The 137,151-nt window shown below is 40.6% G+C and overlaps 6 protein-coding genes and 1 long non-coding RNA gene across 18 annotated transcripts; 4 read left to right on the top strand and 3 right to left on the bottom strand.

The window, feature by feature from the left end:
* Window positions 1-9,152: 9,152 nt before the first annotated feature.
* LOC143872626 (uncharacterized) lies at window positions 9,153-15,919 on the top strand. The gene is made up of 2 exons (XR_013247372.1): window positions 9,153-9,710; window positions 12,738-15,919. It is a non-coding gene; the product is annotated as an uncharacterized LOC143872626 (long non-coding RNA).
* Window positions 15,920-29,212: 13,293 nt separating this feature from the next.
* Window positions 29,213-31,739, top strand: LOC143872610 (uncharacterized). Its single transcript, XM_077376752.1, has one exon. It carries the CDS (start codon window positions 29,973-29,975, stop codon window positions 30,888-30,890), a length of 918 nt encoding a protein of 305 aa, XP_077232867.1. The 5' UTR covers window positions 29,213-29,972; the 3' UTR covers window positions 30,891-31,739.
* A 3,236-nt stretch (window positions 31,740-34,975) lies between these two features.
* On the bottom strand, window positions 34,976-61,949 carry LOC143872534 (transcription factor-like protein DPB). 7 transcript variants are annotated; one of them, XM_077376746.1, is made up of 10 exons: window positions 61,815-61,949; window positions 46,045-46,304; window positions 45,885-45,949; window positions 45,514-45,557; window positions 42,796-42,858; window positions 42,536-42,679; window positions 42,309-42,377; window positions 41,965-42,063; window positions 39,796-39,866; window positions 34,976-35,733 (listed from the first exon to the last, which is right to left on the bottom strand). In XM_077376746.1, the coding sequence occupies exons 2-10, from the start codon at window positions 46,230-46,232 to the stop codon at window positions 35,556-35,558; spliced, it is 921 nt and encodes a 306-aa protein (XP_077232861.1). In that variant the 5' UTR covers window positions 46,233-46,304; window positions 61,815-61,949; the 3' UTR covers window positions 34,976-35,555. The 7 variants fall into 7 exon arrangements, with proteins under 7 accessions (XP_077232861.1, XP_077232860.1, XP_077232859.1 ...); XM_077376745.1 differs by lacking the exon at window positions 61,815-61,949 and adding an exon at window positions 59,143-59,277 and having other exon boundaries at window positions 46,045-46,314; XM_077376744.1 differs by lacking the exon at window positions 61,815-61,949 and adding an exon at window positions 59,143-59,277.
* Window positions 61,761-75,345, bottom strand: LOC143872502 (beta-glucuronosyltransferase GlcAT14C-like). The gene is made up of 4 exons (XM_077376742.1): window positions 74,613-75,345; window positions 71,288-71,363; window positions 71,052-71,167; window positions 61,761-62,338 (listed from the first exon to the last, which is right to left on the bottom strand). Exons 1-4 carry the CDS (start codon window positions 75,130-75,132, stop codon window positions 61,824-61,826), a joined length of 1,227 nt encoding a protein of 408 aa, XP_077232857.1. The 5' UTR covers window positions 75,133-75,345; the 3' UTR covers window positions 61,761-61,823.
* A 2,063-nt stretch (window positions 75,346-77,408) lies between these two features.
* On the top strand, window positions 77,409-102,569 carry LOC143872518 (uncharacterized). The gene is made up of 9 exons (XM_077376743.1): window positions 77,409-77,724; window positions 77,992-78,053; window positions 78,643-78,733; window positions 79,904-79,990; window positions 89,371-89,424; window positions 91,120-91,304; window positions 92,020-92,102; window positions 92,611-92,711; window positions 102,061-102,569. Exons 1-9 carry the CDS (start codon window positions 77,674-77,676, stop codon window positions 102,274-102,276), a joined length of 930 nt encoding a protein of 309 aa, XP_077232858.1. The 5' UTR covers window positions 77,409-77,673; the 3' UTR covers window positions 102,277-102,569.
* Window positions 102,570-107,679: 5,110 nt separating this feature from the next.
* Window positions 107,680-111,708, bottom strand: LOC143872486 (heat shock cognate 70 kDa protein 2-like). Its single transcript, XM_077376741.1, has 2 exons — window positions 111,423-111,708; window positions 107,680-109,701 (listed from the first exon to the last, which is right to left on the bottom strand). The coding sequence occupies exons 1-2, from the start codon at window positions 111,634-111,636 to the stop codon at window positions 107,963-107,965; spliced, it is 1,953 nt and encodes a 650-aa protein (XP_077232856.1). The 5' UTR covers window positions 111,637-111,708; the 3' UTR covers window positions 107,680-107,962.
* Window positions 111,709-133,235: 21,527 nt separating this feature from the next.
* LOC143884835 (dof zinc finger protein DOF3.6-like) lies at window positions 133,236-135,308 on the top strand. 6 transcript variants are annotated; one of them, XM_077388668.1, is made up of 3 exons: window positions 133,236-133,535; window positions 133,698-134,019; window positions 134,181-135,308. In XM_077388668.1, exons 1-3 carry the CDS (start codon window positions 133,485-133,487, stop codon window positions 134,780-134,782), a joined length of 975 nt encoding a protein of 324 aa, XP_077244783.1. In that variant the 5' UTR covers window positions 133,236-133,484; the 3' UTR covers window positions 134,783-135,308. The 6 variants fall into 6 exon arrangements, with proteins under 6 accessions (XP_077244783.1, XP_077244767.1, XP_077244791.1 ...); XM_077388652.1 differs by having other exon boundaries at window positions 133,695-134,019; XM_077388676.1 differs by having other exon boundaries at window positions 133,239-133,535; window positions 134,184-135,308.
* The last annotated feature ends 1,843 nt before the right edge of the window (window positions 135,309-137,151 follow it).

Below are 137,151 nucleotides of genomic sequence, written 5' to 3'. Positions count from 1 at the left end.
GACCAGCACGAGGCAACCCATTTGTAAGATAACGACCTACACAAATTAGAGTTTTTATATGGTGTGAGCCCTTATAGTTCTGTGTTTTTCAAAAGGTACTGTACGGACCACATCATGGGATGATCTAAACCGTCCATAAAATGGAACACAACGTAAATAGGCAGTTCCCCTAAAATAATTTCCATAGGATAATCCTAGCCCTCCGATCTATAGAGGTTCCTCTATAGATAGGAGGGCTGGGGTCATCCTATGGAAATGATTTTTGGGGAACAACTTATTTAGGTTGTGTTCCATCTTATGGACGGTTTAGATCATCCTATGATATGGTCCGTACAGTACTTTTTGAAAAATAAGGGACTATAAAGTCTTACACCATATAAAATCTCCATAAATCATCAATTTAGCTTTTATTGGTCGAACCTCGACAAGAAGAAAAACCAAATAAAAAATGCATACATGTAGCAAGGCTTGATGAATCAAGGGACTAAAATCATTTGATCGAGGTGGTGCCAACACGGCAACACTAATGGGCCAGACTTCTAGTCACTGGTTAAATCAAATTTATCTACTAGGTATGCATGGCACACGCAGGGCCCTAACACCGGTTGTAAGATGATGCAGGTATACTCACATGGTATTTTGTTCATTGTAGTATGAAAATGAACATGTACTAACAAACATGTGCTACCCTGGCTACCGTGGTAGCTAGAGGGTGAAACTCGGGTTGATTTTTTGGAATTTGGGATGGGCTTTTCCTATAAATTTGGGTAAGGTCTGAGGCGATTCCATTGCATTAATTAGCAAAAGCTCCACCCGATCAGACCCAAATTCCACTTCTAAGGGTACCACATGCTTACTCCTGTGCATAGTTAGCAAAACATGACTCGGCAAAAAATCGTAAAGGAAAGTTCGAGTTTAGTACAGCATTGGTTCAAAAAACAGAAAAAAGTAGTCAAGAAAATAGAAACATGCATAAATGCATTTAAATTTTGTCATTTTCAAAATATAATGGGGGTTAAAGTTGAAAAGTTGGCCAAAAACGTGTTTAATACCTGTAAAATGCGTTTTAACTAAATAAATGGAGTTTTTGTTACCGTAAAAGATTTAAACAGAATATTAAACAGCAAACCAAAAAATGTGTTTTGTTAACTATGCTCTCATAGTAGTGCATGTTCATAAGAAGGTAATGCTTATTTAAGCGTTTTATTTTTTTATTATTTTATCTTATTATCTTCTTCCCATTTTATATATGAAAACAAAATGGGGAAGAACCCTAATGGGGAAGATAGAGTTTTTGGAAGGAAGAAGAAGAATCCTACGGGGAAGAAGAAAGTTAGAGAGAAAAATTGAGAGTGGGATGTGTTAGGCCTAAAATCGGTAACAGATACGGCAGTGACGTAAGAGCTGAGCTGGAGGACCCGAGGAGCCGAAATGAAGGAGCTGAGTCCTGCACAAGAGCAGAGGAGGTCAGAAGACCGACCCGGAGTCGTTACTCCGGACAGGCCCTTTGACACTCAAGTCAATATGAGCAGGAGTGCAGAGCGAGTTTAAGAGTGGTGGTTGGGAAGTTATTACCTCTGTTCTGAGCCCTAAAAGGCCTTTTATAGAGGGAAACCTGGCGTGGTTGGATTACCTACTCTTCAGGAAATTACCAGATTGCCCTTGTGCAACATTTGGGCTTGTGGTGGGCCATCCCAGGGCCACGTGTCGACAGCTAACTGGCTGCTGTTTTTCATACCCCATCAGTTGCCCCCTAGTTCTCCAAGTCATTGTAGTGATTTGGGGAAGTGTGAGGAGTTATATTCCTGAACGGGGGAAGTCAGTCCGGAAATTCTGTCTGTCCGGCTTGAGAATCAGTTCGGAAATTCTCTATGTCAGGCCAGGAAATCAGTCTGGAAATTTTGTCAGTCCAACCTGGAAATCAGTCCGAAAATTTTGTCTATCCGGCCAGGAAATCAGTCCGGAAATTTTATCAGTCCAGCCTGGAAATCAGTCCGGCAATTTTGTCTGTCCGGCCAGGAAATCAGTCTGGAAATTTTATCAGTCCAGCCTGGAAATCAGTCCGGAAATTTTGTCAGTCCGGCCTGGAAATCAGTCCGGAAATTTTATCAGTCCAGAAATTTTGTCAGTCCGGCCTGGAAATCAGTCCGGAAATTTTATCAGTCCGGCAAATCCGTCTGTCCGGCTTAGGCCGGACAGATTTTTGTCACGTAGCGATTGCGCCATATTCTGTCCGGCATGGGCCAGACAGATTTTTGTCGTTTAGCGATTTGCGTCATATTCTGTCTGACTTGGGCCGGAGTGATTTTTGTCGCCGGGAAGATTTTTGTCACTGGGCCGGACAGATTTTCCTGGGCCGGACACAATCGTTTTCAAAGTCATCCTGTACACGAGCGCCTTACAGAAGCCCTTAGCCCCTTGGAGATATGCGCGTATTGACTCACGCCCTTGCCTCGAAGTGTGTGTCCATCATTAATGAAAGACACGTGGCACCATACAAGGGCCCTCGAAGTGTGTGCCTTCCATAAATGCGAACCGCCTTAAGCCAAGGCCTATAAAAAGAGGTTTCCACCCCTCATTTCTTACTTTTATCTTTTCACTTTCGCCTTCTCCTTTCTGCTTTTTTGCTCTGCCTGTTCGGCTCGTGTAGCTCGTGGTTGTGATCGTCCGCGGATTTAGGAGCTCTTCTCTGTTCGGTCCGGTAATTTTCTTGAGCGCGTCTTTTATTCGTTTCTTTTCCTGCGTTCATGTCCTGTAGTAACTCTAGCTCTGAGTCCGGTTCGGAATCCGGTTCAGGGGAGTCCTCTTCCAGTAGCTCAAGGTCTAGTTCGTCAGGGAGGACCCAAAATAATTCTACCAGGACTCCCGGGCAAAATATGGCAAGTCCCGATATTAGTGTAGAAGTAGTAGATAGCGAGAACGAGGTGATTTTGGATCTGAACACCACTCCACCCCCAACGGATAGTTATCTCCGAGCAGAGGCGAGTGTTGGTAGTGATGCCGCTGAGGCGTCCACAACATTCCTCCCAGGCCGGGCCGTTGAGGTCGTAGCTAGGGTCCGGATGGACGCCAATCCCCAGTACAACATACGGGCTCTTTACGAGGAGAATATCCTTGACGAGTCCAGGATGGGGGACATTAAGGATAGGTACATTATTCCCCTAAGGTTCGAGCTGAGGGCCGCGATAGAGGGAGATAGGGTTTGCAACGAAAGCTCCAATGTCTGTATATACGACGAGTCGTTAAGGGCTGGGCTCAGGTTCCCTCTGCATCCCTTCTTCACCGCGGTCTTTCGATATTACGGGCTGGCTCCGGTTCAGGTAGCGCCGAACTCGTGGAGGACGCTGACCGGTTTCATATACCTGGTCCTGGGCCGGCTTCAGAGAAATTTGTCTGTGTCGTTGTTCCGCGCGTGTGCGCACTTGAAGAGGCATAAAGACGGGGGTTGGATTTACATTAGCCAGCGCTCGGAGGTGAAAATGATCACTGGCATTCCCTCTTCCATACACTTATGGAAGAACAGGTTCTTCTACGTCGAGGACAGGGAATCCACCGAGCCCTAGCCGGTTCCTCTAAAATGGGACGCCCCGGATACAGTTGCGATGAGCCGCAAGCCGCTCCTTGGGGGCGAGGATATGAGAACGTTCGCCCTAGTCCGTGAGGAGCTGGACCGTGAGGGCCTCATTCATTGTTCGGAATTCTCTGGGGAAGAGGTTCTGGTCGGGCTTGGTCTTATTACTGTGACCCCGGCACGTATGTGGCTAGTCTTGCTTTTAAACTCATTTTCCTCTTTTTTTGCTTCTGACTGGTTTTGTTCGTCTATGTTGACTTTCAGAGATGCAAAAACAGTCAAAGATGGAGAAAGTGAGGCAAGGAGCCTTTGGAAGGGCCCAGCAGGGCCAGAAAAGGAAAGCCGCGGAGATTTCGAGTCCTGCTCCGCCCCGGGACACGCCGCCCCTCAAAGGCAAGACTACAGTGAAGCTGGTCGGCGCCTACGGCCGAGGAGCAGGGTCTTCAAAGCCAGGTGGAACATCCACTGGAGCCCGTCCTCCCCCGACGAGGTCTGGAGATAATGTTTTTCGGCCCAACTAGGCAGTTCAGAAAAGCGACTCCGGCCTTGGTGAGAGCCGGGTAGCTGCGGAGATCGTCACCAAAGGTCTCCTCCACAAGGACAAGCTCCAGTTTCTAAATGAACCTCCAGCTGCAGCCGACGAGGCCATATTCTCTTCACTTTACCAGGTAAGATGGCCCGTGTGTGCGCTTGTTTTTTGCCTTTTTTTTTGCTTTTTTTTTAACACTTGCTTGCCTGCAGATTGGATTGTAGTACAACGATTTTCGGGAGAAGAGCAAGAAGTTCTCCGAGGCAATGACCAAGTCCGAGGAGGAGAGCGGGCAACTGATGAAGGAAGCAGAAGAGTTCCAAAGGTCCATCGGACAGAGGGATGCGGAGAATCAACGGCTCAAGGATGAGTTGGCTGCCCAGAAGCAAAAGGCTGTCGAGACCCTCAACGCACAGAGGGAAAGAGCCCGGGAGAGACAGATAGCAGCCGTCGAGGAGGCCGTACAGAAGAAAAAGGACAAACTTATTAGTTTGTCCAGCGAATCCTACAAGGTGGGATTCTTTGATTGCCTTGATCAGGTGAAGGAATCCAACCCGGCTGTCATCTTGACGGGCCTAGTTCTCCCTAATCCATTGGTGCCTGCTGAAGACGAGCAGGGCACTGCCGCTGCCGCAGAGGTCCCAGAGGCACATCCATCACGGGGTGGTAACCACGGGGTGTCTTGAGCTCCCGTTCTTTTCTCTCTTTTTTTGTAATGGTCCTTGGAGACCCAACTTTTGTAATAGCCTTTTGAGGCCTCATTTTTTGTAATGGCCCTTCGAGGCCCTACTTCATGAATGGAAATTACATCTTGCTATTTATTGTCTATTCTTCAATTGTCTGCCCCTGGCTAATACTGTTTGACTCTAACACTGTGGGCCAAGAATGCTCCGGGCAGACGTTCGAGGTGAACTAACCAACGAGTACCCAAGTTTTAGTGAACTAGGTTTCCAAGTAGCCTTGGTTTTTGCTGTCCGGGCTTGTTCCGGACCAGGAGTGTGCTCCTGGTCTTTGCGGAGACGAGCCGTGGCGAACCAAGCAGCGAGTACCCTAGTTTTAGTGAACTGGGTTTCCAAGTAGCCTTGGTTTTTGCTGTTCGGGCTTGTTCTGGACCAGGAGTGCGCTCCCAGTCTTTGTAGAGACGAGCCGTGGCGAACCAAGCAGCGAGTACCCTAGTTTTAGTGAACTGGGTTTCCAAGTAGCCTTGGGTTTTTGCTGTCCGGGCTTGTTCCGGACCAGGAGTGCGCTCTCGGTCTTTGCGGAGACGAGCTGTGGCGAACCAAGCAGCGAGTAGCCTAGTTTTAGTGAACTAGGTTTCCAAGTAGCCTTGGTTTTTGCTGTCCGGGCTTGTTCCGAACCCGGAGTGCACTCCCGGTCTTTGCGGGGATGAGCTGTGGCGAACCAAGCAGTGAGTACCCTAGTTTTAGTGAACTGGGTTTCCAAGTAGCCTTGGTTTTTGCTGTCCGGGCTTGTTCCGAACCAGGAGTACGCTCCTGGTCTTTGCGGAGAGGAGCCGTGGCGAACCAAGCAGTGAGTACCCTAGTTTTAGTGAATTGGGTTTCTAAGTAGCCTTGGTTTTTGCTGTCCGGGCTTGTTCCGGACCAGGAGTGCGCTCCCGATCTTTGCGGAGACGAGCCGTGGCAAACCAAGCAGCGAGTACCCTAGTTTTAGTGAACTGGATTTCCAGGTAGCCTTGCGAGGAGATTTGCAAAAGAGTTTCTATCATTCACATTCAATATATATTTACAAAGTCACTTTCACACCGGGTGGTTTACTACTGATAGTATTTTCGGAGGTTCTTTGAGTTCCAGGCATGAGGTAATAGGTGCTCCTCCAGTGTCTCCAGCTTATAACTTCCCTGGTGAATCACCTCTTTTACTCGGTACGGCCCCTCACCTCTTTTACTCAGTATAGCCCCTCCCAGATCGGGGAGAGTTTTTCGACCTTCTTTGGTTGGGAGACAGCAGCTTTCCTTAGGACTATATCTCCTGCTCGGAATTCTCTGGGGCGTATTTTTAAATCATGATAGTTAGACACTTTCTGCTTGTAGGCGGCGACCCTGATTCGGGACTCTTCCCGGGCTTCTTCCAGTAAGTCGAGATTTGCATGGAGCCCATCTCCATTAAGTTGCTCATCGAAGTTGGTGACTCTGGGAGAAGGGGCGCCCACATCGACGGGTATTACGGCCTCCGTCCCAAAGGACAAGTTGAATGGTGATTCCCTCGTTGATGTGCACGGGGTGGTACGATACGCCCACAGGACATGATAAAGTTCATCTGCCCATCGGCCAGCCTTCTCGTCCAGCCTCTTTTTAATTCCCTGAAGCAGGATTCTGTTCGTTACTTCTGTCCGCCCGTTTGTCTGGGGGTGCGCCACCGAAGTGAATCTTTGTTCGATCTTCAAGTCAGAGCAGAATTTTTGAAAGTTTCAGCAATTGAATTGTCTTCCATTGTCTGTTATCAAGATGCGGGGGATCCCAAACTTGCAAACCATCGACTTCCAAAAGAAGTTTTGCTCTGTGATCTGGGCTAGAGGTTCGGCCTCCACCCACTTGGTGAAATAGTCAATGGCCACTACTACGAACGTGCGTCTTCCGGAGGCAGTGGAAAGGGGCCCAAGATGTCCATCCCCCATACTGCGAAGGGAAGTGGGCTGATGATTGGGGTCATAGACACAGTAGGTTGGTGGATGGTGGAGGAGAATTTCTGGCATCTCTCGCACCTTCTGACCAGATCCAGTGCGTCTTGCCTTAAGGTTGGCCAGTACAGTCCTCTCAGCAGCACCTTGATTGTCAGGGCCTTGCCCCCTAGGTGTTCCCCACAAATCCCTTTGTGCGTCTCTTGCAGAGCGTATGCGGCATTACTTGGCCGGAAGCACTTTAGGTATGGGAGGGTGTACGACCTTTTGTACAGGCACTCACCATCGAGGGAAAATCGGGCTGCTCTCTGTGTCACTTTGCCGGCTTCCTTCTTGGCATCGGGAAGTTTTCCACTACGCAGGTATTCAATAATTTCGTCCATCCAGCAGGACTCGTGTTCCACCTGCATTACTTCAACGGCCTCATTTTCGATACTGGATTTCTGTAGAAACTCCATACATATATTTCCGAGAGTGGTGTATCCGGATGCGGCCAGCTTAGACAGCACATCTGCTTTTGTGTTTTCTGTTCTGGGGATTCTGATGACCTCAAAACTTTTGAACTTGCTGGATAACTGGCGGACCTTGGAGAGGTATTTGATCATACGCTCGTCACGGGCCTCATAGGCCCTTGAATCTGGTTTGCAACCAGCTGGGAGTCACAGTATGCTTTAAGCCTTTGGGCGCTGATCTGGACTGCGAGATTCATTTCGGCGAGGAGGGCTTCATACTCTGCCTCATTGTTGGACGCGTGGAATCCGAACCTTAGGGCGTAATCTAAAGTGAAGTTGTCAGGCCCAGTGAGAATCAAATCGGCTCCACAGCCACCCTTATTCATAGATCCGTCCACGTACACTTCCCAGAGCGGTTCGGTGGTTGATGGACCCTGTTCTGCTGGTTCGGGGGCGATTTCTGCATCGGTCCCATCTTCTGTTCGCTCCTCAGTTGTGGTTTTCTTCTCCACAACCGGGGTTTGGACAATTTCAGGTTCAGTTCTCTGCTGGGGGATGGTGCATTCAGCCACGAAGTCTGCCAGCACCTGAGCCTTTATCGCTGGTCTAGGTATGTACTGGATGTCGAATTCGCTCAGCTCCACGGCCCATTTCACGAGTCGTCCTGAGGTGTCCGGCCTATGGAGAACTTGCCTAAGCGGCTGATCGGTCAGGACCTTTATTGTGTGGGCTTGAAAATACGGCCTCAACTTCCTGGCTACCATGATCAGGGCGTAGGCCAATTTCTCGACCCGCTGGTACCTGATCTCGGCGTCATGCATGACCTTGCTGACATAGTAGACCGGTTTTTGTTGGCTGTGCTCTTCACGAACTAGGACGGCTGCTAGGGCCATGGGGCTTACGGACAGGTACAGGAGCAGCTCCTCCCCCGGTTTCGGCTTTGTCAACAGGGGTGGGGAAGTTAAGTACTGCTTCAGCTCTTCGAATGCAGTCGGGCACTCCTCTGTCCAGGGTGCAGTCTTGAGTCCTTTGACGGCTTTGAAGAAGGGCAGGCACCTCTCTGCAGATTTTGAGATGAAGCGCCCCAGTGCGGCCACCATTCCTGTTAGCTTCTCTTATGGTTTTTGGTGGAGTGAGCTCCACCACGGCCTTGATCTTCTCTGGATTGGCCTCTATCCCTCTTTGGTTTACCATAAACCCCAAGAACTTTCCCGAGCTGACGCCGAAAGTACACTTGGTGGGGTTGAGCTTCATGTCGTGCTCTCTTAGGACTTGGAATGTTTCTCTCAGATCGGACACATGATCTGTGCACTTCGGCTTTTGACCAGCATATCGTCGACATAGACTTCCATGTTACTGCCGATCTGATTCTGGAAGAGTTTGTTTACAAGCCTCTGATATGTGGCCCCGGCATTTTTTAGGCCGAAGGGCATGACACGGTAACAGTACGTCCCCTGATCCGTTATAAAGGAAGTCTTTGGTATGTCTGACTCATACATTCTGATCTGGTTGTATCAGGAGAAGGCATCCATGAAGCTCAGTAATTCGTGACCTGCGGTGGCATCAATGAGCTGATCGATTTTCGGGAGCGGATAGCTGTCCTTGGGACAGGCTTTGTTCAGATCGGTGAAATCAACGCAGGTCCTCCACTTCCCATTTGTCTTCTTCACCAGGACCACGTTTGCCAGCCAGTCCGGGTATTGGATTTCTCGAATGAAGTCAACCCTTAAGAGCCTCTCCACTTCTTCCTTGAGCGCTTGCCGTCTTTCCAGGGCAAGGTCTTCTTTTCTGCTTCACCGGCCTGCAAGTTGGGTCACCACTAAGTCTGTGTGTGTGTAGACACCCCATTTTGTTTTGTTTTAATCAACAAAGAAATTAGTGTGTTAAATCCATGTGAGAACCCCCTCTATCATTGATTTATATGTTTTAGGTCATTAATATTTTGATCTGACTTTACGGATCATCAATCGGGACAAAATAAGCTAGGGTCACTTCATAGCCCGGACCCTGATTCCATTTCGAGACCCGATTTCCGTAAATCGTTAGATCAATGGCAGATCTTGACCTGGGTCTAACCATCCAAAACCACCTAACCTCTCCTCTCATCCTAACCATCCAAACCTCACCTAACCTCACCTAACCTCTCCTCTCATCCTAACCATCCAAACCTCACCTAACCTCACCTAACCTCACCTAACCTTACCTAACCCCACCTAACCTTACCTAACCTCATCCTCTCATCCTAACCATCCAAAACCACCTAACCTCACCTAACCTCCTATCCCATTCTCCTATAAATACCCTCTCATCCCACCATCCAAGAGGAGAAGAAAAAAGAACCCCTCTCTTAGAAAATTCATCCCTCTCCCTCATCTCTTCAAGGGTTCGGCCATCCTTGCCGGATCGGGTGATTTTATACGTTGGGTGATATATATCAAAAGCAGTCATTATCAAGCAAGGAATCATCTTCAAGGAATTAACATCAAAGAAAAAATCAAACACAAAGTGGGTTTCCAAAGAGGTAGGCATTTATTTCAATTCTATGTAGGGTCTGTTTTCATGCATATCTTTTACTTTAAAAGAAAAACCATGTTAGGAAGCATGTAGGGTCCGTTTTCCCCCTGGTTAGCCTCTGGTTAGACCCTGGTTGCACCCAGGTTCGCTGCTGGTTGCACCCAGGTTCGATGCTGGTTGCACCCTGGTTCCCTACTGATTCGCACCCTGGTTCCCCTGCTGGTTGCACCCTGGTTCCCTACTGGTTGCACCCTGGTTCCCTGCTGGTTGCACCCTGGTTCCCTACTGGTTCGCACCCTGGTTCGATATTGGTTCGCACCCTGGTTCCCTGCTGGTTCGCACTCTGGTTAGACCCTGGTTGCACCCAGGTTCGCTGCTGGTTGCACCCAGGTTCCCTCCTGGTTGCACCCTGGTTCCCCTGCTGGTTCGCACCCTGGTTCCCTGCTGGTTCGCACCCAGGTTCGCTGCTGGTTGCACCCAGGTTCCCTGCTGGTTGCACCCTGGTTCCCCTGCTGGTTCGCACCCTGGTTCCCTGCTGGTTCGCACCCTGGTGCACCCTGGTCCGCACCCTGGTTTGTACCCTGCTTCCTCCTAGTTAGACCATGGCTAGTCTCGGGTTTGCTCCTAACTTAGACCCGACTCACTTGACCCTAACCATTAACCCAATCCAACCAAGTAATATCCCAACACAATCCGAGTCGCATGTCTGAATCCATTTGGCCGAATCTCATAAGCCCGCCCACTTTGAATTCCGAAAATTCAAACCCTTGATGATTCCTATATGCTCAATTCTTTGATGCAAATTCCCAATTCCAAAATCCCATTGCTAGATCAATGTTTCTGAATCTCAAGTCCAATGCTCAAATGCAAACCCGATTCCAGATACAAATACCAATTCTGTCTTCCAAAATCCAAGCAACCTCGCCAGCGGAACTACGTGTGGCTTGATCCCCATCGTGGGGTACGTAGGCAATTTGGCACTCCCAAGTTCAGTCGCACCTTTCTCTATCTTTCCCATTCCCTCACACTATTTCATCATCTCTTCCATCCCTTTTTTCACTAACCTCAAGAACTGAAATCGATTCACCCCGTGTCTCTCGGAACCGTTGGATTACGGTTTCCGTCGTAAGGACCCTTAGAGCCCAATTTAGGAACACCGGTGTCGTGTCGTGTCCTAAGTTTTAGGGAGTCTTAGGTTTTAGGGAGTCCTAGAGTTAGGAGTCCAGCCTCATCACGGACGTTTGCTATGTATAGCAACCGTGCCATAGGTCTAGTTACACTAGTCACCCAATCTTTCCCTAGGACAAGCCTAGTAAACTAGGATGTAGGCAAACCTGCATTAGTCTAAGGGACCATTTGCATTTAGATGAGAATCATATAGCATCTTAGATGAAATCCTAAGATAATAAAATCCTCAACTTGAATTAAATAACTTCTCCTAAAACTGTTGAAACAGTCAATCCCGTCTAGGTCGGTGTCCTAGTTGAGTTAGGCATAAGTAGCTTAGCTTAGGTGCACCGAACTACGTCGACTCTGATCCCAGTAAGGCTTGGGTACGTAGGCAGCTTGGATGTCTGATGGCATACCACCCGCGAGTCGGCACCACAAACAAATTGTGGTGTTTTGTATATTAATTTTCTCGTAAATACTTAATCAAATCACTTAGGACTTTCCATGAAATTAGAATTCTAGGAGAACTTTCACTTAGATTGAATCCAGACAAATTAATAAATCAAGATACACATTTAGGATTCTCATTGAAATTAGATCATAGGATGCATGTCACTTAGTTCGCACATTAACATAGAGTTGAATGAGCCATTTAAAATAAATTTAAAAGAGTTAGCTTTTGGAATCGAAGATCGATTATCGGGCAGGAATGGTGCATGTGGTGGATAACTCCCCATACCTTCCATTCTCGTAACCAGGTAGCGAGTCTAGATTTCTGGTTAATTATGGGTCCTAGATCCCACATCTAGGTGGCGACTCTGTCAGTCTCTTTCGTGTGGAATTCGGATTGCCTTAGTGATCCCAAGTTCACATGAAAGACGAATTCAAATCAATAATTAAATGCACACGCCAATCGCGTGGGTACGGGAGACCAAGAGAGAGCGCGCGGCGGCTCGCGCCCCACCCCTCTCGCGGGATCGGGTACCACAGTTTGGCGACTCTGCTGGGGATCACCTAACTTCATTAAAATTCCAAAAGATAATTCATTTGAATTTAATTTAACCGGCTCATAAGAACTCTATCTCTTGTATACTTGTCAGATTAGTTTGTCTTGTTTTATTTTCTCATCACATTTTACTCAAACTTAATCTAACAAAACCTGAAGGCATCATAGATCGCGCGAACTTATTGCACACACTTACATCACTTGCATCTAAACCCTTGCATCTCACGTGCACACACGTCCTATTTTAGGAACCCGGAGTGTTATCTAGCATGGTTGACTGGGATTTCATCACCTGGTGCCTCTGTGCTAGAGAAGCATTCCACCCTTAGCCTGGTACCTTTATGGTACGTAAACGGATCTCTTGTTCACGTACTGATACGCCGGACACTGGTACAGTATATCGAGCAGGGATTCGCGCTAAGGGAACTCTTGGCCTTACCCCTAGATTAACCCACACATGCATGTAGTATACGAACACATGTGCATCACGTGTGTGAGCCTAGTTTAGGATATCCTACCCATTGGTGTTTAGATTAGGCCGTGGTCCATCTTCCAATGGTCACGATCGGTCCTTATATACACGAACAAAGTCATGAGTCGAGATTCTCTCTCCACTCCGATAGATTAGGATTAAGGTTGATGCCTTCAGGTAACACTGATAAAATGTGAAAAAAAAAAAAATTCCCTTTGAGTTAGGATATAAATCCCATCATTTCCAAAGATCTCATAGGATTAGTCATTCATGATCTATCCGTTGAAAGCAATCTTATGCTATCTCATCTAATCTTTTGATCGTGCGTCTTTCGTTCTTCTGTCATACGATTCGATCGTATCTTCATGCCATCCCCTAACTGGCAGATGCAGAATCTCACAATCTTTCGATTATGCGTTCTCATGATCTGATCATGCCTGGTCCAGATAATCCAATCTTGCTTGTACCCCTGGTCTGTTCCTCCTCTAGGGGCTACCTTTTTCAAGATTATTTTGCTAAGTCCTTCAGAGTTCACTCTCAGAATCCTTGAGCTAGGGGCATTTCCCTATGCGAATCAGTCATCATTGTCCAAAATTGAAAGTATCAGCCATGATGATGTTCAGAACGAACCAGCCTTCGCCGAGCCTTCAACGCCAAACAGTTGCAGCAGTTAAAGTTTTAGTCACTTACTATTTTATGTTGAGTCAGTCATCATGGTCAGTATAATTGTTGAGTCCGGTCTTACAGTTAAAGGTCAATGCCTAGTCCAGGCAAGTTATCTTCTGTTTCCCTTTCTTATTTAGAGTTGTGAATCCTGAGCATGTTCAGGATAGGTCGTCTGATGTAATAGCTTTTCTTTAAATAAAATTTCAGTCAGTTCCAAAAAGTTCACTTGTGTCTGTTCTTAAGTGTGCTTCTGATCTTAAAATAAGACTCCCTCTTCAAATGAGGACAAAATTGACGAAACTCCACTTGAGTCACAGCAATTACTTGAACGAGAGGAGGAGCGCCAATCCCAACCTTTCAAAGATGAAATTGAAATGATAAACACTGGCACTGAAACTTTGATTCAGTGAATGCCGATTGAAAATACATTACCCTCTAAAGAGTGTGAAGAATTGATAAAATTATTTCAAGAATAAGAAGATTGTCTAGAAAAGCTACAACCGATACCAGGGGCAAGACATAGATGGAAAGCTCAAAGAAAATGAAGAAAGTGAGAAGATATATGCTATACAAGGGGCATAGAGTGGAAACAACTTTCATATTTCCAATCAATGACCTTGGTTCTCAAATTCATAGCAAAAAGCCAACAAATTCAAGATGAAAAGTTCAAGAGCAAACAATGAAAAATGATCATCAGATATCGAGAGTACGAATCCATAGATGGAGGATGTCAAAGAACAAGTTTCGCTCTATGAAAGTCGAAAGCACACTTTAGAATCTTGGAAGAAGAAGATCCATTATCTCTTACCTGGAAATGCCGTCAAACTCCGTAAAAAAAAAAAAAAAAAAAAAAACAAAACAAAACAAAAAAGAAAAAAATAATCACAACCAGACGGACTCTAGCCAATCTGAACATCGGAAGGCCTCCTTTGGCCGAATAAATCCCAAAATCAGAACCCAACGTCAAAAGAATACCGATTGCAAACCCTTCGAGCCTGAGTAAAATTTTCTTGAAAACCCATCAAACTCGGGGCATTCGCCCCCGAACTACGCGAGACCTGATCCCTACACTGGGGTACGTAGGCAGCTCGGTTAAACCGAGTTCGGTCGATTCAAAAGAAAAAGAAAAAGAAAAATCAATCGTTCCAAAAAAAAAAGAGGGACAAGTTCCAAAAGAAGAGAAGTTAATTATTCCAGAAAGAAAAGAAAAAAAGAAAAATCAATTAACCTTCAAACAATTTATCTTCAAACTAGGGGCATTTGCCCTGAACTACACACGTCCTAATTCCTACATGGGGATATGGAGGCAACCTGTTCACAGGTTTGGTCGAAATCTTTGTTGAGCCTTAAGCCATTCTTTGTAAAGCCCTATCCTACCTATAAAGTCCCTCCGGTGTTCAGATTTAATGATCTAGGTCCCGAAACACAAAAAGAAAAAAAAAAGAAAAAAAAGAACGGAGTTTGAAGATCTGCTAGACTGAAAACCTGAAAGGGCGGTCTAGGCAAAATTTAAGATCATTTCCCTGCTAAGTTGAAAACCCGAAAGGGCGGCTTAGGCAAAAGCTAAGGGGATAGCCTGCTGGACCGAAAACCTAGAAAGGTGGTTCAGGCAAAAGTTAAGGCTAGCGCGGTCCGCCAAGTTAAAAACCCTGAAAAGGTAACTTGGTCACGGTAAGAGAATCAGTATAAGAAGGCTACAGCCGGTATCAAGACTGAAGATCAACTGAAATTCAAGCAAATTCAAGTGATATCCTCAAAACTGGGGGCATTGAAGCTAAGCAATCTTAAGGGGCGTAATTAAATCCTTGAGGCATTACTGTTTCAAGGAAGAAGTCCCATGTGCACCAATTGGAAAAAACATTCCTTGAAAGGATAGACTTACCAAATAAAATATTAACTAAGTCAGAAGTATTACTGTGTCTGTCAGTGTAGTCAGTCAATCTTTGTCATTCTATGTTCACTCCTTCAGAGCTGCTCAATCTTTTGAGTAGTGCATTTTATCTAAGTTTTCTCTTTAGAAAGAGTCAATCGTCGTCCTGGTGTCCAAATGATGCAACTGTCTCGGTGAAGAAGGCCCAGCCTCGTCAGCTCCCTGCGATCGTATGAAGGAGTTCGAGAATCTAGTCAAACAGCTACATTTCAAAGAAGATCAACTCAGAAGAGTTCAGAAGTAGAAACATCAGAAAGCCCAACTTTCGTAAAAAGATCATACCCCAGGAAGGCACCTTAAGCTTGGAAGAGCCCCAGATGCAATGGTGGTTGAGCCAATTTCTCAGAAAGATGAACCATTAAAATTCGGAATCTCCTTCCAGTTGTTAAATACTATCCTGGTCAAGAAATGTTTATCTAAACACCTGTCAAGAGGCAAATCCCACTTTTCCATGATTATATCCAAGAGAGCCATTGTTCTAAATTACCAATCTCAACTGTCTTGTTCAAGGTTTCAGTTATCAAAATCCCCAGAAGACAAGACCAACAGTCTCATTGAGAAAAATCTTGTTGAAGTTTCATAAAAGTGTTCCGAATCCATTCTTGTTACTAATGGTTCTTCGTTCATAAGGTTGGTCATCTCATCATTCGTCAAAGTCTTGGTTTCCAATATCTTTACTGGGCACGATCTATAATGTCCCCGATTTCATTGAGTTCAAAAAAAAAAAAAAATCTAAAATTCATCAAATCCAATTCTACGTCAAATTCAAATTCATGAAAACCTCTAAATTCTTCGAGCCCATTTGTGAACGGTGCCTCTTTTCTCGAGGCCATTTGTGAATGGTCTCATCTTCTCCTTGAGCCCGTTTGCGGACGGTGCCACATTTCCCAAAAATACAAAAATAAATAAATAAAAATAATAAAAATTCATCAAATCAAATCCTAATTCAAAAAAAAAAAAAAAAAAAACAAATCCAATCTTACGTCAAATTCAAATCCTACGAAAAATCTCATGTCCTCTTTGAGCTCGTTTGTGAACGGTGCCTCTTTTCTCAAGGCCATTTGTGAATGGTCTCCTCTTCTCCTTGAGCCCGTTTACGGATGGTACCTCATTTCCCAAAAATAAAAAATTCATCAAATCAAATCCCAATTCAAAAAAAAAAAAAACAAATCCAATCTTACGTCAAATTCAAATCCTACGAAAAATCTCATGTCCTCTTTGAGCCCGTTTGTGAACGGCGCCTCTTTTCTCGAGGCCATTTGTGAATGGTCTCGTCTTCTCCTTGAGCCCGTTTGCGGACGGTACCTCATTTCCCAAAAATAAAAAATTTATCAAATCCAAATCCTTAACTAAAAAAAAAAAATCCAATCCTACGAAAAATCTCATGTCCTCTTTGAGCCCGTTTGTGAACGGTGCCTCTTTTCTCGAGGCCATTTGTGAATGGTCTCGTCTTCTCCTTGAGCCCGTTTACGGACGGTACCTCATTTCCCAAAAATAAAAAATTTAGCAAATCCAAATCCTTACTTCAAAAAAAAATCCAATCCTACGAAAAATCTCATGTCCTCTTTGAGCCCTTTTGTGAAAGGTGCCCCATTTCTCGAGTCCATTTGTGAATGGTCTCGTCTTCTCCTTGAGCCCGTTTACGGACGGTACCTCATTTCCCAAAAATAAAAAATTTATCAAATCCAAATCCTTAATTCAAAAAAATCCAATCCTACGACAAATTCAAGTTCATAAAAATTCTCTTGTTTCTTTGAGCCCGTTTGTGAACGGTGCCTCTTTTCTCGAGTCCATTTGTAAATGGTCTCGTCTTCTCCTTGAACCCGTTTGTGAACGGTGTCTCCTTTTTCCGAGTCCATTTGTGAATGGTCTCATGTTCTCCTTGAGCCCGTTTGTGAACGGCGCCTCATTTCTCGAGTTCATTTGTGAATGGTCTCGTCTTCTCCTTGAACCCGTTTGTAAACGGTGTCCCATTTTCTGAGTCCATTTGTGAATGGTCTCGTGTTCTCCTTGAGCCCGTTTGTGAACGGTGCCTCATTTCTCGAGTCCATTTGTGAATGGTCTCGTGTTCTCCTTGAGCCCGTTTGTGAACGGCGCCTCATTTCTCGAGTTCATTTGTGAATGGTCTCGTGTTCTCCTTGAGCCCGTTTGTGAACGGCGCCTCATTTCTCGAGTTCATTTGTGAATGGTCTCGTGTTCTCCTTGAGCCCGTTTGTGAACGGCGCCTCATTTCTCGAGTTCATTTGTGAATGGTCTCGTGTTCTCCTTGAGCCCGTTTGTGAACGGCGCCTCATTTGTCGAGTTCATTTGTGAATGGTTTCGTCTTCTCCTTGAACCCGTTTGTGAACGGTGTCTCGTTTTCTGAGTCCATTTGGGAATGGTCTCATGTCCTCCTTGAGCCCGTTTGTGAACGGTGCCTCATTTCTCGAGTCCATTTGTGAATGGTCTCTTATCCTCCTTGAGACCGTTTGTGAACGATACCTCATTGTCCGAATCCATTTGTGAATGGCCTCCTATCCTCTTTGAGCCCGTTTCTGAACGGTATCTCATTTTCTGAATCCATTTGTGAATGGTCTCATCTTCTCTCGTTGCCCGTTTGTGAGCGGCACCGCAGCGGGATTTTTTTTTTTGCATTCCAAATTCCAAGATTTCATCTAGGGTATTGCATTATGTGAAGGTTGCATTATGTTAAGGTACGTTGTGTCTAGAGAGTTCTTTGTCGATTAAAGCTACGCAAAATGGTTTTGTCATTTTTTGCTTTGGTATTCAATGACTACGTCATCTCTACCAAAGAGGGGCATCTGTAGACACCCCATTTTGTTTTGTTTTAATCAACAAAGAAATTAGTGTGTTAAATCCATGTGAGAACCCCCTCTATCATTGATTTATATGTTTTAGGTCATTAATATTTTGATCTGACTTTACGGATCATCAATCGGGACAAAATAAGCTAGGGTCACTTCATAGCCCGGACCCTGATTCCATTTCGAGACCCGATTTCCGTAAATCGTTAGATCAATGGCAGATCTTGACCTGGGTCTAACCATCCAAAACCACCTAACCTCTCCTCTCATCCTAACCATCCAAACCTCACCTAACCTCACCTAACCTCTCCTCTCATCCTAACCATCCAAACCTCACCTAACCTCACCTAACCTCACCTAACCTTACCTAACCCCACCTAACCTTACCTAACCTCATCCTCTCATCCTAACCATCCAAAACCACCTAACCTCACCTAACCTCCTATCCCATTCTCCTATAAATACCCTCTCATCCCACCATCCAAGAGGAGAAGAAAAAAGAACCCCTCTCTTAGAAAATTCATCCCTCTCCCTCATCTCTTCAAGGGTTCGGCCATCCTTGCCGGATCGGGTGATTTTATACGTTGGGTGATATATATCAAAAGCAGTCATTATCAAGCAAGGAATCATCTTCAAGGAATTAACATCAAAGAAAAAATCAAACACAAAGTGGGTTTCCAAAGAGGTAGGCATTTATTTCAATTCTATGTAGGGTCTGTTTTCATGCATATCTTTTACTTTAAAAGAAAAACCATGTTAGGAAGCATGTAGGGTCCGTTTTCCCCCTGGTTAGCCTCTGGTTAGACCCTGGTTGCACCCAGGTTCGCTGCTGGTTGCACCCAGGTTCGATGCTGGTTGCACCCTGGTTCCCTACTGATTCGCACCCTGGTTCCCCTGCTGGTTGCACCCTGGTTCCCTACTGGTTGCACCCTGGTTCCCTGCTGGTTGCACCCTGGTTCCCTACTGGTTCGCACCCTGGTTCGATATTGGTTCGCACCCTGGTTCCCTGCTGGTTCGCACTCTGGTTAGACCCTGGTTGCACCCAGGTTCGCTGCTGGTTGCACCCAGGTTCCCTCCTGGTTGCACCCTGGTTCCCCTGCTGGTTCGCACCCTGGTTCCCTGCTGGTTCGCACCCAGGTTCGCTGCTGGTTGCACCCAGGTTCCCTGCTGGTTGCACCCTGGTTCCCCTGCTGGTTCGCACCCTGGTTCCCTGCTGGTTCGCACCCTGGTGCACCCTGGTCCGCACCCTGGTTTGTACCCTGCTTCCTCCTAGTTAGACCATGGCTAGTCTCGGGTTTGCTCCTAACTTAGACCCGACTCACTTGACCCTAACCATTAACCCAATCCAACCAAGTAATATCCCAACACAATCCGAGTCGCATGTCTGAATCCATTTGGCCGAATCTCATAAGCCCGCCCACTTTGAATTCCGAAAATTCAAACCCTTGATGATTCCTATATGCTCAATTCTTTGATGCAAATTCCCAATTCCAAAATCCCATTGCTAGATCAATGTTTCTGAATCTCAAGTCCAATGCTCAAATGCAAACCCGATTCCAGATACAAATACCAATTCTGTCTTCCAAAATCCAAGCAACCTCGCCAGCGGAACTACGTGTGGCTTGATCCCCATCGTGGGGTACGTAGGCAATTTGGCACTCCCAAGTTCAGTCGCACCTTTCTCTATCTTTCCCATTCCCTCACACTATTTCATCATCTCTTCCATCCCTTTTTTCACTAACCTCAAGAACTGAAATCGATTCACCCCGTGTCTCTCGGAACCGTTGGATTACGGTTTCCGTCGTAAGGACCCTTAGAGCCCAATTTAGGAACACCGGTGTCGTGTCGTGTCCTAAGTTTTAGGGAGTCTTAGGTTTTAGGGAGTCCTAGAGTTAGGAGTCCAGCCTCATCACGGACGTTTGCTATGTATAGCAACCGTGCCATAGGTCTAGTTACACTAGTCACCCAATCTTTCCCTAGGACAAGCCTAGTAAACTAGGATGTAGGCAAACCTGCATTAGTCTAAGGGACCATTTGCATTTAGATGAGAATCATATAGCATCTTAGATGAAATCCTAAGATAATAAAATCCTCAACTTGAATTAAATAACTTCTCCTAAAACTGTTGAAACAGTCAATCCCGTCTAGGTCGGTGTCCTAGTTGAGTTAGGCATAAGTAGCTTAGCTTAGGTGCACCGAACTACGTCGACTCTGATCCCAGTAAGGCTTGGGTACGTAGGCAGCTTGGATGTCTGATGGCATACCACCCGCGAGTCGGCACCACAAACAAATTGTGGTGTTTTGTATATTAATTTTCTCGTAAATACTTAATCAAATCACTTAGGACTTTCCATGAAATTAGAATTCTAGGAGAACTTTCACTTAGATTGAATCCAGACAAATTAATAAATCAAGATACACATTTAGGATTCTCATTGAAATTAGATCATAGGATGCATGTCACTTAGTTCGCACATTAACATAGAGTTGAATGAGCCATTTAAAATAAATTTAAAAGAGTTAGCTTTTGGAATCGAAGACCGATTATCGGGCAGGAATGGTGCATGTGGTGGATAACTCCCCATACCTTCCATTCTCGTAACCAGGTAGCGAGTCTAGATTTCTGGTTAATTATGGGTCCTAGATCCCACATCTAGGTGGCGACTCTGTCAGTCTCTTTCGTGTGGAATTCGGATTGCCTTAGTGATCCCAAGTTCACATGAAAGACGAATTCAAATCAATAATTAAATGCACACGCCAATCGCGTGGGTACGGGAGACCAAGAGAGAGCGCGCGGCGGCTCGCGCCCCACCCCTCTCGCGGGATCGGGTACCACAGTGTGCTGACATCCGGGTCTATGCTGGGCATGTCAACAGGAGCCCATGCAAAGACGTCTGCATTGTCTTGAAGAAATTGGGTGAGGCTGTGCCGGGTGCTGCTGTCTAGAGAGGAGCCGATCTGAACGACTTTCTCATTATCGTCTTTGCACAAGGGGATGGAGATGAGGTCTTCGGCGGGTTTCGTCCCTCAGATCGAGTAGCTCAATCGGCAGCGATTCCACCGCATTTTTGCCCTTGAGTGCCATGGCATAGCACTCCCTGGACTCTGGTTGGTCTCCTCGAACTTCTCCCGCGTCGTTTGGCGTTATGAACTTCATCTTCTGGTGATACGCTGAAGCGACGGCGCGGATCAAGTTCTGGCCGGGTCGCCCCAAGATAGCGTTATAGACCGAAGTGGCCCTCACTACCAGGAAGTTGACCATCGCGAAAGCTTGACAGGGCGGCTCTCCGACGAGGACTGGGAGTTCAATCTGTCCTGCCACTTTCACGACGTCCCCTGAAAAACCGAACAGATCGGAGTTTGCCGGCCTCAAACGGTCGTCTCCGATCATCATTCTCTCGAAAGCATGATAGTAAAGGATATCGGCCGAACTCCCATTGTCGACAAGGATTTTCTTCAGCTCCCAGTTTGGGACGAACATTGTTAGGACCAGGGCGTCGTCGTGTGGTAGTATCAAGTTGTCGAGATCCGCATCTGAAAAGGAGATCTCATTCTCCGTCTTCATCTTTTTGCTGCATGTGTGCACGGCGTTGACTCGGCGTGCGTATGCTTTTCGAGCAGCAGATGATGTGCCCCCAACGACCAGTCCGCCCATAATTGTGCCGATGACTCCCCTTGGGTGCGACCGGTGTGCCTCTGGTTGTGAACTGGATGGCACAGGAGATTGGTTCCTCGCAGGGGGCGGCTGTGACCGTCGAGGGCTCTGGCCCTGGGGACTCTTTTCTCTGTGCTCTCTTCTGTGGCCGTCACTTCGGACATACTTTTTCAGGTAGCCCCGGCCAATCAGCAGCTCGATTTCTTCCTTGAGCTGCAGCATTCAACTGTGTCGTGACCGTGGTCCCTATGGAACCGACAGTACTTCGACTTGTCTCTCTTGCTTCCCTTGGAGATCATTCTGGTCGGCCACCTAACTAACTCTTCTCCTCTGATAGTGGCCAGTATGTGTCTCCGGGAGGCATTGAGAGGGGTAAAGTTTTCTTCCCTCCTCTGGAGGGACTTCTCTCTTCTGGGGGCCTTGTCATCCCTACGCTGCTTGGTAGGGTTCTTGTCTTCAGAGGTTCTCCTCCGATTTGAGTCTAGGGCCGCTAGTGTCTCTTCAACTGCTATATATTCCTCCGCTCCGGCCATCAGATCTGCCAGTGAGTGTGGATTCTGGAGAGCCACTGACCGGCGGAAGTCATTGGATCTAGCGCCTGCGAGGAGCGCGTTCATGGTGGCTAAGGGATCCAAATTCGGCACTTGGAGTGCCTCCCTGTTGAAACGGCTGACGAACACCTTCAGAGGTTCGTTGTCCTCCTGCCGCAAGGCCATCAAGGATGCTGTTGTTTTCCTTGGCCTACGGCTGCTCATGAAATGGCAGACCAGATCGTCCCCAAAGTCTTCAAAGTTGCTGATGGAGTTCGGTTTGATTCTTGAGTACCAGTCCCGGGCTGCACCAGTCAGTGTGGTCGGGAATGCTCTGCAGAGGAAGCCATCGGACGCGCCGTGGAGGAGCATCATCGTTCTGAACGTCTCCAAATGGTCCATAGGGTCAGAGGTCCCGTCATATTGCGGGACAGTTGGCATTTTAAACCCCCTGGGTGCTGGGGCGTTCATAACATCGTCGGTGAACGGCGTTCTGCTTGAGAACGCCCGCGGAGCAGACCGGCTCTGATCTTTTGCCAGCTCTTCTATGCGGTGGTCTATTTCCTCTATCCTTCGTAGCATCAGATCAACTCTACAATTTGGTAGGTCCAACGACCTGTTTCTCTCCACTGATGGGCTCGCCGCTGAACCGGACTAACTTTCCGAACTCCTTCGACGAGGCCGGGATTTTTCTTGCGGCGCGTGGTCTTCCTAGGCTCGATGCTTTCGTGCAGAGCGGGACCGCGACCTCCGACGGTGGTGAGGTTTTGTATGGGCATGCCTGGCTCTGGAGTGATGGACTTGTCTTGAGTGGTGAGTCTGGTCTTCACCGTGGCGCGCTGACTCTCCCCTGTGGATATTCGACCTTTCCTGTACAGGTCATGGAGCTTCTGGAGGATGTTGGGGAGGCGCTTGGAGTAGCTGTTGGTATTGACCGACAAGAGCCATCATCTGTTAAAAGAGAGCTTGAACTTGATCCGGAGTGGGTGTGGGATTGAGGTGTTCCGAACGAGCTGGGCTCTGCTCTGCTGTAGCAGAAGTGGCCACCACCTGTGAGGTAGCATGGCTCGGGTAGTTTGTGCAGTTGGTACCCGAGCGTTCCTTCGTCCTGCCATTTTGTAAGGGGATTTGAACAGCTTTTAGTTCGTGGTCCCACGGATGGCGCTAATCTGTTAGGCCTAAAATCGGTAACAGATACGGCAGTGACGTAAGAGCTGAGCTGGAGGACCCGAGGAGCCGAAGTGAAGGAGCTGAATCCTGCGCAAGAGCAAACGAGGTCAGAATGACCAACTCGGAGTCGTTGCTCCGGACAGGCTATCGACACTCAAGTCAGTATGAGCAGGAGTGCAGAGCGAGTTTAAGAGTGGTGGTTGGGAAGTTATTACCTCTATTCTGAGCCTTAAAAGGCCTTTATAGAGGAAAATCTGGAGTGGTTGGATTACCTACCCCAGGACAGGTGTCGACCTTTTACAGGTTCAGGATTACCTACTCTTCAGGAAATTACCAGATTGCCCTTGTGCAACAGTTGGGCTTGTGGTGGGCCATCCCGGGGCCATGTGTCGACAGCTAACTAGCTGCTGTTTTTCATACCCCATCAGGATGAAGAAGAAGAATCTATGAAAAATTGCCAATGGGATGAAGCAAATCAAACGAAATGGGATAAATAATGGAGAATTTATATGATGGGTGGCCGTGAAAACACGTGAAGTCTAAAAACGTAGGTACGGCCCACTTTTTTTGAAGATCCAAACCGTTCATATGTTTGGGCACAACAAAAATAGGTTGTGCCCCAAAAATCAGCTCCATAGGATGATCCTAACCCTCCGATCTGAACTGATCTGAATATGGAGATTTCCAAAAATCATTTATGGAATCTTCAACAGATCGGAGGGTTAGGATCATCCTATGGAACTGATTTTTGGGGCACAACCTTTTTACATTGTGCCCAAACATATGAACGGTTTGGATCATCAAAAAAAGTGGGCAGTACCTACTTTCTTTAGACTTTACGTGTTTTCACGGCCACCCATCATATAAATTCTCTAAATAATGAACAACAAAATGGCATGAATAGTGAAAAAACAGAATGGAAAAGTTAAAGTAAATTTTTTTGACCTTAGACAGAAAATAATCCATACAAATCACTTTTTGTTGGTCATTTTAAACTCTCCACTTCCCACATGATATTTGGGGTATATATACCCATCAAAAAAATAAATTTGGGGTATAAAACCCCTTCTTTTTTTTTGTCATTTTCCCTTTCTTTTATTTTAAATTTTCTTCTTTCTTGACAGGTACTTTTCCCAGTGCAATATAACTAGGCATTAAAAGAGGATGTTTTACCCTTGTCCCAAAATTGGCCCATTCACTTTTTCGTGAATGGCTGAGATTAACTGAAAATAGGTTTTTTTATCTCTTTCATTCATGAAAAAGTGAATGGGTTGATTTTAGGTAGGGGTGGTCAACCGGTTCAGTTCTCGGTTCTCGGTTCCTTTTTTTCGGTTCTCGGTTCTCGGTTCCATGAACCGTAAGAACTGAACCGAACCATAGTACACAGTAGGACCGAACCGAACCGGACCGAACATAATCGGTTCGGTCCGGTCCGGTTCTTCGGTTCTAATGGCTAATTATTAATTATTAATTATAATTTATAAAAACTTTTAATTAAAGTTATAATATAAGTTACTTTCTTATTATAAGAATAGTATTAACTATTACTTATTAATATTATAAGTAATTTATATTATTAAGTATATGTATAATAGAAATATAAAAATATTATATATATTCAAAGTTCGGTTCTTCGGTTCCGGAACCGAACCGAGAACATTAGACCCGGAACCGAACCGAATAAGTTCGGTTCTTCATCAGTGGAACCGAACCGGACCAAAAATATTTTTTTACAGTTCGGTTCCAGTTCGGTTCTTTGGTTCCGGTTCAGTTCTTCGGTTCTGGCCACCCCTAATTTTAGGTGACACACTTAGTCATGAGTCATAACAAGGTGAAATCCACTCTGAAATGTGAAATTCCTTTTCTCTTACCCCAAAAGTCAATACAAAATTATCTTTGCCGTCCACGTAAATAGATTTTTCTTACCCAAGAAGTCACACCAAAATTTTACATGTCGCCCACATATAGGATACTTTATAGGTACTAAAAGAAGTGGGTCAATACTCAGTACTGTAAAAATTGGGGAAACATTGCTCGTTTTAATCTGAGCAAATCCTAAGGGGGAAAAGAATGATCAATTATATATTGCGTCTGAATTGAAATATATATGTAGTTTCAGACTCTGTAGGGTGTCGTACAGTCCAAAATATCATTTTGTCCTTTCTTTTTATAAGTAAGTTGGAGTTAGGCAGACCCCTATCATTTTGTCTATATTTAATAAAAAAAGATTATACAATAGCAGGAATAAGAACATTGCCCAATCTTTAGAATAATCCAAGGAAAAGGTCATAACAACTAGAGTCATAATGCCCTTCAAAACAAATTCAAAACCAAACAAGAGAAAGAAAATACAGATGCTAGATTTGTGCAATCTGTGGATCTTGGGAGACACCTGATCCCTAAAGCAGGATCCCATACTCATGTGAAGCCTTGTTTACTGTGATCCAGGAGAACTATCATCTTTTGGCTACACTTCCTATTCTTTGGCTTTTCCACAACTCCTGAACCATTGGGCTTTGACTCGTTAATTTCATTGGAATGGAAGATAGCCCACTTGTCGGCGAAGATAAGGAAAAGAGGGAAGTAAGTTTTCCTTTTTCCCTTTGAACTTTTTGCTATGATTCTTCCTCAGTGGGATTGGATTCTAATTAGAAGGATATTTCTTCCATATTATGGCTTCCTTATTCCATGAGGGATGTCCCTTCCTCCAGGGTATCTAAAGGCGAGAATCTATTTTCTTGGCTTTTTAGGAGTTGTCTCTTTGAAACTTCTACATGGGACTCACCATGACGGTTGCTTTGGTGTAGGTTGCCTGTTTTCCCAAAGTTTTACCCCCTTAGAGAACTTATTCTCTTGGGACGCTACTAGATTCGCATTTTATTTAGTAGCCTCAGTCACAGATGTTTGAATCTTGTTGGATTTTTCACTTTTCTTAACAAGCCTCCATTCCTTCTTAGGTTGGGGGGTTTCTGATTTAGAAGGTAATTGCACTATTCTGTGTCGTGGCTAAAATATTTGCAACTACTGTAAATCTTGGGTTTCCAATCAGCTGCATGATCACTCCCGAAGTTGTTCTAAATTTGATTGAATCCAGTAGGGGTTGATCGGCTTTAACTCGGACACACATCCTAGCATAGTTTAACCTTGACGAATCGGCAGTTGGGGTGTCCATATAGAGAGGCTTCCCAATGATATTGGCAATCCTACTCATATTATGGGGGGTCAAAAACTTTAGGTGGAGCCCCGGGAGACGAATCCAAATGGGAGCTTCAGAAAGTTGCTTCTTCTCCAAAGAGGTATCTCAAGTCCACCTTTGGATGATTAGGAGCCTTCCTCCATAGTTGTGACTTGTTTCTTATAGGACTCGAGTACAATCGTCGGAGTTTGTGAATTTAAATAAAAAGAATCCATTCTCTAGTGTGAACATTTGGAGGCCCCCTATTAGTCTCCATTTACAGGTGATGCTTTCTCTGAGGGCGACAAAATAAGGTCTTCTGCCCAAGTAGTACCCAACAAGACAATTATTCCATTTGTCTTCTGCCTCCTGGATTTCTTTGCCCTCAAAGAACAATTCAAGATTTGAAGCTTCATCTTCCCTCGGAGCAGTTATTTGAGATTTGAAGGAGGGGACGAGTCTATTTGATTTGTGAAGAGCATACGCTAGGGGTTTGTCGGGGCACTTTGGACAGCATTCTTCTAGCTGCTAGGTCATGGTTTTACATATTTTCCTTGAATTTTAGTATTTCCAGATTTTCCGCCTGGCTACTAGGTCCTGGATTTGCTTCTAAGACAGCATTCAGAGAAGGGACACTTTTGGGCATTGGTCTATCCTTTTCACTAACAGCATCAATACAATTTTCAAATTTTGGAGATGGTGGAGGGCAGCCATTTTCTTGACTGCCATTGTTTGGATTTATGATGTCCAACTCCATGTCAGTCTCCGTTTCATCTTTTTCTAGATTTTGAGGAGAATGGTCTTCAGAAATTTCAATTTTCATGCCAAGGCTTTTAGCTTAGAGATAGTCGCCTGCATCTTCGTCTATTATGTGCTGAAGAGAGGTCTTTAACTTTACTCTGCTTTTCTTCTTATTCTTTTTCTTCATTGAGGAGTTGTTTGTTTTTCTTGATTCTTCTTCTATCCTTTTCAATAATTCCATTTTTTTCGTGCGGAGGCATTTCTGGTGGGGATGACAACAGTTCATCACGTTTCTCGCATTGTCGATTTCCTTCAGCTTCTGCATCAAATCGCTTAGCCCAGAGGAGTTGGCAAATTTGAGCTTGTGAATGGTGAATTGGGCTACATACAATGCTGGGGAATGGATGGCTCCCGGGAGTCACTGTCTTCATCACCCATAAGAAGAACACAGATAAAAGCAAAAGGGAACCAGAAAAGCAAAAAGGAACTAGAACCAATCACCCTCTCCTTAACGTATTCCTTACCTCCCAAAAGCCATAGCTTCCCTTCTCTCTACAATCCCAGGAAGATGAAGGAGAAAACCAGATTCACCTCTTCCAGAAACCCTAGCTAGCTCGCTCCTGGAGAATGCCTCGATCCTCACCAAAGATCTCCTCTTCCAGAGACCCTAGCTCGCTCCCACCCATCCTTAGAGTCGACTACGACGATGATGAAAGAGGGATTGAGAGAGAAGGCAGACGAATGGGGTTTTTTCGCTGAATTCGCCTGTCCTGGAAACTTTAGCTCGGTCGTGGTGTTTCTCTATGCTCCCTTATTTATACTCTCACGAGTCTTTTTCATTTTGTCCTCTTCCTTCCAAATATCTTTTGATTTTTTCATCTCACCACTTGTACCGCCGAATGTCTCTTTAACATTTTGTCCTCTTCCTTCCAAATATCTTTTTATTTTTTCGTCTCACCACTTGTACCGCCGAATGTCTCTTTAACTCGGAAGAAGAAGAGGATGATGATGATGATGATGACAAAGGAAAAAGAAGAATTGACATCGAAAAAATGAAAACAAAATATTTACAAAATATCAGGTTAACATGCAAAAGATTCGAGTGACTTACAAAAGATCAGGTTGACTTGTCAAAAAATCAAGCCGGCCCACCAAAAGATCGGATCCAGGATAAAAAATAATGGGTCAATCCGTTAAAAGATCAGCTAGACTCGCAAAAAATTCGAGTCAATCGCCAAAAAATAGGGTTAACTAACAAAAAATCAGGTTGTACCAATAAAATTGTAGTCCCTTCGTTTCGACACGAGTTTTTCCCAATTCGACTTGATGTTTTTTGTGAGTTTATCCGATCTTTTTTTGGATTGATCCTATTTTTTGACTAGTTGACCTATTTTTTTTGCCAATTGATCCGATCTTTTAACGAGTCGGCATGATTTTCTATGAATCGACTCGAACTTTTGACTAGTCGGCCTAGTCCTTTGCGAGTTAATTCGATATTTTACGAATGAATTTATTTTTATTATGTTTTGTCTAGTGTTGATTCATTTATTTTTTCTTCTTCATCTTCCTCCTCTTCGTTTTCTTCGTTCTTGTTCTTCCATCAGCTTCTACTTCTTGAGCGAGCTGGATGGTGCACTGAAAACAAGTGGAGATGGAAGAAAGAAAAAATAAAGAGAGACAGAGACAAAGAGCAAAATGGTCTTTTGAATCATAATCAATAGATTTGAAACTAACATCCATAGGTCAAAATATAATTATTTCTTCTTTTTCCTTAGTAGAGGGCTCCTAACAAAAGGTTCGTTTGGACATAAAGACGGATGTGTCCCTTATTTTGAAGTGAATTACGAAAAACGAAAGTACAAAATCGCCCGGTACAACGAAATTTCGTGATCCGATAAAGCAGAGATATTTATCAGACCTCTTGGGGTGGAAATTTTCTAAAAAATGGTCGTAATTTTGATGTTTCATTTTTGGGAAATGATATAATCTCCCCCTTTTCTTTCACAGTCCACCCATTATAGTGTAAAAAGGTATTACTAAAGGGGGTGGTCAGGGGAAGAAACAGGGGTGAATTTATCATTTACCTTCTTATTTCTCTGAGCTTCTGGGTGGAAAATTTCTATAAAAATGGTCGTGATTTTCATGTTTCTGTTTGGGGAAATGATATATCTTCCCCCTTTTTTCCATAGTCCACCCCCTCGTAGTGGAAAAAGGTAGTCATAAATCATAATTCATAAATACACTAGAGGGGGTGTTCTGGGGAAGAAATGGGGAAGAATATATCATTTCCCTATTGTTTTTTCCTTTATTTTTCTTACTTTTACTTTTTGGGTAAACGACACAGACCTTTACTTTTCTCGTCCATGTGAGGAGGAGCTCTCGATGGATGCAATCTCTTCAACCATACAATATTGAAAGCATTTCATCACACCCACTTTAAACAGAAGTCTGTTTCGGGCTCTGATTTTTCATTTTCCCAAACATTTTAGCTATATGGGTTGTTTTAGATTTGTCTGGCTTTCATGGGAATCTCTTATTTTCAGTGGTTTTGATTAGGATTAATGGTTTTTGGGTGAGGAAAGTCCTTTTGGGAGGAAACAGTAGGGATTTTGTTAGTTTTGGCAATAGGGTGTTTTTTTAAGTGCTGTTTTTAGAGTTTTGGCATGTGATTTTCAGGGGAAATGAGGGATTAGATTTTTCCAAAGAAATTTTCTGGGGCTGGTGGGTTTTGGGTTGCTTTTTTTTTAGGCAAAGGGGAAAGATTTCAGCTGTTTATAAGTTGGGTTGGGGATTTTCTATGTGATTTTAACAGTTCTAGTTAGGATTCTGGTTTTAAGTTGTTAAATGAGGGAAGGGTGAAATTTTTTCAGCAGTTTTAAGGAGGATGGTTGGTTTGGAACTGTGATTTTGAGGCAAGGAGTGGTTCTGTTATGTGATTTTGCAGATAAAGATGAAATCTCTGAGTGGTTTAGGCATTGGTCTAACCCTAGTTTTTGGGTGTCTCCTTTTTGCTCTTATTGCAGAGTTGTACTACTTGCTATGGTGGAAGAAGAGAATTACCAATAGAGATATTGAAGAAGACTATGGCAGCTCTACAAGAGAGTTGTTATATCTTTTCTGTTGGAAAAAACCATCTTTGAGCTCTAGAGCTTTGGATCCCCAAAGAATAACAGATACTCATGGACATGAACCAAGTGACCAAATTCATTTCCATTCAAACCATGAAATGGATTTCTATCTAAAACCTTTGGGTGAAGATGGGGGTGTGGAGGCAGAAATAATGAGGGTGCATAATTTATCAGGCCCTCCAAGATTTCTCTTCACTATCATGGAGGAAACAAAGGAGGATTTGGAGTCAGAGGATGGGAAATCTAGAGGGGATAAGAGTAGAAAAGGGTCTAGAACTAGGAGTTTGAGTGATATTCTTCTTGGAGTAGAAACCCTAGATAATACCCCATTTCTTACCCCTCTTTCATCACCCCCTTTTTTCACCCCACCTTTGACTCCCATGGATTATTACCATCAAGGGTTTAACCCTCTCTTTGAATCATCAACAGATGCAGAGATGAACAGGAATAAGTCCTCACCCCCTCCAAAATTCAAGTTCTTGAAAGATGCTGAGGAGAAACTGTATAGGAGAACAGTGTTGGAGAAAGCTATGAAGGTTGATAAAAATGTTGGGTTTGTTCAAGAGCTAGTGAAAGCCCCTCCTGTTTCAAATGAGGAAGATGGGTCATTTATCACAATCACTATAGGTAAGAGCAAAGAGAAAGAGCAACAGTACCATTCAAGTTCCTCACAGGTACTCCCATTGTCCTCTTCCCCTTCAGATATCAGACCATCTAACAAAAAACCCACATTCCATTAATGCTCCATGGAATCAGAATTGGGTTAGTTTCGGTCATCTTTGCTTGTAATTCTTCCATGATTAGATATAGCTGGGAATCTAGTAGAAAATTTAGCGTCTGGGTTTTTTCTGTTTTCTCCAGTGTTTTGTTGTTGGAAAGAGCAACATCATGTGCAACAGCCTTCCCCTTCAAATATTAGACCATCTTACAAAAAACCCACATTCCATTAATGCTCCATGGAAGTAGAAATGGGTTAGTTCTGTTTTTCTTTGCTTGTAATTCTTCCATGATTAGACCTGGCTGTGAACCTAGTAGTGAATTTAGCATCTGTTTATTTTTCCCTGTTTTCTCCTATGCTTTGTTGTTGGAAAGAGCAACATCATGTGCAACAGCAAAATTCAAGTTCCTCACAGGTACTCACACTGTCCTTTTCCCCTTCAAACATTAGACCATCTAAACAAAAAAAAACCCACATTCCAATAGGGCCTCATGGAATAAGAAATGGGTTAGTTTCTGTTTTTTCTTTGCTTGTAATTCTTCCATAATTAGACATAGTTTTGAACCTAGAAGAGAATTCAGCATCTGAGTTTTTCATATAACAAAAAACCCACATTCTATTGGAGCTCCATGGAATAAGAATGGGTTAGTTTCTGTTTTTCTTTGCTTGTAATTCTACCATAATTAGACGTGGCTGTGAATCTAATTGAGAATTTAGCACCTGTGTATTTCATCTAACAAAAAACCCACATTCGATTAGAGCTCCATGGAATCAATGGGCCAGTTTCTGTTGTACTTAGTTTCTGTTTTACTTTGCTTGTAATTCTTCCATAATTAGACATGGCTGTGAATTTAGTAGAGAATTTAGCATCTGGGGTTTTTCTGTTTTTTTTCTTCTTTTCTTTGTTGTTGTTGGGGGAACAGGCGTGGTAAAACTGCAACCCTGTGCAAAGTTTATTTTTTCTAAAGGTAGAAAAGATTCCCTGGCCGTTCATGTCTCTCTCTCTCTCTCTCTGCCTGTGACACAGAGAGAGAGAGATTTTTCACTTGCAATTTGAATCCATAAGATAGTGTGAGAGAGAGAGAGAGATTTCACTTGCAATTTGAATCCATAAGATAGTTAAAAAAAGTCAAGATGAGGATGATAAATCTCTTGCCACAGACAGAAGCCCAAGATTTGAATAAAGTGACAACTAAGAAAAGAGGATATTTTCTTGTCCTTTAAAAACAAGATTTTATGTGATGTGGAAGATGTAATGAAATTAAGATATGGTTAGGAAAGTGACCGAAGTGCCCTCATCTTCACCAATCATTCTCTTTTGTTTTTCTTTTCACGGCAGTTCGTCCCATTATCAAAACATTGTCCCAATAACAAACATACCCCAGTCGGTATAAATGGCAGGATTAAGAGGGTTGTTTGGTGTGACTTTGATATAAGTTTATCTTTTGTCTTTGTCTAACAACATTACACTTGTGAAGGAGAACTCACCTCCTAAACCCAGTCTAACAAAACCCTTTTAGGCTCTGTTCACTTGTTTTCCTGGGAAAGGAAAAGAAAATGTTTCCCGGGAATCTGATGTGGCATTAGGAAAAGAAATCAAGGCAATATGTGCAGGAAAAGGTTTTCCTCGACTGTTCACTTGTGCAGGAAAGGGTTTCCAGAGAAAATGCTTGCCTACCTTTTTAAACTAGTTTTCCTTGGAAAGCAAATCCCACCAAAGTAGCAGGGAAAAGGAATCCCGAAGGGAGGTGGGGTGGGGCGTTGGGGGGGGGATGGTCTCTTCCACGTCATTTTTTGCTTTTTTGCAAATATTCCACATGTGTTTTTTTTTTGTTTCCCTGGAAAGCAAGTGAACAGCAGAATTTTAGCTTTCCAGGGAAAAAAGAAGCTGTTTTCCAGGGATTTGCTTTCCAAGGAATGCAAGTGAACAGAACCTTAGTGAAAATAGTAGTTTGAAAATGAAGAAAAAGAAAACCCGATCTGCAATGCTGCTCTGAAAACCCTGTCTTTATTATAAACCAATGCACAATCCTCTTTTATGTATTTCTCTGTTCAGGATTGGTGATCTCCTGTAGCTTGTATATTGTTGTTTTTCATTAGCCCTTGGTGGCTTGTAGCAGCATGCTAAGTTAGGTCCTTGGTGGCATGTTCTCTGTAATTTCTCCTTTTCTTTTAATATATCTGATGAGGGTCTTGCCTAACCCCAGCTTAATAATTAAACAAAAAAGTAGTTTTAGGTGATAGGCTGCCTTTTATCTTGTTAACCCCAGTCTGCATATACCATTCAAAGAAAACATAATAAACCAAGCAGTGGTATTTGTCAAGTAATTTTGATAAAATATCTAATCCATCCCCTGTCAAAAAGAATCAAAATATGTAGGGATTTGCTAGCGTCCATTGCAGAACGCATTTCGCGGATGGGCTGTAGCATGTGAGAGCAGCCACACAGGTCCACTTTGCAGCAGATTTTGTCTTCATTCGTAAGGTGGCTGCTCTCACATGCTACAGTCCATCAGCGAAATGCCTTCTGCGATGGATGCTAGCAAATCCCTATATATTTATATCGCTCATTTTGTACTTTTCTTATTTAAAAGCCCATTATTTTTTTCTTGCTCACAAACCTAAATGTTAAAAGGGAAGTCGCGCGCATGAGTGTGTTGTTATTATACAACGACAACGTATCTCTAAGGTGAAATCCATGTATCTGGTTTTCTTGCTACTATTCTGTAGTGTTTCAAAATGCGGATGCGAGCCAAAATGCAACCAAAGAAAATCCTAATTGAAATTAAATAGAGTTGGATTTTCCCATTCCTAATCCAACCAAACCTGAGAAAATGACAGCCCAACCCGACCCAAAATTGAGTTGCCCGTTCGGTTCAGGTTGAACCGGCCTGATCAACACAGGTGTGTGTTTGTCATTCATTAAAGAAAATAATATCAAGACACACTGGTGTCTGTCCCAAAAGATAAGTCATTAAGAATTGAACCGGACATGTCTTCCTACCAGTCCCCTTTCATACAAAAGACAAGTCATTAAGAATTGATCCGACTTCATTTATAGCTCAATTCAAGCTGATCTTAAAATTGCCTCAGAATTTATAGCATACAACTGATAGAAGTAGGGTGCAGTTACTAATTTTCAATGGGTATTTGAGCAGCATGCTTTTGGTACAACCGAGGGTAGCAATAAATAGAAGGAGAAGGTCTACATATAGACCCATGCATGCAATATTGAGGGCAAAATAAAAAATTTCAGGTGTCCCGAACTAATTTGCTAAAAAAGGACAATTTGGTCATTTCATTGGTTAAACAATGGACATTGATCAAATATTAATAACTATTTTTGCTTTGATCAAAGATTAATCAATAATTTTTCTTTAAGATACAATTTGATTTTTTTTTAAAATGGGTGTGATGAAATTTGAAATTTGCATGTGTTTTCTCTTGATTTGTCCAAATTGTTGAACAGAACTTGGTTCCATAACTTTGTGGAGGAACTTCCTCCATAATGCTCAAATAGCAAGGGGTGTGGAAATATCAATTAAAATATCCAAATTGTGGATATTTTGGTCATTTGGCCACAATCAACAAGTTCAATTGATTGTGAATTTATCAAATTATATGCGATATAAGCTGACGACATCTAAATCGATTAAAAATAAGTTATTTTTTCAAATAAATTAAGGCAAGTAGATTCAGTAAATCAGATTGATATGTGTTATCTATGAAGGGTTATCTATGAAATTTTAGGGTTACATATGAAATTGATGTGTTTATTCCTAATTGGTTGGAGTAAGACTCTTAACTCTAATAGAGCTCTTTGATTATGACTACAATTCCTTCTATGTCATATGCACACATGCAAACATAATTGTTCATGCATATATATATATCCATGCAAGTCATATGTATTATTTTAAGGGTGATGATAAATTCGCACCCGGTGTAGAATAATTCGCACCCCTTTAACGTGAATTGAATTGGTGAGAATTATCCTACAGGGGTGCGAATTTATTTAATTGTATCCAAAGAGACCTTCTACATGCTGTTTAAAAATAGGAAAGAGATTATAACGCAATAACAGTAATGTAGAAACAAAACCTACTATGATTTTCAAATTTGAACAGAATCTGCAATATAAAATGATACAGACAGCACCCAAATTGTTAAATGACCCCACTAAGAAGATCAAATGGCTTTCATTTGATCTATGGTTCGAACAAAACTAAGAGGTACAGGAAGAGCTCAGAAAAATCTTATACTTGAATCTGTCCCTTTTATCCCATAAAATTACAGGGATTTGTGTAAAGGTTCCTGGTATAGTGGCTTCTTTTCTTAGCACATATACGGAGATCAAGGGCATATGTTCCTTATTTACAAAGCATTCACCTCTAAAAACTCCCTATGGTTGTGTAATCAACTAACACAAGTGGTCCTTATAACTTCAAAAGAATCTGATGACAATAAATTATAAAGGCTTCTCATATTTGCACTACAATGTTTCGATAATGAGATATGCTCACCTTGTCTTTTGTTATTTAACCAGTTGTCAAAAGCTATTACAATTCCCAAAAAGCTCTCAGCAGCCAATTAAAAAGGAAAAGACAAGGTGAGTTTGTGTCATTATCAAAACAGTAATTGCCTATTTTCATTGCCAAGCTCTGCACATAGTCGATAATTTAGTACTTCAGATTCCAATTTCAGAATTCCAGGAGAAGGATGTTGTACCCAGGGACTTGCCTGCATTGTTGGGGCTTGATGACGAGCAAGGCGAGGAATCTTGTTGGACATGTCCAGAGTCTCGCACTTGGCAGTATCTCATAGCCTTGAGAACGTAAGCATCATCATGCAATGCGAAAGGTGTGCTGCAAATACAAATAAGATGGGTTAGAAATAAACCAAAGTCTATGTTCTAGGTAACCAAGATTTGCTAATACTGTGATGATGACTTGGAAAGGGTAAGATGTGTGATCTCCATCTTGGTTAGTTAGGTATGGCATATGTACACAAGTATCATAAATAAGGATTTAGTAACTAGATCATCACACGAGTATGCCATGCTTTTTTTAAAGCATTTGGATAACATGGATTACAAGAGGGTGAGCCTTGGTGCAACGGAAGGTTACTCCATTGTGACCTGGTGGTCACGGGGTTTGAGTCACGGAAATAGCCTCTCTACAAAGCAAGGGTAAGGCTGGGTACATCTAGCCCTCCCAAGACCCCGCAATGGCAAGAGCCTCATGCACTGGGCCGCCCTTTTTTTTTTTTTGATGACATGGGTTACACTAAAGGAGTATCTTTGTACTTGTTAGAATTCTTGGGTAGCCATGAGAGCCTTCCCATCTTTGTATCTGGGATTACTAACTGTTTTCCAGCATTTACAGCCCCATTTGTTTGTTATTTTCTAAATATGGTTGCATTTCCAAGTTTTTTGGTTGCCTTTTCCTAAACATGGCTTATTTTCAAGAAAAAGAGAAACAAAACACGTAGTGTTGGGCAGATGGCTTGTATTCTAGCAGTGCTGCCACGGAAAGGAAAATTATATTAATTTTCGGTTTTTGCTAAAGGGTATTTAGATAAATTTCTTGATGTAGTGGTATTGATATATAAACCACATATTAGATTTACTAGGAGTGAGGTTTTACTTTTGAGTTTTCTCAGCTAAGTAGAGTTTTGTAACCCTAAACCAAAATAGTGAAACTCTTCTCCCGTGGACATAGGCACACTGCCGAACCACTTAAATCATGTGTTCATGTTCTATGCGTTTGTGTTTCTTGCGTTTCTTCTCGACGTTTTGCTGCACATCATGTTTGATCCTTATTAGAGAAGGTATTTCTCGGTCCTCTACAGGTGGGAATGCTGGGAAACTGGGGTGGAAATATCATTTTCCTATACATAACCAACCCTTAGACCAAGGAACGGGAGAATTTCCACCACCATTGGCAAGCCAGTTGTGCCATGAGCATGGTGGGAACGGGCTTCCCAAAAATCCATGTATGCATGTCTGTGCATACATATTTATACATGTATGTAGTTGCATCGGTACAGGTATAAGTGCCGGATTCATCAAACCTCAAAAATATGTCCTTGTTTCACGAAAACATTTTAGTCAATTCCCAAATTTTAAGTATAATAATTTTTTTTCATATAAAAAACTTACTAATAGAATTAGGATGGATAAAACTCAAAACATGCAATAATTGTAAAGTTGTGGTACTAGTATTCACAAAAAACGAATAAAAGAGATCTAAAAGTGTCGTCATGAATCAAGAAGTATTGAAATCCGAGACGTGTCCAACACGAGTAATTTGCCCATTTAGAAGAATCCGTGTAACATAGCTATATATATATATATATATATGAGGAAAATGATTGTGAGCTTGAAGCTCATATAGCTTATATGAGCTTGAGGGCCAAATACATGTGGGCCCACATTGTTATGATGATCCAAAGCATTCATTCGACAGGCCCTTACATAGATAGGGTGTGTACAAAAAATCAGCTCCATTGGATCATCCTAACCCATCCAAAAGTGGATGGCAAAATGGACAGACACCGTTTGCCACAAATCTGCCCATTTTTGCCCTCCGCTTTTCGAGGGGTTAGGATGATCCAATGGAGCTGACTTTTGGTACACACCCTATCTATGATGGGGCCTTGCAAATGAATGGTTTGGATCACCACAAAAAATGTGGGACCCATGTGTTTGGGCCCTCAAGCTCATATAAGCTATATGAGCTTCAAGCTCACAATCATTTTCCTCATATATATATATATATATATATATATATATATATATATATGAGTTAAGTGAAGCTACACATACGTGTAGCTAACTTAGCTACACCAACGGCTTAAAATACAGTGGGCCCACATTGTTTGGGTGATCCAAACCATTCATTTGATAGACCCTCACATTGATAGGGTGTGCCCAAAAAATCAGCTCCATAGGATCATCCCCACCCTTCAAACTGTGGAGGCAAAAATGGACAGATTTGTGAAGGTTTTTACGCGTCCAATTTTGCCTCCACAAATCGTAGGGTTGGGATGATCCTATAGAACTGATTTTTTGGGCACACCCTATCTATATGAGGGCCCATCAAATGAATGGTTTGCATCACCCAAACAATGTGGGGCCCACTGTATTTTAAGCTGTTGGTAAAGCTAAGTTAGCTACACGTATGTGTAGCATACACTTTTCTCTATATATATATATATATATATAGAGAGAGAGAGAGAGGAAAGTGAAGCTACACCGCCGGCTTAAAATACAATGGGCCCACATTGTTTTGGTGATCCAAACCATTCATTTGATTGGCCCTCACATAGATAGGGTGTCCACCAAAAATCAGCTCCATAGGATCATCCCAACCCTTCAAACTGTGGAGGCAAAAATGGACAAATTTGTGAAGGTTTTTACACGTTCATTTTGGCCTCCACAAATCGTAGGGTTGGGATGATCCTATGGAGCTGATTTTTGGTGGACACCCTATCTATGTGAGGGCCAATCAAATGAATTCTTTGGATCACCAAAACAATGTGGGCCCATTGTATTTTAAGCCGGCGGTGTAGCTAAGTTAGCTACACCGGCGGTGTAGCTTCACTTTCTTCATATATATATATATATATATATATATATATATATATATATATAGAGAGAGAGAGAGAGGAAAAGGAGTGTGCGGTCGACCGCATATAAGGTATATGCGGTCGAGGGCCCAAACACATGGGTCCCACATTTTTTGTGGTGATCAAAACCATTCATTTGCAAGGCCCCATCATAGATAGGGTGTGTACAAAAAATCAGCTCCATTGGATCATCCTAACCCCTCCAAAAGTGGAGGGAAAAAATGGGCAGATTTGTGGCAAACGGTGTCTGTCCATTTTGCCCTCCACTTTTGGATGGGTTAGGATGATCCTATGGAGCTTATTTTTTGTACACACCCTATCTATGTAAGGGCCTTGCAAATAAATGCTTTGGATCATCCTAACAATGTGGGCCCACATGAGTTTTGGGCCCTCGACGGCACCTAAGCTTGGTGCAGTCGAGCGCACAATCTTATTCTATATATATATGAGAAAACGGTTTCTACACACAAGTGTAGATAAGTTATCTATACACTAGCTTAAAATACAGTGGAGGGCATATTGTTTGGGTGATCTTCATTTGATTGGCCCTCACATAGATAGGGTGTCCACAAAAAATCAGCTCCATAGGATCATCCCAACCCTACGATTTGTGGAGGTAAAATGGACGTGTATAAACCTTCACAAATCTGTCCATTTTTTGCCTCCACTTTTTGAAGGGTTAGGGTGATCCTATGGAGCTGATTTTTTGTGGACACCCTATCTATGTGAAGGCCAATCAAATGAATGGTTTGGATCACCCAAACAATGTGGGCCTCCACTGTATTTTAAACTAGTGTGTAGCTAACTTATCTACACTTGTGTGTAGAAACCGTTTTCTCAAGTAAGGATTTCCAACAGATTTTGTCATTATTCATGAGGAGGCTGCTCTCATGCAACAGACGTTCCGCGATATGCCTTTTGCGATGGGGACCCTAGCAAATGCCTATATATATAGACGTACCACGAAATGCCTTTTGCTATGGACCCTAGCAAATCCGACACAGACACACACACACACACACACACACATATATTTATGTATTTAATCGACATAGTGTGATATATATATATATATATATATATATGGATGCATACATACATACATATTTATGTATTTATATTGAAAGCCTTAACTTCAGGCATTTTCCACCATGTAAGTTTCTCTTATTTGACTAGCTTTTACATTTTACATATACAACACAGTGACATGGGTATCATGCCTAGAGTCTTCAGTCTGTATTATATCCTACGCAATTAAATTTTTCAGATGAAGGATAAATAACAAAGTGTAAAGGTACCCATTGAAGTCAAAATGCACCAGCCGCATGTCTTCAGAGATCTCAATCTCAACCGTAGCCTGCGGGCGCGTCTGTTTTCCTCAAAACAAAAAGGTGGGTGATAAAATGGTTAAAAAAAATGTAAATGTAAAACATTAGCATATGATATTCTGAAACATGATAAGGGTAGATGACAAATGGTAAAAAAGAGAGTAAATGCAACACATTAGCACATCATATTCTGAACCTTGAAAAAGTAAAATTTCCAAGAAAGTTCATGAAAATTACAAGATAATGATATATTGTCATGTCACACTATGTCGATTAACATGTTCTTTTTAGTCCACTAAGTATCCGTCATTGATGAACTGTAATGTATTCACCTTAGTTCAGCTAATTACATAAAACCTCACTACTTAGGTAAATATTAATCTATGAATGACATCAACGGTCACCAAGTGTTGATCACGAAAAATAAAGACCTGAAAAGCATATGAACAGCTCTAAGCATCAGATCAATTGCCAAAAGACAGCAAATTAACAGGACAGAGCCAGCGGAGAAAATTATGCAATAAACAAGGCTAAAATGGTGTGTGCGTGTATGTGTGTGTGTGTCTCTCTCTCTCTCTCTCTCTCTCTCTCTCTCTCTCTCTCTCTCTCTCTCTCTCTCTATATATATATATATATATATATATATATATATCTCTCTCTCTCTCTCTCTCTCTCTCTCTCTATATATATATATATATATATATATATATATATATATATATATATAGAGAGAGAGAGAGAGAGAGAGAGAGAGAGAGAGAGAGAGAGAGAGAGAGGAAACTGTTGGTGCGCTTAAGCTCACCAAACTTATGGTGAGCTTAAGCGCCCAATCACATGGGGGCCCACTTTGTTAGGATGATCCAAAGCATTCATTTGAAAGTCCCTTACATAGAGTCTGTCCATTTTTGTCCTTCACAAATGGAGGGTTTAGGATGATCCTATGGAGCTGATTTTTGGTACACCCCCTATCTATCATAAGGCCTCGCAAATGAATGGTTTGGATCACCACAGAAAATGTGGGACCCATGTGATTGGGGAGCTTAAGCGCACCATAAGTTTGGTGCGCTTAAGCTCACCAACAGTTTCCTCATATATATATATATATATGAGAGAACATTTCCTACACACTTGTGTAGGTAAGTTACCTACACACTAGCTTAAAACACAGTGGGGGCCCACATTGTTTGGGTGATCCAAACAATTCATTTGAATGGTCCTCACATAGATAGGGTGTCCACAAAAAATCAGATCCATAGGATTATCCCAACCCTACGATTTGTGGAGGTAAAATGGACGTGTATAAACCTTCACAAATTAGTCCATTTTTTGCCTCCATAGTTTGAATGGTTAGGATGATCCTATGGATCTGATTTTTTGTGGACACCCTATCTATGTGAGGATCATTCAAATGAATTGTTTGGATCACGCAAACAATGTGGGCCCCCACTGTATTTTAAGCTAGTGTGTAGGTAACTTACCTACACAAGTGTGTAGGAAATGTTCTCTCTCTCTCTCTCTCTCTCTCTCTCTATATATATATATATATATATATATTTTGTTGACACTATACAAAAGTTAAGCATATGGCTGTCAGATGGTTGATCTTAACAATGAGAAATAGACAGTATATAGCTGACAAGATTTTATATTGATTTTCATTAGTTCTTAGTTTCTAATTAGTGGCATTTTATTTTAATGACAGTATCCCTTTTAGTTTTTCATAATGCATATCCAAATCTTTTGCCTTTTAAAATTGTGCAACTTCTCTGAAAAGAAGGCCTAGCCGCCTAGGATTAATGACTTTTAGTCTGTGTTTGTCACAGACGACTTTATATTTGATATACCTTCAACTCCTTGAGAAAATAGGTATGTTATGGGCATATCGACATGGAATCCACAATGAACTACAAAAGTACAAATCCATTATAAAAATTCACCTATAGCCCCATATAAATCAAGTATTAATTATAAAAATTCTTTCTTTTTAGTTTAAGAAAAAAATGTAAAGAGAAACTCGACTGACTCACTGACATGCCATATGGAAGAAAGCAAGGACAAAATCAGGATTGTGATAGGCAGTTAAAAAAACCACAGATAAAAGTTACTAAAATAGTAAAATGAAATAAACAGGTAACATACTTGAACCAGTATAAATGGCAAAGCAACCCCTTCTGCAGGGATATTTCCCGACTTATGCATTTGCTGATTGCGCTGGATCAGGTTCTGGAGGCCTACAACCTTTAGAAAAAAAAAGACATGAACAAACATGAGAAGCACAACAATAAAAAAATCATTCCAGAAGAGAAAAAAGTAAATATTAATTCAAAATAAAAATTTGAAAAATAAAGATAAAGATTGAAACCCAAATAAGTGTAACTGAAATATTATAAGGTAGGAAGAAACGAAAATCATGTTGCTGTTTCCACACAGAAAGCATAGAGAAATAAAGAAAATGAAAATACAAAGAAAGTAAATGAAAATACTTGTTCTTCTAGTTCATGCAAATATGTTGCTTTCTTTTCGATCCTAGCCATCAATTTCATGCGGAGAGCCTGCAAGAAGGCCAAACCATTCAGTCATTATCAAGTTTGTATGTGGCTAGCTCGATTAAATTGCCAATGGTTATCATTTTCTAAATAAGTACTTGACTTTAAACACAATACAAATCAAGTTAACAATACATTGTCTATACAGGTACAACTGGGCATACCACTAGCTCTTCAACATCATTCATGTTCGTACTGGGTAACCCCTTCCAATGGATGTCTTTTTTGTCTTTGGCAATAATATCCATTGCCATGAGAACATTTAATGCGTCATATACCCGCCGTCGTATGTTTTTCTCATAGAACTGCTAATGTTAAGAAAACACAATTTTTACTAAGCATTTGCTACCTTGCATGGAAACCATAATTAATTACATTTGGACATTAAAATGCTAATGCTTAAAGAGTCTTAGCTGAATCGAACCTCATCCAAATGTACAGTATTATTGCCCGACGCTGCAGTTTCTGCTATGATTTCATCTGCAACCTGGCATAAAAGACCCAGTAATCTCAATAACATCTAACTAATCTACTGAAAAAAATAGTAAATAAATACTGAATAAAGCGCACAAAAAAACAATCTGCACAGTGGTAGGTCGTGTCTCATCATATGGTTTTAATTTAGACATGGCAGACTCATAGTTGTCAAGCCGTGACACGACTCATGACTCGATTTCTTAATTTAATGACTCGTGACTCGTAAGAGTTTTTGACAAGAATAGAAATTTAGTTGAAAAAATATAATTATATATCAAAAGATGATGCATGTAAAACATATAACCCAATAGCACATAGATAAAGCACAAAGCCAAAAATATAAATATATGTGCTTGTAACTTGCATGCACAAAAATAATAAAGTTCTAAGTTCCAATTTCCAGGTGTTCAACCATCAAAACAAGAAAGCCCAGGCCTAGCGACTCTACTCGACTCATAAGTCTTAGTTTTTCGATTCAACTCCCAGCGACTCACTCGAGTCACCAGATGACTCAGACAAGTCTTCAACAGAGGAGAGTCACCTATGCGACTCGCCTCGAAAGCCCAGCGACTCGCCTCGGCTTGAGAGTTGACTCGTATGAATCGTAAGAGTTTGACAACTATGCGAGTCACCCCTGCGACTCACGTATGACTCGTAAGAGTTTGACAACTATGAGCAGACTATTGTGTTTTTAACTTTTATTTCAGGATGAGTACCTGTTGTTGCAACCTTATATCAATGATATGAGTGCCTTCAATTCATAGCTTTCAATTCTTAAAACCAGCATTTCACAAACTCAATCTCTTTTTAAAATTATATAAAAAATTATTTGGGAAAGCTATTCAATGAGTAATAACTCCAGTTACGAAACGTTCCAAAGAGGTACCCGGAGAAACCACTGTGCTTGGGAATTCTTAATGAAACATGTATAAGGTGTGAATATTTTGATGTTAGTGAATTCCCATCTCTCTCTCTCTCTCTCTCTCTCTCTCTCTCTCTCTCTCTCTCTCTCTCTCTCTCTCTCTCTCTCTCACACACACACACACACACAGCTTTGACAACCGAGTTTTTAAAATGTCAGTTTCGGTGTCGAAATTTTGGTTGAAGTTTCAATTTCGGATTTCAGCGAAATTTCTAGGAAATCAAGGAAAAATCCAATTCAATGTAATTTCAGTATCGATCCGGATTTCGGCCTTAATTTAAAAATATGCTGACAACTGAGAGAAAAAGTTTTAACACCTTCGATACCTACTGCTCAGATTTCGGCGGAATTTCTGGGAAATCAAGTATAAATCCGATTCAATGTAACTTCAGTTTTGGTCCGGATTTCGGCCAAAAATTAAAATATGCTGACAGCTGAGAGAAAAGTTTTAACACCTTCGATACCTACTGCTTTCTTCTCACTCAAGTCTGTTACACCCAAGGGGAAAATATCTATTGAATCCCCCCCTCTTAATTCGTAAACAAAGCCTGTATCCCAACTGACCATGTATTACCAAGGGAACACCTATAGAAAGTAAAAATTAGGAATTACCATGGTTGAGGCTTCCATGTCCTCACAACTCTGTCTATCCTCTCCCCACTCCTCACTACTTCAACCCACTTTCTATGGATATCGGATAACGGATGGCTTATTCTCTTAAAAAATTTGAACTTATTTTATAGCCCACCATATAAACCGATGCCTTAGTCATCCTTACTTGAGAAACTCCGAGTTTGAATTTCTGAGTAGAGCATTGGTGCATTCATTCCAAAGTAAAAAGGAACCACAGAGAAGCCACTAAACAAAGCCTCCATAAGATAAAACCCCCAATTGGGAAAGGCCTGCTAGACCAATGTTCCAAGTTCCAATAAGGATTCAATTGAAGCCGGCATAGCCCATGGGGCCCTAAAAGTAAGAAGAGAATAACCCAACTCTGAAGCAAATGTGCAACAAATGAGAAGATGACCCTATAATTCTTCTGAAGCCTCAATTATTTCGCACAAATTTTGGATCCATTGAATGCCTCTTTTTTGAGGATGGTAAATAGTAAAAATATTACTTGAACCGGTAGACCAACAAAGAAAAAGAACAGGACGCTAGGAGGAGCTGTGATCAACCACAGACAATGAAAGTGCGCTATTTACTCAAGACCCTATAAAATGAGGTCATATTGTTTTTAATTTGAAAAAACAAAAGGTAAGAAATGTGACCACAGATGAATCAAGAGAAAAAAAAATACTAGATAATTTAACTTTCCATGTTCTGTTAAATTATATATATATATATATATATATATATATATATATATATATATATATATATATATAAATTATTGTTTAAGATTGTAAAGATCACCGGACACACTATGAAACCTGAATTTTCTGAAAATTATTGCTTTCCCTGTGAAGTTGCCCCTCCAACTTCGAAACACAAAATCTTGAGCAACCCTAGATTCAATTAATGAATCCATCCAGAGCACAAAATGTATTGGTCAGCGATGCTTCTACTTTTCTACTTGTTGGTCAATATACTATTTAGATTCTGGTCTCTGTCCCCTTAATAGCATCTTGGCTTAGATAATTTCTAAGAAGAAATACATCATATCATATTCAACGCTCCAAGAGTGTACAAAGAAAAACCCAAGAGGAAATAATATAAAAGAAAGAGTCTATCAGACATTACCTCGCTGTATGTCGTTCTTCCCTTGCTCTCAACCTTCTTACAGACTGAAAAAAAAAACCACCAACGTGCAGTGAGCTACGCTTCAAGCAAATAAGTCTTCAAAATAGCAACCTTCCAATTTATTATTCCAAGCAATGAACAATAACAAACAACAATAAGGATTTTAACACTGCTAAGCTTCAGAACTATATAATCCTTATAAGACGTGTATTGGACATGGCATGGATACTTATTTTAAGGGCAAGACAAAAAATTTCCCCCAACATTAGGGTGCTAGAGATATCGAAAAACACATTTTGAGAGCAACATTATGCTTTCCAAAATGGATCTTAAAAAACAATATGATAATATCCATCTTAAATCTTCTTTACCTATCATGCTGTACTGGCGAAGTCCTCCACCTACAATTCGGGAAGATCTTTTCTTCTTTCCTGTACTATTTATTGAGAAAACACAAGTTCACCGTAACCATAGAACACTCTTAGTCCACCATAAACATAAAGAAAAAACATCTAAGCAGCGTACACTTACCCATAAGCCACATGGTATCTGATATCCTCATCTCCTTGAACATCCAAATGCTTAAAACCTAGACTATTCTTACAGGCAATTGCAGTCAATGCTTGACCACAACCTCTCGAAGTAGAACCAACATTCCTTGAGTTAGAATGTATCTGGTCAAAGGTACAAGGTAAATCTCCACAGTGACTACTGCCCATTATTGTATTTCCAGCAACTATCCTCCTACCACACGATGACTGGTATATTAATCCTTGTGTTTATGCACAACCCTGAAATAGACTAAGTCAACCAATCAGATTATAAAATTAAGGACCGTAGAGCATGAGATGCTGAGTCAAAATCAAGTTGCACCAAAAACAATAGCTAGCAAATCATTACAGTAAGTTCTCACCATGGATTTAAATTTCGGTTTTGGCCGAAATCCGGTAAAAGAAAAGTATTATTGTGGGCAGACTTTAATGCTTTTTTACGCCAAATCACATTAAAAGGGGGGACGCATTATCCTTGGGGGGTGTGGGTGCGTGGGTGTGTGTGTGGGGGGGGGGGGGGGGGAATCATCGCCCTTAAAAAAAATCAATTTCTCGAAATTAATTTTGGATGAAATTTGGGAAATCCAAAATTTCAGATTTCGAGAAATTTCGGTTTCGGTCCCAACCAAATTTCGGCCGAAATTTAAAACCAAGGTTCTCACAAACTGAAAGATATAAGAAGGGAGATGAGAAAGAGGGTTTCCACGAGAAAAGTAAGATGCACACTGGTGTCTGAACTCTGAATACTCCCCCATGTTTTGTAAGTTCATCAAGGCTCTTCCTATCCCCCTCAAAAATTCAAAGCAAGTAGCAGAGGCACAATGAGGGCATCCAAAGGCGATTAAGCTCAAGCTTACACAATGATAATCATATAATGTAGAACTAAAAATTAATTACTGCATCTATCCATTTCCAAGTTCCAGGAGCATACACAAATTCAACTAAATTATAAAACCTAAAGGAATAAAAACACAGAAGTTATGAACCACTTTTAATTACCATTTCATACTCTTCTCATTATGTAACTTTGATAAAAACATGTGCCTAGCTGTCAGACATGGACACAAGGATTCGGACATGATAACTGTAGAAAACCAAACATGCTGACATGTCCACACAGTTGTTACCAGGATATATACAGTGCAATATAAAATAGTAGCTCATGAAAGCATAAAATAAACAAAAATATATAAATTAGTGAAAATATGGGAATTTGGTAAAAGAGAATTTCTTATGGGGCCTACAAAGTAAACAAAAAAAAAATTCTTGGAGTTCCTTATTGGTTCTAAGGCAAAGATCATACAATTGGTGATCTAGTGAAAGAGACCTTACTATAACTCAATGAAATATAGTTTGAAAACGGCCTGGAAATAGAGGTCCATGTATATCTTTTTCACTAGAACAAGGCTACTTTACATTTATATTCTTATAATTGGAAGATTGACAAAAAACTTGAGGTAGGACTGTCGGATCACTCCTTTTGGCCATCGGCTCTTTTCCCTCCATTTGAAGAGCATTTATCGGCCGAATCACTAGAAAGAAGGTTAAAATTCTATCTCATTTTTAATTAATTCAAATTGAGAGAGGAATTTAAAGCTTGTGTTAATAGCTCATAGTTTAGGCTAGCATTCACTTAAGTTTTGTTTATTTCATATTATTAGGATAGGCCCATCATACATGTGGCCCTAATGGCATAAGTTGGAACTTGAACTTCAAATATATATATATATATATATATATATATATATATATAAGAATAAAGGTTGTGCGGTTTGACCCATAGTTACAAAATTCTTAATGTAATTGAAAAATTGTTGAAAATCCCAAATTTTTTATTCCCTTGTTTTAAACTTCAAAAAACTCAAGTAATTCAAAATTGCAATTTTGACAATTTCTCATATAGAAAGCATTGTGAGAAATTTAAAATAAAATAAATAAAAATAAAAATAAAATAAAAATAAAATCACATTAGCAAAATCATGCAAGAGTATGTGCCTTTGGTTGGACGACGGCTTTGGATAAGATCACGACGGCTGATCATCTCCATAATCGAAATTTCTGATTGTGAATTACTGCCTCTTCTGTTTAGGTGCGGGGAAAACTGTAGATCACCTCTTCATTCACTGCAGAACTACTAGGGAGGTTTGGAACCACATTCGTCACTGGTTCAGCATAGCGTGTGTTATCCCAACCCAGCTCATAGATCTTCTTGAGAGTTGGAAAGCCATCTCTTGGCCAAAAAGGACAGATTGTATAGAGTGTGGGAAATTTGGAAAGAAAGAGACATTCGAATCTTCAAAAGTGTCTCCAAATGTCCTCACCATATATATATATATATATATATATATATATATATATATATATATATATATATATATACACACACACACACACACACTAGCTTAAAAAACAGTGAAGGGCATATTGTTTGGGTGATCCAAACCATCCATGTGATTGGCCCCCACATAGATAGGGTGTCCACAAAAAATCAGCTCCATAGGATCATCCCAACCCTACGATTTGTGGAGGTAAAATGGACGTGTATAAACCTTCACAAATCAGTCCATTTTTTGCCTCCACGGTTCGAAGGGTTAGGATGATCCTATGGAGCTGATTTTTTGTGGACACCCTATCTATGTGAGGGCCAATCAAATGAATGGTTTGGATCTCCCTAACAATGTGGGCCTCCACTGTATTTTAAGCTAGTGTGTAGATAACTTATCTACACATGTGTGTAGGAACCGTTCTCTCTCTCTCTCTCTCTCTCTCTCTCTCTCTCTCTCTCTCTCTCTCTCTCTTTATATATATATATATATATATATATATATATATGAAGGTGATGTATTTGACTTGCCAATGGGCACATGCTCTTCCGTGCTCCAGGGATGTTTCTAGTTATGTGTTGATCCATTTTTGGAGGGGGGTATATGTGAGTATGGAGAGGATCGATCTTCATACTCCTAAGTGGGCTCTGTCGGACCTGGGCATGCCGCAACTCAATTTTGACTGTTTGAGTTTAGGCAACCTGGGCCCAAGTGGAATTGGAGGGATTATAAACTTTTAATTGCTTATTTTTCGAAGACCATACACAAAAATCCATCCATGTCACACACATTGTTTATTTTTTACAAAAATAGTCATTACAAGTCTTGTTTATTACATGTAATTAGGGTCTTCACATCTCATATATTCTATATCTAATATATATTATATACAAGTGCTAATTTTTTAAAAGGATTTAAGTTAAAGAATCAAAACTTCACCAAAGAGGACTGTTTTTATGAAAATAGTTGATTTATTACATAGAACACATCCACAAATGATGTTTCCCCATGAAAGCATTGTCCTTTTATTATAATAATACGTGTAAGGGGCTGTTTTTATTAAAAACAGTTTATATATTATTTTAAAAACGCACACATAGTGCTGATTTTCCACAAAACAGTTGATATATTGTGTTCATTCCACTTATATAAATTTGGTTTTTGAAAAACATATTTATAATCAATATACAACTTATTTAAGTGTTGTTTTAAATAGAAATCAGCCCTTTAGGACTTATATGACATATATACATATCAATTAGATAAAAAAAAACAACATCCATTAATTATATAACGAATATATATTGAAATCTTTTGCAAAACAGCCCACAAGCTCACTATTTTGTGCTAATTTTTATGTAAAACAGTGATTAAACTCCATAAAGATCATACGCATCGGCATGGCATTAGGTATTAAAAAACAATCCAAAATATTACATCCAAAATATTTTTCATAGAGTAAATATGATTTCTACTTGGATTTAAATCATAAAATCTTACAAAACAAAACCTAAAACATGTTTCTTGATCCAAAAGAACCCAAAATCGACAAGAAACCACAACTAGAACCCTAATTAGATCAAATCAAGAACAAATAAAAGCAAACACACCAAATTCGAACAAGAAATACGAAAGACGGATTTTTTGGGCACTTGCTCGAAAGCAAAAATCGAACCCTTTCTTCTTCTCTTCTTTTTCTCTTTTCTTCTCCTCTCTTCCTCTCTTTTTCTCTCTCTCTTTTTTTTTTTCTTTTCTTCTCTTTTCTTTCTCTCTTTTTCCACTCGGTTTTGGGTTGGGCGTGCACACAAGATGTGCAAAAACCTGCGTTTTGAGTTTTTTTTTTTATAAACCCACTTTCTTGCTTAATTTTTGTTTCCTAACTTGCATTAAACTCTAATATATGTTTCCTAGTTTACTTCTAATATAATATGTTTCCCAATCTAAGCAAGGTTTTAAATCTCGGTTTCGGTTTCGGTCATCACCGAAATTTCCGAAATTTCACCGAGATTTCCGAAATTTCACCGAAATTTTACCGAAACGAAACGTTTCGGCGAAATTTGGTACTTTTCCTACTCACTATGAATTTCGTTTCGTTTTCCACCGAAACCGAAATATTTCGGCCGAAACGAAACGTTTCGGCCGAAATTTAAAACCATGAATCTAAGTATACAAATAAAGCAAGAGTCCATTATATTTAGGTTTCTTTAATTCTTATCTTTTATTTAAGTGAGACAAAAAGGAAAATTAAATTTTGCCGCACATGTGGCCCACTTAGTATTTATAGTAAAAGCGGATTTACTATTTATAGTAAAAATGAGATTTACTATTTATAGTAAGTGTAAATCCGACGGTCCGAACGGCTCCAAATCAAGGATCTAGACCGTTGATCTTTGATCGAAGGATCGATGGCCAAGATTTAATTAAAGTAATTAATTTTCCCGACCCTTGGTGGGGCCAGGTCTTAACATTCTACCCCCTTAAAGGAATTTCGTCCCCGAAATTCGACTCCCTCAAATTCCCTTAAATTAACAGTTTTTTCAGGTAATAAAATTACAAGACTAAGGTGATATGCAAAACAACACTACCAAAAGAGAATGCACTAACAAACACAACGTTTTGTGGTATGACTTTGGTCCTTTTTATGTGATGAAAGATGTGATCAAGTAATGTACATTGGTGTTGCATTTTCCTTTAAGTGTATTATAAGAATCATAAGAGAGAGGTGCATAGCTTTTAATTAAGTTCTGTTTAACTACCATTTCCTAGGACGTACCCAAGACTCACAACTTATCAAAATTCTTAGAATCTAAAACAACTCACTTTATTATGTGGGATCTTACAATCCACCCCCTTAGGATCCAACGTCCTCGTTAGCACATTGTATAGCGAAAAAAACACTCTGACTACATGTGAAACAACTAAATTGCCTTTGGAGCTCACAACTAACCTTCTTGGCTTCTACCGACATAACTTGCTCACATGTCGAACCAGCTTCCCTGGTCCACGTGAATTCGTCATGCGGTTCTTTTACAACATAATTAACTCATGTGCCCGCGGTACACACTAATTTATTTTGTTGATCCTATGTGCTCCTTGCCTAATTTTACCATTTCTTAACTTTGCTAGATACTAGTCCTACGGACCTACAGCCTGAGCTCCGATACCAACTTCCGTCACACCCCAAACTAGGGTTCTTGTGACAGTGCCGCATGCCTCCAAACACATTCACCAACTTGGGCTTGCAAGGCCAAATCAACAAATAATCACATTCCTTTTTCAGAGCAACTAGCGGAAGATAATTTAATAATCCGAGAAATCCATAAATATCCAATAATAAAATAACTCATGAGTCAAAATGCTCATGTTCCACCATGACTACAAAAGAATCCCTATTAACTGCATAAACAAATATCTGCTAAGAAAAATAAATCCCTAAACAACTATTGAAACTGTAAAATAACTAAACTCTCTAATATGATCTATGGATTTCCTCACGCCCGCATTCCCACGATCAAAATGCTATTCTTTGACATATGTAAAAATAAAAGATAGTGTGGAATGAGTTTTTACACTGTTGAATAATGTATTAGGTTAGTTTAGACATTACTTGTATTAGTTACGGGTATTGTAGTCATTGTATGTTGTTGCCCTAGTTTGGGCCTATATATACATCATATTCATGAGGAGCTCACTAGTGGAGACTCTCCATCCTTCACTCCTCTTCTTCTTCCTCTCTTCTAACCCTAATCTCATTTCTAACATGGTATCAGAGCCAATGGGCTGATCCTTCAAGAAGGAAATAAGAAGAGTCTATCTCCCTCCACGCCGTTCATCTCTTTCTCTCTTATCTCTCTCGTATCTCGTTTTCCTCTATTTATCTCCCTATAGTTTCTCCTCAAATCTTCCCTCAATTCTTCTCCTCGCTCGTGTCCTTCCCTCCTCCTCCTCCTCCTCCTCCTCCTCCTCTCACTGCCTCTCTTCCCTTTCCCCTAACCCCTCCATTCCCTGCTACAGTAAGCCACTACAGTAACTGCTACAGTAAATCGCTACAGTAACCTGCTACAATACCCACATTAAAAAAAAAACCATCTCTATAGTCTATACCCTAGAAATCTCACTCTTTCTCTTTCATTTCGTCAAACCCATTTCGTTTTTAACCCATTTTCCCTCTATTGTATATCTCAAAACAAAACAAACATCATGTTTGTATTACTTGTGTAAACCCATTTTGGGTTCTCCTCCACTCCAAAGCTCTCTTTATTTTCTCTTCTCTATAGCTTTTTTTTTTTGGCCTATGGCCTTTATCTTTCTCATCTCATCTTCAAGGTACACCCCAATTGTTTGATGAAATGTCTCAAAGGGATTTTGTGTCTTGAAAGTGTTCTTTTTGTTTCAAGTTGAAGGCCTTTGGCCTCAACTTGAGGGGGAGTGTTGTCTTGTATTGTTTCTTGTTGTTCTCTTGTGCTTGTCTTGTTGTCGTCTTCTTATCATCTCTTTCTTTCTATTACCTTCTATGTCTTTTATGTAGTTTTTCAAGGCGCGCACCAAGTATTTGATAAAATGTCTAAGAAAGGTGTGGTGCCTTGTTTGTCATCTTTCCTTTGTCTTCTTCTCTACGGCGCACACCAAGTGTTTGATCAAATGTCCGAAAGCGGTGTAGTGCCTTATTTGTCTTCTTTTCGTTGCAAGTTGAAGGTATTTGACCTTCAACTTGAGGGGGAGTGTTTTCATTTAGTTCTTTGTGTCTTTTCTTAGGAGTGTTGTCCACTTTGTTGTCTTTTCTTGAGGGGGAGTATTGTTAGTGTTGTCTTTGTCTTCTTGAGAGAGTGTTGTCTTGTTTTCATGTCTTGTTTTTCATGTCTCTTCGTGTTGTTCGGTTTTTTGCCTTATCCCTTCATGTTATCTTCTTCCTCCTTTTTCGGGCGATGGCTTCCATATCCATCGTTGGTCGGCTCTCTTACAGGCGACTGTCTCCGTCGACTTCTCCTTTCCGGGCGACGGTTTCCCCATCGTTGGTATGCTCTTTTCATGCGACGATGTTCATGCCGTCGACCTTGTCTCCAGGCGATGATGTCCCCATCGTTGGTTGGTTATCTTCCTCTTCTTATCTTCAGGCGACAATGTTCATGCCGTCAACGTTGTCACCAGACGATGGTTTCCCCATCGCTGTTGGTTATCCTCTATCTTCTTATCTTTTCAGGTAACGATGTTCATGCCGTCGACCTAGTCTCCAGATGATGGTTTACCCATCGTTGGTTGGTTATCCTCTTTCTCTCTATCCCTTCTCTTCAGGCAACAGTTTCTCCGTCGACCTTGTCTTCGATGGTTTCCCCATCAGTTGCTATCCTCTTCACTTGGCGTTGTGCTGCTTCGCCAATGTTCGTTGTGCGCACCTTTGGTGTGCCTCTTTTGCTTGCTGAATTGTAGCTGTTCTTGCCATGGCACCTCCATTACCATCAATATGCGGATATGTTCATCGTGCTCTCATTCAGGGAGAGGCCCTATTTGATCGCTCTCGTTGTTGTGCTACTTCAGGAGAGCTACTCTTTTGATGAACATTGATCTCGATGCTGTTCATGGTGGCCTTTGTTTTTTTGTGTATGTTTTTCATTATATATGTACCACACCAGCTTGAAGATGAGTGTTATACCAAGCTGGATGTGCTTGAGCTTCTTGTACTTTTTTAGTTGTTGACGTAGTTCTTTGTAGCAAACTGGAGCTTCATAGTATATACCAAGGTTGCCAAGGCGGGAATCGAAAGCGGGATTCGATTCGGGATTCGAAAGCGGGAATCGAAGGCTCCTGGGATGGTGGGAAGCGGCAATCGTGGGTTTGCCAGAGAGTCAATGGGGATTTGTCGGGGATTCGCCGGGGAATTGCTGAGAGTCGCTGGGGAGTTGGGATTCAATGGGGATTCGCAGGGAATCGCCTGGGAATCGGGGTTCCTATAAAGTGGGAATCGGGGTTTTCATAAATTGGGAATCGGGGATTCGAATCGAATCACGGTTCAAATTCGCGATTCGGGGATTCGCGAATCCCCAACTCCAGGTACGAATCCTGCTTCTCTGGTATATACACTCCAGCTTGAGGGGGAGTGTTGAATAATGTATTAGGTTAGTTTAGACATTACTTGTATTAGTTAGGGGTATTGTAGTCATTGTATGTTGTTGCCCTAGTTTGGGCCTATATATACATCATATTCATGAGGAGCTCCCTAGTTGAGACTCTCCATCCTTCACTCCTCTTCTTCTTCCTCTCTTCTAACCCTAATCTCATTTCTAACATACACTCAATACGTAATTCAAGGATTCTAAGCAAGATCGGATCAAGTACCTCGCGGATAAATCACAACCACCAAAAATGAGAGAAATACAACTTGTTACATAGAGAATATGCGATGTACCGAGGTATAATCATAAAAGAGATACAAAAGATAACTAATCAACAACCAACAAATTTTTCCAAGGTATAAAACATGAAACAATCTTTATTCTTCTAGATATAGCTAGGTATCAATGGGAACTCTCCTCAAAAGCAAAGCACTTCCACTCGGAAGGCCAAAAGGTGTCAATGGGAACTCTCCCAACATGCACTTCCACTTGGAAGGCTGAAAGATATCAATGGGAACTCTCCCAACATCCACTTCTACTTGGAAGGCTCAAAGATCAAGGGAACTCTCCCACAAGCAATGCACTTCCACTCGTAAGGCTCAAGATATCAACCTAGCTATACTAGTCAACATCAAACAATTCATGCGAATTTAACAATAACAGCCCTTTCTCATTTTTTTCTCCAATCAAACAAGATCAAGGGAACTCTCCTACATCCTATTTCTCATTTTGTCTCCTATGATAATATTTCTCCTTCCTATCAGACCTTTCTCTCTGGTTTGTCTTCTGTTGTTGTGCCTAAATATGGTGTAGAAGAATAAGCTCGCCCCGGTTGGTGTGCCTCCATGGTGCTGAGATGGATGCTCTTCATTCGAATCACACTTGGCAGTTGGTTCTACTTCTGTCCGGTGCTCAAACTGTTGGTTGTCGATGGGTGTTCTCAATAAATACTTGCCAGATGGTACAGTTGGGCGTTTAAAAGCACAGTTGGTTGAGAAGGGCTACACTTAGACATTTGGTGTAGATTATACTGAGACATTCTCTCTGGTTGAGAAAAATCCATCGATCTAGGTTCTTATCTCATTAGCTATGAATTAGGGTTGACCACTGTATCAGTTGGATGTGAAGAATGTATCTCTGCATGGTGACCTGACTAAGGAAGTCTGTATGGAACAACATCCTGTGTATGTTGCTCAGAGGGAGATGGGCTCATTATGCCGTTTTCGTAAGGCTCTTTATGGACTGGAGCAGTCTCCACAAGCGTGGTCTGTGAGATTTAGTGAGGTTGTTCTGCACATTGGTATGAAGCAATGTATTGTTTTGGTTCTCACTCCGATGCCTAATATATTTCTTAATAGTTTACGTGGACCGATATTGTTATTACTAGAAATGAAAGGACATGCATACAAAAGCTGAAAGAATTTCTTCCGACAGAATTCAGCACCAAGGATCTATGTCGTCTCAGGGTATTTTCTGAGAGTTGAGGTGGCGTATTTTCGTGATGGTCTTTCCTTGTCTTAGAGGAAGTATGTACTGGATATATTAAACGAGACATGATCCTTGGGAATGAAACCTATTGAGGTACCCATGAACCCTAATGTAAAGCTCTATCCAGATCAAGAAGAGTCGTCAGAAGATTCATGCATGTATACAGGAGATTGGTTGGCAAATTGATCTAGTTGACTGTGACTTATCCTGAGCATACCTCCCATTGGGGAGCAATTCTTCAAATATTTAAGTGCATTAAGAGCGCTCCTTGGAAATGCATGTTCTTCGGAAACATAATTATGTGAAGTCGGAAGGATTCACTTATGCAGATTGGACAGGATCTTCAGTACATAAGAGGTCAACTACAAGATATTGTACCTTTGTTGGAGGAAATTTGGTATAGTGATGGGGTAAGAAATAAGATGTAGTGGCTAGATCTAGTGCAAAGGTAGAGTATCAAGCTATTGCTCACACTTGTGGGGAGTTGACTTGGTTGAAGTCCCTTTTGGATTGGTATTCCTTCCTCGTCTGCAACATCCTTGTATTATGATAATAGAGCAGCTATTCATATCACCTCAAATCCAATCTTTCAAGAGGACTGAGCATATTGAAGTGGATTGTCATTTCATTCGTGAGAAGCTCCAAAAAGGGGAAATATGCACTATGTTTACTCGATCTGGAGATCAATTGGCTGATATGTTTTACGAAACTACTAGGAAAGTCTAAGTTGAGTAATATTTGTAACAAGCTGGGGTTGTCTGACATATATATTCCAACTTGAGGGAGAGTGTTAGAAGGGTCAAGTAATTTTGTGCCCGTCCAAGCGTATTTTAGTTTTTCTTATTGTACAACCCTGGTAATATATATATATATATATATATATATATATATATATATATATATATATAGTAAAAGGGTTTCTGCGCTCGAGTGCAAAAAATAGGCGTGGGCCCACATTGTTGGGTGGATCCAAAGCATTCATTTGGAAAGCCCTTTCATGGATAAGGTGTCCACCAAAAATCAGCTCCATTGGATCATCTTAGGTTGTCCATTTGTGGGGTGAAAAAATGAACAGATTAGTGGACAAATAGTATCTGTACATTTTCAACCTCACAAATGGACACCCTATGATGATCCAATGAAGCTGATTTTTGGTACACACCCCATCCATAATGGGGCCTTTCAAATGAATGCTTAGGATCACGCCAACAATGTGGCCCCACCCTTGTTTCCTGCACTCGAGCAAAGATAAGCTATCTGCGCTCGAGTGCAGGAACCGTTTTCTCATATATATATATATATATAGAGAGAGAGAGAGAGAGTGAGAGATGAATATGTTCGTGCGCTTGAGCGCACCAAAAAAATGGTGCGCTCAAGTCATTATAACGCCTCCCATTGGTTCCTGTATGTGGGACCCAAACATTTAAACCAATGGGAGGCGTTATAACGACTTGAGCGCACCATTTTTTTGGTTCGCTCAAGCACACGAACACTTTTCTTATATATATATATATATATATATATATATATATATATATATATATATATATATGAGAAAACGGTTCCTACACATATGTGTAGATAAGTTATCTACACACTGGCTTAAAATACAGTGGGGGCCACATTATTTGGGTGATCAAAACCATTCATTTTTAAGGCCCTCACATAGATAGGGTGTCCATAAAAAATCAGATCCATAGGATCATCAATACCATTTGAACTGTGGAGGCAAAAAATGGACTAATTTGTGAAGGTTTAAAGACATCCATTTTGCCTCCACAAATCGTAGGGTTGGGATGATCCTATGGATCTAATTTTTTGTAGACACCCTATCTATGTGAGGGCCTTTAAAATGGATGGCTTGGATCACCCAAACAATGTGGGCCTCCACTGTATTTTAAGCTAGTGTGTAGAGAACTCTCTACACATATGTGTAGGAACCGTTTTCTCTCTCTCTCTCTCTCTCTCTCTCTCTCTCTCTCTCTCTCTCTCTCTCTCTCTCTATATATATATATATATATATATATATATATATATATATATATATATATATATATATCTCTCTCTCTATATATATATATATATATATATATATATATATAAGAACTCTCTACACATATGTGTAGGAACCGTTTTCTCTCTCTCTCTCTCTCTCTCTCTCTCTATATGTGTATATATATATATATATATATATATATATATATATATATATATATATATATTCTGCGAGAGGTCTGATTTTGCCATCCTACACTCATGGATCAACAAGATCAACCACAATGTGCAACAAAATGTCAAGAAACGATGCAAAGAAACACAACCACACAAGATTTATGTCGTTCAGCAGTGTGCCTACATCCATGGGATAAGAGCTTCACTATTTTGATTTTAGGGTTACAAAACGCTCGGCCAAGAAAACCCATAGAAAAAACCTGCTCTTGAAACCCTACTATTGCTCATATATTAATGCCGCTGCATAGAGAAAATGACCGAAATACCCTTTGGTGTAAAACCCCATAGAGCTGACCGCACAACTCAACCCACATGTGCTACATTCACATTAGTCCATCAGCGTCCTGCATAATGCCAGAATACAAGACATCTGCACAACAGACTCATTGATCTCTATCGATTAAACCATGGAACTAAACATGTGTATTTTGGGTGTTCTTTAAAGAAGACCATAGTACACTTTCTCTAATTGGTACAAAGAACCAAATTTTGAGATCAATGTGAATCTGGCTTGGTTTAGGTCCTACTCATACTGTTGGCTAAATCCTATTTAACATTAAAGGCTCCAAATATTCAGATTTTCCATCAACCTCAACTCACTTAGCCTCAAAGAATCCATACAAAGAAACCCTAATTATAAATCCTAATCAACCCTTTCTTTCCCTATCAATGTAACCCTCTGGTTTTACTCCAAATAAGCTTCAGAATTTAAGTCCTACAAAACCCTAAAAAAAACCTAAACTCAGTGCTACGAGATGAATTCTAGTTTTTGATAATACAACAATTTGAGTCTTTAAGAAAGATCAAAACTATGAAGAAATAGATCGACCAAAAATCAATGAATTCTCAAAAAAAAAAAAAAAAAAAAAAAAAAAAAAAATCAGAAAAAAAAAATCAGAAAATAAAAAAAGATAGAGATCTTACTGAAATCGCAGTCCAATGTCTATAGAGAAAGCGGAAACGCAAAAGAGAGATTGAGATTTCTTCGTGAGTCTCTCTGAAAATTAAAAATAAATAAAAAGGAGCGACTGAAAAAGAGAAACCAAAAGGATTCCAAACTTCCCGCCCCGTTTTTGTGTGAAGTTAGGAAACGCTTCAAATTAAAATATTTACTGTTTAATGCAATTGACAAAAATAGCCCTACATTTAGATTTATTGCATTTATTTCCTCTGCGTTTCAGCGTTTTAATAAATTTTCCCAAAAAGGGAGATCATTTTTTGGTTCTTGGGATTTTTGTGGAACAAAAAACTTCCTCGGAGATTTGTGGGAAAAAAAAACTCCCTAGAAGTATCCTGGTAAACTAAAAAACCCATGTTTGGTTGACCGGATGTTTGGTTGCTTGAACTGTTGGGAAGAAAAAAAAAAAAAGCTTCTGCAAGCTTATGTTTGGTTCCTGGGGTTATTTTGGTTCGTGCGAGTATTTTTTTTTTCCTTACTGGGGTTTCGTGCTGGGTTATTTTGGTTCCTGGAATTATTTTGGGCCCAGCAACCAAACGTGGGTTTCTTGCGGAAATTCTACAAAAGTCCCAAGAACCAAAAAATTTCCGGTAACCAAACGGAGTTAAAGTTTGATTAGGGCCCATCATGCACTACAAGGGCAGCCGCTCCCGCCATGGCGTGGTCTGGGGAGGGCAATATGTAAATGGAGGATTTTATTTTACCCATTGATCCTTGGATCGCCTAAAAAATCCTCCAACCCATTCAATTTTTGGGTCTCTCATAGGATGAAATAATGCAATCCAAATCGTTAATCATGTAGGACATCATGAGGCAACCCAAATGGTACGGGCAAAAGAAGAACAAAAATCAACAGATTAGCTTTTCTTATTCGAGCCCTGTTTTCTTATGGGTCAAAGGACCTAGGATCATCACACTCAAAATGAGGGACTAGCTATATGGTCAACATCTTGTCATTTGTAGGGCGGTCGACGGGTCCAAAATATTTGAGAATCCACAAGCTAGTCTAGTCAGATCCAAAATTTACCTTAGGCGTGGATCTCAATCAAGCTAATTATTTAATTGAGATCCCAATTTGCTAGGGACCATTGCAGAAGGCATTGTGCGGAACCCGCTGTTGCACTTGTGTGCAGCCTCCTCAGATGAGTTGAATGGAGACAAAATCTGAGCCTGTGTGGCTGCACTCACATGGTGCGACAGCGGTTCCTCGAAATGCCTTCTGCAAGGGTCCCTAGCAGATCCCTATCTAATGATATTCTTTTGGTAAACCTGTGATTGGGTCAACTATGATGATGATTATTATTTTCTATGATCAGGTGCCCGGATCCCACAAGTGAATAGAAAGTTAGATCTACAGTGGATCTCACTGAATCACCTCATCTACCCTCCTCAGGAGAAGTTTGGTTTCAAACTCCAGTTCGAACAGGAGGAGCTCCTTATCTCCGTGGAGGAGGAAAATTCAGACTATTCGGAGGTGCTGGAGAGTTTATGTTTCTATGTGATCACAGCATAAAAAAGAAACTCTGGATTTTCCACGGAACTCGCCTCGAAATATTTGATCTTAGGTGCATTTCCCTCTAGAATCTTATTGTTCGGGTACGACCGGACAACTACCGATATTATAGATATATAGATATAGATATATACTTGTAGAGACAGTCACTCTTAGGGGAGAGGGGGGGAGCTTAGCTGAGTTGGATTTTAAATCCCTTGGGGACTTCCCGGACTGTGGGTCACACTAGAGAAGTCCAATGGATTGTGGGTCGCTCTTGGGAATATCTCCCTCATTTTTCTGTTTTTCTTCTTTGCGTTTTCTTCTTCTTTTGATTTGCATTTTTCTCCATTTTTTGGTCTTCAAAATCATGATCTTCTGGGTCTCTTTTTTTATGATTTAAATAAAAGATTACTTTTCTTCTTCTTCTTTCTTGAAGTAGAGTGGCTGAAGTCTTCACAAAGGAGCTTTTAGTCATATTTAAACAAAACAAAAATAGAAGAAAGATATAAAAAAATCTTAAAAGAACAGAGAAAATAAGAAGAAAAAAGGGAAACAATTGGGGAAAAAGAAAATCCTAAAAAAAGAGAAAGTGTGTGTGGTGCTTGATAGGTAATATTTTCTTTCTTTTGGTTTAATAGTTAACTAAAAAGTTCCCTCCTTGATGTTTGATCCAGCAGTAGCAAACTTTTTAAGGGTGGTACCGCCGACACCGATCTACATGCGCATTCGCCATATAAAATCTCTTATATCTATATGGCTTCCAAAGTTGCCTTAATGCCCCATTTTCAATTAGGATTAATAAAATAGGGAAATGATATTGCCACCCTTTTTCCAATATTTCTACCCTTTTTTTGTCTTTTCCTGAAAAATCAAACAAAAAGGATCCAAATGCAATCATTTTTGGGAAAAGAAAAGGAAAAGGGGATGGAAATGATAAAAGAGATGTGAAAAATACCATTTCCCTAATCTTATTTGCAAATAAAGACTCATTTTGGTAGTATCCAAAAAGGTCCTTAAATAGCATAGGAGCTTGTCCATGACACCCCATGTTTTTTTCACTATATTCAATAAATAGATGATCGGGCAAAATCACGAATACTGAACTTTCAATTTAAGAAAAATAAAAGATTAGATGAAATATACCTCATTGAGCTATTTACATTGTGAAGACCTGAAATTTTCAGGATCAAGAAGCTTCAACAGCAATGTTTCCAGCCTCTTTGAGCTTACAGTGGGTTTAATGATCTCTGGATTTCCATAAATCGCGCAAGGATCTCTACCAAACATAGAATTCCCCATGCACCACCCCCCTGGCGTAAAGCGGCCATTAGATCTTCTCAACAGTTCTTGATCGATTCTGTCTAGGACGGGATCGTCCTTAACAAACTTACGAGCAAACGGTGCCCCACTTTCAACCATCCCATCAAAATGTTTTGATCTCAAGGTAATGGGGTGTTGCCGAGGCGGGTTATCCCACATTATGTAGTGAAGATCATGGTTGATAGTAGTGTTTTGGTAGTCCTTGGAATTGCATAAGACAGTGTGGAAGTAGCCTTCTGGGGATGACAAGAAGTTGGTGTAGTACATGAGTAGAATGCGAGGGAGGTTATCCCAGCCTAAAATGCAGAACTCCAGGAAAGCTCGTGTTAGCACCACCCATGCCGATCCTACCAACATAAACACGAACTTAAGTGAAAAAATTGCAATGAATTAAGATTCAGAGAGGGTAATCATCAGTTTAGAGAGGGTAATTAGGTCACTGATCACCCTGCTAACTATGCTTGTAAGTGTAAAAATAATAATTTATTTCGGAAGTGGAAAAATCTTCCAACTTTGGCTGAAGGCCATAAGATGTGGTTTCTTGGGTATCCCTAACATTCAAAGCAGGTAAGGTTCTTGATTTGGGTTGTAGAGAGGTCTTTGTTTCTCCTTGTGTTTTGGGTTTTGAGGCAAGGTGGTATGTACCCCCCCTGTACTTCTTTTACCATATTAATACAACTTAAGGTGTCAGTTCGGGTGGTTCCTAGAAAAAATCCCGTAAAAAAATGTAATGAATTAAGATCAAGACTGAAAAGAAAAATGGTGTTAAGAACCTAAAAAATTTCTTCTTCATATTTAAACAGAATGGGAACATGGTAGACAATTCGATGAAGGAAATGGGTACAGAGAAAGACTGTTAAATTGAAGTTCAAAGGAGGATTGATTTGAGTTAGTCAAAAGAACTTAATGATTAAACTTTTTCTTAAGCATCCGTTTGGATGGACGAAAAAGTGAGAAAGTAAAGGTACATGTTTTCCATTTCCTAGCTTTATTTGGTTGCAATTTACTATCACATGACTGTCGTTGGGTGTAAATTTTTTTTTTTTGAATGGCAGCAGAATATATTATATGAAGACTGAGGAAGTCCCCCTTCCAGAAACAGAAAAACATAACACTCCCACGGAACTGAAACTGCCCCGGGAGATACAATTAAGGAGGGAGAAAATCATAAAGTTCTAAATCTTGCTTCGATACTCCATCTTTTGCCAACTTATCAGCCACTTCGTTAGCAGATCTTCTCACATGCTGGAAAGATACCTGAAGCCCTTGTAAGATATCTTTAATCTCGTCAAAGAATTTAAGAAATCGCTACGGGGAACTCCGAGGGCCCCTAAGCCAGCTGATAACATTCTGCGAGTCACCCTCCACAATACAGCTTTCTGATCGGCCCCTAGCCAATCCCAGAATACCTTGATGCGCTGCCCTTACCTCCGCTTCATTCGAATCTTCTATACCGATTGGACCAGAAAAAGCCTTAAGTACCCCACCATTACTATCTCTTAATACTCCACCAATCCCTGCAGGGCCAGGGTTGCCCAAACTTGATCCATCGAAATTTAATTTGACTATCCCTTCATGAGGAGGGCACCATTGCTGATTGGATACATTCATAATTTCCTGGCTATTGCAAACCACACCCCACCCTTCCCACAAATCAAAGGCCGAAACGAATCGGAATAACGGAAGTGCTCGAGCCCAAGAGATAGTAAGAGCAATGATCTTAATAAATAGAAAGTAAGGGGATTTGGCTTTCCCTTCAAATACTCGAGAGTTCCTTTCAGTCCAGATAACCCATAAAAAAGCCATCAAAGAGAGCCACCACAACCGCTTGCCTTTTCTGCCCCAAGGTGTGCATGTCCAGCCGGCGAACAAGTCTTGAAGAGAGGAGGGAAACACCCATTTGATGCCAAACCTTGCTAAAATCCTCCCCCAAACCTCCCTAGCTACTCGACGGTGGATGAAAATATGGTCTACCGACTCCCCTGATTCAATACACATAGTACAGTGATCAATAATCAGCATATTCCTCTTTCTCAGAAAGTCCACTGTTTGTATTCTATTTCTTAACGCTGACCATCCAAAGAAACATACTCTAGGGGGAGCCTTTGATTTCCACACCTTTGCTAGCAGGGCATTTACCTCAAAAGGCAACAGACTATTATAGAAAGACTTGACCGAAAAACCGCCTGAAGAAGTTAATACCCACAACCTTCTGTCTTCCCCTGAAAAACTGATATAAACCTGATCAAGGATCTGAAGTAGATTGGTCACCGAGGGCAATTCGCGATTAAAGAAGTTTCGACGAAAAAGAGGGAGCCATATAACTTTACCTGCAATACGCTCGTAGCAATCTTTCACAAAAACAGACTTATCAGCTGCAACTAGAAAAAGGGCCGGAAATAAAACTTTTAGCGGGACACTCGAACACCACCTCATGGACCAGAAAGAGATCCGGACGCCGGAGTAGACTCTATAACTAATTCCTCGATCAAAGAGAGGAGTTAGGCATAGGATATCCCTCCAAATTGTTACCCCAGGTTTGTTAAAGTTATTCAGAGTAGCCCAGTCACCTGAATCAACACCATATTTTCCTGATATTACTTTAGTCCATAATCGTGATTTTTCTTCACCAAACCTCCATAGCCATTTTCCCATCAGTGCTTGGTTTACCTGCTTGATCCTTCTAATGCCGAGACCTCCTCCTTGTATTGGCATGCAAACCATTTCCCAACTCACTAGCGCCATAACCCGCTTCTTCTCTGATCCCCCCCACAAAAATCTTCTCTGAATCTGTTCAATATGCTTTACAACAGACACAGGGCATTTGAATAATGATAACTGGTAGATGGGTATATTGGCCAAGGCAGCTTTAAGCAAGGTTAATCTGCCTCCTTTAGATACTAAGTTCCTCTTCCATGTATCAAGCCGTCGCTCGATTCGGTCCACAATGGGATCCCATGCACTTTTTCGAGGTCGCCCTATTCCCAGGGGCAATCCCAGATAAGATGCCGGCAGACTCTCCAACGAACATCCCATAATATTGGCTATAGTAGAAGCTCCTTCCTCGCTTACATTCACAGCGTAAAGTCTGGATTTTGAGAAATTAGATCGAAGCCCTGTTACTAATTCATAACACCTGAGAATGGCCTTAAGATTGAGGATCTTTGAGGCCTGGGGAGAGCTAAAGAGTAGGGTGTCATCCGCAAATTGCAAGTGTGAGACTTGAAACCCGGATTCGCTACATTTGACCCCGGAAATCAGACCCTCCGCTCGACCTTTCATCAACAGCACGCTGAGGGCTTCCGCAACAATAACAAATAGAAAGAGAGATAGAGGATCCCCTTGACGCAAGCCTCGAGACGACTTGAAGAACCCTTGTGCCGAGCCATTAATCAGAATAGAAAAGTATGCTGAAGATAAGCAGCTACGGATCCACCCGCGCCACTTCCCTCCGAAACCCATTCTGTGTAGAAGGTAGTCCAGACATTGCCAATCCACTCTGTCATTCGCTTTTTCCATGTCCAGCTTACAAATAATACCTTGCTCCCCTGACTTAGCCATCCAATCCACCATTTCATTTGCCACCAGCGAGCAATCTAAGATTTGTCTCTGGCCAACAAAAGCACACTGATTCTCTGAAATGATATATGGAAGTACCCTCTTGAGCCGTTCCGCCAATACTTTGGACAAGATCTTATATAGACAACCTACTAAGCTAATAGGCCGAAAATCGGATATTTTCACTGCTCCTTTAACTTTGGGAATGAGAGCAATAAAGGTGGCTCCTGTTCCTCGATCCAACTCCAACCCAGCATGAAATGCTCGAAAAAAGGCCATTATATCTCCCTTTACATTCTGCCAAACATCCTGAAAAAATGCAAGGCAGAAACCGTCCGGCCCCGGAGCTTTGTCACGATTCATAGAGAATACCCCTTTCTTCACCTCTTCTTCCAAGAATGGGTCTTCCAGCCCCGAGAGGCTAATATCATCGAGTGAATTAAAGGTCACCTCATCCAGTCTAGGCCGAATAATATCTTCCGCTGTATATAACTTCCGGTAGTAGTCAAGAATTTCCATGGTAATCACCATTTTGCTACCAGATAGGGAGCCCTGCACCTCCAAAACCTCGATCCTATTATTCCGACGCCGTGCACTGGCCATGTTATGAAAGTAAGCCGTATTTTTATCTCCTTGCTTTAACCAACTAACTCGGGACTTCTGCCGCCATGCTATTTCTTCCTGAATGAGGCAGCCTTTATGTTCCTCCTTTATTTTTCCCAGTTCATTCAAATCTTCCTCTGTGGCTGACCGTTCCTCATCGGCCAAAGATAATTCCCGAATCCTTTTTTGTAGCCATACTTGACGCTCGCGGAGAGCCTCTTGTATGAGCGCATTCCACTCTTTGAGCTTTTTTTTTACAAAACGAAGTTTCGCCCCTATGATCCAATCAGCGCACCTTCCACGTTATGAGATTCCCACCAGCTCCCCAGCCGCTCCACCATCTTAGGAATTTCTAACCATGCTATCTCGAATCTGAAAAGCGAGGGACCCCATGAATCCAATCTTGGATCCAACAATAGCGGGCAATGATCAGACACAGAATGTACAATCGCCTTCTGACACACTTCCGGGAACATGGAAAGCCATCCAGGGCAGAACAAAAAGCGATCTAACCTACTCTTCCTGGAGTTTCTGGACCAAGAAAATTGAGCCCCCATTAGCGGAATATCAATGAGTTCAGTCTCAGCAATGAAATCTGAAAACGCAAGCATATTCTGGGAAGTTCTGCTACACCCTAATCTTTCTTCGATCCTCCTGATTTCATTGAAATCTCCCCCTAAGCACCACGGATTTCCCCATTTATTCCTAATCAAGGTAAGTTCTGCCCACAACTGGTGCTTCGCTGTCCTATGTGTAGGACCATAGATGCCTGAAAAAGTAATCACATCTTTGTTGCCCACCTGACCGAGAACTATTGAGACGGAATATTGACCTACCCAAGAATCGTGAATCTCCCATTTAGATTGATCCAACATAACTAAAATACCTCCTGCTGCTCCTTCAGCGGCCAAAGAGAGCCACTCCCAATTGGAATTGCCCCCTAGACTGTTAATCAGAGTATTGTTTGCCACCCCCATTTTTGTTTCTTGTATACGAACTATATTCGGCTTATTTCGTTTTACTATATCTTTAATCTGTGCCTTTTTCTCCAAAGACCCTAAACCATTTACATTCCAAGATAGAATCTTCATGGACAACCGGACAACCGTTGTGCACTTCCCCTAGGACAATTTCGACTGGTAGATCTCGAATTTCGAGCCACTTTCTTACTGGCGGGAGATTTGTCATAATTCACATCTGATTTCAGTTTGGTTAGCTCCCGCAGCATCTTCCTGACACCTTCAATACTTGAAGGATCTGAACAGGTCCTATGATCCATTTCACGAAGCTCAGCAACTCTGAAGATAGAACGCAATTGATCTTCCGGTCCGGAGTATGTTAAGCCCAATACTCTACTAGTGGAAATTATATGATTCACAAAAATCTCCAGAATTTCTGATTTGGGATCGACCCATGAGATAGGACTAATATTCTCCTCCACACTTAATATTAACGCCAAGCTATCTTTCACGGCATTTTCCTGAGAGCCCAAACCCCCTCCAATATACTCTGCCTCAACCGTCTCCTTCCTTCTACCAGAGTGAGAAAGAGCATCCATCATTCTGCCAGGACAGAAATCTATTAAGCCTTGCTCGGAACAATCCACCTGTACTTGGCTAAGGCAAAGTTCTTTACCAGAGACCGAAGCCCGTTGTGCCTCACCATAGTTTGGAATCGCGCAGGATATAGTATCTAGATCGGAGAATGCTGAACCGTAAGGATCCATCCCTCCCCCCTGTTGCGAAATATTACCCGCTTGGGTTTCTTCAATATTATGCGCGTCATAGGACACGCCAGCAAATGCCTCTGATAAATTGACCATTAGACGAGAGTTTCCATCCCCTATCCTCTCACCGATTAGAAGAAGACGGGATTTCGAAAGCTGCAAATGATCACCTAAATCCGATAGTTGAATAAGAGGTGAAAATGGGCTTTTGTCCTTTGCAGAAAAACCCACAATTTGGCCCGCAACCCTATTGAAAGAGGGAAAAGGAGAGAGCCCAGTATTATAGTTTTCTGACAGGCCCACCACCTTGTGCTGACTTGGAGGGGCCCACATCTTCTCAAGACATCGATCCGACAGATAGGAGGACTCCATTTGAATCAAAGGAGGATTGATTTGAGTTAGTCAAAAGAACTTAATGATTAAACTTTTTCTTAAGCATCTGTTTGGATGGACCAAAAAGTGAGAAAGTAAAGGTACACGTTTTCCATTTCCTAGCTTTATTTGGTTGCAATTTACTATCACATGACTGTCGTTGGGTGTAAATTTTGCAGCAAGCCATTTTGCACTGTTTGACTTTTCTCAGGAATCAAGAGAAAAGGGAAAGTAAAGAAATGGGAATCTATATTCCTTTTCTTGTACTATGTTACGTGCGTCCACATGGACCCTAAGTGACAATTTTCGATGAACTCTCTAATATGACAGGAGAAATCTTCTGATATAGGATAAATCCAAAATGTATATAACAAGGGAAACCTTCAAACCTTTGTCATAAAAAAAGGGAGACACCTTTAAACCAAACAAAAGAAACTAGCAGCATATTCAGAAGTAAAATTGGATTAGCATATTGCACATTCTTCGTCATTCTCTTAAAGAAGTCATCCCAACAAATGCCAAATCTATGACATGGCTATTTCTTGACCAGATTTATACATGGTTTCCATCTTCATCAACTAAATCAAGAACATAACAAATCCATAACATAGATGATCTCTTGGACCTGTTCTCCACTGACACAATGTTTAGCGACACCAATTTTCTGTTGCCCTAAGAGAACAAAACTTCTTGATCATCTCTATATATTCTTAGATGTTCTCATGCCAACTGCATGTTGAAGAGATTCCATCAGTAGTCAAGGCCTAAAGTTGGCATCGTTAACGGAGTACTCAAATATTAAGAGACTAATTGGCTATGATTTAGCCAACACTTAGAATTTATTGTCGACACACATGTCCTGCCATGTCCGACACGACACGCGTGTCCACCCGTGTCGACACTCCTCTGGACACTTTTAAATGTATTGCTATGAGTGTTAGAGTTAATGTGGGAGTGCGGACACGTATTTGTGTAATAATCAATAATTTTATGTGTAGGTAGATGTCACCATTTATAGATTTTTAGATGTTGCCATATCAGAAACTCATATCCATGTCGGAACTCAACACACGAATCCGTATCGACAAATTATGATTATATATACTTTCTATTTTAGCCGTGCCTCCGTTTCTAAATTTTGAGGGCTTGCCGTGTCCGACACTCCGTGTCAGTGTCGACACGCGACACTCGTGTCCGTGTCCACAAATCATAGCTAATTGGTCGGACACTCCGTGTCCGTGTCCACAAATCATAGCTAATTGGTCGGACACTCCGTGTCCGTGTCCACAAATCATAGCTAATTGGCCAATATATAGAAAGCAAAGTCCTGGCATACATTTACCAGGCAAGGGGACTACCAGCATGTGGCAACCTTGGATAAGTCAATGTGTCTACCTCATACAATTTTCTTTCAATAAAATCAGGTGAGAGATTCAGGATTCTATATACCCTAGATCAGAATACCTCCGGCAAAAATCACCTACGCATTACAACCAACCACATATCAACTGCTTATTTCTAACAAACTCTATCCCATATACCTCATTCTACCAATGCAGATTCTCAAAGGAATTGTCAGCCTCTAAACTGTTTTAGTCTCAGATTTAGGACAAAGACGCAGGGAAAGCCCATCCCTCCATCCTTTCTTTGTAATTATGTAATTCGTAGAATGTAGCACTCTTCAAGTCTGCATGCCACGATGTGATTTGTATTTCTAAGTCAAAGTGTATGCTTTTTTTTTTTGCTTATTCTTGAGATTTTACTTTAGTTCAAGTCTAAATTAATTGACAATTCTGAAATCTAAGGAGCTTATAGAGTTTTAAGTTTGAAGTCAACTAAATTTGTCTTAGCTCAAAGTGTCAAACTTGACTGACATTTTTAATGCAGTTGTTAGGCAACTTTTAGTACCTTTTACTCTTTATAGTTTTCAACCAGTTAAAAGCAATGACCAAAAAGCTTTATTGACTCAATCAAGTGATAGACCGATTCTCGAATTGACTCAGACTCTAGTATTCATTAGCCAGAGTCAAGTTTCAAGTGCTTGACTGATTCTCGAATTGAATCAAACTCAAGCATTCATCAGTCGGAATTTAGACTCAAATTTTCGACATTGGTTTAAAGTTTAAACTTGATTCCCTGCTAGACCACAGCTACGTAATTGGAAATGGGATTCAATTTCTAATAGAGGTGAAGAGTGACTTAGTTTCAGCTTTCCCTGAGAGGCATCCTTTTTAAGTTTTGGGCCTACAACAACAGAAAGGATGATCAGAGTGTTTGGGCTGGGGTCAGCATGTAAAGGTTACTCACAAATCGGGGCTTGGCATGGCTGCTGTTGTGCATTTGTGGGATGCCACATCCCCATTGGTGTAATACAGTTACTTCCATTTTTATAAAATTTGTTATCTTTAAAAAAAAAAAGAAGGTTTTGGGCCTTATGGCTTACTTACAGGCTTTATATACAAATACATTGTACATATCTAGGGGTTTCTACGTTATCCTTTCACTACATTTATATTATTTCTAGAATTTGACTGATCTATGATATAAATTAACTCATAGCTTCCCCAACCTCTTACTATGTTATGAGAAAATCCATTTTTGACAATGTTGTCATGAGTCATGACACATGCAATGCCATTTGAAGGTTCACTATTTCAAATTCTAACATTTTTAAAATTTGACGAAAATTCTAACATTTTTAAAATAGTTTATTGAAGCAATTGTAGCATCCAATTTAACATCCAGAATGTAAGAGGAATCAAAATGCAAACTAAAATAAAAACTAAGAGCCCAAACAATACCTACGAATAGTTTGAAAGAAGAAGGTAGACTCCTCTTTTCTTTAGCCCAAAATAAGCCTATCTGTTTTGAAACATATAGTCCTGGATCTATAATGATTGGCCTTGCTCTTTGATACCTGAAAGTACATAATGAAGAAAGGTTGAATAATTTTGTCATGTGCACAGGAGCAAAAAGAGACTCGCAACTATCAATATTAAATTTTTTGGAAACAAAAACATGAAATATGAGGGCTTACTCTTTCCACCCAATATTACTAGTGTGCTCAATAAAGTTCAGATCCTTCGGCAAATATGAGAAAACATGAAGAAGATCTGCAGTGTAAAAGAAAAAGAAAATGAGATCAGCACAATTAACCAACTCACACTTCACACGAAAAACACTTGTTTATACTTAGAAATTTTCTATCGAAGATTTGACGAAATACTCTATCGTACACCAGCATGTTGGTAATGCTATTTTTGGAAAAAATTTATAGTGAGAGAATGATAACAAGAAAGATATGACAAGAGACCGGTAGTTCGAGAAGGAACCCCCACTTCTGGACGGTCAGCCCAATCTCGGCATCTGAGGGGCCCAATGAGGAGGGGGTCTGGCAGGATAGTGAATAGTACTCTGCCTAATCTCATCTTAAGGGTATCGAAGCTCTGAAGCACTGAAATCTGGGATATTTGCTATGTAGAGCAGAAATGGCCCTACGTCTATTACACAAATGGTCCACCGTCACAATTTTGTCAAGACAAGCGGTCAAGCAGAAAGCACACACCCTAGGAGGTGCCAGAGATGACCAAGCCTAGTTGGCTGGTGAAAGAGCATATAAAGGGAGCATCTGCAAGATGGATCTAAAATGAGCAAACTCCATGTGTTCCAAATTCAAAATCTATGATCGTCTCCCAACAGACTAAAAAGCATGGTCTCCAACCAAGACAGCAATGCTGCCATTGAAACAATCTCCCCTGGATACAATCTTTAAAACTTCTAGCAGAGCATTTACTTCCGTCTCTTTTGAATTAGTGATTCTGATTGGTTCGGAGTAAGAGATGAGCATATCCTCAAATTCATTACTTAGAACACCTCCAATTCCAGTTGGATTAGCTATTGACCTACCATCAAAGTTAAACTTCTAGAAGACTAAATATTGTGTTGAGTAATAGAAGTATAATAGGAATTTCTTTAAGTTTCACTTAAGTCACTTAGGTGAATTACAATAGAAGTGGGTCGACTTGCAATCTCATGAGCTCTTACTCTCATGTGCAGGAGGAGGAGGGAGAAGAGGGGGGGGGGGGGGGGGGAAGGAGCGGTGTTTATTTTCGTGTGGTTTTTGCAGGGGGTTTTCTAAAGAGGGTGTTTTGTCAAGAGAATGGGTCATTAATTTAGGATTAAGGAATTCTATGCAATTCTTTGCTTCTCTACATATGTCAACATGTGGCAGCACCCGTGAAGACATGACAAAACCACTCGCTCAGTCACCATGCCGAGTGCCACTAGCCACTCCCTCCAACGGAGCGATGAGTCGACTTGCCGACTGGCAAGGGAGCTTCGGGGCGGAAGGCCTTCACCCAAGTAGCATCTCATGACTCTCGTCTATAGACGGGCGGAGAACCCCCCAAGCCCATCACGACTTCACTGATTGCTCATTTACTCCCATTAGCCTGGGAAATCGCACAATGCCCCATTGCGCCAATTCTGATGCAAACCGTACAAGATTCAAGTGCGTTCCAGCCTCCACCGTACGAGATCCCAACATCTTCAGCCGCCATTGGGGACAACGCCTCTCATCTGTCACATAACATCATCGATTTGTCGCTTTTAGCTCGTCGTACAGCGTCAATGTCGTCGCCCACGCCATCGATTATCACGGTGTCACGTCACCGTTACATTGCGCCCAGTAATACGGAAACTCCGCCTATAAAAGGGACCCTCCACTCCACGTATGGAGCTCTTTCTGGATTCTCACCATTAGGATCACAGCACAACACAAAAACCACATCCCCAGGTGCATGTATCCACTTGGCCCACCTAGCGGCCGCTTACTTCACGACCCGCTACTCTCTCCTTGTATTCAACTCCTATTTTGGTGCCTCCTTCTGACTTGAGTGCCGAAAGGTTCCCCCGGAGTTCCTACTCCGGTTGCTCTTTAACCTTTGTCTGTGAGCGTAAGTCACAGGTTGAGGCAACCTCCCTCGCTCAAGAGCAAGACATAGGGCGAGACCCAACGCGTAAGGACCATTCTCACACTCGGGCGGATTTGAACCGCATTATATTGGCAGACACAATGGGGCTCGACAACGTCCTTATGGTAAAATAGGGTTGACACCAACCAAGGAGGGTAGCACACTGGGGGGCTATGGGAAGCACCTAGTGGCTTCCCCCTTTTCTATTTTTGTTCGTGCTTCCTTCGTCAGCCTCACTACCCTCCTTAAACACCACGGCCTCTACCGCGCGACCGTGTGACAAAGGTAGTCAAACCAACCCAGATCCTCACCAAGCGCCAGACGAATGCAAGCCCGAAGATCATCTCCCGGCTAACGCTCGGACATATAAGCACTATCTCGACGTGCGCATCACATGGATCTGCACATAAAGAACCTTATCTGCATTGTCAATCGGATGGAGAAAACAGCGGAACCGACTCTCCCTGAGCATGACGCTCAAGCTCAGAACAAGTGTTACCACACGCCAACTACCCCGGAAGGAGAATCCTACGCCTCAATGTCTAGCCACACTTAGATCGAAGCTGATGACCGCTTTACTGTCAAGGTCATGGAGACACAGATCCCCAAGGACCTCACGTTGCCCCTCCTAGGGCCATATGACGGTTCCACCAACCCGAGGGAGCACATGGACACCTTCAAAACTAGGCAAAAGAGGCCAACATGTGCCGAACCTTCCCCATCACCTAAGAGGAGGAGGCGTATACCTTGTACACCTTCACTCCATCCTAGCTCCATCAGTTCCTTCGGCATTCCTTCGGCAACTGGGTGCATTGTTCGTCGATCATTTCATCGCCAACCAAGAGCATCAAGGGACTCCATCCTCCTTAAAGACCCTCAGACAGCAGAAGGGCTAGCCACTGAAAAGCTATGTTACCCGGTACAATGCCATTCTGGTGCCTTCGTCTGACTTGAGTGCCAAAGGGTTCCCCGGAGTTCCTACTCCGAGCGCTCCTTAACCTATTGTGTGTGAGCTATTGTGTGCGAGCGCAGGTCGCAGCTCGAGGCAACCTCCCTCCCCCAGGAGCCGAACATAGGGTGGGGCCTAGCACATCAAGGACCATTCGCACACTCAGTCAGATTTGAGCCGCATCAGATTGTAAGAGAAAAGACCATGAAAATTATCAATCTTAGTTGGACGTTTGGGTTTCCTCGAATTAACCTGTCTTCTTCTTCTATCCTACTTCGATTTATCTCTTTATTTTCATTCTATAGAGCAATGACTTATCATAAACTCAAAAAGTAACCTGTCTTCTTCTATTCTTCTTTAGTTTATCTCTTTACCTTTATTCTATAAAGCAATGTGTAATCATAAACTCAAAAAAAAAAAAAATGGTAATTAAAACTTACCATCCTGCGACATTAGAGGATAATCCGACGCACTAAGATTGATGAACCAATCCCACTCCTTACCCTGCCTCAACAAAATCGCGACCGCATGAAGTGTGCACGCAATCATCGTTGGCCCCTTATACGTGACCACATTCGCATTCCCCACAACCCTAACATTATCAAAATCCACAAAAACCCGCTCCGATTTCACGTACTTTGCGAGCTCAATCCGTTCCCATGGCAGAGCATCAAGATCTAGATGCAAAAGATAGTAATTCCATGGGTGATAGACGGCATGGAGAACTCGTTTCAGACGTTGTGTGTCTGATTTTGTACCGGAGATTAGGTAGGCGAATCGAGGTGGATTTGGGGGCTTGGTGTTGTGTTTTGGAGAAAAACCCAGTTGTGGTTTTTGAGAAAGAGGGGTTTGAGAGGGTTTTGAGGAGAGTTGGGATGTGAGGAGGAGGAGAATGAGTGAGATTATGGAGGTTCCGAGTAGTGGGATTAGGCATTTTGGGAAATTGCGGGAGTTTCTCATTGTGGGTTTTTGAAATTAGTTTAGGTTTTCGGGTTCGGGGATCTGGAAATTTAGAGGATGCCTAGAGAGAGAGAGTCTGGTACGAGTTCTGAGGTTGAAGAAGGGGTTGCTTTCACTTTCGGTGTGATTTGAATGTGATTGCAGGGAAATGAGTTTTGGAAAAATTGCCAATGGAGGATACCAAAATACAATAATTGTGAACGGGGTATACACTTTTCAAAAATTGTTAGAGAGGGACGAAATGGGGGTTATCAACTCTCTAAGAAGGGGTTATCAAACTCTCAAAAGGGGGTTATCAACCCTCTTGAACAATTTTTCAAAAGGGAGTATTAGTTAGTGGCCGTTAAAAAAATATTATTTAACTATTTACAAAATTTCGGCAGAAATTTCAGAATATTTTTATATTTAAAAAAAAAAAAAGATTCAAATTTCTCAAAATTTCGGACTTTAGCCGAAATGTAAAACCATGTCTACAGTCGGTAAGTGGTAAGCATGGTTTTATATTTCGACCGAATTCGGTGGGGACCGAAACCGGTATTCGGTGAAATTAAATATTTCGCCATTTACCAAATTTTGGTAATTTCGGTCCGAAATTTTGAGAAAATGCAATTGCTTTTTTTTTTTTTAAACGTTACAAAATTTCGGTTTTCCGAATGTCCGAAACGGTTACCGAAACCGAAATTTTAAACCATGGTGGTAAGAGAAGCAAATCTCAAATCTACAATTTCATTCTTAACAGTGGGAAAATTCTGCTAGACTTGAATAGTAGCAATATAGTCTCACCTTACTTTTGGCTTTTCACTTTGAAAAGAGAATCCCGGTTAATCGTTAATCATAGTCATGTCTGTGATTTTGTTCAAAGACTCCCAAAATTTCATTATTTGGTTATAATGCCTGTCTAAAATTCCTTTCCAAATAAGTAGCTCAAAGTTTTAATCATCAAGGTCCATCACTTTCTCATAGAAAATTACCAAAATATCCGCATCTCCTTAGAAAACAAGAGAAAAATGGATCATCCTAATCAGCTCCATTGGATCATCCTAACCCTTCCATTTGTGGAGAGAAAAATGGCCAGATTTGTGGAGAAACAGTGTGTCCCTCCATTTTAACCTCCACAAATGGACACCCTGGGATGATCCTATGGAGTTGATTTTTGGTACACTCCTTATCTATGTAAGGGCCTCTCAAATGAATGCTTTGGATCATCCCTAAAAATATGGGCCCCATATTTTTTGGCACTCTTACACATATAAGCTATATATGCTCGAGTGCAGGAACATTTTTCTCATTAAATTAAGGGTAAATCAATATAAATTAAGTAGATTAGTCCAAAATGGTTTATCCTAAAATAGATGAAACACTGAAAACTTAAAAGTGGGCTTTGTACAAAAAGGAGGATTTTATATGGTGTAAGCCGTTTAGTCCAATATTTAAAAAAAAATAGTAATGTAAGGCCCAACCCATAGGGTGATCCAAACCGTCCATTTGATGGGCCACAATATAAATAGGTAGTGACCCTAAAAATCATCTCCATGGGATGATCCTAACCTTCCGATCTATATCCTCTATAGATCGGAGGGCTAGAATCATCCTCTGGAAAATGATTTTTTTCGGTACAACCTATTTACGTTGTGGCTAGGGGTGGACATGGTTCCGGTTCGAACCGAGGAACCGAACCGAACCGGCACATTCGGTTCGGTTCCATTTCTATATGATTCAGTTCTGGTTCCAAAATCCGGGAACCGGTGAAAATTTGGTTCGGTTCTGGGTTTGGGATCCCGGAACCGAGAACCGAATTGGTTTAATGAGGGCCTGTTTGCTTTGGATATTAGGGCCTGATTATTTCCCAAATTTGTAGTTCATGACTTCATGCATTGGCAAAATTTGTGCATGATTATCTCACCTGTTTGTACTTCTTCATACTTCATATAAGTTTTGCATTGCCCAAATTTGTGTCTGTTACTGTTACTGTTAGTGCTTGTAATTCATATATAAACAGGGCCATTGGTGAAGGCTGGGTAAATCCAGAACCGAACCGAACCGAATCGATTATATATGGTTCTGGTTCGGTTCGGTTCCACAGATATATGGTTCGGTTCTGGTTCCAATTTCAGGGAACCGATTATACATGGTTCGGTTATGGGTTTAGCCAAAACCGAACCGAACCGAACCATGTCCACCCCAAGTTGTGGCCCATCAAATGGACAGTTTGGACCTTCCTATGCGGTGGCCCATACACTGCTTTTTGAAAAAAGATACTGACACATACAGCCTTACACAATCTAAAAACTCATCCGACCGACCCCTTTTTTATTAAACGGCCGCCCCTTGAAACACCAGAGGGAACTCTACTCTACTTCTCCACGTCCTTCTTCACATTCATTCTCTTCCTCTTCAGAGTCAGACTCTCCTTAAAACCCATATTCTCCTTTTAAGTTCTAACCTTCTTCCAGTTCCCCAACTTTCTCCAAAACTTGGAGCTTCGAGTATTGAGTTTATTTGAGTCATTTCATCGAACAGTTGGTGTCCTTTTACGGGAAAATGAAGAATCCCAACAAGGCAATGGTTTTAACATTTGCAGAGAGATGCAAGGCATGTATCTTAGTCTCTTCTTTTTTCTATTTCTGATTTGTATGAAATCTTAAATTGGGCTTTGTCTAAAAAGCTGATAATAGATTTTTCTTTCTTTCTTAAACTGCTTTTATGCCCCTTGTTCATTGAATTTGTGTTGAAAACTCAAATGGGTTTTAGTAGACTACTTATATTTCTTAGTCCAAATTTTCACTATGTATTGTTTTATTTTCTGACCTTTTTATTTTATGATTGTTGGTTGAGATTCTTCTACTTTCTTGCTTGCAGAATATTTTGTCTGGTAATTGGCAGGCTCATCTCCATACCATCAAAGCAGATGCCAAAGGAAGGTATTTGGAAGTTGTATGTGTTGAAGTATAAATGATTAAATAATGGCAATTCTAACAGCTTAAGCTTTTGGAGTAATTGGTTGTTTCACATGGCATCAGAAAATTTGCCTCATGACAGGTCTTGATTCAAAACCCAACAATTCCTTAATATTAAAAATCCACGTGTGTGGCCAACTTTGAAGAGGAGCAACATGTATGGCCAGCCCAGAAAAGAAGGGCCACACGTGAGGGCGAGTGTTGAAGATAAATGATGAAATAACGCCAACTCTAACAGCTTAAGCTTTTGGATTAATCGGTTGTTTCACACTATGACAGAAGACATTATTTTTTACCTTCGAATGTATGTGAAAGTCTATTTTCATTCTTTATTCTTTTTCTTTTTCTAAGATCCAGTAAACTTCAATGCTCACAATTATAAGAAAGATGGAACAAAAATGTCATTTGGGTACACTAGAGAATGTTAAATATAGAGAAAGTTGTACACAATGTATTTGATTATACCATTTATTCGTAGTAGGAAGTTGCTGAATGAAATATTTATTGGTAGTGATTGACCTGTTTCATTTCCTGTTCTCATATTTTTTGATAGCAAAGAGGACATTCACAGTTCAAGGGTTAAGTACCTGTTTAAGAGGGGGAAGCCATACATTTGGATACAAGAGGATGACTTGCACAATGTGGTGAGAATTCCATGCATTGTGTTTAGCGCTATTTTTTGAGCTTTTACGATGATATACAGCTGATGCACTAGTATTCCAATTGTTGTATTTAGTTAACCAGGCCTTAATCTCCTCATTGCTGTTATTAGTCTAAAAATTTGGATTCTGCATTAGTTTTATGCTCTTTTTTTTTTGAAAGATGGCAGTTTTAGGTTTGTTGTTTGTTCTTTTTTGGAGTTCTCATTCTAAAAGACTAGCCATGGCTCACCATAGAGTTTTCAGTGATGAGAATGCTTGTAAAAATAATGGTTATAGTTCAAATGATGTTACACAGGTTCTTCTGTATGTGAGAAGTACCTGTATCGGGCATGAGTCAAATTCCAATACTATGGGATTCTTCGCAACACTTCTAGATTTTTCTATCTGTTTTTTCTTCTGAATACTACTACCACGACTTTACAATTACAACATGTTTTGAGCTTTATCCATACTAATAGTAAGTTTTTTATATGGATTTATAAAAACGTTTTATATTTACTTATTCTATTTAACTTTTTAATATATTACGTGATAAAACATATAAAATATTAAAATCTGAGAACTGATTAAACGATTTTGGCAATTCCACGAATCTTTATTTTTGAGGTTCGCCAAATCTGACACTCAGATATCCATTGCAGATTCTGAGACTCAGACAGTACTGATGCAACATAGGTTCAAAGCCTACAAACTAACTTGCAAATTTCTACTAATTTTCTTTATTTTTTTACATCTTATTTTTACTTCAATAGAGAAGAAAAGAAATAAAGATCTCCCTTAAGAAATTAACGTTAGAGGCTGTTCTAGAATCTAGATATTTTTTGAGTATGTTGCTTCAGCGACATCACAAACAATTATTGCCTACCATTAAAGGCATAATATTGGTCACAATGAATTATTCAAGGTCCATTATCTTTCGTATCATGTTCTCAGCACTTTTTTTAAAAGATTTTATTCAAGGCATGAATCATTTCTCACATTCTCATAATTTAGCTTTTTATGTTGTAAAAATTTAATAGCTTAGGCTATCTGGTTGAGAAACTCTATCAGGAACACTATTTTTATGTATCAAACTTTGTTGAATGATACAGTTATCTAGCAGCCATTTTCTTTATTATGCTTGATGTATCTCTCTTTTTCTTTCTTTGGTAGAACACCATCATTGATGAGCGTGGTTCTCTTTCCGTAACCAGTGCTGTACCTGGACCAGTAATGAACTTGCTGAAATCTATAAGAAAGGTTGGTAAAGTACTGGATTTGTATGAGAATATCTTCTGAGTGGTATTATTCAGATGCTAGTGGTGTTATTCGGATGCTTCTTTAGAAACCCAATTAATGATAGGAACCTGCATGACTTATCTTTCTATATTTAGATTATTTCTGGAGAGGTAACTTGGTAACACTCGTCATATATTCCATTTGTTCATATCAACTTAGGTTTGCATGTCAAGTATTTCTTAATGCTACATAGGGTTTTCTTTTTCTTTTTATTCCAATTGGTTTGTGCAAGTCAAATTCGTAAAAAGGCAAGGCCACATTGGGATTGTTATCTATCATAGACATACTATGCTTGATATGTTTATGAGGAGGGTGCGACTCATTATTGAGTTGATTTCAACGGTGACTTGATTTCATTGATAGAATGCTTAGGCAATTATGCTATCCTCCACATGACTCAAAATGCATATTATTTTCTGCTTATGAAGTAAAAAACTATCCATTCTATGCAATTTCTTGTGGCACTCACAGGAACGATTCTTATAGGATTGCCTTTTACACTGAAGGTCTACTCTTCAATTTTTTAATTCATTTACTCAAGAAACTTATTTCTATTAGGGATGAAAATGGGTCGACTTCATGCCCAATTGTGATTCTGGATTTATCTTTGTACTTATTCTCTATGTGTAGCAAAGTTGGCAAACTCGTCCAGTCAACTCATTTTAACGCAAGGCAGAGTCAAAATATGAGAAGACTTGGTTTTATATGAAAACAGCCATGACTTGACTGAGTTTGTCCGAGTTTTTTAATGACTCAGCAACTTGCTGAGACATAGACAATCGAACGAGTCACACTTGTATTTTTAAAAAAAATGCAACTTAGTCAAATGATTGTTCCTGTGGTGGTGACGGCATGTGACTAAGGGATTTTTTCTCCGAAAACACTCATTTTCTCCTGCCAACTCCGGTGAGGAAAACCGACAAGCATGCATACAATCTTCTCTTTTATTTTCTCCTTCCATGCAATTCCTTATTTTCTTTTCTTTTCATATTTCATCTTCTTATTCCTTGAGCCTTGCGTTTTTGTCTCTCTTCCTTCTCTTTTTCTGTGTGATGCTTTGTTATTTCTTCATTTCTTTCACTTATTGCACCTTTTGTTCCTGTCGCGATTCGTTTCCTTTTCTTCTTCATTGTGCATTCTCTTATTTGTTGATCATTCTATTCTTTTTTTTTTTTTTTTTGAAAATTCATTCTATTCTAGAATCAGATTCATGGTATTTTAATAGTAATCCATGATTTCCACTTGATCGTGCCTTAGTATTTTGCAGCTATGATGAAAGAGATTTTTGCCCAGTGATGGTCCTATGTGAGTGAAACTTTTAGAAATTGTGATCCTAGAAAGAGATTTAAAATCTGTAAAGTAGAAAAAGAATACGATGGAGGAGATTGTATTTCTCTGGCGATGTCAATGTTTGCAGATTTTATATCTAATCATGATCTTGTTGACCTTCCATTATAAATAGGAAATATACTTGGACTAGCATAGAGATCCATCTAATCATGTTTAGACTGGATAAATTCATTAATTCTTCAAAAATGGGATATCTGGTTCCCCAAATCCTCTCAGAGGATGCTCTACCACCCCTTCCCAAATCGTGCTCTGTTCATTTTTGGAATGAAGGATTAATTGAGATGCTCAACTCCTTTCAGATTTGAACAAATTTGGTTATCGTGTAGCGTGTTTAAACCCTTTGTATCCAATTAGACCTCTTTCATTGTTGAAGGAAGCCTCAGTGCCTGCCTGTTTTATAAACTTAAGGTCCTAATGGGCGCCCTTCGCAACTAAAATAAAATGTATTAGAGTTTAGCTGTGCGAAAGAACATTATCAAGGAGGACATTGCCCTTATTGTTCATAAATGTGAGGATGCTTCGCTTTCTGAATGGGATCAAAGATCAAGGGAAGCTTTAAAAAATGAGTGGAAGATCCTCGATCAAGAGGAGGTCTTTAAGGGATAGAAATATTGGCCATTGGTGACCAAAATTCCAAGTACTTCCATTGTACGACCACTTCTAGAGGCAGGAGAAAGCTCATCAGTAAGAGGGTCATCTATGGTTGCGAGTTTGAAGCTACAACTGGAATGGAGGAGGGAGTGATTAATTATTTCTCTACGATGTCCAGTCTTAATGGGAAAACCAACTCAAGATGAGCTAAAGTGGTGCCACACCACCTCGGGAAATTTTCAACTCATTGTGCATGGAACAAGCGCAGATCTCAGAGTTAAAGTTTCATGGGCAGAGGGTATATGGGGTGTGATTTGAACGAAGATTAGCTGTTTTATTTGGAAGATCTTTCAAAATGCTGCTGGGATTGACACTAGAATTAAAGATATGACTGTGCAACTAACCTCAAAATGTGTTTGCTGCACGCACAGCAAGGAGGAAAGCATGGATCACTTATTTATCAATAGTGAGCTTTCCAGAGGTGTGTGATCTGTGTTTGCACAGATCTAGAACATTAAACTGATCCACTTGCAACCAGTTAGAAGCTTGCATTCTGACTTGGTTCGTACACGTCCGCAAGAGGAAATCCCAACCTGCTTTTCTATTTTGTCTTTCCCCTATGTTTCTTGTTTGGGATATCTAGGAGTGTTCTAGAATGTAACGACCTGGATTTTCAAAGAAACCCGAATCGCTACCAAAGAAACTAAATACAACTCTTATGAAAAATTCGGAATATTTTTTTTTTAATAACAAAGAACTCAAGTAATATTGATTTAAATCAAACTTATAGTTTTAGCAAAAGTAAACTGGCATCGGTAATATAAATGAAAAGGAATAGACACTCCAATGACTCGGCACGCTCTTCCTACTCTCCCCACTTACTCTCGATGTCGTCTATTGTAGCAAAACCTGTGGGGGATTTTTAGGTATTAGTTCAAAGAACTATGTAGATTCATTCGGTATCCTAAACTAATACAAGTAAACAATTCTTGAATTAAAGTGTATAATTTGAATTCATTAATAAACATTTATTAACAACAATTTCTAAAAGAACCTGGAATATAAATAAGGAAACATGCAATAATATCCGTCAACTAGAATCAATTGATCTAATAAAACATACATCAATTTACATTTATGAGACTTATGTTTCTTATTAATGGTGAAGTATGAGACAGTTCTCTCAAGGTACTTCAGCTCTCTAATAGCCTATTACTTTGCCCACCAATACGTTCTATTACCCCTGCCTAAAGGTAGTGGGCATGGGGAACTTTTTACGATGGGCCTACTGGCCGCTCCGCCTCTTGACATCATGGTCTAAGATGATGCATTTACCACCAAGGGAGTGCGCTAAAACCCAAGGCCGGCTTGGAATTTCATTATTCCTGGACGACTCATACCTCCGCCCAAACCACCATAATCCTCATGCTCATGCATTTATTAGTCTTACCGATGTACTAGTATAAAATCCCAATTTTTCCATCCATTGTTTTTCCCATGTCAGTTTAAGCAATGTTCTTGCTTCCACATTTTATTCCAACATAACATGATATCCATATGTCACAAGCTACTGACATAGCAAGAATATGAAATAAACTTGAATATTAAACTGACTGTAAATCAATGATTTCTACTTAATCACTATCATAAACAAATCTCATATTTGCTAAAGAATTTTCATCAAACACATTCAAGTCAACCATTGTTTAAAGTATAAGATTAGGGTACCGTCACCTACCTTGACCACTTGAAATGTGAGAGAGAGAGAGAGAGAGAGAGAGAGAGAGAGAGAGAGAGAGAGAGAGAGAGAGAGAGAGAGAGAAATCTTCTATGTCTGAGTAGGAATTGCTACCGAATCTGAAACATGAATCATGTACCCACACTAAGTTTTTAATTAAATTAAAATTTTAAACTCTAATCCTAAGATAGTTGAGTCATAACGTTTTAAGTTTTGTTCTTTAAGCTCTATCCAATGATTTAGGTTTTATAAATCCCTAAAGATACACTCATGGGTATTAGTACTTATGCATATTTAATCTACGGATCAAATTTGAAATATTCGTATCATACACACACACACACAAGTGTGGGTGGAAATCATCAAGAAATCTTGTTTTTAAAAGAAAAACAATAATCTTGATTTAATTCACATTCTTGATTTAATGCAAAAGACAATAACTACTCTTATGATCTATTCGAAAAGAAATAATTAGGGTTTCACTTATTTGATTAAAGTTTAGTTTTCGAAAGGAAAACAAACCCTAGAATAATAAAATAAACAAAACTTACATGGATCAAAAAGTATTTGTAAAGCCCACAATCTTCTTCTTCTTTTCCTCTTCTTTTCTCTCTCTTCTTTCTCTCTCTTTCTCTCTCTTGGTTTTTGGACGTGCACAAGTAGGGTTTCAAAAGCCCATGTTTGGGGTTTTTAATGGCTAATAAGTTTTGTGCTTAAAGTGGGTTTCCCAATTAGATTTAATATTAAAGGTTAGTTTCTTAATCCAAGTCTTCCACAATTAGCAAGAGTCCATCTTTATTAAAACTCCCTAAGGGTGTACTTATCAAATTTAACAACTAAACTAAAGTTCTTAAATAAAAATAAAAACTCAAAAGGACAAAACTCGTAACAGTGCCAAACCCTGACAGAAAAAGGGTCATAACTTGCTCAAATCACGTCCGAAGCGCTAAATCTTGGGTCCGTTGGATAGGTATTCGAAATACCCATCTACCGGGACCAAAATCATGTCGAACGGACAAGATTTGATGCCCTAAAAATTTGTTATACTAAAAAAACGAAAATACACTGTGATTTTTGGTCTGGGGATCTACGGTCCAGATTTAATTAAGGTTATTAACTTTCTAGGCCTGTGTGGGCCGGGTCGTTACAACTTTCTAGGCCCGTTTGGGGCTGGGTCTTTACATAGAAAAATGGAGGGCAGGGAGAATCCTATTCGTCGAGTCATAAGTCTCATCACCGAGGGTATTAGAGAAATGGGGAAATCCTACATTGCATTGAAAGAAGGCAATATGTTAGAGAAGTTAGCTCTATACCAGCTCTGCATTGCCATTTTACGCCCTAAGATTCAAAGGGACTCTTGGATATTATGGAAGCGGCGAGATAGAGGTGTTCTTAAGCTGAATATTGATGGGGCAGCCAATGGCAATCCGGGTGTGACCGGAAGGGGTGAAGTTCTTTGGGTCGACAAAGCTAGGGTTATGAAATTTGAATTTTACTATGGGAAAGGATCCAACATGGTCGCGAAAACAAGAGCTTTGTTGTATGGTCTTTGTTTTTGCTCGGCTTTCAACTTGAAGGAGCTTTTTATTAAATCAGACAGTAAAGTTTTAATAGACCTTACCAATGATAAGGGGTACCATCCCTGGTGGATAAGCTATTTCTGGCCAAAGATATTGGTTCATTTGGCGAGCATTCACTGTTTATGTCACCAATTTAGGGTGGGCGACACGGTGGCAGATGCTCTAGCAAGTGCAGCTTGCTCCTTCGAGTGTACCAGTGTGTACAAATCTTGGGAGGAATTGCCGAAATCAGCTAGAGGGCAGTGAGATGCGATGTTTTGGGCTTCCCTAACCTATGCCTCAAGGTAAGGAAATGACTTAGGTTGCCTAGGGGCGCAGGTTGCCGGTGACATTCTTTTGGTTCTTTTGATGTTTCCTTAGGGCCCATTCAGTTGAGGCACTTCCCACGGAAATAATGTGGAGTAGGCTAGTTTTCGGTCAAATTTCTTTTGACCAGGCATTCAGGTGCCATTCATGACATTTTTCTACTCACCTGTCAGCTGACACATTTTCTTTGTTGGCTGACATGTGATCAAGTTTTTTCCATTTCTTTTCCTTCTCATGGAAAAGTAAAATGAGAAGACTCTTTTTCTTTCTCTCCTCGCTTGTTGCCGATAGTCCTCTACTGTTCGCCACCACCTTGCTGCCTATATCTGTCCCCCTCGCCTGCTGCCTCACCATCCGCCGCCCTGCTACGATATGAAATCTGGTCCGATCTTGCTTTCTATGCAGTGAGATATTTTGGGTGGCGGTGTATTTTAATGAATATTGGTTCTACTCCTTCATAAAACCATATGATGTGTGCTTCTTTTTCTTGCAATTCTCCCATTTCCATCTCATTCTTCTTCTTCCTTCGGTAATGGCTATAACAGCAAAAACCCAATTTCATGCTCTAGCAGTTAATGACAACAGTATAGACATGACAACGGTATAGACAAAGAGCTTACTGAAGGCTTCTCAAGATCTCATCTTATCAAGGTATGCCGATAATGGAAAAACTAGAATCATCTCATATTTTTTCTCCGAAAACTAATATTTTCTTCATCTAACCATTTATTGTCCCTTTTCTTTGCTGTGTTTTTTCTGTATCTGCAAACTGCAGTGGATTCTGGAAGCAATGCTCTAGAATTTTTGGGCTTGCAAGATAAGCTAAGGGGTCTCTCTCTCTCTCTCTCTCTCTCTCACACACACACACACACACACAGGGCCAGACCGCCCTCCGCCTCTCGCCCTGCTCTGACTCCTACCTTTTCTTTTCCTTTTGCGACATTACACTTTTTTCTCTCTTTCTCTGTTCTTTTCCTCTTCTTTTCCTTTTTATCTTCTCGCCACATCATTCCCGAGGGTTTTCCGACCCAAGGAATGCAACTGAACGAAACCTTAGGGTTCTTGGGTTTGGTTTTGAGGCAAGGCGGCTAGTCCTCCTTGTTTATTCCTTATTATCTATAACATTTTGAGGTCCGCTCTGTGGCCGCACTCTTTTCTAGGTTAAAAAAACCTTTTGAATGAAAATGAAAATCAGATTGTTGGAGACTTGTCTATTACCATGTGAAATCTGTAAAAAGTATAAGAACAAGATGGCGGAGACCCAAATCGTAGTATTTGTATTCTCATTCGCTTGACAAAGACCTATTACATCACTTAAATATAATTAGATAGATTATTACAAAAATACCCTTAATGAAACACAAATTCTCTAACAAGACATTTATGTGAAGCTCATATCTTAATGAAACACAAATTATCCAACAAGACAGGGTGTGAACTTCATGGAGGAAGACAAATTCAGGCTCTACTCTGGGGAGCGCATCCGATTCTGGCATGACATTTGGTGTGGTGAGGCACCTCTAAAAGAGGGTTCCCGGATTTATTTTCCATAGCGTCGAACAAGGAATCCTGGGCAAAGGAATGCTTTGAATGGAGAAACAATGAAGTTTCATGGAAAGTGGTGGTTAGAAGAAACTTTTTTGATAGGGAGCTGGGTCGAATAGCAAATTTCCTTCAGTTGTTTGGATCTCAATACATTAAAAAGACAGGAAAATATTAAAGGGGTCTTTTTGCGTCAAATCATTCTTGTTTTATGAATGGTAGCTGATTTCATTAAAGAAGGATCGAGATGGTCAAATACAGAGAATGAGAAAAAATGTAGCATGCAACAAAGAAAACAAACAAGAGACCCTGAGTCGAAGGCTTCCACTTCTACACAAACTTGGTCTTCACCTCCACACTACAACACACCTCCCTCCATCCATTCCAGCAGTCATTAGGAGACACAAGTTAGGAAGGGTTTTTACCCAAGAAACAACCAAAGCAACCACTTTCTGTGCCAAATAATTCTATCACCAAATTGCCTCTGCTTCTTTAACTTTGCCTGTAGCCACTGTGTGGGACATACCTGCCCGCCCCGAGTAAAAGCTTTCAGTTGGACGGCTTTTCTGGAAAAAATTCAGACTCGGTCAGCTGCGCGACAGAAACATGTTGATCATCAATCACTGTACTCTATGTATTAGATCTGGTGAATCAGTAGACCATTCCTTCCCTGCAGTCTGGCGAGCGAGGTTTGGAGCAAAGTTTTCAATAGATTTTGTATTTTATGGGTCATGCCATCTAGCCTCTTAGACCTATTGGCAGAGTGGTAGATCCTCTGGAAACTGATTCTTCTAGCTGCATTATGGGTCATATGGAAGGAAAGGAATGATAGAATATTCAGAGGATTATCAAGAGGATCTCATTTCCTTTTCAGCAAAATCTTGGCCTTAACCGTCTCTTGGGCGAGGATATTACCCCCTTTTAGGTTTGTGTCAGCCTATGACTTATGGTATGGATGGAGAGAGAGGTGCTCCAGCTCGGATATGACTCCGTTCCCCTCCCAACCTTGGGTCCCCCCGGCTTTTGGCTTTCTAAAACTCAATTTTGATGGCTCTAGTATGGGGAGGGATATGAGATGTTTTAAAAGACGATCTTAGAAATACCTTATGGGCTTTCTCAGGTCCAATTGGGATTGCAGATTCAAGTGAAACAGAGGTAAGGGCAGTGCTCCAAGGAATGCGATTACTTGACCCTAACATCATGAATAAAGTGATGATAGAAGGGGACTCCCTTAATGTCATGAAGTGACTCAGTGGGAATACCCCTATTCCTTGGAGATTCGCCCATTGGTTCGATGAAAATCAAGACAAGATTGGAGATTTAGAGATTACCTTCTCCCATGTAAAGAGATCCGCCAGTAGTGCGGATCGAATGGCGAGAGAAGGTGTTTCCAGGGCTAGCCTCGAGGTCTTTGACTTTTGGCTGCCATGATTGGCCTTGTGTCGACTCTCTTGTAGAGAGGGAAGGGCTCCTTGTAATTGTTCAGTTTCTTTTCTTTCATTTGATGTACTCTTGACCTTCTCTGTTTCTGTTTTCCCACTTTATTTCTAATATATTCACCATTAAAATAAAATAAAATCCAACAAGACATTTGTCTGAGCCCTGTACAAATAGAGACTCTAGCGGAGGGTTGCACATGGTTTAGTTTCATTTATGAGTTGTATTTTAGACATTTTTTAATTTTTTCCTGTGTTCATATCTCATATTGTCATTTCTTTGCCATCATAAGAGACACCAACCTTGTGTATAATTCTTTTTAAGTCATTTGCTAAATGGCAACTGGATGCTGCCTAAATCATTATGTAAAGTGCATAATCTAAGTCTTAAGTCTAATGTACAATTTATGGAATTTGTCCATAATTCTTCTAGTTGTTTCTATTGTACATCCTTGATCAGGTTTGTTAACCTTCCTAGTCGATTGTTTCATGGATTACCTATTTTTCTATAGAGCTAGTGCAATAACAAGTTAGCGGCACAATATTATACAACTTCATTTACTTAATACTGTCCTCTGCTCTTTCCATTTTTTATTTGTATGTTATTTTAAAAATATTTAGGTTGCATACACAGGGCTGGGCTTCCCCTTATATAGTACTACTGGCATTTACACTCTTTTACCAAAACAAAGAAAAAGAAAATATATGCTTTTACATCAAAACATGGACACTTTATCTTTTAGTTAAAACAATGATTCCAGACGTAACACTAACTATCTACAAAATGTCCTTGTGCAGTTACCAGTTCGGGTTGCTTTGACTGGAGACGTTGTGCCTCTTAAAGATGAAAAGGTAAACTTTTCCACCCATATACCCAGTGACTACTGATACATTCACTGCAGCATGTAACTGTAAACTTTTACCTGTATTTATCAGTTAGTGCTTCCATTCAATATATATATATATATATATATATATATATATAGAGGAAAATGATTGTGAGCTTGAAGCTCATATAGCTTATATGAGCTTGAGGCCCAAACACATGGGTCCCACATTTTTTGTGGTGATCCAAACCATTCATTTGCAAGGCCCCATCATAGATAGGGTGTGTACCAAAAATCAGCTCCATTGGATCATCCTAACCCCTCCAAAAGCGGAGGGCAAAAATGGGCAGATTTGTGGCAAACGGTGTCTGTCCATTTTGCCCTCCACTTTTGGATGGGTTAGGATGATCCTATGGAGCTGATTTTTTGTACACACCCTATCTATGTAAGGGCCTTTCAAATGAATGCTTTGGATCATCCTAACAATGTGGGCCCACATGTGTTTGGGCCCTCAAGCTCATATAAGCTATATGAGCTTCAAGCTCACAATCATTTTCCTCATATATATATATATATATGAGGAATAAGATTGTGCGGTCAACTGCACCAAGCTTAGGTGCGGTTGAGGGCCCCAAACTCATGTGGGCCCACTTTATTAGGATGATCCAAAGCATTCATTTGAAAGGCCCTTACATAGATGGGATATGTACAAAAAATCAGCTCCATAGGATCATCCTAACCCATCCATTTGTGGAGGTCAAAATGGACAGACATCGTTTGCCACAAATCTACCCATTTTGCCCTCCACTTTTGGAGGGGTTAGGATGATCCAATGGACCTGATTTTTTGTACACACTCTATCTATGATGGGGCCTTGCAAATGAATGGTTTAACTCTTTTCAAACAATGTGGGACCCATGTGTTTGGGCCCTCGACCGCACCGAGAGTGCCCTCATATAGCTTATATGAGGTGGCTCTCACAAAACATAAGGGGCCCACATTGTTAGGATGATCCGAAGCATTCATTTGAAAGGCCCCATCATAGATAGGGTGTGTACAAAAAATCAGCTCCATTGGATCATCCTAACCCCTCCAAAAGTGGGGGCAAAAATGGATAGACACGTTTTGTCCACAAATCTGCCCATTTTTGCCCCCACTTTTGGAGGGGTTAGGATGATCCAATGGAGCTGATTTTTTGTACACAACCTATCTATGATGGGGCCTTTCAAATGAATGCTTCGGATCATCCTAACAATCTGGGCCCCTTATGTTTTGTGAGAGCCACCTCATATAAGCTTATATGAAGGCACCCTCAGGAACTCTATTCTCATATATATATATATATATATATATATATATATATATATATATATATATATATATCAGTTAGTGCTAAATTTATTGTTTTCAATGAATAGTGTTTTAATTAAGCTATTAAAGCACACCCTGTCCGTGGTATTAGTGCACACACACACACACACACACACATATATATATATATATCAGTTAGTGCTAAATTTATTGTTTTCAATGAATAGTGTTTTAATTAAGCTATTAAAGCACACCCTGTCCGTGGTATTAGTGCACATCCATTGCTGTCATATTTTCACTTTCGCTCTTAAACCTCCAGAATACCATTTTTGCATCAACATACTAAATTGGTTTTTTTTTTCTATTTGAGTTTTCTCTTGATTTTTCTGATGCTTGCAAATCTCTACAGGTTCAATTGGCTGCAGAAACTCTAAGAGAGATCATGTTGTCAGAACGAAAAACAGTCAGCGGGGCCAGTTATTCAGTTTCTGGTGTATTAAGTTCATCCAGTGTCAGTTGTAAATCTAGGAGCGAAAACCTTCAGGAGATACTGGATGGGAATGATGCCTACATGGTTTATAAGTTCAATATTAGGTAAGGAAGCTTCATTAAACTCTATCATCTGAATAATATCTTGTTTTAGCTAATTTCAGTCTAGTTGATGAGAAACTTCTTTTTTGTTTATCTCTATTTTCTTCATAAATTCAAGGGCGTAAGTTAAGCGCATTTAGGTTTTCATACGTCAGTATTATGTGCATGAAACTTGCGAAAGTTACGATCACCACCTGCTAGAATATACTTGTAAGAGTTTAGCGGTGCCATTATGTTTAGTTTCCCTAGTTATTCTTTAGCGGTGCCATTTTTTTAGTTTTCCCTTGTTATTCTTGTTTCACATCTCTTCATTTTTTTCTCTGATTTATTATGTCATTTAAATCATACTTCCCTTTCGAGAATCAATTCTTTGTTCTGAACAAGTCAGGCGTCCATCTATTTCATTTCCCGGGTCCTCTGTAAACGCATACCCTTTCTATTTACAACACATACCATTTCTATTTCTAGATTGCTTCACCACTGATATAGTTTACTAATGCACAAATGACCGTCACTTGAATGTGGACGTTATGGATATTGAATGTGTTAGTTATGGATATTTTCCTTTTGAAGTGCTGTAAAATTTGAGACGATTTTATCAATGTGATGCATCGAATGTCTAAGTCTTGTTTCAAGACATGAGATTTCTTAACAAGTTATGCCATGTTTTATTTTATGTGATCTCTGAAATGATTGACACCAGAAATCATCTGTGCAGATCATGCAGTTATATTGATGGCAATGGAGGCAGCCATGATGTGGATGTAAATGATGTTGAAATATCTAAAGCGGATATGTTATGTAAGATCATTCTCACAACTGTATTTTGTAAAATCAATCTCGTATATTTACTTGAGATTTGCCATAAAATCAAGCTGGACATTACGTATATATTCCAGGGTAAATTAGTTTATGTTTTCCGTGCCCACAAGAATGTTTTATCAATCTCTTATAGTTCTGTGGATTTCTGTATTGTGATCATGGTTTTAAATTTCGGCCGGGGCCGACACCGAAAGTACACATGTCAGTGTCGGCCCAGATTTTGGCCGAAATTTCCGAAATTTTGGAATTTTGGAAATTTCAGCATTTTCTTTTTTGAAATTTCAATTTTCGACGAAATTTTGCAATTTCAGAAATTTCAGAAAATTTTTCAGATATTAATGAAATTGTTTTTTTACCGAATTTCAGTATTTCGGCCAAAATTTCAGTTTCTGCTATGGCCGAAACCGAAAATTTAAACCTTTATTGTGATTCTGTGGAAGAATATATCAATTTATGTACTCAGATGCTATATCTGTCTTCTATGTAGCACCATTTTCTGAAGCGCTAATTGATGGGATCAACCAAAGTCCGGCAAGGCGCAGAGCATTGATGCTTTTCTGTTTCGTTTACTTGAATAAAAATGCTCGAGTAAGTAATACCGCCATACTATGATTTTAAGAAATATTTTTTATTGAAATGATGAGCAGAATTTCAGATAGATGACATCAGATTTGAATTCATGTGTCATCTCTATTTGTTCTGTTTAAATTGTTCAAATATAGTATCAGGTCTAATTGTGCATGGAGATAACATAGCTGAGGATTTGTAAATTCCGAGTTCTGTGGAGCAAGCAAATTGGCAGATTTGTCTGTCTTCTATTGATAGAGGAGGATCATCGTCACAACAAAAACCTATAATTTGTGGACATAGACACGAAGTGTCGGACAAGGCAAACCCCCAAAATTTAGAAACGGGGACACGGCTAAAATAGAAAGTATATATAAACTTGATTTGTGGATATAGATTTGTGTGCTGAGTTTCGACATGGATATGGGATGTCTGACATGGCTAACCCCTAAAAATCTAGAAATAGTGGCACCCCCATACACGTACATACATATAAAGTTACCTACACTTCTAGTAGACATTTAAAAGTGTCAAAAAGAGTGTCGACACGGGTGTCGTGTCGGACACGACACGACACGTGTGTCAATAGTAAATTCAAAGTGTGGGCCAAATCATAGGCAAAAACTTGCTTAAATTTTTAGAGCCCTCTTAATTTGGACTTGGTATACCCAACAAGGTGTGATCATTCTTTATCTCTTTTGGCACTATGTACCCTTTTTCTTTTAGCCATTCAATTGGTTGTCCTTGGATAGGTACTAGGGAAAACCGGTGTTTAAAAAAGCGGATGCGGTGCGGAACGCGGTCGAAGAAAATCCTAGTTGACTCGGCATGACGTGGTCGAGTACTCAGTTGATGCGATAGAGTACTCGGTTGACGTGGTCATAATTCGGGAGAGTCAAAGGAGTTTTTATTAACGCTGTAGTAGGGCAAAAGGTGGCCGTGAAATGCGGAACGCGGCCAAGATAAAAGGGAGTTGACTCGGGAGGGGAGTTTTAAAACTATGGGGAAAACATTAGAAGTCAAAAATGAACAGGAGACATTGAAGCAGTAAGTACAGGAGGATGGGGGTGTATAGGACATTTTTCATAAAAAAATAACAATAATGTATTGATTTAGGTAAATATCTTGAGACATTCATTGTAAAAATAAAATAATTAATTTTGATAAATGTCTTTTCTATAAATATACAGCTTTCTTATATTTTTAATTTTAGAGGATTAAAACTATTAATTGTAACAACATCCATGATCCATGCAGTGCATGTCAGGATTATAATTGACTTTGTCTAGAAATCTCTTGTATTCTTCTTCAAGAGCATCTTCGGTGCTTCATAAACTTAAACAGAAACTTGACTGTGTAACAATTAATTAAAGGGAGTTGATATTTCCACTCCCTTGTTTTGGTACCTTCCGGACTCTATTTATAATTTTCTTATTGACTGTTAATTCAAATATAGAGGGAATGGACATACCAGCACTGTTAATACTTACTATTGCATTTTTGTTCTAAGAGGAATGCTAGCTGCAGATACACCTCAGACTCACATAAACGTGGAAACAATTGGTTGTTTTGAATGCCTTTCAATCGGAAGACTGAATTTTGGGCCCAAGTTTTTAAACATTCAGTAGTTGTTCTTAATCCAAAATTCCAACTTGGATTTCATCTTCATTAGTTAGCAACTATGTTTACTATATCTTATAGGGAAATTTTATCCACACTCCTGTTTTCTGATAGTGTCATTCCTCTCTTTATTGTATGCTTTTATACTTGGCTGTGAAATCGTAACGGCCTTTATAGCTAATTAGAGAAGTGTAAAATAAATAGAGCAGTAAAAGGCGTGAAATATCATCTCCCTCATTTTGGTTCATGTATATGCTTTCTTTAGAGAGAAATATCTAATTACAGAGTTCATATAAGTTCATGGGATATTAATGTTACATGTATTGCATTTATAACTATTCAATATTATTGTTAGAAGGTGTATGTATATGCCTAAGGGCATTATGGTCTTTGTACTCTTTCTCTCTTAATATAAATACACAAGTGAGGGGGAGCAAGTCTCTAAGTCACAAATTCTCTCTTCATTCTTCTCTATTAACATGGTATCCCTGGTTTGGTTCCCTAGGGACCACCATTGTTCTCCCCTCTTCCTCTTCTTCTTCTCCTCCTCTCCACCATTGCCTAAACCCTAACACTAACTCTCACCTCACCCCCGCCCCTCTCTCTCTCTCTCTCTCTCTCTCTCCATGTTGTTCCTTGCCCTCTACCCATACCCCTCCCCACCTTGCAAACCACCCCCTCGCCTCTACGCCCTCGTTGCCCCTCCCCACCACCTCGCTACCCTAACTCTCCTGTCAGCACCCCCTAGTGCGGAAGAAATTAGAAATTCACAACCAAAAACCCAAATAGGATTTCCCACTTTTGATCTACAGTTTGCACCAAACGGTAACACAACAAAAGAGAAAGAAAACTAATTTTGATTAAAATTTCAATATCCACCTCTTTATACAAGATAAAATCCAAATAATAAAAGACTCTTTAACTACTAGAATATAGGAATAGATAAATAACAAGAGTAAGACTCCTAGGGAAAGTAAGCCACCTAAAAGACTTCTCTCTTAATATAGCTAACTAAAAAAAGAAAAGAAAAAACAGTTAGAGATAATCTCAAAGATACGTGGGGCCCATAACATCTCTCGAATGCATGATTTTAGGCATAGTCTCCATGTTCCTGTAGGATGCGTCTGCATCAGACTCCCCGGGTTGGAGAAAATCCGTCCTCGGATTTGAATTTTCGAAGAGTGCACATTCTTAATCATTTTCCCATGATTCAGAAAAACTATTCCTGGAATTTTGAAGTATCGAAGGACGATAATCATTTGAAACTCTAGAGCATCAAACTCTTCTACATAATCTCTAGGACGAAAAGAAATCTTTCTTGATCTTGAACCGGCTCAAATTCATAAACATCCATTGCAGGCTTCAATGTATGATGTAATAAAAACGGATTGACAAAAATTGATGAAGAAATCAAATTAGTATTTTGCCACATTTGCCCTCCACTTCGATCTCCATGCCGTCATATCCAGCTTCTTTTGCCTTTTCGTTCATAGTTTCATAGCGCACAATAGCCATCGCTTGTATCACCACATCCTCGCAACTCCTACTATTAATGATAAGATTATTCATGGTACGCTGAGTAACTAACGCCTCACTACGATCATTCCAAGTGATCTCATCACCCTCATCATCATTGTAGTCTTAAAAATGCGGTTGTTCATTTAGAACCTTCAATTCAATCAACTTGCTAAACTCTTCGACCAAAAATCAAGTTGTTCATCTAGAACCTTTGATCCGACAGACCCGTCAAATTCTTCGACCAAATTTACGTACCATTGGTTTGGTCCCGTCCGATCCTGAATTTCCCTTTTACTTTGTTCACGCTGCGGAGCACGATGATAAATAGGGTTAATATCTTCCGAGGCTAGATGATTGCCATGGTCTCTTCGAGCTTCGAAATGTGCTATACTTTCCGTAATTTGTTGGACTTACCTCCTTAAATCTTCAACTTCATCTATTTGATGATCTTGATGAGGAGCACGAACACCTCGATCACGCCCACAATTGCTTGACATGATAGTCGCCTCTTCACGACAAACACCACTATCAACCTTGTGCTCCGATACCAAATTAGTGTGGAAGAAATAAGAAATTCACAACCGAAAACCCAAATAGAATTTCCCACTTTTGATCTACAGTTTGCACCAAACCGTAACACAACAAAAGAGAAGGAAAACTAACTTTGATTAAAATTTCAATATCCCCCTCTATCTCACGTTAATTCCTCTCTTTATATACAAGATAAAATCCAAATAATAAAAGACTCTTTAACTACTAGAATATAGGAATAGATAAATAACAAGAGTAAAACTCTTAGGGAAAGTAAGCCACCTAAAAGACATCTCTCTTAATAGAGCTAACTAAAAAAACGAAAAGAAAAAACAGTTCAAAGATACGAGGGCCCCATAACATCTCTTGAATGCATGATTTTAGGCATAGTCTCCATGTTCCTGTAGGATGTGTCTGCATCACCCCCACCCCACTCCTTTCACCTCGCTGCACCCTCGTCTCTCACCCCACGCCCTCGCTACCCCCACTCCCTTACTCCCTTAAACCCTAACCCTTAAACTCTTGAACCCTCCCCTCCCCTCCCCTCATGTTGCCGGACACCTCCCTCCCCCTATGCCGGAAACCATTCTCCCACCCTCTAAGGAAGCTAACCCCTTTTCACCCTAATCTAACCCCCTTTTCACCCTAATCGAACCCTCAGGTTCCTTTCTTTCCCACTTATCTTTTCAAACATAACCTAAGTCATTTTCTCCCCTTTTCTTTCTTCTTCCTGTGGCTCCACTCTTATTTGCTAGCTTTCTATTCCTTCTTACTAGCTCTGCTATGTCTATTTCCTCTCTCGGTCCTATCCAGAGCCGCGGTGCATGACACGTGTTCGATGACATGTCGGAGTGAGGTGTTGTGCCTCCGATTTCATCTCCTCGCCTCTTTTCTCATCCTTGATAGTGCTCATATGTCTTTTTCTACTATGTCTCTCCCTTGGTGCCGCGGTATCATGGTCAAGCCCATCATGTGATTCGTCACCTCTCTATTGTTTATCCTCTTCCGTCATTGTGGTTGAGACTTTCTCTCTATTTCTGTCATCATATATCCTCATGTTAGTTCGACTCATACTCTCGGGTCGACTCCACGTTCGGCTACCTTCTCTAGTTATTCCCCTTCTATGGAGGCTTCTTTCTCAGATATGACTTCCGTCCCACTTGACGGCTCTATTCCATCTCTCACGGGGGTCCTCCCTCGTGCGCAGTACTGTATGCGGCCTCATGGGTCTAGTACTTCTTCTGCTGATACTTCTATTCTTGGCGCGTCTGTTGGTGGTGACCATTCTGGCCGTGGTGGTGGTCGCTTTGCCAGAGGTCAGGGCCGTCGAGGCCGTGTTCGTGGCCGTGATTCTACGGGCGGCCGTGTTGTTGGTGGGCGTGGGCGCCCTTATTGCACTCCATATTAGGCAACGGGACATTCTGTGGCTACGTGCTATGCGTCTACATCCTTATCCGCTGGACCAGTAGCACATGATGACTCTTTCTTATCTCCAGGGCCGACTATGATGATTTTTTGCGCCTGCGTGTGCACCGCCGAGCACCTACTGCGCCTTTTGCACAAGCCAGTGGTTCGCTAGCTTCGCTTCTTACTACCTTTGGCTATTGGATTATTGATTCCGGGGCCTCCAACCATATGACGCGTAACTCTGCTTCCCTTAGTTCGTTTAAGCCTCTTCAGCCGGCCTCTGCTGTTACTTTGGCCGATGGGACCACTGCACCCATCTCTGGTATTGGTACTATTTCCCCTCTGGTCTTACCTTGTCATCGGTACTCTGTGTTCCTAAGTCACTCTTTAATTTACTTTCTGTTAGCCAAATTACCAAGAGTCTTAATTGCTCTATCTCTTTCTTCCTCTCTCATTGTCTTTTGGGATCTTTCGACTAAGAAGACGATTGGTAAATGGTCTCTATCGCGTTGAGTGTGACCCTCCTCGTGCCGTGTTGCATACTTCTGTTGATGCCTATCAGTGGCATTGCCGTATCGGCCATCCCTCTCTTCGCCGAATTCAGCATTCCTCTGCTCTTCCGCCCTTTCAGTGAGAGTGCTGTGAGCTCGGGAAGCACCGTCGTGTGTCCTTCTCGTCCAGGGTGGTTAGTCGCGTCTCGAGTCCATTTGAGCTAGTACATTCTGATGTCTGGGGTCCTTCTCGGGCTCTGTCCCTTCTTGGTTACCGAAACTTCATCATTTTTGCTGATGATTTCTCCCATATGACCTGGCTTTTCTTCTTAACGATCGCTCGCAGGTCTTTACTGCTTTTTGTACCTTCCATGTTGAGGTTACTACCCAATACAATTGCCGTCTTAAATGTTTACGCACTGACAATGCTCGGGAATACTTCTCTGCCTATAATGGCTTTCAAGATTTCTTATCTGCTCATGGTATTTGTCCATCAGTCCTCTTGTGCTTACACCTCTCAACAAAATGGTGTCGCCGAGAGGAAACGTAGGTATCTGCTTGATATGACCTCCACACTTCTCTTTCAAATGCGAGTCCCTAAGGCGTATTAGAGCGATGCCGTGCTTACCGCCTGTTTCTTCTCTAATCGACTTACCCCTCTGTCCTTGATGGTAAATCTCCCTTTTCGGTCTTACATCCTCAGTGGGATCCTTTTCCTCTCATGGGGGTCTTTGGTTGTGTTTGCTTTGTTCACCATCTCAGTCCTGGTCTCGATATATTGGACACTCGGGCGGAGCGCTGTGTCTTCCTAAGCTAATCTCGTACCCAGAAGCATTGTCGCTGTTATAACCCTTAATTATGTAGGTTGTTCGTTTCCGCCGATGTGACCTTCTTTGAGTCCGAGCCCTACTTTCCTCCTTCACATGAGCGTAGTCCCATTGTGCTCGCATCGGCGATCCCTCTTCCTTTTCCGGTTCTTCCTGTGACCCACTTGAGTCCTCTTCTTCTCCATTAAAAGTGTCAATTTTTCCTCTTGTATTGGATTATGCACCATACAGGTATCAACGGCTCCTCCTACTACTAGAGAGGACCTATCAGCGGCGTTGGCGAGCATTTCCACCTCCTCCACATCTCGAGGCACCGCCTTCTCGTCCGGAGATACCGGCATCTACCTCTCAAGTACCTTCTCTTCCCTCTCTGATATCATTTCAGATTCTCCTATTGCTTCATATATTCGCTCTCGGTCTACTGCCCATCCTATTTATAACTTTGTTTCCTATGATAATTTAGCTCCTGTCTTTCGAAGCTTTGTGTCTTCTTTGTCTTCTGTCTCTTTCCCGTAGTCTGTGGCCGAGGCCCTTGCTGACCCGGGATGCCATGGCCTTGAAATGGGTGCTCTTCAAATGAATCAGACTTGGGATTTAGTTTATCTTACTTCGGGTGCTCGCCTCATGGGTTGTCGATGGGTTTTCTCCATCAAATACTTGCCGGATGGGACAGTTGAGCGCTTGAAGGCGTGATTAGTTGCGAGAGGGTATATGCAGACATTTGGGGTCGATTACACAAGACCTTTTCTCCCGTCGCCAAGATTCCATCATTCGTGTGTTACTTTCCCCGGCTGTTAACCATGGTTGGCCCCTCTATCCAACTAGATGTGAAGAACGCTTTTCTTCATGGCTACCTCACTGATGAGTGTACATGGAGCAACCTCCTCGGTATGTTGCTCCAGTGGAGATGTCCTCCGTGTCTCGCTTGCGAAAATCTCTTTTGGCTTAAAACAATCTCCTCTAGCATGGTTTGGGAGATTCAGTGAGGCTGTCATGCGTTTTGGCATTAAACAGTGTGCCGTCGATCACTTTGTTTTCAGTCATCAGTTTGAGCCTAGCTGTGTCCTTCTGATAGTATATGTTGATGATATTATCATTACTGGCAGTAACTCAGAGGGTATAGAGAAATTGAAGGCCCTCTTGCAGAAAGAGTTTTCCACAAAGATCTGGGTCACTTAAGGTACTTTCTTGGGATTGAGGTAGCCTACTCCACTAGAGACCTCTCTTTCACAAAGAAAGCACGTGTTGGATTTATTAGATGAGACATGTTATCTTGGGGCGAAACTTGCTGTTGTGCCCGTGGACCCTAATGTGAAACTCCGTCCAGAAGAGGGTGACTTGTTAGATGACCCTGGCAGATACAAGGGGTTGGTTAGCAAGCTCATACATCTCAGTCACTTGCCCAGACATCTTATTTGATGTAGGGGTAGTCAGTCAGTATATGAGCTCACCTTGTACACCTCGTACCTCTTACTGGGCCGCGGTGCTTCAGATTCTCAGGTACTTTAAAGGCACTCCAGGGAGAGGCCTATTATTTAAGAAACATGGTCATACAAAGATAGAAGGGTTCTCTGATGTAGATTGGGCAGGATCTCCAACAGATAAGAGATCAACCACTGGATATTGCACCTTCGTAAGAGGTAACTCGGTGTCAAGGCGAAGCAAGAAACAAGATGTCATAGTAAAATCCAGTGCAGAAGCCGAATACATGGCCATGGCTCACACGAGTGGAAAACTGATCTGGTTGCGCTCCTTTTTGTTGGAGATTTGTATCGCTCCTTCCTCTCCTTCTCAGCTCCTTCTCAGTTGTATTGTGATAATAAGGCCGCGATTCATATTGCTACAAATCCACTCTTCCATGAGCGGACTAAACACATTGAGGCGGATTGCCATTTCATTTCCAGAAGGACGAGATATGCACAGTTTTTACTAGATCAGTGGATTAGCTTACTGATATGTTTACCAAATCCTTAAGTAAGGCTAAGTTGAGCGATATTTGATATTTGTAACAAGCTGGGAATGTATGATATATAGATTCTACCTTGAGGGGGAGTGTTAGAAGGTGTCTGTATACACCTAAGGGCATTATGGTATTTGTACTCTACATAAGTGAGGGGGAGCAAGTTTTTAACTCATAAATTCTCTCTTCATTCTTCTCTTCTAACAATTATGAATATAGGGAGCTGAGACTCGCACCCTTTGTTTTGATATGGGACCCTTGCCCTTGTTTTGAACAACTCTTATTGGCTGTCGAGCTATTTGTTTTTTTTTTTTGAAATGAAAAAAAGAGACCATAATGCCCTTAGGCGTATACAGACACCTAAGGGAGCTATTTGTAATTATAACAGTCAATTAGAGTAGTTTAAAATAAAGATGGGTGCCAATGTCAAAACAATGGGGTATATTTTTATCAATCTACCAATTTAGTAAATATAGTATTGTAGATAGATAGAACATGCAATTTTCTTGAAGTTTACTTCTCTTGCAGGTCATGCTTCTCTATTGTTGGGACCTCTATGAAGTGATGTACGAAATCAAATATTAACAATGATTTAGATCTAACTGGATGACTTTACTAATGTTTTAATAAAACTTTGCAAATTTATGAGGACTCAATAAAATTATTGATTTGCAAAATTGTAATGGATAAGAGATACAAATCAGACAATACTAAGCCATGGCTATTGCTTATCAAAGTGGATCACCCTGTTTTTTTTGGCTTAATTAATCTTTTGCTGAGCTGAGGCCATATCAGAACACACACATTTTTCTCTAATGAAGCTGGCAAATGCACTATTTTTCGACTCCCAAGTAGTCACGACAATTCCTATTTGTGATTGTGGTATTCTTAATAGGTAAGAGCCCATTGGTTTATTTGCGAAAAAAGTAACCAACTCTCATCAATCTATGTTAGATATTGGAATATGATTGTGCCTGAACTGAATCACCGCTAACTACCTGCTTTTCTGTGTGAAGGATGCACTGATGCTCTCTGTTGATAGTAAAGGATTCGATGTCCTTGGTAAGGTTCCTGGGGTAACTACCAAAGACGGCTTGAGCCAGTACGAGTGGAGGGAGTTCAGATTCACATTTAAGCAAGAGGCCCGTGACATCGAAACATTCTGCCGCCTACTCGTTGACATGGAAGAGGAAGCTCTTAAAAATGTCTCCAGCTACAGCGGTCTGGGCTGAAGATAAAAGAATTAGGCAGGTAACAGATCTCCAGCAAAGTGGAGCGCCCTTTTCGTTCCTTTTTCAGGTTGCATAACTCAGTTCAGGCAGAATGAAATCAGACACTTCAATTGGGTATTGATTAAAAGGTTGTTGTAGCAACATTTCATGAGTTCTTCCTAAAATCCAAGAGTTTTTTTTTTTTATCTTGATGATGTTATCCTCTTGTTTAGTGATTTTACTAAACTAGGCCCCGCGATTTTTTTTCTTCACTTTGAAGGGTTTTTCTTATTAAAAATATCAGTATATAATCTTTTCTAGTTTGTATTAATTTTTGGAAAATTTCTGACGAAAATGCAAAGATTTCAAAATATTGTGAAGTAAGGGTAGAGTTTTCAAAATTATAGGAAAGGGGCTGTCAGGGTACGAAATTTTGTCTTTAGGACATATATACCCCTTGGTTTTTCCCACCCTTTTGAGAAGCTCTTTTCCCTATGCTATTTCACCTACCACCTTCTCTTTTTCTTTCTTCTTCCCAAATGGAGTTCCAACGTGAAATACCACCATTGTTGGATACCTTGGTAGGTTGAGAACGTGAATAACAGAAAGTCATTTGGGAAGAAAACACCATTTTCCCTATGCTATTTCACCTACCACCTTCTCTTTTTCTTTCTTCTTCCCAAATGAAGTTCCAACGTGAAATACCACCATTGTTGGAAACCTTGGTAGCTCGTCCAACGTGAATAACAGACAGTCGTTTGGGAAGAAAACACCATTATTTCTTCTTGGTTGATAATCAAACTCCAAGTATGGCCATTCTCCTCTAGTTGAAAAGGGTTTACATATTCTTTTGTTTTCATGTTTTCATGATTTCTTGGGTTTTCATTTTTTTCATGTTATTTGTGAGGTTTTTTCATATTCTCATGGTCTAGCAGCTTATTTGTTTGGATATTACCATGTTTATCTCTCTCTCTCTCTCTCTCTCTGTAACTCTCTCTCTATAACTCTCTCTCTCTCTCTCTCTGTGTGTGTAGAGAGAAGCCTGATTGGATTCGTATGTATAGTTGGACTCTTGGAACCAATAGTTAGGCTTCGGAACCACAATTTAGTGGTTTCTCGGACGTTAAATAGTGGTTTCATTACTGTAAATTATGGTTCCCAAGTGGTTGGTATATTGTATGAGTACTTTATTAGTTGTGAAAGGGATCATGACTGTATCATTAGTGTTTGGAACATATTGGAACCATTACATAGGCCTTGGAACCACAATTTAGTGGTTTCGAGAGGTTACATAGTGGTTCCAAGACTGAAAATTGTAGTTCCAATAGTCGAACTAGTGTTTGATATATTATTACAGTATTTTAGTGGTTTTAAAAGTCATCATAGACCTATCATTTGTGTTTAAAACTTATTGGAACTATTACTTAGGCCTTGGTTCCGTAATGGTTCCGCCATATAAAATGTGGTTCCGTAATGGTTCCGCCATAGAAAATGTGGTTCCGTAGTGGTTTCGGCTTATAAAATGTGGTTCCCTATTGGTTCCGTTGTGAATAATGTGGTTCCGTAATGGTTTCGGGGTGAAAAATGTGGTTCCGTAATGGTTCCGCCTTAGAAAATGTGCTTCCGTAGTGGTTTGGGCTTATAAAATGTGGTTCCCTATTGGTTCCGGGCTGAAAAATGTGGTTCCCTAATGGGTTCGAGGTATAAAATGTGGTTCCCTAATGGGGTGAAAACTGTGGTTCCCTAATGGTTTCGGGGTGAAAAATGTAGTTTTGTAATGGTTCCGACGTAGAAAATGTGGTTCCGTACTGGTTTCGGCTTATAAAATGTGGTTCCCTAGTGGTTCCAAGGTGAAAACTGTGGTTCCCTAATGGTTTCGGGTGAAAAATGTAGTTCTGTAATGGTTCCGACGTACAATATGTGGTTCCGTACTGGTTTCGGCTTATAAAATGTGGTTCCCTAGTGGTTCCGGGGTGAAAATGTGGTTCCCTAATGGTTTCGGGGGAAAAATGTAGTAATGTAATGGTTCCGACATAGAAAATGTGGTTTCGTATTGGTTTCGGCTTACAAAATGTGGTTCCCTACTGGTTCCGTTGTGAAACATGTGGTTCCATAATGGTTTCGGGGTGAAAAATGTGGTTCCCTAGTGGTCTCGGGTTGAAAAATGTGGTTCCCTAATGGTTTCGAGGTATAAAATGTGGTTCCGTAATGATTTCGCCATAGAAAATGTGGTTCCGTAGTGGTTTCGGCTTATAAAATGTGCTTCCCTAATGGTTGCGGGGTGAAAAATGTGGTTCCGTAATGGTTTCGGGGTGAAAAATGTGTTTTCGTAATGGTTCCGAGTTAGAAAATGTGGTTCCGTAGTGGTTTCGGCTTATAAAATGGGCATCCCTACTGGTTCCGGGTTGAAAAATGTGGTTCTCTAATGGTTTCGAGGTATAAACTGTGGTTCCGTAATGGTTCCGCCATAGAAAATGTGGTTCCCTAGTGGTTTCGGCTTATAAAATGTGCTTACCTACCGGTTCCGTTGTGAAAAATGTGGTTCCCTAATGGTTTCGGGGTGAAAAATGTGGTTCCGTGATGGTTCCGACTTAGAAAATGTGGTTCCGTAGTGGTTTCGACTTATAAAATGGGCATCCCTACTGGTTCCGGGTTGAAAAATGTGGTTCCCTAATGGTTTCGAGGTATAAAATGTGGTTCCGTAATGGTTCCGCCATAGAAAATGTGGTTCCCTAGTGGTTTCGGCTTATAAAATGTGCTTCCCTAGTGGTTGCGGGGTGAAAAATGTGGTTCCCTAATGGTTTCGAGGTGAAAAATGTGTTTCCGTAATGGTTCCGACGTAGAAAATGTGGTTCCGTAGTGGTTTCGGCTTATAAAATAGGCATCCTTCGGGGTTCCGGGGTGAAAAAAGTGGTTCAGTAATGGTTTCGGGGTGAAAAATGTGGTTCCGTAATAGTTCCGACGTATAAAATGTGGTTCCGTAGTGGTTTCGGCTTATAAAATAGGCATCCTTCGGGGTTCCGGGGTGAAAAAGGTGGTTCAGTAATGATTTCGGGGTGAAAAATGTGGTTCCGTAATGGTTCCGACGTAGAAAATGTGGTTCCGTAGTGGTTACGGCTTATAAAATGTGGTTCCCAAGTGGTTCCGGGGTGAAAACTGTGGTTCCCTAATGGTTTCGGGGTGAAAAATGTGGTTCTGTAATGGTTCCGACGTAGAAAATGTGGTTCCGTAGTGGTTTCGGCTTATAAAATGTGGTTCCCTACTGGTTCCGTTGTGAAAAATGTGGTTCCCTAGTGGTTCCGGGTTGAAAAATGTGGTTCCCTAATGGTTTCGAGGTATAAAATGTGGTTCCGTAATGGTTCCGCCATAGAAAATGTGGTTCCGTAGTGGTTTCGGCTTATAATATGTGATTCCCTAGTAGTTGCGGGGTGAAAAATGTGGTTCCCTAATGCTCTGTTTGGTTCTCTTATTCTGAGAGAAATAGCAGCGAATGTAATTCTAGTAATTCGCCCGAGTGTGTTTGGTAGGATATTTAAACAAAATGGGGTGTTTGACCGCCGTGGATTTTTGTCGCTTGTCGGTGACGTGGCAGCCTCAAAACTCGCCAGAGAAATTTCTCCAATTTGAAGGAAAAAGGGGAGAAATTCTCGGCAAATTTAATTTGGGAAATGTTATCAGCACTACTGTATTTTGATGAGGGCACTCTCACTTTATTAAAAGTACGGTGTGGCCCACGTCGTAGGATGATCCAAACCGTCCATTAGATGGACCACAGCCTAAATGGATTATACCCCAAAAGTTATTTATATAGGTTGATCCTAACCCTCCGATCTATAGAGGGTTAGGATCAACCCTCTAGCATTCAGATCAGAGGGTTAGGATCAACCTATGGAAATGAATTTTTGGGGCACAACCTATTTAGGCTGTAGCCCATCTAATGGACAGTTTGGATCATCCGCGGGACATACCGTACTTTTCATAAAGCGAGAGTGCCCCCATCAAAACACAAATACAGTAGTGTTTTAATTTTTCTGTAATTGTCATAAGTTTATAACTTTTCATGATTAGTTTTTTTGGTAATTGTCATATTTTGTTTGTAATTTTCCTTCTTTATTACCATTTTTCGGTAATTTTTCATTTAAAACTTACTAGCAGGTCTAAATAAACCGTAATGATTACTATAGTTTTTTCTACTTTTGCTAGCGACCTTTTCACCGATTTACTTCTTCAAATCTTTGCATCAGGACGAGCCACAGGCCGAGCAAGTGGAATCGGCGAAGGTGACTAGCAAATTCCTCTCAAACCTGACTTTTAAAAAGTAAAAATAATGGGTCAGTAAAAGTAAAACTAAAGAGGGGTATTTCAGTCTTTTAAAAATCTGACAACCCCTCTTTTACAAATTCGGCAACTCTACCCTTACTTAACAATATAACTATAACTTTGTATTTTCATAACAAATTTTCCTTAATTTTTAGCTCTGTTCTTGGCATATTGGTCATATTTTCTTTATAAAGTGTTTCTTCATTGATTTGCATATAGAGAAAAGTGTGGTATTTCAACAAAGTGGTATCAGTGCAAGGTTGGTTGATTTTATATATTTCATGCGCAAACCATGGAGGCAAACACAAGTACGAGTGGAGGGAGCTCAGATTCGCCTAGTGCTTGAAATGGAAGAGGAAGCTCTTAAAAATGTCTCCAGCTACAGCGGTCTGGCGTGAAGACACACAGTTTTGGGTTTTACTCAGATAACCCAGGGATCCTTGATTGTTAGAATTGGTAAATGAACTAGGCAGGTAACAGATCTCCAGCAAAGAGCACCATTTTCTTTCCTTTTTTTCGGTTGCACAACTCTGTTCAGAAAGAATGAAACCTGAGAACAGCAGGACAAGGGCCTGAGGCCTGAGTCACAAGGAGGGGTGCTTCTACCATTAAGGGCAGCACTTTTACCAGCCTCTATATGTTGAATTGTCACTAGAGATTAGGCTATTGTGTCATGGCTTCTTGCAATCTTTCCTCTTTAACTTTCAAACATGCCCCTACCTTCTATACTGGTTAGGAGATATTGAGAAGCAATCTATGGCATGTTGGTATAGACTAGTTTGATATTGACATAACTTTCTTCTCTTGTAAAGAGAAGCTTTCTACTGTCTAAGAGGAAAAAACCATAACCACCTAAATTCAGCTTGCTCTGAGCAATAAACCAGAGAGAGAACCAGACAGAGGGTGAAGCCTGAAAGAATTTAGTAGAGTACACCAAACACCCTGGCTATAACCCAAGAACCAAGAAATTAACCCTTACTTGAAGCAAAACCCACCTGTCATTTCATCCATAAACGAATTCTGCTAAACACACAGAAGCATTAGTAAAAGCTTCAAACTAGCCAGCCATTAAAGAACGCCTGATAAAGGCAGGTAGGGTCTGTGTTACTACTAAATGCACTGAAATTTCCTTCCACAATGATTTAGCTAAAACATTAGGAAACATAGGACACCAAAATTACTTCCGATTGCATCACTAGTTCCATACCACATATGTCTCCAATGAACATTAACAAAATATTATAAACCTATAAGAAAAAAGAGAGAAGAAACACATATCCAGAATAAAGAATCAAGGGATCAAAATCCCCCAAATCAAAGGCTCCAAATAAGGTAACCTACTTTCAAGATTATAAACCCAACCCCAACACAGCAAGCTTAACAAAACCTAGTCCACTTCCTCAATCTTGGGACCAGCCCCACTTCCAGCACCCACAGATGGACCCTCATCGTCCATGTCACCGCCCATATCAGCACCTGCACCACCCTGGTACATCTTTGCGATGATCGGATTACAGATGCTTTCGAGCTCCTTCATCTTATCATCAAACTCATCCGCCTCCGCCAACTGGTTACTGTCCAGCCATTGGATTGCCTCATCGATTGCCTCCTCGATCTTCTTCTTGTCCGCCGCCGCCAGATTAGACCCAATCTTCTCGTCCTTGATTGTATTCCTCATGTTATATGCGTAATTCTCGAGCGCATTCTTAGACTCCACCTTCTTCTTGTGCTCTTCATCTTCAGACTTGTATTTCTCAGCCTCTTGAACCATCTTCTCTATCTCATCCTTACTCAACCTCCCCTTATCATTGGTGATAGTGATCTTGTTCTTCTGCCCTGTTGTCTTATCCTCAGCAGAGACATTCAAGATGCCATTTGCATCAATGTCCAAGCAGACTGTGATCTGGGGGACACCTCTGGGCGCCGGAGGGATGCCGGAGAGCTCAAATTTGCCCAACAGATTGTTGTCTCTGGTTCTCGTTCTCTCACCCTCGTAGACTTGGATCAAAACACCCGGTTGGTTGTCAGAATAGGTAGAGAAGACCTGCTCTTTCTTGGTGGGAATGGTTGTGTTCCTTGGGATCAATACAGTCATGACCCCTCCCGCGGTTTCCAATCCAAGGGAGAGAGGGGTGACATCCAATAGAAGAAGATCTTGTACTTTCTCATTGCCCTCGCCGCTCAAAATCGCAGCTTGGACAGCGGCTCCATAAGCAACAGCTTCATCTGGGTTGATGCTTTTGCAAAGCTCCTTCCCATTGAAGAAATCCTGCAATAGCTGCTGAACTCTAGGAATTCTAGTAGACCCACCAACAAGAACCACATCATGGACACTGCTCTTATCCATCTTAGCATCCCTCAAACACTTTTCAACAGGCTCCATACACTTCCTGAACAAATCCATGTTCAGCTCTTCAAATCTAGCTCGCGTAATGGTGGTGTAGAAATCAATCCCTTCATACAAAGAATCAATCTCAATTGTGGTTTGAGCAGTGGATGAGAGGGTTCTCTTCGCCCTCTCGCATGAAGTCCTCAACCGTCTAAGAGCCCTAGGGTTCCCACTAATGTCCTTCTTGTTCTTCCTCTTGAATTCTTGAACAAAGTGATTCACCATTCGGTTGTCAAAATCCTCACCGCCAAGATGGGTGTCTCCGGCTGTGGCTTTGACCTCGAAAATACCCTCTTCAATGGTAAGGAGAGAGACATCAAAGGTCCCACCACCGAGATCGAATATGAGAACATTCTTCTCACCCACGCTGGTGGCCTTCTTGTCTAGACCATAGGCAATGGCTGCGGCAGTGGGCTCGTTGATGATTCGCATGACGTTGAGGCCAGCAATGACGCCAGCATCCTTGGTGGCTTGACGCTGGGAATCATTGAAGTAGGCAGGCACGGTTACAACAGCGTTCTTAATGCTGGAGCCGAGGTAGGCTTCAGCAATCTCTCGCATTTTCATTAGAACCATGGAGGAGATCTCCTCTGCAGCAAATTCCTTCTCTTCGCCTTTGTATTGGACAACGATCATTGGCTTGTCAGCAGGGCCGGGAATGACCTTGAAGGGCCAGAGCTTCATGTCGCCCTGAACAGTGGTGTCACTGAACCTTCTTCCGATCAAACGCTTCGCATCTATTAAGACGAGAAATACAGAGATATTAGAAAACAAAATCTGAGTTTGCCTAATGAAACAGTGCTAAACAAATTAATGTTGATAAAATAAAAATGGAATAAAATTATGTGCTTTGAAACAAGAAGAGTCAGAACTGACTAGAGTGGGAATATTACAAGTTAATCTAGGATTGCAAAATACTGGATTTTATAAGTTAAAACCTCAATTTTAAAAGCGAAAGCCTGGATTGTACATTTTCAGATAGTAAAATCCAGGTTGTAGCTTATAAAATCCAGGTTTTAGATTGTAAACAATCTTGGATTATAATATCTGACTAGAATGGGAATTACATACAGAGCTGACTATACAAGTTATTAAACGAAAACATTTTCTACACGAACTAAGAGTGTAAAATAAACATTAAATATCTAATCAGTGCTATGAAAGCGGAAAAAATCAAGTTTAGGGAAAATCACTAGTGCAAAAATTTATTAATTCAGCAAATAAACTGCCGAATCAACAAAGGGCGTCAAGCCCTAGGGTTTCGATCAACAATAGCAAACAAACCGCATAATTAAAAAATTCAAAAAAAAGAAAAAAGAAAAGCTATTCCAGATCCTACAAAATATCACAACTAGGGGTGGCAATGGTTCGGTTTCGGTCGAACCGAACCGAAATTTGAATCGGTCTGGTTTTACCAAACTGAAGCCGAACCGAAACCGAATTTTCGGTTCGGTTTCGGTTCCACCAATTTTGCCACCCCTTACTCATAATAATTGGAAATATTCGGTTTCGGTTCAGTTTGATCCCCAAACCGAATGAAACCAAAATATGAATCGGTTTGGTTTCGGCTGGGTTCCGGTTTGGCCAATTATGCCACCCCTAATCACAACCGGTTTAAAATATCAGGAGCAGAAAGATACACATTGAAACTATAGATCTAGATAAGATGCGTATAATATAACATTGATGTGTAACGAAGCACATCAAGCCTTAGGATTTAGATCCACAATAGCAAGAATCCACCGTATAAGAACATATACAAAATCCAGATACTAGGAAAATCACAACCGATTTAAAATATCAGGATCCGAAATATACAATCTCTCAAGTGTAGAATACAACATTGATGCGTATGAGGAAGAAAGAACTACAGCCGTTACCAGATCAAAACTTCCTAAAAAATCATAATCAAGGAAAATCGATACTGCAAAAACCTAAAAGCAAGGACATGGAATTAACGAAACAGATCAAACCCTAGGGTTTAGATCTACAATAGCGAGAATACACATAATAAAAAAAAAAATTCAAAAAGAAATACAAATTCAGGATCGCACGAAAATCAAAACCGGTTTTACATATCGGGAGCAGAAATATACACATTGACACTTCAGATCTAGACAAGAAGCGTACAATACAACATTGATACGTAAGAGGAAGAAAGAATTACATCAGTTATCCGATCAAAACCTCATAAAAAATTCATAAACAAGGAAAACAGATAGAGAAACGTTCTACGGGATCTAGATCTACAAAAGCGATAATCCACAGAATAAAAACTTCAAAAAAAGAAAAAAAAATAGAAATTCCAGATTCTACAAAAAAAAAAAAATGATCCAAAATATAGAGATTTGAACTCTAGATCTAGACAAGAAGCGTAGAAATACAACATAATCTGATCAAAACCTCATAAAAATTCATTTACACGGAAAAACAGATAACAAAACGTTCTAAAACGTACCGAAAACGGTATTGATAGGATTCATGGCGACTTGATTCTTAGCAGCATCTCCGATTAGACGCTCTGAATCTGTAAAAGCTACATAAGAAGGTGTAGTCCTGTTCCCTTGATCATTAGCTATGATCTCAACACGATCGTGTTGCCAAACTCCTACACATGAATATGTTGTTCCTAAATCGATTCCGATCGCCGGACCTTCTCCTTTTCCGGCCATTTAGACGAGATTGATTGAAAAAGAAGTAGAAAAACAGGGGGAAAATAAGAGATTTCAGAATTGGGAAATCTGGAGTGAGAAAATTCCTAATATAGTGATAAATCGGTTTTGTTCGAGAAACTTCTGTTGTTTTTCAACCGTTCATCTTATGAAGATGAACGGTTTAAATTGTGGTTTTGAAGTATACGGAAACTTTCAGGTCTAGTTCTTTCCAGAAAGTTCGTGAGGTCTGTTTTTAGTGATTTTTATTTGCCGCCTTAAGCGAAGCGCGTCTTTGAATATTCAAACTAATATAAGTTCCACTTTCCACGCTGATAAGTTTTTTTTTCATGGAAAAAATAATAAAAATTACTGCATTCGTCTGTACTAGTAATGAACAAAGGTAAATTATTTTTTGGGAACAATCAATTTATATTGTGGCCTATTACATGGGCGGTTTCGATCATCCTATAGTGTAGGCCGTAAAATATTCGGCACAATTTTTTTCTTTTTTGATAAGAAGTTGGGGTTTTGCGGGATCCCTACCGGCTTATTAAAAAAATACTTCACTACATGGGCTTACGCCATATATATTCTAACAAGAATTTTGTAACAAAGCCTGCAAACCAAAAACATATTTCTTACTTCCTATTAAAAAAAAACAGTACTGTATAACTTACACCATAGGATGATCCAAACTGTCCAATTGATGGGCCACGTCGTAAATAGGGTGTTCCCAAAAGACACATTTCCATGCGATGATCCTAGCCCTGCAGTCTATAAAGAAACGGCATATTTAGGAAATATTTATTGATTCGAGGGTTGTAATTATCCTGTGGAAATGAATTTTGGCACACAACCTACTTACATTGTGGCCTATGAAATGGATGGTTTGGATCATCCTACGATGAAAGCCATACAATACTTTTTCAAAATAAAAAAAACTCACTATCAGGACTTATACTATATAAAAACTCTCATAATCACATCATTTTGCTCTAAATCATGGGGAAATGGGTCAAAAGGGCAGGGTCAAAATCACCCGGAAAATTTTATGGGTCATTGGGCTTGAACCTGCACCCGGCCCATGCGGACCGGTTGATCTGCAGGTCAACCGAAATTTTGACGTTTTTTTGAAGATATTTTTTTTGTATAGAGATTTGCTGGCCACTTTCGCCGCTGAGGCTACTTGCCTGCTTGCGGCAAAGATTGGAAGTACGATTTGTGCAAAGGTGGCTAGCAATACATAATAGCAATAAATAATAATCATGCATGTACTAAGTTTTAAATGAAAAATTTGGGGAAAGTGGAAGCAAAGTAGCAAAGTGTAATAAAATATGACAATTACGGGAAAAAGTACAAAGAAAATTCAAAATTATGACAATTACGGGCAGAAGAGGCATAAAAAGGAGACAACTGGCCTATTTTTTTTAACTCATGTGCAAGGGCATATGAGAAGCGGAAATGACGAAAATGACGAAAAAGAAGAAATGAAAAAGGACATATGTGGGATTTTGACGGAAATTAAGGTGGGACGCATAAGAATGTGCCAAAAAATATAGGATTCTCGCTTTTAGTATAGTAAGGATTTTCACCTCCCATGTAGGATAATGCACCCCCTTAATGTGATTTGACTTAAACAAGGGGCGCAGTATCGTAAAATGGGGTGAAAAAACCATCTCCCTTGAAAATATTTTACCACATTAAACTTTTGCCTAGATAAGGGGAATGTTATTAGCACTACTGTATTTTGATGAGGGCACTCCTCACTTTATTAAAAGTACGGTATGGCTCGCATCATAGGATGATCAAAACCGTCCATTAGATGGGCCACAGCCTAAATAGGTTGTGCCCTAGAAATCATTTCCATAGGTTGATCCTAACCCTCCGATCTGAATGTTAGAGGGTTGATCCTAACCCTCAATAGATCGGAGGGTTAGGATCAACCTATGGAAATAATTTTTGGGGCACAACCTACTTAGGCTGTGGCCCATCTAATGGGCGGTTTGGATCATCCTATGATGCGGGCCATGCCATACTTTTAATAAAGTGAGGAGTGCGATCATCAAAATAGAGAAGTGCTGATAACATTTCCCCTAAATAAATAGGGTACCAAACATGGTATAATCTATTTTACAGAGGAATTTTATTTTGAGGATGAATGGCGGGAAAATTGGTAATGATTTAAAGGTTACAAGTGTGCCACGTGTAGAGAAAGGTGGCACGTGCAATCGATGGCTACGATTGCAATAAATACGAGAAAATCAAAATGGAGTAATATGATGCATTTGGTAGGACACTCTTAATGGGCCCACTATACCATTGTCTGGACCATTCATCTCTTTTGTTAGACTCACTCGTGAAAGGATTGATGATTTAATTGGCATGCAAATGGACAAGTAAAGATAAAAAAAAACAACGGTACACAATGATCTCCTTGATCGGACGGTTATTATTAGTCTCACACGATGAGGCCCACTTCTTTAATTGGACTATCCCACAACTCATTCATGGTGGGGCCCACTTCATCACCAAAGTATTAAGAAGGTCTCTCTATATGTATAAAGAGTCTTGTATCTAGGCGGATCCAAGGGGGGGCAATTACCCACCTAAAATTCTTGATTTTTGTTTTGATTTTACCATAAAGTTGCCCCCCTCAATTGCACCCTATAAATCATCTCCACAGTATGGTATGATCCTAACCATCTGCCACAACGTAAATAGGTTGCACAGTACTATAAATCATCTTGATAGTATGATTCTGACCCTCCAAACTACAGTGTGATTTCCCATTATTGAAATCTATATAGATGAGAGGTATAGGATCATCCTATAGAGATGATTCACACAGGGCACCTATTTTATGTGTTGTCCCAACAAATCAACGGTTTGGATCATTCTATTAAGTTGGTTACATAGTATTTTCTAAAAAATGCTTGACTTCAAGCACACAAACATAAAACCTGGATTAAATCACTAACATTTTTTGGGCCCTACTAATCAAGGGTGTAATATAGTGGGCCTCACCTATCGAAACATGAAGTGTAAAATGGTGGGTACCAACATGCTATACTAACCATGAAGTATAAAACCTTGTCTGCGCCCCGGCCCCCAAAGAACAAATTCCTGGTTCCGCCTCCAAGAGTTCATGGCTACCTAAATCTCCTTGGCAATTGTGTTTGTACTGACTACTATTCATTGTAATCTGTAAGACTGTAACTACAATCTCTATTTAATAAACAAGGTGCATGGTGGGGGATCTTTAATATTAGAGAGACATATAATCCCACTCTTCTTCCCACATGTCCATATGTGTTTTCACAAAGATAAAAGTCCTCATATTTAGGTGTGTTAATGGACCCAAACGGTCAGATGGATCCTCTGAATTACAAGTTAAAAAAATGTTAGTGTTCGATACAATATGAACACCGGCAACGGATCTTAGCGATTCAACATTGAGAAAATCACAGATAACAATATTGAATAAATTGAAATGAGAAAAAGACATACCGGAAGTCATGAATGTTGTTTTTTCTTTCTCTTAAGGTTTCTCTTTGCTAAACAATAGTTGGTGATAGGGACCGGTTTCTTTCTCTTCAAGCGTGGATTCTCAAGGATTGAAACGAATTCGTTGTTAGCAAATAGGACCCAAGAGTTCTTTTATAAGCGTTTGTGGGAAGAGATGCGACTCCTCATCGCGCCGATCCTCTCCCCAAACGTCTTTTTTTTTTCAAACGTTTATACCTTTTCACACCAAATGATCTTGACCGTCGATCTTGCAACAACAATATCCACCGTTAGGATTATTTCCTAACATTCTCCCACTTGGCTAGCAAGATCTTTGAGCCAAACATAAGGATCATAACTTTAAATTAGTTAGATAATAAACACAACATTCCGTTTAGTAAAAACTACCAACAACAAACCATGTAACTATTGGGTCACCAACTCTACCCAATAGCCTACCCCATGATTATATTATTAGTAATTCTCACTAACATGAATGTAAAAGCATACATGCATAAGATGTAAACATGGTCTAAAATAGTCATACAGACACATTCTACCTCTTATTAACAATCCATTTACAAAATGTGCACGAAATGGAGCGGTAGAAAATAATCATAATATATATCAGAATCATAAAATATAATGTGATCACAATAGTGTATCTCAATACCAAATGCAGATTCCCACTATTATAGGCTATCAAAAGTGTCAACCAATCCCATGCGCACTACATGCTCTCTGAAGAGCTTTGGTGACAAGCCTTTAGTCAAGGGATCCGCCAACATAAGTGCGGTGCTTATGTATTCCACAGATACATGCTGATTCTGAACTCTTTCCCTCAGAACAAGATACTTTAGATCTATATGCTTCGAGCCGTCTCCAGACTTGTTGTTCTTGGAAAAGAAAACCGCAGCGGAATTATCAAAGAGAAGTTTCAGCGGTCTCTCAATAGAATCAATCAAATTAAGCCATGAAAGAAAATTTAACAGCCATAAGGCGTGAGCCGAAGCCTCCGAACATGAAATAAACTCTGCCTCCATAGTGGATGAAGCCGTCATTCTCTGCTTGACGCTTCTCCAAGAAATAGGTCTTCCTGAAAGCATAAAAATATAACGAGAAGTGGACAGATGAGTGTCCCGACAACCAGCGAAGTCGGAATCAGAATAGCCAATCACCTCAAGGCTATCCGATCTCCTAAATGTGAGCATGTAATCTAAAGTCCCTCGCAGGTAACGCATAACCTTTTTGGCTGCCTTCCAGTGATCCAGACCTGGGTCACTTTGGTATCTACCAAGCATGCCGACTGCAAATGAAATATCTGGACGGGTACAGACCTGAGCATACATGAGACTACCAACAGCGGAAGCATAAGGAATATGTCTCATCTCATCCCGTTCCAGTGCGTTCCTGGGACATTGTAACTGACTGAATACATCGCCCTTAACTATAGGGGCAAGACTAGGGGAGCACCTCTCCATGCTGAATCTCTTAAGGACTTTTTCTATATAGGCCTTCTGAGACAATCCCAGTAATCCTCGAGTCCTATCTCGATGAATCTCTATTCCTATAACATAGGAAGCTTCACCAAGATCTTTCATATCAAAATTCCTTGAGAGGAATTGTTTTGTTTCTTTCAGCATGCCTAGGTTACTACTGGCAAGTAGTATATCATCAACATATAACACTAGGATGATGAATCGACTCCCACTAACCTTAAGATATATGCATTGATCTACAGCATTTTTCTTGAACCCAAAACTAGACACTACCTCATGAAATTTCAGATACCACTGCCTAGAAGCCTGCTTAAGTCCGTAAATGGACTTTTTAAGCCTACAGCCTAGGTTCTCTTCTCTCTCAGCCTTAAAACCTTCAGGCTGAATCATATAGACATCCTCATGAAGATCACCATTTAAAAAAGCAGTCTTCACATCCATCTGGTGTAACTCTAAGTTATAATGAGTCACCAAAGCCATGACTATCCTCAAAGAGTTTTTTCTTGATACTGGAGAGAAAGTCTCTTTGAAGTCTATTCCCTCTTTCTGAGTGAACTCCTTAGCGACTAGTCTGGCCTTATATCTTTCAATACCGCCCTTAGAGTCTCTTTTGGTCTTGAAGACCCATTTACAGCCTACAGGCTTGACCCCTTTAGGTAACTCGGTGAGTTCCCAGACACGGTTCTTTTCCATCGAGAGCAACTCATCATTCATGGCTTCAAGCCACTGAGCTGATCGGTCGCTATTTATGGCCTGACCAAATGAAAGTGGATCATTATCCATTTCACCGTCGTAGTCACACTCGTTTAGATAGACAACATAGTCATCAGAGATGGCTGACCTCCTCTCTCTCTCTGTGACCTACGCACAGATTGCTCAGCGACAATCGTTGCTGGAGCATCAGGAATGTGGGGCGAAACCTCAGATGTGCCATCTGGTGCATCAATATCCTCAGGTGGAGGAATCGACACTACTCTTTCTTGGATTACCGGTATTTGAAAAAATATTCGGTTCTCCTCAAAAGTAAGTGACCTAGGCACAGAACTCCCACTGAGATCACCATCCTCTAAGAATACAACGTATCTAGTCTCTACAATCCGGGTGCTATGAGTAGAACTATAGAACCTATAATCCTTAGACCGTTCAGGGTAACCTATGAAGTAACAAGAGATGGTCCTAGCGTCTAACTTTCTCAACTGTGGGTTATATATTTTGGCTTCAGCCATACAGCCCAAAACATGCAAATATCCTAGCTTAGGCTTTTTACCGGCCCATAACTCGTAAGGGGTCTTAGCCACAGCTTTACTCGGTACACGGTTTAGGATATGAACGGCTGTTTTCAATGCTTCTCCCCACAAGGACTCAGGCAATGGTGAATTGCAAATCATGCTCCTCCCCATATCCATAAGAGTACGATTTCGTCTCTCAGCAACACCATTTTGCTCAGGTGTACCTGGCATCATGTATTGAGCGACAATACCGTTCTCCTGTAGGTAAAGTGCGAACGCACCTGGACTGCGGCCCGTATCGGAATATCTGCCATAGTACTCCCCACCTCTATCGGACCTCACAACCTTAATCTTCCGGTCAAGTTGTAACTCAATTTCAGCCTTATAGATCTTAAAGGTGTCCAGTGCTTCCGACTTTTCTTTGATGAGATAGACGTAGCTAAAACGTGAAAAGTTATCGATAAAGGTAATGAAATATCTCTCGCCACTTAGGGCAGAAGTAGAAAATGGCCCACAGATATCAGTGTGAATAACTTCTAACAGGCCGGTACTTCTAGTGGCGCCCTTCTTACTAGTTTTGGTTTGTTTACCCTTCAGACACTGCCTACAAATCCCGAAATCAGAAAAGTCAAGAGGAGGAAGAATTCCATCCTTCACCAGTCTTTCCATACGACTAATGGAAATGTGGCCTAAACGCTTATGCCACAAACTGGAAGAGTTTTCATCAACTCGACCTCGTTTATTGCCTCGGTAACTGATTTCCTCATTCACATGCATGGATAACAGAGAATGTGCAAACGAGCTATCTAAATTAATCATATATAGATTGCCCACAAGAGGACCAGAACCAACAACATTGGAATCATGAAGTAATGTAAAACCTTTATTCCCAAACTTAAATTCAAATCCAGAGGAATCAAGTCTGGATACAGATATAAGGTTTATGCTCTTGGCAGGTACATAAAATGTGTCTTCCAAATACATAATGAAGCCACTATCTAATACAAGACGAAAAGTGCCAATAGCCTTGACGTCTGCTTCTACTCCATTTCCCATCTTAATGGTTTGCTCCTGAGTTTTCGTCTCTCTTGAAATCCCTGCAAGAAATTCGAGATGTGAATAGTGGAACTTGTATCTATCCACCAGGTATTTCTAGGAGCATTTATAAGGAAAGATTCATGACAAACAAAAACTGAATTATTACGTTTCTTATGCAGCCACTCTTCATACTTGGAGCACTCTTTCTTTATGTGACCAAGTTTCTTACAGAAATGGCACCTAATGCGACTTTTCATCTCACCGGTCAAGCCCTGAGCCGAACCACTTGCTACCTTCTTCTTGCCTTTCCCAAAGCCCTTTTCTTTGATTTTCTTCTTGAAGTGACCCTTCAATGTTCCCTCTGTGGTGTAATGAGCACTTTCAGGTTGCTCGGTCTTCAACCTCTCTTCTTCTTGAACACACATGGCTATGAGTTCACTCATTTCCCACTTCTCTTTCTGCGTATTGTAATTAATTTTAAATGGAGTAAACTGCGCAGGAAGAGATGTCATCATGAAATGAACAAGGAAACCCTCAGAGATCTCCATGTTCATTTTTTTTAGCTGGGAGGCCATGTCATTCATTCGCATAATGTGCTCTCTCACACCATACTTCCATTGTACTTCATAGTGATCATCTTCATCATCAGTGTACTGGCAAGAGCCTTAGACGATCCCTTAAACTGATCCTCTACTGCCTGTAGGTACTCGCTAGCAGTAAATTCCTCATTTTCCTCTGAGTCGGGAATGCCTCCTCGGATAGAGGTAGAGATCGTATTTTTTATAATCATAAGGCTCATGCGGTTTGACCGTTCCCATTTTTCATAGGTAGCCAAATCCGCAGCAGTACTTTCATTAGAAGGCACTTCAGGTTTGTCATTCTTAAGTGCATAATCTAGGTCCAAACACCCTAAGACTATGTGAATATGATCATTCCATTTTTCGAAATTAGTCCCACTTAAAACCTCGATCCCGGACAAATAACTAGAGATAGAACTAGGGTTCAATGCTGTAGACGAAAAAGACAGACAGTTACAATTTTGCTCACTATCTAAGATACCATTTAAATCCACAAAAGGAGTTTATTCAGTAAAATTCACGATTTAATGTAATCCAACTTTAAAATAAATGACTAAAGTAAACAGAAACACAAAATACATAAGTGTGTTCTTGATGGAACACCCGGTGTGTCACCGTGGGATGTCCGTTGGGCCATGCCACGATACACATTTGGTTCCATTTTTAAGTCAATTTATCTTTAGGGAAGTCAGTTGGATTGCCTAGAATCACAGAAACACATAAATGTGATTCTAGGGAGACACCAGCGTATCATCATGGGTCGTCCGTTGGGCCGTGCCACGACACACATTTGGCTCTCATCCATGAGACTAACTAGGGCCAAATAACTCTATACTTAAGGTACACATCACCGTTGGGCAGAAGCGCAACCCCAAACCAAGTTATCCAGGCCTAGCCCTCTCACACCGCATATTTGTGCAAAGCAACAGTCATCCGTTGGGCTGAGTGTTGCTCTTGGACAAATAGACGCAACTTAAAGTGGTTTTGTAGTTCATAATGTGTCACTATATGCGACACTGTACTTTATTTAAACCACTAATCCTAAGCGATTCCGTTTCCCCGTCGGAATCACAATTATTTGTTCATTCATTTAGTGACTAATCATAACAAGATATAGTGCCACTTCAACTAAAATAATGAACAAAGTGTACAAACATGTGTAGATAAAACCCGTTTTCAAGTTCCACGAAAAACCAGAATTCAATTCTTATGGGTCAACTGATTGAATTGTACTTCTCTTATTGGAACCAAAATAATATGGGTTAGAGACTTAAGTGTTTGAGATTTAGACCAAACACAAAACCCAACTTTTTTAAAAAGCCAACTCAAAAAATGTTCAAAAGTTTACATTGTTACGGAAGCCAAAATAGACATCAAATTTGGGTTCAGAGGGGTGGAAATCCCCTAAATCCGGATTTACCCGGCCCAAAACCCAAAAAAAATGGCAGAAATGGCCAAAAAATTGTCCCTGGGCCGGTTTGGGTTGGGTCTGGTGGGCCCAGACGGGTTTTGTGGGCCTTATCGGTCAACTGGGCCTTCCTTAAAATCGCGGATCCTTGATGGATCCTAATGGGCCTGCGTGGCCCATCGGCCCATTACTGTTCATCGTCTTCTCCAACAGCAGTAATAAATTCCAGAAAAATCCGAAAAAAAAACAACAAATTTCGATTTCATTTTCTGGGTTCGTTTGACATCGGATTTAGGCACTGTTTCTTGCATTGGACTCGTCTCTCGACGAACTTCAGATCCATGCCGGAAAATCACCGGTCGGAGCAACCGTTTTCCGGCGATGTCAAAAAAATCCCAAAAATAATTTTTTTACAAACTCTATTTCAATCGGATTTTCTTGCCGTTTTCTCTCTAGAACCGTGGCTCTGATACCACATGTTAGTGTTCGATACAATATGAACACCGGCAAAGGATCTTAGCGATTCAACATTGAGAAAATCACAGATAACAATATTGAATAAATTGAAATGAGAAAAAGACATACCGGAAGCCATGAATGTTGTTTTTTCTTTCTCTTAAGGTTTCTCTTTGCTAAACAATAGTCGGTGATGGGGACCGGTTTCTTTCTCTTCAAGCGTGGATTCTCAAGGATTGAAACGAATTCGTTGTTAGCAAATAGGACCCAAGAGTTCTTTTATAAGCATTTGTGGGAAGAGATACGACTCCTCATCGCGCCGATCCCTCTCCCCAAACGTCTCTTTTTTCAAACGTTTATACCTTTTCACACCAAATGATCTTGATCGTCGATCTTGCAACAACAATATCCACCGTTAGGATTACTTCCTAACAAAAAGGACAGGACCGAGATCCATGGACGTATTTCAGATCCCTATCCTAGGATCCGAAACTATTTCTGATTGGATCCAAACAACTAACAAAAGCCTTCGGGACAGTCCTAAACCCAAATTATTATGTTTTTTGCCAAAATACCCTCCAATTTTCATAACTTTAACTCTTTAAGTATTATTTTAGGGGTATTTTAGTAAACCAAAACATATGTATTTGTTTTCAAACAATTCTTAGGCCATGTCTGGAAGCCAGGATTTTTTTTTCCATGATAAATAGATTTCTCCCAATGGTGAGAGGGTAGGGCAGTGGGAGAAGAAGAGAGATTTGAGAGGGCACGATTGAGATGAGGGTGAGAAGTGGCTAAAGCTCAAGAAAAAGTTGATCCTATTTCGAGTTTTTGTTTCCTGATTTTTAGCCACTTCTCAACACATACACACACACACAACCCCTCTCTCACCACTTGGAGTCACCGATTTATCATGAAAAACGTACTCTAATTTTCAATATTTTGTCATTCATCTCTCTAAAGTCTCGAGTTGCCCTCTTTCCTTCCTTCTATAATCATTGAACCCAAGTCTTGTACGGACCCCGCTCTCGTTTGAGAATTTTAACTATATAAAATACAAGTAGGACCAACTAGGACACTTCGATGGACGGTCTGATTTGAAATGGACTGTGACATAGGACTTACTAGGACACTTCGACGGACAATCGGATTTGAAATATTGGACCATGACCGAGATACGGGAATTAGGATCCAAAGAACACTCCAAATCCGATCCATCAGATAATTAAGGGATTTGAATGGATCATGACTAAGACACGTGGAGCCGTTCCAAAGTGGATCCGCGTTGACACCCCTACTCATATTAAAGCACATTTGTTTATGGTTAATAATCCCTTAATATATTTCAATTTGAAAGTTAAAGAAGTCAGTGATTAGAACATTCCTGTCTGAGCAGGGCCACATGGCTGAAGAACAAGAACACAGTGGAGCTTGGAGAGAGAACAAGATCACAGAAAAGCTGCATCAATCTCTTTCCAACTCTCAATGAGGTAACTTTTTGCATGGGAATTGAGTAAAGCCATATATTCTATCAAGATAGGAATTAGATTCCTACACCACTTTCATATATAAATCCATTAGAAATATATCTAGAACGTTGCACGAGCAATGCCCAAGAAATTAAGAATATTCAGCTACGTGATCACATACATGTACGTGATGCCCGAGATTTTCATTTGCCTAGACAAGCCAGAACAAGAAATATTCTCTAAATTTTCTACAATTGAGGATAATATTATTTTAATTTGTCAAGCTTTTAACATGATCCGGATGGTATATATGGAGATGTGTTCCATGAAAACTGTCGCCAAAGGATAACAAATAGTGACAGAATGTTTTTTTAACCGTTGCTATGGAAAAAAAATCTGTCTCTATAAAGGGTTTATAGCATTTTTTTTCTTCGTCGCTATAAGGGGTTTTCTTGTAGTGCTTTTGATAATTTGTTAATTAAAACTACCAAATTACAAATGGATCCAATGAAACGAACCAACTAGAAAGAATCTCACTTCAATTTTCAATTTCTACATCAATCCGCACACATTTGTATATACATGTGAGGATTTATATTGATCGATGGGTTGATGAGATATTGTATTGAGTGGCAGGAGCTAATAGCGAGGCTGGTCCGGCTCGGGATGGGGTGTCTAACGCGGAGTTGGAAATGTTTGATTTTATCCCCCTCGATCTTTGGATTGTTATTTGCTATCTTTTTCTCTTTGCTGTTGTTGGCGGTTCCATGCAAAAGCAAGAAATCCCACATCGGAAAAAATATTGAAGGGATGTGGATGGGCTTATAAGGGAATGCCAATTGACTTTCTTCCCTCGCAGATCAGAATATTAGATCAAGACTTCTATAGAATGAAGCATTCCATAAAAAATTAAAAAATGGCCAGCTCCTAGAATATGGTGCCCTTGAGGCAATCTATTTGATTGTATAGAAACGCCCAATGACTTGGGATTTCCCTATTGGGCCAAGTCATTTCGGGCAAAGTGGTATCAGAGCTAGGGCGTGGTAACCCCGGTGTGCCTCCGAGGACGGAAATTAGGGGTGCAACTTCGGTCGGGCTCAACCCGAACCCGATAGGTTCAACCTGATTTTGGCTTGGGTTGGGTGGCACTTTCTCGGGTTGGGTTGGGAAAAGCCAAGCCGATTTAAATAAAGGTTGGGTTAGGGTTGGGAAAAGCCAACCCGATTTAATTTCGGGTTGGGTTAGGGTTGAGACCTTGGCAACCCGACCCAACCCGACCCGAACACGACCTCCGTCCTCAAATTTTATCATTAGTTTCTCAGGATTATGTTTTTCTTTCTTGTATTTTTTTTCAGTTTGGCCGTAGATGAACCCGATCCCAACCCGACTCAACCCGATCTGATTTGGAGGTGGTTTGGGTTAGGCTTGACCATCCTCAGCCCGAGGCTCGGGTTGGGTCAGGTTAGGGTTGAGGGAATGGTATCTCGGGTTGGCTTAGGGTTTCCCTCAACCCGACCCGAGTTGCACCCCTAACGGAAATGTCCCTCTGGGAAGATCTCTGTAATCCCAGTGTGCCTCCGAGGACGGTGAAATTACCTCAGAGAAGATCTTGTAGTTCCCACGTTGCCGCTGCGTGGAGGGGAGGGATCATCCACGTTGCTTCCGCGTGTAGGGGGAGATTGTTAGGGGTTCCAAGCAAAATTAAGCAACAAATCCCTCATTGGAAAAATTGAAGGGATGTGAATGGGATTATAAGAGAATGGGCACCCTCCCCTTAACGGCTATCTTTTAAGAGTGAGTTCTACCTTGGTCCCAACAACTTTGTATTGTTTAGATCATCTCGATTGTCGGGTTGTTCCCATGCTTCTTCTTTTTATTAATGAAATTCTTTGCCATTCAAAAAAAATGTGAGAATTTACATGTGGACGGTCGTGCATGCATGTCCAGCCCAAAACTACAATTGGCCCCATTATTTTATTGGGCGCTGAGGAAGAAGTTTGCCCAGAAAATGTTCTCCATAGGATGATCCTAACCCTCCGATTTGTGTATGTTTAAAATGGATGGCATAATATAGAAAAATCCATGAATCGAAGGGTTGGGATTATCATATGGGGAAGATTTTCTAAGCACGCCCTATCTACGTCAAGGCTGGAACAAATGAATGGTTTAGATCACCCAAACAAGTAGGCCCCATTGTATTTTTTGTTGGAAGGTTTGAAACCACCGGGCGAAATCGCTACGAGCAGCGGAACTTGAAATCGCGTTTTCTCGCCGATTTCGCCCGTTAACCCAGGATCCTAGCGTCTAGATGATCTGATAGTGATTTAAATAAAAATATAAGACATGCAAATACCTTTGTAGCTGAACGTAATATCAGCCTCTGCTTGATCTACCCCTCGAACGGCCACGATCGACTCATCGCCGCGGACCTGCAAGTTGAACTGATGGGTTCCTTCAAGTTGCGCGAAGAGAAATTGAATAATTTTTATTCAATTGTGTACGCTGATCATATAAACACCTTTGGAGAGGAAATATGATTTTTCTTGATGGAGCTTGAATGGTTTTTCCAAAAACTACAACTAGAAGTGGAGAAACTAGAAGAACTAGAAGAGAGAGAAGAGATGAGAAATTTTGGACGTTCTCCCAAGGAGAGGAGAACATTTTTTCCATCCTCAAAATCTGTAAAGGAACATTTCCATATGTGTTTATAGAGTTTTTGCTTTTCTCCTTTAAAGTTTCCAATTAATTCTCCTTAAAACTAGCTAATTCAAAAAACTAGCTTTTTATCTTTTCACTAAATATAAATAGATTTAATTGGAAATCTTTAATACTAATTTGGATGTGTTTCCAAACACCTTTTTCCCCTCTGAAAAACATTCTCAATTGGATCAAATCAAATTTCCTAAAAAATCTCCTAAAATCTCTCCTATATTTTCTCTTTTTCCACTTTCCCACTATAAAGCTGTTCAAGTCCATTTTTTTTACTATTAGATAGTCGAATATGAAAAAGTCATAAAATACAAAGTTGTATCCTTTTGAAAGATCTTTCCAATAAACATTTACACAATCAATTTGGCCAAAAGGTCAGAGAGTTATGACTGTTTTAGTAAAACGAGTCTATAAGCTAAGTACACACTTGTTATTTAATTGTTCTAATTAAATTAACTTATTTCCTCCCATCCAATGGGATAAAAGTTCCATCCATAATATTATATAATTCTCAAAATAACCCTAAGTTAACAATTAACCCTTAGGTATTCCAAATGCGTCCTACAGTGTGTATACACCAAAGGAACTATGTAAATCTTTTCCCTCGCATCAAATGCGGCAAATCTAGTTCGCCCTTACAATCTAGTAAATGCGGGACCCTTATCCAAATGATAAAAATGGGTCATTCGAGTTGTGCGTGTGATCGTTGCAGGGATCCGACAGTCGATCCCGCAGAACCCTATAATGGGTCTCACTGCGATCTTGCTTCGTAGTTAACAACTACAATCGCATTGGGTCAGTAGCCTCCATCGAGACGTAACCCTGAAGATGACCGTCAAATCATCATTCCCCTAATCACAACTAATATGTGCAAGTTCTTTCTCCATTCTTCATCTGCTAAGTTGGGTCGTACGGGGAGTGAAAGCTCTACTCACTTTCCACCAACTCAAAGACATTGAATTCTCAAAACTTAAGGGTTAGGGTGTAGACCGAGTGCAATTCAGTTCAGCAATAAACTACAGGAGAGCTGTGCGTTAAGCGAGTGTGGGAACCGTGGGTTACCTTTTGAATCAAAGTAGCGACGAGCCGAGTACTATGACTACAAGGGGAAGCAAAGCTTCTACGACAACTTTGCTTACTCGTTGCTTCTTTCTGGCGACACTGTTCTGGCGACTAGCTTCTCAAGTGGGTGTCTTGGTAAGCCCTGGACCCACTCATGGTATACCTTCCAGTCAAGTAGTTAGGGCCCGCAAATGCATTTGTAAAATCATTTAAAACAATCAAGTGTTTTAGTAAAACCTTTGATAGACCATTTATCAAATCCGCTTGGCCAAGCTATTTTATAGGCCTAACGCTCTGACCGAAACTGCAGATGATATCCCCGTAGTTGGGGTGGAGAATTCCTTGTCGGGTATCACTATTAGCCTCGTGGGTTTATCCAAGACTCCAGTACTACCCTCTGGTGATCTCTAGAAGGACCATTGTTAGATAGGCTAAGAATCAAGGCTGGGCCCACAGACCAATATGACCCCTCAGGTCCCGTAAAGGGTCCTGTCTGGTAGAATAGCCTTACTAACTCCTGTCCACAGGCTATTCTAGTGTGATCCTGTTCAGTACGCGATCTTATCGTCGCACCCACTCTTCTTGCTTAGGGTCCACTACCCAAGTGACTGACATACGCAACTCCACGACACGTGTATGTAGGCAAGACTAGTGCTGGTTGTGTACAGGATGAGATGTCCAATATCAACCCCAACAAGGAACTTTTAAGGTCTGCAAAGAACTGGGATATCATATCTCCCTGCTCCCTAGGATCTGTGAATTCTTGAGCATGGTATTCCTACTTTGCAACCTAAGGACGAATATGTGACGAATAACAAGCACATCACACATATTCAGTCATATATTACCCATTAGACGTTATGAAATTAAACATTTCTTAATATCAATGTAACAAGATATATGAAATGTATTGGCTTTTAGGACACTAACTCTAACATTTTTGGGCTGCATGTGCATGAACGGCCCGTATAATCTCTCTCTCAATAAACATTCTTATTGTATGTGATATCTGCCATTTCGTCACACTATTAATGGATGAAATGAGTATTTATCAGTTTTTCTCAACCTCTTACCACCTTCATTGGTGATATTCTAATAATTTACAAAATCACCCAAACCAAGCCTAATTTTCTCGGGCAGTTTTTTCAGGGCACCGGGATCACTGTCTCACTGTGGTACCCGAAAACTTTCTATGCCCTCATTAGATAATTCTAGATATTATTTAGATGGACACTTAGGAAAGTTCCAAAAGCAATTTTGGGTCCCCTCTTTTTCATGGAGAGAACATCTCAAACAAATTAAATGAATAAGATAAATACAGCTTCCCTCTTGGAAAATAGGAGCTGCAAAATGGCTTTGTGCGAAATTGCTCAGACATTATGGAACATATCTATTGTCATGACCCATCACATATGGGGGTATAGTTTTTAATCATTCTTGTAAAGTATGAAATAATGAAAGCAAGGAAGATTCATCTCTTTTGCTTTTCTTGGGTGAGGAAAGATTGAGCACGTTTCTCGAGGTTGAGAATGACGCTTGATCCCCATGGAAAAACGATAAAGCAAGAGGATTGAATGGCTAGGATCATTCCTTTTTTGAACCACATGATTTTGGTCGGTCTGTCATTCGTGTCGGCCCCACTAATCTACATAGGATGCTTAAAGATCAGTTCTATGGTTACATCATCTAAAAAAGGTGGACGAGAACTTCATATATATATAACTAAGTCTTTGGCCCTGTTTGTTTTGGATTTTTAAAACCGATTGTGAGTCCAAAACTGATTGTTGGACACAAATTTACTTTTAATTTTGAATCCAATAATCAGTTTTGGACTCACAATCAGTTCTCAAAATCCTAAAAGAAAAAAATACAGGATGCGGGTGCTTTCTTTAAACCACTATTACCATGTTTAAATACGTTTTTATGAACCAATGGTGCTTCAATAATCTGCTAAATCATGTTGTACGTCAGAGCGAGATCCATTCTAAATAATTGTTGAGAGAGAAATATTCCGATGGAATGAGGAATGACTTCAAATCTAAGGAAAAAGTGAATCAGGCTAAGTTAATTTTAGGTTACTCAATGTCCAAACAGAGTAAATGCATGTTTCCTAACATGGTTTTGGGGTTTCTTTCTAATAGGATAAATGCATTTCCTTAATAGGGTAAATACTTCTTTGGAGAATTTATATGATGGGTGGCCGTGAAAACACGTGAAGTCTGAAAAAAGTAGGTACGGCCCACTTTTTTCGATGATCCAAACCGTTCATTTGTTTGGGCACAACGTAAATAGGTTGTGCCCCAAAAATCATTTCCATAGGATGATCCTAACCCTCCAATCCGAACTGATCTGAAAATGGAGATTTCCAAAAATCATTTATGGAATCTTCTACAGATCGGAGGGTTAGGATCATCCTATGGAAATGATTTTTGGGGCACAACCTATTTACATTGTGCCCAAACAAATGAACGGTTTGGATCATCGAAAAAAGTGGGCCGTACCTACTTTTTTCAGACTTCACGTGTTTTCACGGCACCCATCATATAAATTCTCTACTTCTTTGTTCCTAAAAGTAGAAGTCTTGCTCTTGATTTTAATTATTTTTCTAGAAATAAGTCATAGAAATCTATGTGCAAGAGAAGATGCGTTTGTATCTTGGGTTTATTTTTATCAATGGGTTTTAGCTCAAATTAGTAAGAGCAATTGGGAAATGGATTTGTACAGGTGTTTCTCAAGAATATCGTCGAAAATTGAGAGATCTCTAATTTATCAAAATAGTATTGAAGACAACGTACAACAAATGACAGGATGAGATGCAAGAAAATCAAAGACACATCGAAAGTACAAAAATTTTGCATGGTTCAGCAGTGTGCTTACGGGAGAAGAGAGTTTCACTATTTTGATTGGGGTTACAAAACTTTCTTTCCTTTCGTCCTGGCCGAGAAACACATAAGAAATAAAATCTTTTACAGTAAACTTAATATGCGGCTTATATATATTATATGAGAAAATGGTTTCTACACACAAGTGTAGATAAGTTATTTACACACTAGCTTAAAATACAGTGGAGGGCATATTGTTTGGGTGATCCAAACCATTCATTTAATTGGCTCTCACATAGATAGGGTGTTCACAAAAAATCAGCTCCATAGGATCATCCCAACCCTACGATTTGGGGAGGTAAAATGGACTAGTATAAACCTTCACAAATCTGTCCATTTTTTGCCTCCACGGTTCAAAGGATTAGGATGATCCTATGGAACTGATTTTTTGTAGACACCCTGTCTATGTGAGGGCCAATCAAAAGAATGGTTTGGATCACCCAAACAATGTGGGCCTCCACAGTATTTTAAGCTAGTGTATAGATAACTTATCTACACTTGTGTGTAGAAACTGTTTTCTCATATTATATTGATACTAATATATTATGACATTACTGAAGTACCATCACAACAGAAACCGAACAATTAAATTTTCTTTCCGGGGCACTCTGCAGAGGAAAACCCCGAAAACCTTGGTAGAAGTGGGCTGCTCAGCCCGTGTATGCATCGCGCACACCCACATCGGGGTAATGAACCATTGCCAGACTACAATACATTTGCACAACAACGTATGTGGATCAAATATACGAAAATCCATTGGTTCAATCAAGTAATTATCTTTACAAGTTTTTTTATTCACCATATTATCTTCAACGGATTCAGTCCTCTTTCAAGAGTTCATGAGGTCATCAATCATACATATGAAATTTTTATGCACTCCCCGAAAGTTACAAATATACATATAGAAACAAAAATTTGGGTAAAAGTGCAACACACCCGGTAAAAAAAACTGAGAGATTAGGGGATGTCTAGTAGCTAGGAGTTTTTTTTCATGATAAATCGGGGTCTCCAAGTGGTGAGAGCCAGGGTAAAATGGCTAAAAATCAGGAAACTAGTGTATCCAGGTGTGGAGGTGTCGAGAAGTGGCTAAACATCAGGAAACAAATAACTCTACTAAAAATAAGATCAACTTTTTCATCAGATGGTTGGATGGCCAATCCTAGGGCTGCAACTCGGGTCGGACGGGTCGGGTTTTGGAGAACCCAACCCTACCCGAGAAATATCTCGGGTCGGGTTTTTTTTGGAAAACCCACGATTCCCAAACCCTGCCTACCCATGATAAATCTCGAGTCGGGTCGGGTCGGATTTTTTCACGTTGACGCAATTTTTTAAGGAAAATTCTTGTTTGGCAAGGCAACTCAACTCATTGAAGTCGAAATTACACTCACAGTACACTTGAATCAAACAATGATGTAATTACACTCACATTACACTTGAATCAAACAATGCTGTAATCAAACAATGTTGTAATTACAATCAAACAATGCTGAATCAAACACTTGAATCAACTCAACTCATAGAAGCATAAATTACACTCACATACAGTAACACTGAGTGCGTGGGTTTTCACTTTTAGCTTTTAACTAACAATAGAAAAAAATGTACATACTATAACTTATGTAACTTTGGTCGGGTCGGGTCGGGTCGGGCCCCTTCAAACCCGGCTCGACCCGAGATTCATGCGGGCTTTTGAATGCTCAACCCGGCTCGACCCGAAACCTTTTCATGAACCCAACCCAGGCTATTTTCGGGTCGGGTAAAACCCGGCTCGAGTTGCAGCCTTAGCCAATCCCCCCACCCATGGAGATTCTCCGAGTTCCTGGACGAGAACTTAGATTGGGCCGAGGGTCATGAAGTTTGTTATCATCATGTCAGGAGGTCGGTGAATAGTGACGCGGACTGTCTCGCTCGTGCAAGAGTGGCTAGAGCGGCAGGTTTAGAATTTTTTTAGTACCCCCCGACACACACGCACACACCCCCCATGAAGAATTTTGTCGCTATTTTCTTGATATTCATCCTCGGCGAGAGGCGAGGTGGTGGCAAGAGAGGCTCGGCCTCTTCTTCTCCCTCGGTTCAGATTTCTCACCCTACAATCCAAATGGGGCCAAGGGAGAATTCGGATTTAGGGAAACGGTGTCAATGGAAAATAATATTTCATAGAAAATAATTTCTGAGTGTAGTAGGTTTTAAATTTTCCTTGAAAATGGAGAGAATATTTTTATTTGGTAGCCCCGCAGGCCACCAATCGAACCTGAAAAGAATAATACGTCCGGAGTTTCGCTTCCTTTTTGGCCCACCCAAATATATTCCATCGGCGGCTCTATAGTATAAAAACGCGGGATCGGTGGGCCCCACACGGGTCTGACGTGGCACATAAGAGGACAGAAATATCTGTTTTAGTTAGCTCGGGTCCGGTAGCCGCCATCTCGGATCCCATATTGAATTCAACTTTTCGGATCTACTCTCCTCAATAATAATTCCCATTTAGGGATTTGCTAAGCTCCATCGTAGAAAGGCTTTTCGCATCTGGTCTATTGCACGTCAGACCAGCCACCACGTGAATGGCGACAAAAGCTGCTGTCTTCATTAACGAGGTAGCTGGTCTGATGTGCGACAGACCAGCCGCAAAATCCCTTTTGTAATGGACGCTAGCAATTCCCTAACATTTATACCACCCAGGTATTCCTGTAAATTCGTTCAGTTCATTGACCTTTTACGAATCTTAGGGCGGTATCCTACTTCCTGTGTCCCGGTCACGATCCGTTTCAAGTCGGACCATCCTCTACTATTAAAATTTTAAAAAGAAGTTAGAATGTTTAGTTGACTCTGAGTAAACCACTGTCCATTGCACTTGGCTCATAAGATAATGTAATAGCTCTCAAATGAACCCACAGCCCACAATGTTTGAAACCCGTGAACAAAACTGTTTACTAAATAAGTCTTTTGAATACACCAACGTATAAAAATGTGATTCTTTTTCTCTCTTTAAAAAATGTCAAATTCTCAAGATTAGGGCAGATTAGATCAGATTCTCAAGCAGAACAAATGGAGAGAGAGAGAGAGAGACATGAGGGGTAACAGTTATAGGGTTCGTATGAGGATGCTTCTATGTTTCTTTCTGGTTAATGTGGATGCAGCATAGGCATGACGAGCATTGTGACAATCGGTGGAATGGAGTGGCCGAGTGGATTAGGGTGAGGGCGAGAGTAGTCTCTCGAAGCGTGAACGGAGTGGCTGAATGATTAGGGGAGCAAAACGATGGAGGAAGAGGATTACATGTTGTAGAGGGAAAAGGGTGACAAGAGGAAAGAGAATAGCAAAATCGCGGAATTGTGAAATTTATTCGCTTTTATGGAAATACCCCACACATTACCAATGCTATTACAAACCTTACAAGGGTATTTTTGTAAAAAGACTTCTGATCGCGACTATCCAATGGATTTTCTTTGCATGTATTGTTCCAATTAATCTGCAAAATTTTCAGATCCTATAATGGGGATCTGAATCATGTTCATGGATCCTTCTAGTATGCCTAGAACCCGTCCAATAAGGTTCGGATTGGGATCCATCGGACGTCTGGATCCATTGACACCCCTACTAATAAACTCATGCAAACAAAAAAGAAGAAAAACCAAAAGAAGGTATGATCGTGACCGTTCCACACCACCAAGACTGACCTTTCCTTTTTTTTGATTTAAAATGATTTTTATTACTTTCCATTTTTTAAATTTCATGTTAGGGTTTCCATGGCCTCTTAAGGAGGAGTTCTTTATCTTTTTCTATCTCTACTTTCCATGCATGAAGAGCCACTAACTTCTTTTTTTTCCCTAAGCACTGAACCACAACAAAGACAGAAGCTTACACACGAAGTAACTTCAAAGTTACAAGGCAAAAGAAATATATATAGATAAATAAAAAGCTTCATCTTTTTCATTCCCTTCTCCTTTCTCTTTCTCTCTCTCTGCAACTCATATGTGATTCTCCACCATCTTCAAAACCCACCAACCTTTACAAAAGAAAAGGATAAAAACCATGGATTTTACATCGGTTCCTCTCTATCTAGATCCACACAACTGGCCACAAGTAAGCTTTCAATTTTTTCTCCATAGCTTCTTCAAGAAAAAAGCAAAATTAGCAAGTATTATTCCAACCCTTTTTTTGAATGATAAGCATCCCAACCCTTTTAACATATAGCTCTCTTGTTGAATATACCATAGATTTGATTTCACTTTCATTTTGTAGCAGCAAAATCAGCATCAAGGAAGCCGTGGCGAGAACCCTCAGCTATTGCCGCCGCCGGCTCCGGCTGCGGCGGCAGGCGGGTCGGGCCAGATCAGGCCTGGTTCGATGTCTGAACAGGCCCGGCTCGCGAATCTGCCACAACCCGAGACTGCTCTGAAATGCCCTAGATGTGAATCAACTAACACAAAGTTTTGTTACTTCAACAATTATAGTCTTTCTCAGCCGCGCCATTTTTGTAAGACCTGCCGGAGGTACTGGACTAGAGGGGGTGCGTTAAGGAACGTTCCGGTTGGCGGTGGGTGTCGAAGAAACAAGAGAAGCAAAGGTAATGTTAGAATTTTGAACTGAGTAAACCAAAGATCAGTCCCTTAATCCACATATATATATTTGCTTCGGAATTTTAGTGGGTTTTCTTCGGTCAAAAACCCTACAATTATTTCCAACAGTCTTAAGAATCAGAGTATTCAGATTTGTTATTTTATCCAGCAGGTACCAACAGATCAAAATCCCCCGTTTCGAGCGATATGGTCACTCCTTCTTCTAGTGCAATTCCCTCCAATAGTTGCACCTCTGATCAAATAGCCTACCTCCCGCCGCCGCAATTACCTTTCATGACCTCTCTACACCATCTTTCTGACTATGGATCAACTGACATAGGGATGAATTTTGGGGGAATTCAGCAATCTATGGTGGCAATGGGTGGTAGCGGAAGGGATATGGATTTTCAGATGGGTGGTAATTCAAGTGGTGGTGGGACCATATTATCGGCCACGGCCGGAGGCCCCGATCAGTGGGGACTAGGGCAAGTTCAGCAGTTTCCTTTCTTGACTGGATTGGAGCCGCCACCAGGGTTGTACCCATTTGACGGCGAAGGGTATGGTGGTGCATCCGCAGCCCAGCTTCGAGCGAAAGCATCGGGTTCGGGTGTTGGTCATACAGCCAATTCAGTGAAAATGGAAGAAAATCAAGGGTTTAATTTTTCAAGACAATTTTTGGGTAATCCAGGAAATGATCAATACTTGGGTGGGAATGCATGGACAGATCTCTCCGGCGCCTTTACCTCTTCTTCTAGGGGCAATCTTTTGTAGTTTCACTCTCTTTTGATAGCTGTAACCTTACATTTGAAGCTTCATTTTTACTACAGCTTCGGTAGGAGACACTCAATTTAGAAGGAATCCGCGCTCCCGGCCACTGATTTAGAAGGAATTACATTGCTTCTGGCCAGATTATACCATTAACTAGCAAAAGTTTCAATCCAAGATCTAAGATGGTGAAATTGCAATGGAGAATCCCATCTCTTTGAGATTTTATGAAGAATCTAGCAATGGTAGAATTCAAGTTTTCGTCTATTTGTTGTTGGTTATTTTTTTTACTTTTTGTGTTTTATCGTTTTTTCCATAGAAATGGCTGCATGAGTTCATGGGGGTTTGATATCTGACTGAAGGGCTTATTGTTAAGGATCAGAAAAGCAGTGTAGTGAGTGATTTTTATTCATGTTTTTAATATATTGTATGAGAAAATGCAATGTAGTGAGTGATTTTTATTCATGTTTTTTTGATAATTTGTCATTATATATTATAGAGTTTAGCATTACTATTTTTGCTTTACAAAGAACACATGACTGTTATTTGATTGGTGTACATTTGCAAATTGAGACTCCTCATCTACATTGAGAATTGAAAACCAAGAGCAAGTCGTATGTAGTTGAAATACTAATTCTCTTCCTCACTCTCCCTCTCCCTCTCTCTGATCAGAATACCATCCCTAGTAAATCTTAAGGCCAGGAATGGTTGCTTCATCAGCGTTTAACTTCAATACTGATGTAGGACAGTTTCTTAAAATTTTGTGTTAGTTGGGATTCCTTGTTAGTTTATAAGTCACAGTCCTATTCCTAGCTAGGGTTTAACTAGAATAAGAAGATGAGTTTTGGTAGCACAGGGAGAAGAAGATTTGAAAATCTATAAATATGGGCCGTATTGCATGTAAGTAGAGATAACTTTTCATTGAATAAAAAACATGGTTTCGGTTGTTTTTTTTTTTTTTTTTTAATCTTATTTCCTATTGGATTCAAGGGTTTTCAACGAAGGAATACATAATCCTCTTCAACAAGTTGAAGACGGCGATCTTCACCTTCTTTCCGCCTCATAGAATGCTCATTTAGATAAAGGCATTTGCTTTGCTAGAGAAACTAAACTTCCAGTCATTGCACTGTCCTTCAAGAGATTAGCTGTTAGGTTACTTAAACTGTATGAGAAAATGCTTGGCCTTGGAATAGGGTAAAATGATGGTGTATTGCATGCCAATTGTTGGGAAAGTTGCCTTGTCTCCCACCCTGTGCAATGAGAAGCAAAATTAGAAACAAGCTTCTTTTGGTTTTAGGAAAAACCTAAGTATAAAAGAGGAGCATGAGAGTATCTTGGTGCGGCGGCAAACAAGAGAGGTAGAGGGAAAGAGAGCTTCTCGGGTTTTCTCTTGGGGATTTTTCTCAGGGTTCTCTGGGTAAAGTCTTGGTTGAGAAGCAAGGAAAGAGTTGCGGGTTGGTGGGTTTTGGATTTTCCATTGTAATCCTTGTACATTGTTTTCTCATAGTGAAGATCGAGTTATCGCCTGTCGATGTAGACATCTTGGCCGAACCATGTCAAATATCGGTGTTCATCTTCTGGTTTGTGTTTATTTTACTTTTCCGTTTATTTATGCACGATCGGATCAGATATTCCGTGGATATTCAAGAGAGAGAGAGAGAGAATTTGTTGGTTGCTCTTCTTCTTCTTCTTTTCTAGTTCAGTGGTATTATCAATATCCATAAGCACACCCATCGATTGGAGCCATTAAACTATGAAATGGGTGGGTCAGAGTAAAACCTACATGGAAATTTGTATCTTCTCCCAATCTGTCAGAAATATCCTTGTCATGGCTTGAGGACAAGTGTTGGAGAATATGGTAGGAATTCAAGCCTTGAGTTGACTGTTTTTTTGGCTTTATTTAGGTGGATTATTTTGTTTTTCTTTAATAGTTTTCCCATTTTATCTGTTCTATGTGATATTTTATGAGATTTCTGTGTGAATTTTCTTAGAGAGAGAGAGAGAGAGAGAGAGAGAGAGAGAGAGAGAGAGAGAGAGAGAGAGAGAGAGGCCTTTGATGGCTGCCGTTCTCGTACTTGAGTTTGATCATCAATACCCAATAAATACAACACATTAGTTAAATCATCAAACTATAGAAAATCAGTTATAGTAAAACTTAAATGGAAATTTGCAACTTCTCTCCATCAGCCAAAAAAAATTTATTCTCATTACTTGGAGACAGGTTGGGAATTCCATCCATGAGTTGATTTGTTTCTTCTGATTTATTTAGGTATACTATATTTTGTTATTCTTTGGTTTTTTTTTTTTCTCCATTTCATCTGTTCTCTGTGATATTTTATGTGATAGGCTTCTGAGATTATTAACACTACGATGTT

This window comes from Tasmannia lanceolata, unplaced genomic scaffold (assembly GCF_043159265.1).
Source record: "Tasmannia lanceolata isolate RefF3 unplaced genomic scaffold, GAP_Taslan_0.1 ptg000002l, whole genome shotgun sequence".
NCBI lineage: Eukaryota > Viridiplantae > Streptophyta > Magnoliopsida > Canellales > Winteraceae > Tasmannia > Tasmannia lanceolata.
The sequence above is the reverse complement of the archived record's forward strand: the minus strand, read 5'-3'. Positions and strand labels throughout refer to the sequence as shown.

Excerpts from the sequence above, each read along its gene's own strand:
- LOC143872502 (XM_077376742.1), bottom strand. The coding sequence starts at position 75,132 with ATGAGAAACTCCCGCAATTTCCCAAAATGCCTAATCCCACTACTCGGA. Across the intron at positions 71,364-74,612 it reads TCCTCTAATGTCGCAGGATG|ATCTTCTTCATGTTTTCTCA; the intron begins GTAAGTTTTAAT and ends TTTACACTGCAG. Across the intron at positions 71,168-71,287 it reads AGTAATATTGGGTGGAAAGA|GTATCAAAGAGCAAGGCCAA; the intron begins GTAAGCCCTCAT and ends ATGTACTTTCAG.
- LOC143872534 (XM_077376746.1), bottom strand. The coding sequence starts at position 46,232 with ATGGGCAGTAGTCACTGTGGAGATTTACCTTGTACCTTTGACCAGATA. Across the intron at positions 45,558-45,884 it reads TCGCCAGTACAGCATGATAG|TCTGTAAGAAGGTTGAGAGC; the intron begins GTAAAGAAGATT and ends TTTTTTTTTCAG. Across the intron at positions 42,680-42,795 it reads ATACTGTACATTTGGATGAG|CAGTTCTATGAGAAAAACAT; the intron begins GTTCGATTCAGC and ends TCTTAACATTAG.
- LOC143872518 (XM_077376743.1), top strand. The coding sequence starts at position 77,674 with ATGAAGAATCCCAACAAGGCAATGGTTTTAACATTTGCAGAGAGATGC. Across the intron at positions 79,991-89,370 it reads TGCTGAAATCTATAAGAAAG|TTACCAGTTCGGGTTGCTTT; the intron begins GTTGGTAAAGTA and ends GTCCTTGTGCAG. Across the intron at positions 89,425-91,119 it reads TGCCTCTTAAAGATGAAAAG|GTTCAATTGGCTGCAGAAAC; the intron begins GTAAACTTTTCC and ends AAATCTCTACAG.
- LOC143872486 (XM_077376741.1), bottom strand. The coding sequence starts at position 111,636 with ATGGCCGGAAAAGGAGAAGGTCCGGCGATCGGAATCGATTTAGGAACA. Across the intron at positions 109,702-111,422 it reads TCCTATCAATACCGTTTTCG|ATGCGAAGCGTTTGATCGGA; the intron begins GTACGTTTTAGA and ends TCGTCTTAATAG.
- LOC143884835 (XM_077388652.1), top strand. The coding sequence starts at position 133,485 with ATGGATTTTACATCGGTTCCTCTCTATCTAGATCCACACAACTGGCCA. Across the intron at positions 133,536-133,694 it reads ATCCACACAACTGGCCACAA|CAGCAAAATCAGCATCAAGG; the intron begins GTAAGCTTTCAA and ends TTCATTTTGTAG. Across the intron at positions 134,020-134,180 it reads AAGAAACAAGAGAAGCAAAG|CAGGTACCAACAGATCAAAA; the intron begins GTAATGTTAGAA and ends TATTTTATCCAG.
- LOC143872610 (XM_077376752.1), top strand. The coding sequence starts at position 29,973 with ATGAAATCTCTGAGTGGTTTAGGCATTGGTCTAACCCTAGTTTTTGGG.